The sequence below is a fragment of the Danio rerio genome, chromosome 17 (assembly GCF_049306965.1).
Source record: "Danio rerio strain Tuebingen ecotype United States chromosome 17, GRCz12tu, whole genome shotgun sequence".
NCBI classification, from domain to species: Eukaryota; Metazoa; Chordata; class Actinopteri; order Cypriniformes; family Danionidae; genus Danio; species Danio rerio.
The window spans coordinates 46,178,386-46,322,564 of NC_133192.1; the positions used below are offsets into that span (position 1 = coordinate 46,178,386).

The window sequence follows — 144,179 nt, forward strand, 5'->3', positions numbered from 1 at the left end:
CGGCACTTTTTACTGCCATGAAAACATCATGAAAGAGCACTTTTCCACTTCCCTGGATGTGACAACCCGAAATCTGCCAGTCTGGGACGCTATGCTTTCTAGCTTGCAGATTCGGTGCGTTTCGCCAGTGCCTCACGAGCGCTGGGAGGACGGTCTCCTTTCTCCCACCCCTCGAGCCTCCCCTCCGGTGCTCGTGTGCGGAGTGAGAGCAAATCTCTCACTTCCAGCTCATCCGTGGGACCTGCGCGCTTCCTGGATCAGCACACCCACTCCGCGCTGCCCCACTGCTGGTACGTCAGCGATTGTAGCAAAGAGTCCATTAGCGAGAGCTCTGCCTGCCTGGTTAGCGTGGGCCAGCTCTTTGCAGTAGCTCATACGCACAATCAGACTCGGCTATGCAATCCAGTTCACGAAATGGCCCCCCAAGTCATGGGTGTGTATTCACCAGGGTCAGCCCCCTGTCCGCCCCTGTCTTGCAAGAGGAGATTGCTGTCCTCCTGGCGAAGGATGCAATCGAGCCGCTCCCTCCAGCCTGCGCTGTGTTGCCGCGCCCTCAGCCCTTGGAGCAACCCCTCGTTCCTACAGGCCTGAGTGCCTCTAGGACAGGCGTCCAGTCTTGTTGTCGTTTCAACAGATGCTTCCAACATGGGCTGGGGGCCTGTGCGTTGCGGGCATGCGGCTGCGGACCTGTGGAAAGGTACCCAGTTCCATTGGCATATCGCCTTATATCTGTCAGTAAAGTTCACCCGTCAGGTGAGCCCTGCAGATTCTTCCGTGGCCCCCAGCACTGACTCAGCGGAGGAGTCACCTGCTGGCCCACTACGTTGTAGGTCTGCCCGCTGGTCAGCCCGTGTTTTAGGTATAAGTGCCTGCTATGCGTGATCCCCACTAGGTGATCCCATATGCTTATTCTGCCACGGTTAACCCCCCCCCTCTGGGTGGACCCGTGTCTTCCCTCTTCGCTAACCACTTTTTCTATGCGTACTCCCCCTTTTTTGGGCTAGTCCATATGCAAATTCTGCCATCTTCCCCCTTTGGGTAACGGATGGCCTCCGCAGCGTCCTCCCTATCGGAAGTGCATGCTTCCCAACATACCATCGTATTTTCTAGAATTATCTAGATGCTCACGACTTCCCAAAGAATATATCTAAATCCGTAAGACTTCTGTTGAAGTAGGATAAATTAGGGCCAGGGACACGTTGGAGGACTGCGCCTCCCATGATGTGGGTGCGTCACGCTTGCTTGACTATCCCCTCATTGGGGGCGTTGGTAAGGTGCAGTCATTATGGCACTTTCTATAGTTCTCCCATACGTGGATTTTCCTAAAGATCAAATCCACTGTATAGCACTGAAGTTCCCCAACCGAAGGGGAACGTTCAAGGTTACAGAAGTAACCCTTTGTTCCCCGAGGAGGGGAACGGAAGTGCTATACTCCGTCGCCATAATGACTGTCCCTTAGCTGTTTGAAAGTCTCTTCAGCTTAAAAGGATGGCGTTTGCTCGCTCCAGGTGTGCTTATATGCTGGGATAATTGGCAATGAAGCACACCTGTGCAAGCTCACGCTGCCAATTCATTGCATTCATTGGCCCGTTCAATACTCTTTCAGACAAGCGGCTTCTGAACCGAATCCTCCCATACATGGATTTTCCCAAAGATCAAATCCACTGTATAGCACTTCCGAAGGGTTACTTCTGTAACCTCGAACGTTCAGTTCTGTGTAGTTTAAATTTCACAGCTGAAATCCAAACAGTGAAGAGCAAATTCATCAATACGTAGTTCCTCAAATTTAAAACCACGCACGAAAGCCAGTGGTGACAGTGGTGAGGAACAAACTTTACCAAATGATGAAAGTGAAGGAAAAAACCTCAAGAGAAACCAGGCTCCTTTAGGCATGAACATTTTTCCTCTGGCCAAACTTCTTGTGCAGAGCTGCAGCCTAGACGTTGGAGGCTGGAGAATGCTGGATGTCCATTATTAAGAAGCTGCAGGTCTAACTAGGTCATTGGTGAGTGTTCAGGCTAGCCCATAGGATTAATGTGGAGACTTGTCTATAACTGGGTCTTTCAGGAATCAGTCTCACGCTTTCCACTTCTCCATGACCACCACAGCATCTGCTCAGGATTTGGTATAGTCCAGGTTTATGGAGATCTTGGGATAAGGAGAAATAGACGGTAACACTTTATAATAACTACACACTATAAATAATTTATTAAGCATTAGCAAATAGTGAACTCATTATCCGTTAAGCATGAACTCTACATTAATAAGCATTAGTAAGCAGTTTATAGCTGCAGCTACAAATGCTCTGTTCTTGACTTATAAGCACCTATTTAATGTGTTTAATGATTGCATTTTCATAATGATTTATTTTTCATTACTAAATTAAATATCGAATTATTTACAAACCATTTGTATTTAAAAGTAGTTGAGGGTTTTTAGGATCATTCAGAATGAGTTAGTAAATGATTAATAAACCATTGAAATCAACATTTATATATCTTATTATTCAAGCATACACTAATTGTTAACTAATATGTTAATAAATGCTTTACTAACTCAACTTCATGCAGTTTTGTGACCTAATCTAAAGTGAGAACTATTTATGCTTTATAAATCCCTTATAAATGACAAATAAAGGCTCAGAATCAAATGAATGATAATTTGTGCAATCTTTCTAAAAGGTAAAATTACTGTAAAGTTTAAACATTGCCAAATAACAGGAGTGTCAAAATATGACATCCAACTGGATAAAACAACAACAATATAATAATTAAACAATAAAATAAGATGCAATGATTAAACTATATACATGGATTTTATTTTAAATAAGGTTGCAAAGATTTATTTTTCATTTGAAGTACAGTTTCATGTGTGTATCTTTAAACAAATAGGAATGAATAATGTCATTGTTCCTGTTTAGAATTTAACTGAGCCTTTGTTTGTCATTTATAAGGGATTTATAAAGCATGAATAGTCCCCACTTTAGATTAGGTCACAAAACTGCATGAAGTTAAGATAATGAAGCATTTATTAACATATGTCGTAACCATTACTATATGCCTGAATAATAAGACATATAAACCTTGATTTCAATAGTTTATTAATAATTTACTAACTTATTCTGCATGATCCTAAAAACCCTCAACTACTACTAAATACAAACGGTTTGTAAATAATGTGATACTTAATTTAGTAATGAAAAATAAATCATTAACTAAGTATGAAAATACAATCATTAAACACATTATATAGGTGCTTATAAGTCAAGAATAGAGCATTTGTAGCTGCAGCTATAAACAGCTTACTAACGCTTATTAATGTAGAGTTAATGCTTAACAGATAATGAGTTTACTATTTGCTAATGCTTAATAAATCATTTATAGTGTGTAGTTATTATAAAGTGTTACCGAAATGGACTAAAATACAGTAAGCATGGGAAGAGTTCCCGGCTCTGGATGCTCCAATTAATGCAGTCTAACAATCCTTTAGAGGATTTCAAAAGCATTTGTGTTTTGTGTGTATACTATGCTAATGCAAAGAGATGTGTCTTAAATCTAGTTCTGGGCTTGGAATGCTATTACAGAGTTTAGGTGCCAGATACCACCTACAGTTGATTTTGATATTCTGGAAATGATCAACTGTCCAGGATTAATTGAGCAAAGGGGCTGTAATACACCAGGAACTCCCTAAAGAGTTCCTGGTGAAAAAAGTTCCTGGTTTAAGAAAGCCCTCCTGTTGCTGCATTTTGAACCAACTGAAGTTTGTTAATAAGGCTTACAATGCATTACAATGGACTAACCGAGAGGTCATAAAAGCATGATTGAGCTTTTTCCATCTCACAAAGAATTTAAACAACAGGTTGCTATCAACGCACTTCCCCCGCTTATGTTAGTCTGTTTCTCTTCTGTATCCAGTGATACTTTGAACAATGTGCAAAGCAGGAAGCAACAATTAGTTTACAATTGCAGAGGAGGGCAAGTGGTATTTACCAGTACGACAATTCTTACTAATCTATTGGGTAAGACTTTTGTGTCAGTGGAATTGTAAAGAAACGGCGATGCCCTATGTTGAATGATACTTAGGCTATATTATTGGGATTTTCAATTTGACAGCTGTATATATCTTCAACTCCAAACATAAAAAGTTGTGAAAATATAGAAAGCAAAAATTAAAAAGGAAAGTATTGATTTCTGAATTTACTTTGATTTGTATTTCATTGCAGACAACACAGAAAACATTATTTAATGTGTTCCTCATGATTTTTATTGTTTTTTCATTTCCTCAAAATAAACACGTATTCCAATTTTAGTTCTTGCAAAACAAGATACGTGATATGTGATGAAGTCTTTCAGGTGTGATTTTTTCCCATTCTTCCTGCAAACAAGTCTTTATTTGAGCAGCAGTATGGGGTCTTTGTTGTCAATTTTGCTCTTTAAAATACACCACACATTCACTATTAGAGACAGGTTAGGACTGCAGGCAGGCCAGTCAAGTACCCGTATCTCCCCTTGCATTTTGTAATGTGTACAGAATGTGCTTTTTCATTGTAAGTAGAAATGTCACAGACAGTTTCCTTTAGGGAAAAATTTTGTTGATAAGACCCTGCACAGTTTCACAGAATAATGTATCTTTTCTATCATCATGCTCTGATTCTGTTTTTCTTTACTGGTCTTAAAAGAGCCTTAATTACATTAAGGACTTGTATGATAAGGATTTTTTAAAATCATTTTTAGAATTGTCTGAAAAGTTTATGCATCTAAAAGCCCATCTTCTTGCTATTTTCAGAAAAAGACATTTTGTAAAAAATCAATTACTCAATTTCTCAGTCTCCCAGATTCAATGGACACCATTCTTTTTCTTACCCAGACAGAAGAGGGATAATCTCTGTCATTTTTGGATCTCTAAATCCTTTGAATTTTAGACTCCTCCTGGGAGCAAGAGCTGGGGATCCCTATCAGTGAAATAGAATGGGATTATATACTCAATTTAGTACACTCTTCTTCTATATGTGACCAATTTAATGGAATGCAAGTTTTTATTTTTTCACAGAGTACACTACACTAACACCAGATCAGCCAAAATAGCATTCTAATAGTGTCAACAATGTCAAGCAAATCACAAATCAAACATATATATATATATATATATATATATATATATATATATATATATATATATATATATATATATATATATATATATATATGCATACACACACACACACACACACATTTTACCCTTTTTTTCTTTCTGTACATTTACTATAGTAGATTTATATAAGATAAATCAACACATTTCTAAACATAATAGCTTTATTAACTAATTTCTATTAACTGATTTATTTTATCTTGATTTGTTCTGTAGACTATCAAGACAAAATATAGCTTAAAGGAGTTAATCATTTTGACCTTAAATTTTTTTTAGTTTTTTTTTTAACTAAACACTCCTTTTATTCTTGCCAAAATAAAACATATAAGACTTTCTCCAGATTATAAGACATACTGTGAAAATTCCTAGATCTGTTAAACATCATTTGGGGAATATTTACGAAAGGAAAAAAAATCTAAGGGGCTAATAATTATGACTTTAACTGTACACACACACACACACACACACTGTATGTAGGATACATTAGTTATGAAGAGATATAACAAAGCACTTATAAAAATGCATGTGATTTGTTTCAAATGATGTCACTTCCTCTGGTGGTAAACTCTGGAAGGCATTTGCAGGCATTATGTTGCAAATGTTTAGGATACACCAATGCTACTCTACTAATTTGTTAACATGTAATTTAGATTTTTTAGAGAATTCCTCATTTATGGAATTCCTAATTCTGTCATGTCATGTCATGTAGCATTTCTTTTAAGTTAAAGAACAAAATGGTGGAGATAGTCAGCTCAGTTTTAATGTCTCTATTTCTGTCTCTTTTAGAAGTTTAAACAATTAAGTTAAACAACAAAAAAGTTAAACAATTATAAACAGAATACAATGCTTGCTCATCCCATAAAGAATGACTGCAAATCCAAATTATCATAGGGCAATGATAGTTGTACATATGAATGTAGATAACATATGCTGTATCTTTTGAAAAGCATAGCACGAAATTAAAGGTACAACATTACACTATTAGAAGAATGATTACAATTAGAAAAATCAGCATAATAATATTATTAAAATCTATTTTTAAACAGTATTTTTAAGTTAGCCGATTGATGAAGTTTTATATAAAATGAAACAATAAGAGTTTAAATGAAATGATAGACTTAACCTTTATTGTTTTCATTTATAAAATCAATACACATGTTATTATTTAGGGTCAGTACTGTGGAAAACAGTGGTCAATCTTCTTAGCCCAGGCCATCAATCCTCCACTGATGTCCTTTACCGTCATAGCTTCAACTTCTGCTCCAGACATTTTCTCCAGCAACTGAACCGCCTTCTGGGAGTCATTACCAAGTTTGCACACCACAAACACTACATAACAATAACAAGAAACAAAGAAATTATCTCAATCACTTCAATCTGCATATAAATATGATTTTTTCACCAAAGACATGAAGGTGCAAGTAAAATCTTAATAGTGATGATTTGTTATTTGTTTGTAAGCTAGTTGATATTAACACAATCTTGTATAACATTTAATAATCACATATCACCATTTACTAATACAATATTAAAATACAAAATGTGTGCTTGTTAGTTAATGCACTGAAAGTAACAAGAACAAACAATAACTTTGTTTGCATTAACTAAAATTAACACTGTAATAAAGGTATTGTTCATTGTTTGCTCTTATTAGTAAATAAAGGTTAACTAACATTAAAAGAACATTGTTTTAGTGTTATATGCTTTAAAGAAGTCAGCACACAGAAAACAGTAAAAAAATAATGAAATATTTTATTATTTTAATACAATTACTACTTTTTTGTAAAATCCTTCCTGAAATGCAAAGTTCTGATCTTGTGCTTAGTAAATAACATTTTTCATCAACACTGAATGTGCAATAGAACGGTGAAAAGTACTTAAGGTATTTAAAATTAAATTTTTTTTATAACATAACAGGCTTAGTGGTTAGCACTGTCGCCTCACAGCAAGAAGGTCACTGGTTCGAGTCCTGGCTGGGTCAGTTGGCATTTCTGTGTGGATTTAGCCTGTTCTCCCCGTGTTCGTGGGGTTTCTTCTGGATGCTCCGGTTTACCCCACAGTCCAATGACATGTGATATAGATGAATTGAATAAACTGGCCGTAGTGAATAGGTGTGAATGAGTGTGTTTGTTTAGATGTTTCCCAGTACTGGGTTGCAGCTGTAAGAGCATCCGCTGTGTAAAACATATGCTGGAAAAGTTGGTGGTTCATTCCGCTGTGACAACTCTTAATTTGAAAAAAATGAATGAAAGAATGAACATAACAGAGTCTGTCACCATTCTTGGACAAGTGCATTTATTTGTTTTCGGTTCCCTTCGTTTTATTTATTTGCATTTTGGTTGTTTATTTTTTATTCATTTTTATTTATTTCTTCTTATTATTTTTTAATCCTTACAAACTCTGAAAATCTACAAAATATTTATACATTCATATCAGAATAGTTGCTGTGTAGTAAAACTGTAAAAAAAATATATTCACATTGCTACTGTGTTTACTGCATGTTATCAGATGAATGTAGCCTTGGTGAGAAAAAGAGACTTCTTTCAGATATGTCAGTTTATTTCTGAGGTGCCAAAGTGTATTTATTCCAGTAATTTGTATGTGATAATAACGAATGGATATATCTAAAGTGAAATCAAGCTTGGACATTTCCAATGTGAGCGACAGAGCTAACCACGTTACATTTTATTACATTCTTAAACTGAATAAACTGGAATACAAGTATTTTGGAATACTTGATTCTGATTGGTCAATCAGGACATTCCAAGATATGTTATTCCAATATAACAACCACTGAAACTAATCAGACAGGCACATCTGGGTAGTCTGAATCATTGTGACTATTCTTGTGTATATTTATAAAATTATTTATAGATATTTTACATTTCACACCGCTGTTCTCGACAATTTGGTGCCAACTTATGACTGATTAATAAGTAAGTTAGTGTGAGTTGTATTCAGACATTTTTATTTCTGTCAGCTGTATGTTTATAGCAGATATTTTTTGTCTGATTAGTTAGGTTTGTGATAAGTATCCATCACATAAAGGGATATGTTGCTCTGTTATGAATATGAGTAATTGTGTAACTGTTTTTAGTTTAAGGATTTTAATTAGGAGAATTTGCTGCATCTCTTTGCAATAAAAAATCCTTTATTCATTTTTTTTTTTTTTTTTTTTTTAAATGGATTGTTCGGGATTGGATGGATCTCAGCCCAATTGAGTAACTTTAGTTAGACAGAGAAAATTAAAGACCTGTTCAAAAAGATTTAACATTTACAACACAAAATGTCAGTGAATTTAAGACTTTTTAAGGCCTAAAATGTTGTTTTGATAATTTAAGACATTTTAAGACTTTTTAAGACCTCACGGATACCCTGAAGTAATAAGTGGGATAATGTACATCTAGGTGGTTGTTTTCACAAAACACTGCCCTTCAGTCTCATAGAACCGCTGCTGATAAGCCTGTCTGGATTTATTCAGGCAGAACCACCTCCTATATGTACTTTATCCCTTACTTATATTGTTTTAAAAAATAATGTTGAGTTCTTACCTTGAACTGGAGATTGGTTGTTCAAATGTTCTTGAAGGTCACTAATAGCCTCTTTTAAGAGTGTGATGTGCTCAGGCTTTTTATCCTCTAAACTAGCAAGTGGAATGTCTGTCATGTGAGGTAAGAACATTAATTAAACATGATTTTTTCACTCTCTCACATTCTCACACCAAAAAATGCAATTAGAGACAATTCACTAAAGCTGCTCACTTGATTTTCTAAAATCTGTGTGGTCTGTGTGGGTCTTAATGCCCCAGTATAGTGAAGGGGACTCTATATACTGCTCAGTGATCGCCGTCTTTTGGATGAGACATTAAACAGAGGTCCCGACTCTGTGTGTTCGATAAAAATCAAAGGATGTCATTCGAAAAAGAGTAGGGGTTTAACCCCGGCATCCTGGCCAAATTTGCCCACTGGCCTCTGTCCATTATGGCCTCCTAACCATCCCCATTTCATAATTGGCTTCATCACTCTGTCTCCTCTCCACCAATCAGCTGGTGTGCGGTCTGGCACAATATGGCTGCCGTTGCGTCATCCAGGTAGATGCTGCACACTGGTGGTGGATGAGGAGATTCCCCCCAATGTGTAAATTGCTTTGAGTGTCTAGAAAAGTGCTATATAAATGTAAGGAATTATTATTATTATTATTATTATTATTATTATTATTAGTATTATTATTATATTGGTGCAAAATGAACACCAGTAAAAGTAACACACAGTATTAGTTTTGAGCTATTCCAACTCAAAGCAATAAGTTGCTGGCTGTAGTTCACTTGACAGACCTTCAAAAATAAACATACAACTATTTTAAATTTTGAAGTTATATTACTAAATGCATTATTTGCATTAACCTGTTTAGAAACATACAGTTGAAGTAAATATTATTAGCCCTCCAGTGAGATTGTAATTCTTAAACCTTACTTCACCAGTTCACCAATGAAATTCTTATTGTTCTTTATTAAAATCTTCTTCTTCTTAGTATTATTATATTATTATTATTATTATTATTATTATTATTATTATAGGAAACAAAAATACAAGTGTTTGCCCGCTCAACCTAATAAATGGTTGGGCCACTCTTAGCATCAACAGCTGCAATCAAATGTTTTCGATAACTTGCAGTAAGACTCACTCATCTTTGCAGAATTGTTGTAATTCAGCCACATTGGAAGATTTTTGAGCATGAACCACAGTTTTAGGTCATGCCACAACATCTCAATAAGATTCAGGTCAGGATTTTGACAAGGCCACTCTAAAGTTTTAAAGAGCCCATATTATACATGAAATAGGGTCATATCTTGGTTGTAAGGGTCTCCAACAACAGTCTAATATGCATGCAAGGTCAAAAAACATTTTCATGGTCTTATAATCTGCATTTATTTTTACCTAATTATTCCAGCGACTCCCGTATGAATCGTCCAGTGATTCATTTGTTCCCAAACCCCTCCTTAGCGTGAAGCTAATCTGCACACTACCCTCGTCCACGGAGCTCCGTTAACAAAGCAGCACGCGTCACGTTTTTAACGTGACTTTGCACGCGATAAGAGAATATAGCCAGTTAACCTGATACAGTACACACGGTTACAAGTAACAAATCACAACTAAATACATTTGCAAGCTAGAGTAAACGAGGCAACAACTTTAATCGCACGTACTTACACTTGAGAAATGGAGGAAGAAACCCATCCTGACGCCCATCAGTAAGTTACTCTTTACTGATCCTTCCTTTAACAAACGCCGATGAAGTATTCTTTGTAGCATGTAGTTTCCAGAAGTTTCCAGTAGTTTCCAACTGCTTGGTTATAATGCTGAGGTTTCATCTTTGGGTAGAGACTCAATAATATCCATCTGCATTGTGACTTCAATCGACCGGCATGTGTGTGTTTGTGGGTGTGTGTGTGTGTCTGGGTTTCTATGTCAGAGGGCATAAAATCTTCCGGGTTTGCGCATGCACGTGAATAACTTGGTTTCGTTCGTACGTCATGGTGAAACACCTAATGACTCGGTATCAAGGCGACTCGTTTGAAGCACTATGAGTCGACTCTTTTATAGATGAATCAACCGTTTTAAACACTGTACTCTTACAGATTTAAGCCTTAGCTGGATACTTCACTTCACTTAGAGCTGTGTTACACACTACATGGAGGGGAATTTTCAAAAACCCATAATATGGGCTCTTTAATTTTGTTTTTATTCAGCCTTATTGAAGTGGACTTTTTGGTGTGCTTCATATCATTGTCATGCGGCAGAACCCAAGTTCTTTCAGATTGAAGTCACTCAGATGGCCAGACATTCTCCTTCAGGATTTTTTGGTACAAAGCAGAATCCATGGTTCCATTTATCACTGCAAGTCTTCCAGGTCCTAAAGCAGCAAAACAGCCCCAGACCATCACACTACCCCCACAACAATTTATTGTTAGTACAATGTTCTTTTTCTGAAGTGAAGTTACTTTTACACCATATATAATGGAACACTTTCCAAAAGGTTCAATTGTTGTCTCTACAGTCCAGTATTTTCCCCAAAATCGTGGGGATCATAAAGATTATTTCTGTCAAAACTGGAACAAGCTTTTATATTCAATTTGCTCAGCACTGTCATGAACACTCAACTGAAGTGAGCCTTGCAGTTCTTTGGATGTTGTTGTGGGGTCTTTTGTGACCTCTTGGATGAGTTATCGCTATGTTCTTGTGTTAATTTTAGACTTTCTCCAAAAGAAGAATATAATTAAAATAAAGCTTTTAGATGTTAGAATCAGTATGTTAATTTTAACGATGTCTACAGGGTAGTGTGCTCTAAAACAGTGACAAATTGTGTTTAGAAGAAAAAAAACCAATATTAACATTCAAAGCTTGCAGTTTGTCACTTGTACCTAAATGGATAATTTTTTTCTTTTTCCATGTAAGCTCATAATTCAGTTTCATCAATTTTTGACCAATCAGATGCTCTCTAATATCTCCCTCCTCCGAGACCCCTTCATTTTCTTTTTTATTTGATGCATTTGAGCTCAACCACTCTCACTGGCAGAGCTGTGATAAAACAAAACACTACTGGCTGTTTTTTTTAAAGGGGATAAGCTACTTTATGTCCCACCCTCTCTTCATGTGTCAGTGAGGATTACATAAAAAGTAAAAAAAAATGCACATTTTAAAGCACTTCACAGGACATTTAAATGTTTAAAGCAATGACAACATATTTTTTTTACATATAGTCATACTTTAATTTCTTAATTTACTGTTTATTAAGCATGTGCAACTGTCTGACAAGTGTAAGCTGAAATATAGGATTATTTAGCAAAATATTTGACTGATACCATATACTGCGATGAACTAATTTCAGACCTAATTGTTTCTTAAACATGCAGGTGTCTTGATAAATGTAACCATTTAAGAAGAAAAAAATAATTATTGTGCAGTGAATTTGATTAACAAAACCTATAATTGCTGTTTTCTGAATAAGTGTTTAAATAACTGTTGAATTTATTTACAGTATTTAAATCAAGTACATTATAGGTAACTGGAATTAAATTACCTAAAAGTAAGTAGTAACCCTTTACTTTTTACAGTTAACTAGCAGTTTACAATAACAAAATACCTGTAGTTTAAAAAAAGCATATATTTAAAACACTGTTAAAGGAGGATCATGAGAAAGGATACGAAGCGAGTTTGACAGACGACAAATGTCCACCTCTACTTTGGGTCTAACATCAAGGAGAAGATGAGGAGTTGAATGGTCCAGAATGCCTTTATAGTCCTGCAGTCAAAGACAAATGCTTGTGTATGTAAAATTTGAGAAGGGAAACTGCATAAGTGCAAAAAGACACATCTGATCTGCTTTTTATAATAAGCAGTTGCCCATTGTTGCCCACAAAATGCTCAGTAAATAACTGGCTAAGTCTTAAGATACAATCTAAGCTAGCAAATGGAAATTTAAATACATGTTGCTCTTCACTCTGTGCCCAGAATTGTAAAAAATAACTTTACCTGCACAGAGACTCTCTGTTCTCTGCTTAGGAGATGTAGCCTTCGACACTAGAAACGAAATAAAACAGAAATAAGAGTCAATAAATCAGAGCTGTTTTTTTTTTTTTTAAATAAATAAAATGGAAACGTCAACAATTCAGAGTTTTTCTGTCAATATGGGATGCTGTGTGCATATTAATAAGGAAAAAAAATTAACAAATGATTTTAGCAAATGCCGGCAATAAAAAACAAAGAGCGAAAAAGTTAGGGGGTCTAAATACTTATTTGAATGAATATTATTACATTATATTATAATATTAACTGAATATATATATATATATATATATATATATATATATATATATATATATATATATATATATATATATATATACATACATACATACATACATACATACATACATACATACATATATATATATATATATATATATATATATATACATATATATATATATATATATATATATATATATATATATATATATATATATATATATATATATATATATATATATATATATATATATATATATGCACACACAGTATAGAAAAATGTTTTAGGCATGATGATATCAGTCTGTGGCAGTGCCAAGGTGTTATGAAGCCTAGGTTCCTCTGTGCAGTGTCAGGTGAGTTTACTGGTCATTCAAATCAGGTATTCATACTTTTGGCAGAGTGGGCAGGTATTAAGTTCTGCTGGACGATCAAATCAGCACTCCATGTAACATCGCTTAAGTAATTCGTGCAAAAACATAGCCCAGAGCAAGTATTGAGGGCTTCACGTGTTCATACTGTTCAGTAATCCAACATGTCTAGATCTTTAACATTGCAATGTGTCTCATGAATTGAATAAATCAATTTAGTTAAGTAATTGTCCCAACCTCAATATTCTTTGTCATAGTGATGCCTTGTAAATATTTAATTGCAGCAGATTATACAGTAACGCATCACTGTCACATGCAAGTGTTAGATTTAATCATCTTCAGACCTTATCAGTAGCAGCAGAGCCACAGAAGTGCTCATAGTCCTGAAGCTCCGTTATGGTGGGTTTCTCTCCACACACCACACACTCTTTCTGCCGGGAGCGCAGCCGAATGGATCGGAAACGAGTCTGCTCACCATCAAACATCAGCAGCTGCTGTGCAAATGAGCCTGAACTCACCACTTAAGGACATATTTCAATATTCCTGGCCAACAATATGACAAAAAAAAATTGCATTTAAATGTACACAGTTGTTTCAGTTTCGGATGTCATTAAGGGTGAAAAGGATACATTCTTGACCGGATGCAATTTTTAGAACTTCCAATGCTTGAAGGCAGCCCATTATTCCAGGCACTGTAATTCATCAAAACAAGTCACTTCAAAGTCAGAAAGAGCCCAGTAACTTGTAACTTGCAATTGGGGAGTTACTTAATCAAATGTATGAGTTATTGGTGCAGCAAAAAGGACACAGCAAGGCTTTCAATACAGAAAGGATACTAAGTTTGCATTTCTTAATGTCTCTTTATGCCATGCCGGCCTCTATGACTATATTTATTATAAGAATCAGCGTTAGTTACAACTAAATTTCGATTCATTTGATTTAAACATATCCAGTGTTATTAACAGAATAAAGCTAATTCTTCAGGGGAAGAATGATTTTTGACATGAAGAGCACTGATTCATTTTCTCATAGTAAAAACATACAGAAGCATCTATGTAGAACTTATGTTAATGACAAAAATCCATGTTTTGTTTTGTTTTAAAAGATTTATCTTAAGCAATTTGTTAATTAACACTGACTGAATTTTGACTGTTAATCATTATTTATGCATACATTTAGAATTGTGTTATTTTAAAGTATTACATATTATTATCTTTTATGTATTTTGTGTAATGTGCAACCAGCAACCTTCGCTCTCCCTCATGAAGCAAATACGGAAGTAACTGAAACTGCAATTCATCGAAAATCCACTAGTCCTGGCTCCATATAGAGCAAATTTCTATTAACCCTACAGTTAAAATGGCCAACTGTACATCAGGAAAAATGTTTTTACAGCCTGGTACAAAGAACGATTTTGGTAAATAGCTAATTTTACCCTTCATGACAACTATGAGGAGGTGAATTGTTTTTATAATTTCATACGTTTTGTTTATATTTAGTCTGCATAATTAAGGGTGTGGCCACTTAATATAGTCATACAGTCATCTGAAACGTTTGAGGTGCGCCTCGCCTTGACTGCATTGTAAACGAGAGCAGGCGTGCGCAGTAAGAGGAGGGCTCAAAAATTACATCAGAAGTCGGACACCTGCTGAATCTCGCTGTTCAGCCACCTGGAATCGTCACCAGTGGCGGAGATCTCGTTCGCGTTTTTTTATCGCAGACGAATGACCTCATGAAAAAATACTATGGTGATTTATAGTAAATATTATTGCATTATTTTGAACATGTTTTTTCAGTATTGGGTTATGTTTATAGTTGTTGTGATACCAGAGCAACTATAAAACTTAAATAGGCTATTTTATAACATGGTTCAAAAGCACTACAGTATACATTACTATAGTATTTTTAATATGGGAGTGGATGCAATAGAAATATCACAGTTTTTACAAAAAAAATGTTCAGAATTACAGAAGATGAACAGCTCATTAACTAAAAGGGTGTATTTAAAATATAATTCTGTATATTCAACAAACGTTAAACAAAATAAACAGCTTAAACAGCAAGAAAACTTTCAAGAAACCTAATTTGGCTACATTATAAATGAAGTAGCCATAGATGCTTTTGAGTGACGGGTCATGACAAATGTTTGTTTGACAAATAAATTCTTAGGGGGTTAATTATATTGACAAGCTTATTAGGTCTATATAAACTGCTTTTACTCCAGCCAGACTAAAATAAACAGCCCAAGACTTTCTCCAGAACAAAAACTATTAGACTGTAGGAAAAACTGTGAAAATATTCTTGGTCTATTAAACATTACTTTTGACTTCACATACATATATATATACATATGTGTGTGTGTCTTGTTTACTACACCCTTTTCACTTCTCATATGAAACCACACAAAGATGAGGCATAATGACAAAACAGTCTGATTACCTTTGTCTGAATATATGTATATATTGGATTGACTTTCATTGAATAACGCTGCATAAAAATTACAATACAAAATTCAAACAAACATACAAAAAGTGAAAATGACAACAAACAGGACTTAAAACAGAGAGAAATAAAATACTGCACACACACATCCTAATGATTTATTAGTAATATTTAGTTATATTGGATAGGTCACGTTATGTTTTACGAAGATGTGTTTTGTTTTTGTTTGTGTGTAAATCTAAATAAATAACCATATGTAATGCTCTTTATGACTTTTTTTTAATTATCAACGAAAATACAAAAAAAAAATATTTAACAAATCCAGGTATAAACCTTAGTAAAACAAGATAATAAAGTGTAATGTGTCAGTCTCATCCAATCAGCATTAAGCTGTGTCGTCAGCCAGTCGTTTCCCATCATGCTTTTGGTAACGCAGTCTTTTGAGGGCAACTGCGGCCGACTGCTCTATCCGAGGTACCCGCCTCGCGATCGCGAGAGTATTTTGGCGCACGTCAGCGTGACATCAGAGCGAGGCGAAGGCAAGGCGGACACATTTCTAACCGGCATGCATCTTGCGGTGATCACCGGTGATCGATTCTGCGCAGATTTTGGCCAAGTCAAACGAGCCTGTTGTCATATAGTGTTATGGCAGGATTTCAAATATAGGATTTTCTAACACAGACTATATTTGAGGTATTTGAAGGTAATTCGCGTTTTCCTCCTGTAGAAAAAACGACATAAGAATAATACTTAATGGCTCGATGTATTACAAGTGTTTTTAAAAGTCTAAACACTTTATTGATATAGTTTACAACCAAGCACATGAGGTCAGAACACAAACTAATTGCAGGTAATGAAGTATTAAGCGTTTCTGGCAGGGAAAACCTATCTAAGCAAAATGCTAGCAGGCGTCTGTAGCTCCACTCACGCTTCGTTTCTTAGCCCTTGTTTGGTATCCCCTGGCCGGTTCGATGACATGCAAACTAAATGGAGACAGTTGGCCACGCCAACTTATAGCTTCTTTTGCGTTCTTCAAAAACCTATGGATGACGTCACGGATACTATGTCGATACCAAGTGTGCCGCAAGCCTGCGCTTGAGTGAAGGTCTCGGCAGTTAGATCGCCCCCTGGGTGCTGGCTGCAGTACAAGTCATAAAGCCCGCCTCCTCTGTGTTAATGAAGGAGACTTGAGCCCAAATAAAAAAATTAATTACACTTGCAATAAAATGTCCCGAAAGATGGTTCTGGTTGATTAAGGCACTGATTATTGTGCTGAAATAGGTGCAGATCTTCATTTTTGTAAACAGTTTGTTTTTAGCAGTAATTTAATTATTTTTTTTTTGTCTTATTTTACCATGACAAAATGAGTTTAGCAGTAAACTATAGTTTCTGACATACATGATCTGGTGGAACACTGTTTATTCGCTAAGGTCAGGGCTTTTTTCGGGCTTTATTAGTTTACTGATACACGCCTAGCCACCCAGATAGCAAAATACACTCGGGCCAGTTCTCGCCTGCCGGAGACTTACCCCTCAGACTGACTACCTCTACTGGAACTACTCTGGAAGCCTATGGACTCACTGCCCGATTCCAGCCAGAGTCAATCGAGCCAGATGCGGCGGCCGAGCAAGTCGACGCTGCCGCATGCGAGCCGGAATCACCCCGTGATGCTGCGAGTAGGTTATGTGCGCCATGGTCCGGAGCTGGCGCGATTAAATCTTCATTATATAAAACCCTCACCTTTGTTAACGTTATTACAACCATTTGTGTTGCTATGACAGCAAACGCAGGCTACTATGTAAACGCAAAGTGTAGCACTGAGTTTAACCTTTGAATAAAAATGCAAACAGCATACATCGCAAATATTTAAATAAAGGACAAAATAAATAATAAACCTGCATTGATTGCACAAGCATTAAATAATAATAAAATTGAATGAATTTTGGACTGCACAAGAATTAAGAATTTCAATATAAAAATGACAATAAAACTGCACAATAAATGACAAATAAACTAATTTAAGTATGGGAAAAATACAGGTGATCGTTAGCAGTAATTCTCTTTATGTGTCTAAAATAATAATCTCCACGTTGATCTCCTGTAAGGTTATTTGAACTTGCTTTACAGGACATCTCTGCATTTTAAGTTTCGGCATGTTATTGAGTAATCTACTAAATTTGCTGTTATAAAACATTCTTAACACCGAATCATATATAGCCTAATAGAGCTGTAAATGTTAGATATTATGTATTTACATCATTTACTGTTGGCATTATATTTGAAAACTCCAACTAAACATTAAAATGAATGCAAATTCCTCGTTGCCAGATATAATGAAGGCATCGAATAAACCAAATGAAAACGGAGACAAAAAAAATTAAATAAATAAACAATTCAAGTGAAAAACAATTAACAATATACTAGCGATGTTGCAGCAGATGGGCATTGTATTAATACTGCAAAGTTTTTTTTTGCACAAATTGCAGGGTTGGGATGTGTAAATATCCTGTTGATATTTAGTAATCTTGCTGTATTTATCTTCTAAATGCACGATTGTTTCCGCCTGGTAAATCGTTATGGTGTGTAGGCTATATTTTGGGTTCTGTTGATGGCTAATTAAAATAAAAAAAACCTTTCCTAACATGTACGTGTTGTTTATATGTTATTGTTCATATTTTACAAGTGTTATTTCTACCCCTATGAAGATAACAAATACCAACAACCCTGTTATAAGAGAATATATTATTTGTGCTCATATTCAGGCTAGAGTGTATAAAAAAGATTTTTTCTGCAGTCCAGCATGTATTACTTTTATTAAAGTTTAACAGCTTACATCACAACGTTTTTAAACTGTATATTATTGTGTGTCTTTAAATGTAAGTGCTTCTATTTACATCAGCGAGCTTTTGTTATAGTGCAGACACTGGCAGTCAAGTGAAAAGTTCGGGGGGCGTGGTTGATTTTACATAAAGCGTTTGGTTGGAAGCTCGATTCCGCTCATTTTCGCGGCTCCTCCTCTGGCTCCATCAGACAGTCCTTCTGCGCATGTCCAGGCTCCAATTTCAGCAGTCTTTTGTGACAGTTTGTGCCCGTCAAGCAGGCATTTTGCCCTCAAGGCGTTCAATAGTAAAAAGGGCTGTCGCGTCGTCCATATTTTTTACAGTCATTGGTCGATACCTTTTACAGTTTATGCTAATGTTGCTATTTGAAAAAAAATATCTGCAAAGTTCAAAACAATATGATAAACTATAAAATTATAAAAGTTTTACATCCCAAAAGAAAGAAGTCTGAGATGAGTCATCAGTAGTTCCTGCCTTTCTTCTTGCACATTAAACAGTTTTTGGAAAAGGAGGGAGCTCTCAGATTTCCCTCAAAAAAATCATTTTAATTTTGTTTCAAAGACGAAGGAAAATATCAAGGGGTACAACCAACATGACAGTGAGTAATTAATAACATAGTATTCATTATTCGGTGAACTAACTCTCTAAGGTTTAAATGGATTGTGTATGTGTAACATAATCTAGTTTTAACTGGAAAAATCAACAGTAAAAAATAATCATAAAGATCTGTAACTTTATAATGATATGCAGGAGAGGCAGACTGACCGACTCCCAGAACGCCTCCATCGGAGCAGTTAGTGACGGTCTCAGGAGGAGGAGGAATGGGGTACAAACATCGGTAACATGGTCCTCCTCTGTAGTTGTACACAGTGAGCTACAAGAAAAAAAATTTACATGAGTAAAAGCTCACCATTCAAGATAGTTTAAAAGTGATCAATGTTGATTAAAACTTTTTTTTTTCAGTATATTGTGTATCGAGTACTGGATTATTTAGCATGTCGTCATATTTATCATCAATATCACACATCCATTTTACAAATTTTACAGACGTGTATAGTTTCCTCTTAAGAAAAAACAGCACAAGCACACTGTTGATGCAAAATAAGTCATTAAAACCTATTACACCCCTTTATGCTTATATGAAAAATCAAAGATTTATGTCGATTATACATTGAACTAAAGCTGCGTTAACTAAACTAACTTTAAAAAGAGACATTTGTACAATTATGAATGAATAATGTAATCATAACTGTTAAATGAAGGGCTATACCATTTCACTTAGCAGCACTAACATATCACTTAGCACTTGTGTCACTTAAAGTTGCAGTAGGTAAGTATTTTCAGAAACATATTTTGTTGTGCTGGTTGAAAGTCTCTGCAAATTCCAATAGTAAAGATTAAAGTAAATGGTCTAAATGTATTTATATGTATTTTTATATTTTATTATTATTTTATATGATATAAATGTGTCAAACTAAAAGACTTTGACTTGAACAATCTCTTTATTTACAACCACTTTTTTTTAACACATTAATGAAAAATCACAAAAAGGATAAAAAAAAGGAAAATAAATATATATATAAGAGCTGGTTAACTCAATCATTCATCAATCCAACAAGTATTTCTAAACAATAATTTTTACCAACTTCCACAGGCATTGATTAATACACCATTTAGATCTAAAAGTGTCCACTTAACAAACTTATAATATGCATATTCTATATTAATATGTCATTTAATAAGTCCCCCCCACCCCCCAAAAAAAACATCAGTCAAACCCAGACCTGTCAGTTTCCTTTTCTGTGACAGCCAAATAGCCAATTTTGCTTTTCCAAAAATAATATTTCATAAAATATAGACTTGTATCTTGTTTCTGTTGTACTTAGGCCCATAAATAAAAAGACTGTGCATAAAAACATCTACCAACATTTGACAGTATCCATTTAGTTGATAAAAGAACATTTGTAATGCAGAGCAGGGGTGCTCAATCCTGTTTCTGGAGATCTACCTTCCTGCAGATTTCAGTTGCTACCCATATCACACAGACCTGCCTGTAATTAGCACGTGGTGTTCAGGTCCTAATTAATTTGTTCAGGTGTGTTTGATATGGGTAGCAACTGAAATCTGCAGGAAGGTAGATCTCCAGGAATAGGATTGAGCACCCCTGATCTAGAGCAATTTAAAAATAAGTAAATCCACATTGCAAAAAGGACACCCTTCCCTCACCTGTGGATCAATGTGTGCTCTGTGTCTGTTTGTGGCTATTATACCATGCACTATCCTCCACTGAAGGTCTCCAGACCTTTTTTCAAAGGGAGGTTTGTACAGGGTCCTCCAGCAACTTGTGTGGGAGGAATCTGGTCCAAAAAGAGTCAGGCACTTTGATTTCGTCAGGCTTTCAAGCATGTGGAAATGCACTACTTTTACACAAAGAGTATTCAGAGTTTTTTCCCCTGCATCTTCAAAAATACTTGGCTAAGGTGTTCTAAAAGAGAGAAGTACTCTTGTCTCCTGCCATTCCCCTGTATCTGCTGAAAGAATCAACTCTGGACAGAAGCGTCCTCCTACGAAGTCAATCTTAATGTCCATTGGAAAATTCTCCCGCATTTTAATCAACAGTCTCTCAGACACCCGAACTGATCTCATGCCCAGCATTTAACTATTGGCCATCAGGTCCATAGCAGAATTAAAAAGGAGTGGTTCATCTCTCGACCAGAGGCCCTGTATACTTCCAAGTTCTCTTGAAACCTTAAATTGTGACCATGTTCCTCAGCAGTGATCTGTAAAAAGCTTTTAGACCAGTTAAATTCAGCTTGTTAGTGTGCATTAAAAATAAGTGACGATCCAGATGTTACCAGCTTTCTTTAAGAGTGCACAGGCAACTCCGACCCAACACACGTCCTTCCTATAAAGCAACCTCTAAGCCGTCTGAAGTCTAAAGGCTTCAACTCTGGATCCAATATCCGCAAGTCCTTGTCCACCTTCCTGGATAGGCAAGTATAAAACTGATGCCACTCAGCCAGTGTTGTCCTGACCAGAAAAAGTCTGGTCAAAAATGAGTTGTTTTTGGATACTTGCCACCAGGTACTTGGGGCGCTCTAAAATCCTCAATATATGCCAAAGAATTGAGGCCACCAAGTTGTTGCATATCGATACTCTCCTCCTATAGGAAAGCTGGGGTAGCAACCATCTCAAGCGAGACAACCTCGCACACACTTTCACCACAAGCCCCACCCAATTTTGTTTTATAAAACCATCAGTGCCTAAAAAAAAACCCTAGATTTTTGTAACCCATTTTGCCTAACTGCAAATTACCCGGGAGCATAGGACGATTAGTAGCTTAACCACACCATAGAGCATTACTTTTACTTCAGTTCATTCTTGCAGATGATCAAGAAATTTGCTAGAAATTATAGATTTTTATTCGAAATTGTAGTATTATAAAGTTGTCTAACTGTCTAAGTTTTTCTAAATGTCTCTAATAACATGATCTAGTAAATTGTCTACTGTCATCTTCATAGTGCGCATTCATGTTTTAGGAGGTGTGGCTTTGGATGGCGGAGAAGGGACTGTGTTTTCAAAGCTATTTTGCTAACGGATAGCATTTTGGCAGATCACCCACTGCACCTTTAAAAACATAAAAAGAAAATATTTAAGTCCAAAAGCAAGTCTTGTGACAACCTTTAGGAACTGCACGATCTGATCTGATTTTGGGAATCGCTGATTCTGAAGACACTGAAGATCACTCTGCATAAAAATGGTACACCCTAACTATTCCTGTGAAACACTATATACACACAAAATAAATTTAAATATATATATATATAAACAGATTTTATTCTAGTCAAATTAAAAGAAAAATACTTTTACCAGAAAAAAATTATAACTGGAAACACTGTGGGGGGAGTGAATAACCAGAACTCTCCTCCTCCCTCAATACCATACTTGAGATACATCAATACTTCCCTTGAGCAAGGCACCAAAATCCCCAACTGCTCCTTGGGCAGCTCACTGAGGGGGGAGGAGATTTCTAATTATTCTTTGTTTTGTCTGTTAACACTTTGTATAATAGGTCACTTTGCATAAGGGTGTCTGCTAAATGTAAGTTCACCGTGAAAAATGTTTTCGCTCTATTAAACATCCCTAGGAAAATATTTGTAAACGAATTGAAATTTCACAGGAGGCTAATAATAAATAAATTACCAATGTTTGGACTCTGGAATTGCTTTTAGTTCAGAGCCACAAAACTAACTTTAAAACAAGCAGTTCATGTTCACAATGCTTCATTCGACTTCAACACGTGCAGTTGCTCAAGGCACGTGCCTTTACTCACCTGTAAAGTGCAGTAATGGTTACAAACAATTCTGTTGTAATCAGTATCTATACATCATAATAATGACACCCTTTCTGCCTCCTTTAGTTATTCTAATGTCGGTTGCACGCTGGATGAAAAAGTAGTGCTGCACTGTGTTTAAAGCATCTGACACTTTAAAATTACTAGGACCTTAAATTAAATCTACAACTTTAAATGAACCCTGCAAGAGCCAGTAGAGATTTCGCTGGCTGCAGCTATGATAAAGATAATGAAGAGATCTCTCACCTGTCCTTCCATTCGTAAGGCACTTGCTGACACTAAAGGCCTGCTGGTCAGAACACAGGCATCATTCACGAGGTACCGTGTGGGAACATTGTCTGAACAGTCTGCCACAATGTCATACATAAGACGAACAGTCAAGGAGACAAAGAAGTCAAACTTGCACTAAACACAAAACTGTAGAAAGTAAATTAACACTCATCAGCAATTAACCAGAGTGGATACTGTTGGATGAGTTGTATGGCATTCTCTCTGGACAGCTGGAGGTGATAGGGAACACACTGTACAGTGGAGTTCATTCTGGAAGAGAACAGCTAGTCAACTCTCATCTATTCACCTGTGTCTTAAAGAGATAGTTCACCCAAAAATATATAGCAGTTTAGTTAATTTAGTCATACTCAGGCCATGAAAAATGTTGATTTTTTTTCAGTAGCTGAATCCGTAGGCCTTGGTGATTCATATAACATTTGGTGATTTGTCTAACTCAAGTCAATACGCTTATTTCACACGACAGCGATTTTAAAACACGAAAGCGAGGCTGCGGTGGAAAGAAAACCGGAAGTATAGGATCAGCACTGTAAACATTGCAACAACATGCTGTTGACTACAAACCTCCAGCTGTTGCTGTGATTTCAAAATGCAGAAATGGTGTAAACATCACTTTAACATGATTAAGTTAAGCTTAATTTAAACAGTTAAAAGCTTATTATGCATTAAATAACATCACAATTGCTTTACAAATAATACACTTTTCAATTCATCACACTAGGTAAACACCTTGGGGACGCTTCTTAGCTTCAGACCATGTATCCTGGTGAGCGATAAAACACTTAAATGTCCTCTATGGCACACCCCCGTGTTGTCTGTAATATAGTTGTACCGGTACTGAATTTTTAAAAACCTTCATTTCCCACAAACATTTAAGCGACGTTGAGTGCACTCATAAACACAGCTGATTTGTCATTCTATTCAACAGTGCTCATCAGAAATTACTGTGATTGGCTGTGATCATCAGTTCACCACTCTTCATGAAATGAAAACACACATAGACCTACATTGGAGCGTTTTAAAGCCGTGAAGATCAGTCGATTGATCAGCGGATCGCTCGTCTGTGTTTGCACTCAGTAAACATCGGTGAAGTGTGGTGAACTGTGATGACCTTCACGGCCAATCACAGTCATTTCTGTTGAGCATGTGAACACAATGGCAAATCAGCGCTTTTTAAGAACACCATAAACAGTGCCTTAAATGTTAATGGGAAATTGATGTTTTTTTTTTTTTTACATTTCAGTACCAAAATTTTGTATCGTGACAAGTCTAATATAGTGAAATAGTTAATTAACTTGAGTTTTATGAATGGCATCTAAATAGTGTGTTTGGGAAAGAAAATGTTAGCTAAGTAGTGCCATTTCCTTTAACTCCAATATCCCTTTTTATTTTTACTATCCATTTAGAACCGGAGGTCACGTTAGCCGAATATTTTCCGTCATTGACGGATTTTTTTCAGCAGTGATGGAAAAATTTGAAGGTGATCGCAGAGGGGTGAAGCCACGGCCCTGGTGCTGAAGGAGCGCATGCTGCAGTATTTTTTCCTGGTGAAACGAGTGCTTGCAAGACCGGGAAATCCCACAATTAGAAAATCCAGCAAGCTTCTGATCACTTCCTTAGGAGAAATGTTTCCTAACTACAAAACTCTGGCTGAAGAGGCGCTACACAGATAGCAGGTAGTAAGCCCTTCGGCGCCTCCGGCTACGACTCAGCATCGGTACCATACCGAGTATGGCTCATAGCTCGCTCCCGCACATGCGTTTGTGATGCGGCTGTAAAGCACTGGCCTGATTCCTGTTAACCTTATGGCCCGAGACGGTCTGTAGAGTCCGGGACGCTTCTGGCAACAAAACTGTCACGAAAAGTCCACTTTCCGAGGCAGGCACAGAATTTAATGACAACTGCCTCTGCATCAGTTTCTCTTGATGCATTTGATTACGGACAGGCAAGCACCCAGTTCAGGTCGACGCAGGAGGAAGATATGAATTAAGGCAGATATGAGTTTTTGTTCATTTGTCAAATAAATAAATGAATAATTTAGCCTATATGCTCTTCGTGCAAGTTCATTATTCCAATATGAATGAAAAAAGCGATTAGAAAATATGCAAATTAATTGACGGTCAATAATAGGTAGGTTATGACAGAATTTTTACAACACTCTCCGTCAAAATAACGGACAATGACAAAGTCTAACGCGACCTCTGTTCAGAACGGACCTTCAGGTCACTCTGAAGGTGGTGAAATTATAAATTTGTGTCACTTTCTCTTACAGAACATTCCTGTGTGACTCATGCCGTACTTCCAGGTTTCTTCCCACCACAGCACCGCATCGCTGTTTAAAATGGCGGCCCCCATTTTGACTTTATTATAGTGAATCACAAAGGACTATTGATTCAGCTAAAAATCTTTTTTAGGGTTCTACAGAAGACATATTGGATGATCTGAGGGTAAATTATCTGTATTTTCTTTTATTGAGTGAACTATCCCTTTTAAAATATTTTACGAGGGAGTGAGACAATACCTGCTAATGGCCTGAGCGGCAGACAATGCTTTTGGCTGACCTTGAGTAAGTTCTGTGTGAAGCACCTGTCTGTGCAGGTTACTCAGTTCCACCACATCATAGTCCAACAAACCCAAGCGTCCTAAATACACATTAACAACGACAAATTGTTTCACTGTATGCATCACAAACCACAGATTCAGTCTGCATTGCTTCTATTTTAAGCATTTAGACAGTTAACCTTTTTGTAACTAGTTTTATATGTTTTTCTTTTAAATTAAACAGAACTACTATCACATCTTTATTAAATGCATCATTTGATTGTTAGACACTACCATTGAACAAAAAGGTCTGAAAAGGAGGTAGATTAAGGCACATTGTTTGTGTTGCTGTGCCATTGATCAATGAAAAGTTGGTCTTAAGTCAATAGCGCAGTTTTTTTTTTATTTTTTATTTTTTTATTTATGATGTTATGATTGGCATATGAACCTATGCGGGTCCAAAATGTGTATACAGAGCTTTTTACATACACCGTGATGCACAGTAGCAGACAAATATCTTAAAATATGAAAAATGAAAGTATTTAAAATGTAAAAGATAATTAAAAGGTTAAAAGAACTATGAATAATTTATCTACATACTTTTTTACTGCCACTGACTACCAGTAAAACATACTTTTATGTTTACCAACTACTTTACCTATTCCAGCTGCAGCAAGATACTGTGCAAGAGGACAGCCTAATCCTCCACATCCCACAACAAGAACAGATATATTACTAATTGCAATCTGCCCTGTGGAGAAAATAAAAAAGGTTAGGAAAAAACATACAGAATAAAGGTTAAAAGTGCACTTTAAATGCTTTTGTGCAAGACCGGTGTCAGACTGACACCCAAAACACACTTGCAGCCAATAGTGTGTCTAGTCATGATGATGGAGCTATTAAAACGGGGTGTCGTCCTGTTGGATTATGGGTGTGTTTCTTTTGTGCTTTAAATATAACAGTTTTTTTTTTGTGTAGTCACGATACTGAATTTCGGTACCAATAGGTACTGGAATTTCAAAAATTCGCATTTCACTTTGCCTCTCACTTTTTAAACGCTGTTGAGCGCGTTCTTAAACACCCCTGATTTACCATTGTGTTCACATGCTCAACAGAAATGACTGTGATTGGTCGTGAAGGTCATCACCGTTGTTTACTAAGTGCAAACACAGATACAGATGCTGGAGCTGTTTAAAGCGGCAAAGATCAGCTGGTTTGTTTATGAGCTAACATTCAAGTAATCCACTGATAGATCAACAGATTTTCATGGCTTTAAACTGTTCAAGTGTCTCTGTATCTGTGTTACAGTGGTGAACTAATGAGCTTCACGGCCAATCACAGTCATTTTTGTTGAGCATGTGAACACAATGGTAAATCAGCAATGTTTCAGAACGCACTCAACAACGCTTAAAAGGTCATGAAACACCAAAACACATTTTTGAACTGTTGACAGTCATATATTTGTCCCACGCTGCTGTAAACAATATTAGGACACATATATTTCACAAAAAAGTAAAAATTGGTGTTTTTTGCGTTATTTCAAGCAAATTCGTTCTTCCGGTTTGAAACAAATTTTTTTAAGCTGGGTCACGCTGATTAGATCCTTGTGTGTAATCCAGCGTGTAGACTGGATGTCTGTACTAGCGAGTGCATCGTGATGTCTCTGAGTGTACAGCATTAATTCATGAGAAAGACTAGGTTCAAACCAATCAGTGAGTGTGTGCGGTGCAACTTTATTAATATGCATGATAGCTTTGAAGACAGTTTTTACCTGTTACAGTGTTCAGACAGAAGAGAGACGACACATTGTGTTGCCAAAACCAGTGGAAAAAGAAGAATTGCTTGGCTCATCAAGTGTTGCGTTTATAAATTTGCTGCAACGAAGGTTTTGATTTTATTTCCCACTATGAGAGCGCAGCTGGACTCACGTGTGGATTACAGTGCACACGACATGGCAGAAATAACTTTGTAAGGAACATTTTTTACCCGAGAGCTTTTCGCATCTGGAAATGAAATCTGGATTTGCCACACGTCTTTTAAAAAAAGACGCAGTTCCAGTTGATGTTTATTTTCCTGTCTCTACATATTTGATAAGTAAGCAATCAGTGGTCTTTATTTATTCAGATGGTAGAGTTAGCTCATATCATCCTCAGTACTCTTTCAGTGTTTAAAGACATACTTTAGTCAAAATTATTTCTAAGTTAGGTTTACAGTACGTTAATACACTAAAACATTATGGACTGAAAGATACACTGTAAATGCTACTCTCCGAGTGTAAACATGTAAACACCTTAATCAAACTATTACCATCGTGTAGGATTTTTGTTGCATTGTGTGACAGGAATATCTATACACACACGACTTTCTGACGCTACCTAGCGAGTGCATCTAAGTTACAGAGAAATTCTCCCATTCGCTGTGTGGTATCAAACATTACATTAAAATTAAACTCTTCCAGCAGTTCCTTGAATCAAATATCTCGTTTGTCACAGGGGCCATGCATGAAATGTCCCTGAATGAAAGTGCCAAACTGCAGTTAAAGTCCACCATTTAATAATTTGGCAAATAATTTGATTACTGATGTACATGTAAATGCAGTCACTGCCTTACTCATCTGCGTTTGTGTGTTTGTTTTGCCTCTGTGCAATGTTTTATGCAAATGTTTATGCACCTTCCCTCTTTCCCTCACGACACCCCCACCTAAACAGAGCTGGAAACACCCACTTTACTGCCTTTTTCCAAACTAGAGGTGTAAAAACACCTCGCTAAAACAGGGGGATTTCGTGGCACTTTAAAAGTAAGCCGGAAATGGACGTTTTTAAAATTTCAGTACTGATTGGTACCGAAATTCTGTATAATGACAACACTAGTTTTAACAAATAACAACAAAAAAGAAATTGTTTAGTGCACTTTTAAAGGGCACTGATCACGCAAGATCAACTTTTTAAAGCTATTTGGACAGAAATGTGTGTAGGAACATTGTGTACACAGCCATAGAGTTGTATAAACACATCAAGTCTTTTTTAACAGTCTAAAATTAAATCAGAATCCAAAGCCCAGCAATTTTAAGGCCAAGCTTACCATGATGTAGCACTGCAGTTAAACTGGCCCACTTTTGACATGTGCGTATTACCTATTTTATTAAAATTGGTACACTTGCATTTTTTACCAAATTTTGATCTAACTCTCATACAAATCAAGTAAATTGCTATGCAAATCATAATCACTCGAATTACCACAGCCGCATAGCACCAGTGTCAGTCAGCATAGTGAAGTCCCAGTTGGGGAAGTTAAATCATGTTTTTTTGGACAGTAGCTATAATAGATATCATTATATGGAACAAAATCAATGCCAAAAGTCTTGAATTAAAAAGCTTGTTGAATAGCACAAACTGAAAAAAATAATACACCTTATTAACAAGTTCTTGCATTTTAATGACTTGAATTCCAGGGTTTGTATTTTTAGGTCCTGAAATTTAACATAGCTGTTTATTTAAGCTGTGAATATTTCAATGAAAAATATTTCAAACACGTTTTCATACTTAAAACTTCAACAATTCATATTCAATTTTCAGATTTCACTTACAAAATATTCAATACCCTTTAAAATACGATGTATAATTTTCAAAGGGTAATTTCAGTTCATTTTATTTCAGTTCAAATATTCGCTTCCATAAATTCAGTGGTTCAAATTCGACTGTTAAAATTCAACATTACATCCGGGAACTGCAGGAGAAGCAATAGATTGCAGATTGAAGAACGCCAGCTGCTCTAGCTTTCACCAGCAGGTAGAGATGGAATAATGTAAGATTTTTTAACCCAGTAAACAGGTGAGAAAAAAGCTAATAAAGGCAAAAAAAATAGAATTCAATATAAATAGCAATGCCTTGGACATTATAAATAATAAAAAGTATGAGTAAAATGATTAAATGAGGTTTTAGTCATCTATATTTGCCCTTATGTAACGGAAGCCAGCTGGTGATCGCGTAAATCTCACTCCTCGGATCTAGCGACAGACGTTGTTTTGCAATCTTTAGCATTCTCGGAGTATTTGACTCCCATGCCGGCTCGCTCCCTGCTCGGACCGGTGCAGTTACTTGCACATAAACCGTCTTTTGATGAATATGATGTTACACATTCTCTATCTTTATTAACTCATTCTTCCATAGACATGAAGTATTATATTGACAGCTAAAGAAAATAAACGTAAGAGAAACAGGAGAGGAAATATTATAATAATAATACAAAATAGATAAACATTGCCAGGGCTAAGAACAATTCCAAACAAAGATATTCAAAACCAGAGAGATTTTATGAGAATGTCACACAAAACAGTTTACTTGGAACTGGTAAACAGAGAGCTCAGGTATGATTTAAGGTTGGTTATGGATGGGATGTGTAATTTAAAATAATTTAACATAACATGCGAATGCATTAAAGGAGCGTCTTCAGTTATTCATACAGAACCGTCTAATATGGCATAACTACTATAAGGAGTAATGTTTGTGCTGTTTAAACGCAGCTATGTCAGGTTATATATGCCTGTCTTTCTCTTCTTTTTTCTAATTTTTGGGGTTCTGCCAGGGTTAAACATTTGCAAAATGTCTTAGTTTATCCACATTACTGTTTTATTGTTATGTAGCCCATAGGCGACAAAAAGGTAGCCTATTAACGCAAAAGTGGCAATGTCGCAGCCAATGATAAGTAATAAAATGAGTTGCCTGTGGTTTGATAATAGGCAGTTATAACTGACTTTAATTTGTTTTCAGTTTTAAATGAGAAAACCGTAATTAAAAACAGTTTTTATTGTAGTCTAATAACGTTTCAGCGACCTTGTATTTTATGATTAGCAATGTTGATCTTTTTTGCAGTTATTAAACATATAAACTTAATTAAACTGGTTTAAATTTAATATAGTTGTCACTTCAGCTAGTTTCATAAGATTAATGTTTAGAATGCGTGGTTTGACATGCATGGTTGAGGGGTTCCTGCAAAGCAGCTCAGTGTTCATCATCATGGGGTTATTACTGAGCTTTAATCGCCATCTACTGGAAAGAATGTATTTGCTCATTTATTTAATAAACTCTATTCTGCAAGTGTGTTTTATGATTTCACAAAGTCAAACCATTATGTTTTTAATTTATATTTTGAGATGATCATATTTAAATAAACAATTGCTAGGGTAGCTAATAGTTTCTTTTTTTTTTCGTTTTAAAAAAAAATCAGTAGTCTATAAAATCATAATTTTTGCTTAAAGTTAATGGTTTAGGATTCTGGATGCATTTTTGCTAAATGAGTGTTGGATACTCATAAGCTCACACTAGTTAAATTAATTATATTATCAGAAATGACAGATAAAAGAAAGCCATTTATATTCATCACTCTTTTTACAATTATACAAGCAACATTTTGCGCCGATGTCAGCTCCACTTTCGGAAATGGTAAACAGCGAGGTGTTATTCATATAAGCCCAAGCATGACATATCATGATTAATATGATAATGGAAACACTCTTGTAGGCTATTCTTATGCTTGGCCAAATGTCATGACTTTCACTTTCACTTTATATTATTATGCACAAGCCCAGATATCATCTGAAACTTCGGAAGAAACCCTATCATATATTGGCAGCCATCCAGCATCTCTTAATCAGTTTGCTGTGGGGCGCTGGCTCTGACTGGCCACCGGAGCTCGCGGCCAATCGTTCGATTTTGTTGCGAACGATTGGCCGCGAGCACAGGCATAAAAACGTCAATCATTTAATTCATTTATCAATTCATTCATTTTCCTTCCGCTGAGTCTCTATTTTAGAGGAAGAACAATTATTCTGGACAAACGAAAGACATTTTGCAAACGTTTAACCGTGGCAGAATCCCAAAAATTTGAAAAAAGAAGAGAAAGACGATAGCAAAGTGATAGCTAAAAAGGATAAATAGAAATATTAATTTAGAATCACGGATGACTTATTTAAGCGCAATAGCCCAAATAAATGTCATAAAATAATAATATTAACAATCATAATAACAATTTAAATAATGAAATTATATAACCTATCCCAATCCTGACATAGCTGCGTTTAAATAATAACTGAAGACGCTCCTTTAATGCATTCGCATGTTATGTTAAATTATTTTAAATTACACATCCCATCCATAACCAACCTTAAATCATACCTGAACTCTCTGTTTACCAGTTCCAAGTAAACTGTTTTGTGTGACATACTCATAAAATCTCTCTGGTTTTGAATATCTTTGTTCGTTATTGTTCTTAGCCCTGGCAATGTTTACCTATTTTGTATTATTATTATAATATTTCCTCTCCTGTTTTTCTTACGTTTATATTCTTTAGCTGTCAATATAATACTTCACGTCTATGGAAGAATGAGTTAATAAAGATAGAGAATGTGTAACATCATATTCATCAAAAGACGGTTTATGTGCAAGTAACCGCACCGGTCCGAGCAGGGAGCGAGCCGGTATGGGAGTCAAATGCTCCGAGGATGCTAAAGATTGCAGAACAACGTCTGTCGCTGGATCCGAGGAGTGAGATTTACGCGATCACCAGCTGGCTTCCGTTACATAAGGGCAAATATAGATGACTAAAACCTCATTTAATCATTTTACTCATACTTTTTATTATTTATAATGTCCAAGGCATTGCTATTAATATTAAATTCTACTTTTGTGCCTTTATTAGCTTTTTTCTCACCTGTTTACGGGGGTAAAAATCTTACATTATTCCATCTCTACCTGCTGGTGAAAGCTAGAGCAACTGGCGATCTTCAATCTGCAATCTATTGCTTCTCCTGCAGTTCCCGGATGTAATGTTGAATTTTAACAGTCGAATTTGAACCACTGAATTTATGGAAGCGAATATTTGAACTGAAATAAAATTAACTGAAATTACCCTTTGAATATTATACATCGTATTTTAAAGTGTATTGAATATTTTGTAAGTGAAATCTGAAAATTGAATATGAATTGTTGAAGTTTTAAGTATGAAAACGTGTTTGAAATATTTTTCATTGAAATATTCACAGCTTAAATAAACAGCTATGTTAAATTTCAGGACCTAAAAATACAAACCCTGGAATTCAAGTCATTAAAATGCAAGAACTTGTTAATACGGTGTATTATTTTTTTCAGTTTGTGCTATTTAACAAGCTTTTTAATTCAAGACTTTTGGCATTGATTTTGTTCCATATCATTACAAAATATAGGCTTGGTTAATTGTATGGTGGTCCTTTCACATGTTCCATGAGCACATGTGCAAAAACAGCAAAACACATTATAAGTGTGTATCTTAATAGCACACAGTGAACAGCATTTGTGTGTGGCTCAATCATCATTGCTGAAAGGCTCAAGACACTCTACATCACCTATATAAAATAACTGTTTGGAAACTTCCTGGTTCAATCATAACTTTGGTATAAGTGACTGGGTCCTTGCTTCATCAATGTCTGAGTTGCTGTCTGTCATTGTGCTGTGTTTATCTGACATTTGATGCTGAGAATTCTTCTGAACAGAACCAGATCATTTGCATTTAAAAGCACAGGCACAAAACAGCTAAAATTCCCTCTGACCTACGAATTGACATTTTCAACAGACAACTTTACAGAAACATGCTGGAGAGGAAACACCAAAGACTCATTTTACATTTTGTAAAAAAGTGCAAAATACGAGCAATTTAAAGCCAGTGTTTAAGTGTTTAACCTTTAACACCCAGTTCTGGCAGGAGAAGCTGCCTGCTGTATCTCATGATGTCATCATTGTTCAGCGATGTGTTTAATCTCAGTGGTGAAAGACTAGTTACTTTCTCCTGTAACTCTGGTAATGTTGAGTTTCCCTGCAAAAAAAGGAAACAAAGTACACTTTCACTTTTCAGACAAAAAAGTGCTCATTTTTATAAAAGGTCTTCTGTTTATGACCATAATCATCTGTAGCATCCATTGAGACTGGTGCATTTCTATTCATAAAGATGTAATGTCATACAAATACCATGCAAAAAAACACTTATGATGTGCAATACAACATTTTATGATATAGATTTTTTTTGACAAATTTAATAATTTTGGAGCTTTGGGTGCTGTCGCCTTTTCATAGTTATTTGCAATGCAACACTTATGCCAATAAAACATAGTTGAAACAATTCAACTATTTTGGAATAGTAAACATAATTTTCAAATAAGCAAATGCAGTGCTATAACACACTTTTACCTAGTATACTCACGATACCATTTGGACACATACCGTTTTTTAAATAAACCTCTTATACTCATCTTTAAAATCCATCAAGAATGACAAAAATGAAACAGTAATATTCTGAAATATTCATTCATTAATTTTCTTTCGCTAAGCCCCTAATTTATCAGGGGTTGCCACTACAGAATGAAACACCAACTATTCCGGCATATGTTCTATGCCCTTCTGCAGACTTCTTTACAAATATAAAAAATGGTAATGTGTCCACACTTTTGACAAGTACTGCACTGCTGTATGATAACAAAAAATTGGCTTGAATCATCATAGCTTTAGCTAGCTTAGAATTAGCATTTCTAATTTACCGGTTGGCTAGCTAGAGTATGAACGCATTTTGTTAATTGCTACTTGAACTTTATAACCATTTAAAAAATGTACAGTCAAGCCTGAAATTATTTATACCGTAGGGGTATTAATTTCTGGATTAACTGTATCTACTAAAGTACTTTTAAAACCTACTGTACTTGAATGCAGTCAAATGAGTCAAATGCAGAAATATGGCTACACTTTGCTAAGGGAAACCCATTTCTTTGATCATATGTTATGATGATTAAATATGGTTGTTTTATAACACAATTTATACTACAAGATTTATTTTTATTTATTTATTTTTTTTTGCGGAGGTTATAAATAGTTTGTTTATTTTCATAAAAGTTGAACATGACTGGAAAACAAGGTGACAGGATGGACAAAGGCTTTATTTAGGGAACTAAATATGGAGGAACATTTGAAAAACAACAGGTACAACAAGAAAAAAAAAAAAAAAAAATATATATATATATATATATATATATATATATATATATATATATATATATATATATATATATATATATATATATATATACATTTTTTAATAAAAGATTTATTCTAACTATATACAATTACATTCCGTGTTATAAGCTATATAAATTATGAGGAAATTCCCAGCTTATATCCTTTAATTCTAATACCCATTAAAAGTTTTCAGCTTTGAACATTTCTAGACCTTTTTTGAGCTGTCCTATAATCTATTCTTTTAAACTTTTTTCATGTAAATATTAATAGCAGTATTGAAGATGAGAGTAAAAAACAGCATTTTTAAAAGTTATTTCACTGAAAAAGTTATATTATGTTATTAATTATTCACAAATTTAAATTTGTTTTAATTTATTCAAATTTGTATATTTTAGATAAAAACTGAGAGCTATCTCATCCTCTATAAACAACAAGTTTCCTGAGTTGATCAATGTCCATAAGACTTAAGTGGCTCAATTGGAATATTATCAAGCTATGAGTATACTTTGATGCACACATAAAAAAATATATATATATGACTCTATTCAACTTTATTTTGAGGATTTTCTTTTTCCTTTGGGCATCTTGGGACAATTACTGTCTATTTTGAGGTAAAGTTGGTTTTATATTCGTACATTATGTTAATTTTTGAACAGTAACTTCTGACACTACTTTGAATATTGGATTTGAGTAAAATTGCGTGCAAGTATGACCTTAAAACATTAGGCTCTTTGTATTGAAAGTGAACAATGTTGTACTTTGATAGTCGCTGGCTGCTTCTATGATTTCCCTATTTAAAATTGGCAAAAATTACATTCCTTAAGTTATATTAAGCAGAAAGTCTGAAACAGTGAATATAAAATTCCCTTTGCCACAATGCTGTTTATAGAGAATAAGGAATCTCTCGGATTTTATCTAAAACATCTTTGAAAAGAAATGAGGGTGAGCAATTAATATTTTTTTTTTATTATTATTATTTAGGGTTTACTAACCCTTTAGTATTTCATTTTTGAATCACAAAACAGACGTCTAAAAGAACACAGACTAAAATGTGATTTAATGTAATGTTATTATATTACATAAATATTTAAAAATATAATAATAAATAAATGAACGTAATTTAGACTGCAGACCTTTTCAATTTGATCAAGTTTCTTCTTTAAAGTTGCAACCTCTCGCTCTCTTTCCAACAGCTGTGATTTCAAACTTACAATTGTATCATCCATAACGAACAATTACCTCGATATCAAATTATTAAACGTATGATACAATAACGCCTAGAACTATGAGTGTAGGGACAAGAAAACACTGCACAACTGGAAATCACACTGCAGCAGACTTCCTGATTTCAACGTGTGTGCGCCCACGTGTCGAGCACGCATTACGTGACTACAACAGAACCACTTTTAAGACGCGCGCCACCAAGAGGTAATACATACTCAATGTTTTTTTATTATTATTTTAAAAATACTGTTGATTATTAAAGTACCCAGTAACCTGAAATATTAAAGATATCGAAACACAAATCAAATAATAGTATTATTGAGTAAATGCTGCTCTGTGTATTTTTTAAGGCGAAATACTCATCGATTTGAGTAAAAAAAAATGATATTATATGGCCATGGCTGGCGTTATTATTAAAAGCTGTAACTTGTGTGTGTTTTTTTTTTTTTGTGTGTGTGTTTGCAGATTATATAATAATTTTTTAAATATTTTTTAAGGTAAAAATCTCTTGCCAGCTAACAGCTGGCTCTTTGTTTCGAATTTGTTTCTATTTACTCATGAATATTTTTGTTTCTATTTACTCATGAATAAGCCTCGTTGACGTAACACGGTAACGTTCCTGTCCTGTTTAATAGTTAATATTCATGAGTCAAGCCAGCTGCGGAGCTCCCACAAATCAGTTTGCCGAGCGTCACAGACCGAAATTAATAATCATTATGGGTCCCTTCGCCGTAGTAAGATTAGAAAATTGGTCTCTCACATGATCGTGTGAGTTGTCTTGCGACAGGAGACCGTCGTGCGGACAGAGCGGAGGAGGAGATGGCAGAAATGAGCTTTAGTTCGAGGTTGTTGGCTCTTATTGGCATCTTGACAACACTGACGAGCTGCGATACTATTCCTTGGCAGGAGAAAAAGGTACTACCCTTTACACTGCTTATGCTTGCTTTTGTACTATTTATAAGCTTTTTTATGAGCAACAGTATAATTTCCATTCATTCATTTATTCCTTCGGCTTATAGTCCCTTATTTATCAGGGGTCGCCACAGCGGAATGAACCGCCGTTAGAATTGTATAACTGCCTATTTTTAGTCATAATTGAAATATTTTTCTTTATTTTTCTTGTGAATGTCTTTACATTTCTTAAGAATTCCATGAGGGATGTGTCTGTTTTAATGCATAATATATAGCAATATATAATGAAGTGTATTGTTTCAATCGCATATCCATTCATTCATTCATGTATTTATTTATTTGTTTGTTATCTTTTTATTTTAAATATTCATTAAAAGTGTGGAACTCATTACTTAAATTGCTATTGATTGCTTAAATTGCGAGTTTACTTAGCTTCATGGCTTTACAGGTAGGCTTAAACTGGTCTTTTGCATCATTAGACTTCAGTTCATGTTGCTCAGGCTGTCTTTCAATTGTCTGGTTGCTATGGGAGCAGGAGCCCTATCATTGATTCACCAGAGGATGTTAATATTTATGGATTGTCAAATCCTATTTAAAATGTTTTCAATCTGTAGTCAGTGGTATACTGTATTTATTATGCTATACTGTTTCATTAATATTTTCAGGAAGCATGTGATAATAAAACTAAAAATCTCAAATTAGACTGTAGAAAAATATACATTTATAATACAGTTATGCATTGTTTGTTTCAATGTTGTTTGCAACTTGATGCATATTTTGAATCTTAAAAATAAATGTTGTTCATCAACTGACTACACATTGTTTAAAACATCTAGTCTGTCAGATGTCTTTATTTGCTGTGTTTTTAATTAAAGTTACATTCATTAAAGGGATAGTTTACCCAAAATGGTTTACAACCAATTGAGAGTGAGTAAACACTGAGTAAATTTGGGTTCATTTGGGCTTATTTTTCATCCCTATAAATAACATATGCTGAATCAATAATCACAGCACACAAATGTTTGGACTTTGAAGCTAAACAAAATCACATGTAGTTGTCAACACAAGATCAATATCATGTTGAAAACAGATGTAGTTTGATTATGTGGCTTCTGTTAATATATCATTATTCAGAAAAGATAATACAATCAAAAGCTTTTTGACTATGTTATCTCCTCTGTGAAGTTCCTTCAGCTTGGTTTCCCTCTATTTAATGGCATTTCAGAAACCTTCTGTTGCCATGTAAAGTGAAGCTTGAACACATAATTATCCTTCTAGGCATATGCAGTGTATAATTTCCCTACAAGCAAGCCCATACTAGTAGTTTGCTTGCAGCATTTAGAGTATAATCATGTTTTTCTGACTGCCACAGCTGTCACAGAATAAGTCTACATATTTTGTAATTCTATTATGCTAAATTTCAGCCTCATTGTGAATCATTACGAGTAAAAGCATCACAATATGATTCATCATTAATAAAGAAGATAACAGATTAATTTAAAGGAATACATTTTAATTGTATTTAAAATCATAAGTGTCAAGTTGTTTTAATTAATAGAATGATTTGATGTATTCAACCGACAAACTAATCTTTTCCATTCTGAGAACTACAGTTATTATAATAATATAAATTATAATAATCTAAATGTATTACCTGGACTGTAACTTAACTTTAAAAAAGTTAATTGACACACAAGAAGGAAAACCATGCAAACATGGGGAGAGCATGCAAATTCGCACAGAATTGCTTCCTGGCCCAGCCTGGACTCAACCAGTGAGCTAACTACTGAACTACTCTGTGCCACTATTATTACCAAATTAATGTTATCTATTTTTTTGCCCGGACTGCCCCTTTTGAAAAAAAAAAACATTCATCATTCACCCGCCACAAGTTTTCTTCTGTTAAACACAGCATTTTATATTGAAGATTGTTTGGAAGCAGCAGCATTGGCTTACTTTTTTTTTTTTTTTTTTTTTGGTGTATTTTTACAATGGAAATCAGGTTACAGGTTTCCACATTTTTTAAAACTTGTTTTGTGTTCAACAGAAGAAAGCAACTCATACAGATTTGGGAAAAGTTTAGAGTTGTGTTTACTATGCCTGTTATAGGTACATATAAGTACATAATGTTTTATTCATTTTCATTCAAGAGGTTGAGATTTCATGGTTTATAATCAACTATCAGAATTATGTTAACATGAGGTGACGTGGTGGCACAGTGAGTAGGACGTTTGCCTCACAGCTGGGTCAGTTGGCATTTCTGTGTGGAGTTTGCGTGTTCTTCCTGTGTTCGCGTGGGTTTTTTTTCCGGTTGCTCCGGTTTCCACCACAGTGCAAAGACATGTGGTATAGGTGAATTGGATATGTTTAAATTGTAGTGTATGTGTGTGAGTGAGTGTGTATGGATGTTTCCCAGTGATGGGTTGCAGCTGGAAGGGCACCCCCTGCATAGAACATGTGCTGGATAAGTTGGCGGTTCATTCGGCTTTGTTGATCCCAGATTAATGAAGGCACTGAGCAGAAAAGAAAAATTAATGAAAAAAAATTACCATGACAATGTTTCCCCAAAACACTTCTGTAGTTTATAGTCTTCCATTGTAACTGACTGTGTTTAACCGACAACACTTAAAGACAGATGTTTGACATTTTTGTATGCATTTTTAAGTGGACACTCAAGAGTCGTAGTATAATGCTGTACTGTAAGCAAAGTTGACCTTAGGTTCTTCAATCTACTTAGCCTTATATTACTTTAAAAATGGCATCTGATTCAAATCAACATCAAGACTGAGTGCAAATGACCCATAGTTATAGAAATTGTGGTTTCAGAATATTTACAGTACCTTCAGGATCTTCTAATTTTAGCCTTCACTCTTAAACATTACAATGTAACCTATAGTCTCAACATCAAAACTACACAAAGGTACCACTACAATGAACAGCATCTCTAGAAAAAAAGCTAATTTACTGAATGTAATATCTCAATATCTGAAGGATAGAACTATATCTGTCAGTTTGGGCAACTCCTCTTCATCTGTCATGCAATTAATTTGTGGGGTACCGCAAGGCTCAATATGGGTCCTGTTTTGTTCTCCCTTTACTTACTTCCATTAGGAAAAATTTTTGAAAAGCATGGCTTAAATTACCATCTATATGCTGATGACTCTAAAATCTACTTCCCTATAAAATCTAGGGATCAATTCTCCCTTCAGGCTTTGCTTAATTGTTTGGCTGATGTGAAGAGTTGGTTGGCAAATAATTTTCTCCAACTGAATGAAGATAAGTGCGAAATTATTGTTTTTGGCCAAAAAGGTTCAGACTCTAATAGCAATCTGTCATTGCTTCCTGGGAAAATACATTCCTCAGTAAAGAGTCTTGGTATCATCTTTGACTCTAAAATTTGATCGGCAAATTAATGCGGTTGTCAAAAATTGTTTTTTCTATTTTAGATATATTGCCAAGCTAAAGTCTATCCTCTCTTTCAGTGATTTGGAGAAAGTTGTTCATGCTTTTATTTCTTCTCGTCTGGACTATTGCAACGCATTGCATCTGGGTGTGAGTCAAGCCTCTCTCTCGCGACTGCAGCTGGTCCAGAACGCAGCTGCCAGGCTTTTAACAGGCACAAAAAAACGAGAGCACATTACACCTGTACTTGTTTCCCTACACTGGCTGCCAATCCAGTTTAGAATTCAGTACAAATTTCTGTTGTATGTTTTTAAATCCCTCCATGGCCTGGCCCCTGAGTATATCTCTGAGCTAATTATTATGCACCAACCTGTGAGATCTCTTCGCTCTATGGATCGTCTTTATTTGCAAGTTCCTAGATCACGCTTAAAATGTCGAGGTGATAGAGCTTTCTCGGTAGCAGCTCCAAGACTTTGGAACGATCTCCCACTCTCTTTAAGAACAGCTCAAACTTGAGACTTTTCAGAGGTCACTGAAAACACACTTATTTTCTTTAGCTTTTAATCATGTGATATGAGTTTATGTATTTTGGTTTTATGTATATTTTACATGCTTTTTTATTTGATTTTATGTACAGCACTTTGGTAATCCATTGTGATTTGTGAAAGTGCTATAGAAATAAAGTGAGTTGAGAGTTGAGTTGAGTTGAGTTGAATGAAAAATGTTTATACTCATTTTCTTCAGCTTAAACATGAAGCAACTACTCTGAACTCCAGTGAACTGAGTAGTATCGTAGCTCATACTGATCTGGACCGAATGTGGCAGAAGGACCTGAAGTCAATGCTTGTTGTGCGTTATCCTGGTTCAGCTGGAAGCCAACAAGTTCAGCAGGTCAGTCTTTGTTTGTTTGTAGGGCCTCACGATACTGCAAAATATGTGATATGTGATATTGTTGTTTGATAATATTTCTTTCTATATAACATCTTCCTATAGAAATGCTGTGCTTCACCTTTTTAAAAAAATAATGTAGATATGAAATGATCATACAAAATAAAGAGGTAATGCATATATTTTCTGATCTACCTAAATCTAAATCACTCTTTAAAGGGTCACAAAACACCAAAACACATTTTCTGAGATATTGACAGTCATAAATAGTATCCTATGATATTCCATGCTCCTATAAACACGATTAGGACACATAGATTTCACAAAAAATTTGAAAATTGGTTGTTTTTATGTTATTTCGAGCAAATTTGTTCTTCCGGTTTAAAATGAATTTTTGAAGCTGCATCACAGCTCATCATTGGCTCTTATCATTTACCTCTTTTGTCTCCCACCATTTGTTTTTATATTCAATTCTCTGGTCCGAGGCCATAGGTTCACTTTTGGGTGAATCTAGCCAATAGCATAAGAATGCATAATGTGGAGGTTGGGATAAATATAATAAGATAATAATAAACATTTTATATGTGATGCAACCCAGAAATGCTTTGCACATACATTTAATCTGTTACACCTCTCTGCAATAAAGTAGCACATATACTCTACTAATAATAATATCTGTAAATTGTGAGCATTGTGCAGCCCTATTTGTGTATGTAAGTGACTTAGCTTTTCTCTCTCTCTTTAGCATATTAAATCGACCCTAAGCTTGCTGAAAGCAGGCTGGGATGTGACTGAGGACTCCTTCTATGCTAATACTCCTTATGGGCAGCTTCCCTTCACCAACATTATTGCTACTCTCAACCCTACTGCAAAACGTCAGTTGGTGCTGGCCTGCCACTATGACTCCAAATACTACCCACCTCAATGGGATGGCCGTGAGTTTCTTGGGGCGATCGATTCTGCAGTGCCATGCTCTATGATTCTGGAACTTTCAAGAGCCCAAGATGATGAATTAAAGACCCTGAAGGTATGACTGTCTACATAGAAACTGAAGTGATTAATTCACTGAATGTTTGTTTGGTTATTATTTAATAAAAATCTGACCATTTGCTTACATTTTTTCTCTTATGGCATCAGTTTGATGGCTTGTATGAAATATGCTTAGCCACGGAACCATTAATAATCAAGTGAAAGATGAGATGAGCTCAATATTCTCTTTCAGTTGGAAATCATAATACTTCGTTCAATTTTGGGTAGGGCTCATCCCAATGCTCCAGTCCCTTCAAAAGTTTTACTCCCATTACTCTCTATTAAACCTTTATTTTCAACATTTTTAAAATATTTTAAACTTATTTGGATACTATATTTTGCTCGAACAATGTAAAAACCAAAGTTTAACAAAGTACAAGTATAAAATTCATGTGTTTTTTAAAATGTGTTCGCATGGTAGTGTCCATCAGTTGTAAAATTATTCCAAATTATTCATTCACATTCAGTTCCAAATTATTAATTGCAAAGGTCTCTTTAAAGTGGCCAGTTTTGAGCTCTTTAGGACTTTCGGTTCTGTTCACAGTGTGCCAAAAAGCAATCTTAGCTTTACATGGAGAACAAACATAATTCAAATTTGAGATCCTACATGGCTATATTAAGCAGTGGAGGACCTCTGCCTTGCTCGTGCACAACATATACAGCTGTTTAAGCAAAATCACTGAAGAATTTAGCCAGTTCCACATAATAATGACAAAGTCATGTCACAGCCTTTACAGTTGTATATATATATATATATATATATATATATATATATATATATATATATATATATTTGTGTATGTATATATATATATATATATATATATATATATATATATATATATATATATATATATATATATATATATATATATAAATCTGTGGTGTAGTTGGGGTTATACACACTTATACTCCATATGCCTACTTTTTTCCATGTGCTGTTTCAGTATTATGACTTCTGAGGATCAATAATTTTGTATACCCTCGGTATACTCACTTGTTTTGCTCAGTAGAGTAATTTATGCTAATTTATGTGTATTTGCGTCCCCTTTAACTGTATACCAAATGTTATATATTGTAATAATGTTCGTTGTTGAGGGAAGAAGAAGACAGGGTCGGCGATTCAGGTAAGCAAATATTTTATTTATTATTAAATGCCACCACACAGGTAACGGGGTATGTGTGTGTGTGTGTGTGTGCTCTCTCCTCTCCCGGCTGCTCCTTCTCTTCTCCTTAAGAAGGGTGTCTCTCCGGCTCAATCACTAGAATAAACAGGTGTTATTTATTATTTCTGATTGGCCTGCTGATTAGCCGCCGGGCTCTGAGCATGCTCTCCCCCCTCATTGGGTGTTTGATCATGCTTACCTCTCCACATACCCCCACCGCCCGCCTCAGGCCGGGGAGCCGTCCGGCCTGCAGCCCTCCCCCCCCGCCCTAGAGAGGAAGTCGGCTACAGCCATCTGCACCCCCGGTCTGTGGATCACCTTGAATTTAAAAGGCTGTAATGCTAGATACCAACGGGTGATCCGCGCGTTGGTATCCTTCATACGGTGGAGCCACTGGAGAGGAGCATGATCTGAACAGAGGACGAATTCCCTGCCCAGGAGGTAATAACGAAGAGTGAGAACATCCCACCTTAACGCCAAACACTCCTTCTCTATGGTGCTGTACTTAGCCTCACTCTTACTGAGTTTGCGGCTAATGTACAGCACCGGCCGTTCCGCTCCTGCCACCTCCTGGGAGAGAACCGCCCCCAGACCCCGATCGGATGCGTCAGTCTGTAAAATAAAGGGGAGAGCAAAATCAGGAGCGTGCAATAGCGGCCCCCCGCAAAGTATAGATTTTACCTTTGAGAAGGCCTGTTGGCACTGCTCCGACCATTGGACGGTATCCGGTCCCTCCTTTTTAGTGAGATCGGTCAATGAGCTGACAAGGGCCGAATAATTAGGGACAAAACGCCTATAATATCCTGCCAGCCCCAAAAACTGTCTCACCTCCTTTTTGGTCTTAGGTCTCGGACAGGTTGCAATAGCTGCAGTCTTATCAATTTGGGGCTGCACCTGCCCGTGACCTAAGTGGAAGCCCAGATACCTTACCTCCACTCGCCCAATTGCGCACTTCCGTGGGTTGGCCGTGAGCCCGGCCCGTCTCAGCGCTGACAATACCGCCCTCAAATGTTGCATATGCCGCTGCCAGTCATTACTGTAAATGATGATGTCATCTAAATAAGCAGCGGCATATGCTGCGTGAGGGCCGAGTATTTTATCCATCAGGCGCTGAAACGTCGCCGGTGCCCCAAACAGCCCGAACGGAAGCGTCACAAATTGGTGTAATCCGAACGGCGTAGTGAAGGCTGTTTTTTCGCGGGATATTGGAGATAAGGGGATCTGCCAATATCCCTTCGTTAAATCCAATGTCGAGTAATACCGAGCAGCACCTAACGTCGAATTTCGACACAGCATTCACCTTGCGATAATCCACACAGAACCGGACCGAGCCGTCCGTCTTAGGTACCAAGACAATCGGGCTGGCCCAGTCGCTGTGGGATTCTTCTACTACTCCCATTTTCAACATATTACTCAATTCTTCCTGAATCACTTTTTTCTTGTGTTCAGGCAGGCGATACGGCCGGGTCCTAACGACCACGCCCGGTTCGGTCTCGATGTGGTGCTGAATTAAATTAGTTCGACCGGGTAGGGTGAGAACACGTCAGAATACTCTCGTTGAAGGTGTCGGATATCGATGAGCTGGCTAGCCGAGAGATGATCGCCCCCGGTGACCAGAGCGCCCGGCCGCTGTCGGCCGGTGCTCTCTGGCCCCAGGTCATCCTCATTTGTAACCAGCGTAGCCAGCATCACCTCCTCCGGCTCCCTCCACTGTTTTAACAGATTAATATGATATATTTGACGTGAACCAGCCCTATCCGAACGAACTACCTCATAATCGAGATCGCTGACTCGTCGTGTGACCACAAACGGCCCTTGCCACTTGGCGAGTAATTTAGAGCTGGAAGTGGGTAGCAGTACAAGTACTTTATCTCCCTGTGAAAATTTACGGAGTTTAGTGCCCTTATCATATCGCCGGCGTTGGTCATCCTGGGCCTTAAGCAAATTCTCTGTAGAGAGCCGCCCCAGTGTGTGGAGTTTTGCTCTAAGGTCCAGAATATATTGAATTTCATTTTTACTATTAGAAGGCTCGTCCTCCCAAGCCTCTCTAACAACATCCAAAACCCCTCTGGGCTGTCTGCCATAGAGAAGCTCGAAGGGGGAAAACCCCGTGGAGGCTTGGGGAACCTCCCGCACAGCGAATAATAAGGGCTCCAACCACTTATCCCAATTTTTCGCGTCCTCGTGAACGAATTTACGGATCATTGATTTAAGCGTGCGATTAAATCTTTCCACCAGCCCGTCTGTTTGTGGGTGATAGACGCTGGTGCGAATAGATTTAATGCCCAATAATCCGTAAAGCTCGCGCATCGTGCGTGACATGAACGCGGTGCCTTGATCAGTGAGAATCTCCTTGGGGATTCCCACACGGGAGATGAGGCGAAACAGAGCCTCCGCAACGCTCTTTGCTGAGATATTACGGAGCGCGACTGCTTCCGGGTATCGGGTTGCATAATCCACCAGAACTAATGCAAACCGATGCCCGCGTGCGGATCGCTCTAATGGCCCGATGAGATCCATACCAATTCTCTCGAAGGGGATCTCCATAATCGGTAAAGGGCACAACGGCGCTTTTGGGGTGGCCGGTGGATTTACCAGCTGACATTCACTGCACGCAGCGCACCATCTGCTGACGTCACCGTGAATGCCCGGCCAAAAGAATCGGGTCATGAGGCGATTTAGTGTGGCCGCCTGACCTAAATGTCCGGCCATAGGATTAGAATGAGCCGCCTGAAAAAGCATTTCCCGGCGGCTCTTTGGTACTAATAACTGGGTTGTATTTTCTTTTGTCTGAGTGTCTTGGGTCACTCGATACACCCTATCATTAATAACCGCAAAATACGGATAGGAGAGGGGTCGATCAGGCTGGAGGATTTTCCCATCAATAACCTGCACTCTTTCGAGTGCATGTTTTAGTGTATCATCACGCGACTGCTCAAGGGGAAAGTCTTTACACCGGGAAATTCCCAGCCCTTCCCCTGTGTCAGCGCGTGACGTCACTGCTTGGGATTCCCCCAGCTGAGCGTCACGTCCCCTATCCAGCGATTTCTTCTTCCAAGAAGCACCCGCACATAAAACTCCCAATAATCTATTAAATCCAGGCCAATTAGTTCCCAGAATTAGCGGGTGTTTGAGGTGCGGGTTAACTGCTACCTCTACTCTATGCTTTTTCCCCCGGAATTGAATGTCTATTGCCGTTAGCGGGTAGTGAATTATATCCCCGTGCACACACCTTACCCTTACCGTGCGGCTAGTATCCAATGCCGGGTCTTGAAGCAGGCTTTGGTGGATGGAGGTCTGGTTACACCCCGAATCCACCAAAGCTTGATACGTACCCCCTTTCATACTCACAGGTATCCGGTATAGCCCGTCGCGACCGGGGGCGATGACTGGCGCGGCGGGTACGCGGATCAACGCACTCACCTCCTTTGTTGAGCAACTTTTTAGTGCGCTATCCTCGCGCCCCGGGCGCCAATGCATCGGCCCAGACCTTCCCACTATACCCCCGGGGCCAGCAGGACCAACCGATTGAACCGGAGAGAGACCTGACGCTGTTTTAGAAGCAGCCAGGGGTCGAAACTCCGCCCCTCCGTCCTGATAGGCGCACCCCTTCAGCGAGACCGGCTGCGGACCCGCCTTTGCGCACTGCTGTCTGGGTGCTGGTGTGGGCGGTCTCCGCACTCTGGGCCTGGGAACAGGACGGGAGAGAGAGAGAGACAGAGAAAGAGGGGGAGAAGAGAGAGAGGTTATCTCGCCGACCCTGGACCTCGCCACCAGGTGATCCTCCGCCAGCTGGATGGCCATTTCCAGATCGTTCGGCCGGTGGCACTGGACCCACTCCGATGTTCGGGAGGGGAGGCGGGCGATGAACTGCTCCAGCACCACGGCATCCATCAGCTGGGCTGTAGTTCGGCCATCCTGCACAAGCCATCTGCGGCAGGCGTCACGGAGCTGCTGAGCGAACACAAAGGGCCGGCCGTTTTCCTCCAGCTCCATGGAGCGAAAGCGCTGGCGTTGCTCTTCCGGGTTGAGGCCGGCCCGCTGGATAATGGCTCGCTTTAGGTGAGCGTACACCAGGAGATTCCGAGCCGGTAGCTGCTGTGCGGCGATCTGTGCTTCTCCCGACAGCAGCGGGATGACTCGTACCGGCCACTCGGCCCGCGGCCAGCCACACGCCTCCGCTAACCTCTCGAAGAGGTCCAAAAACACTTCCGGATCGTCCTCCGGTGCCATCTTCTGTAGCGAGATGGGAGGGTGGGCGGCAGATGTCGGAGCGGGCCGGATCTCCTGGTTCAGCAGACTCCGGATTAGCTCGCGGTCCTCCCGCTGGGCCTCTACGAGGACTTGGAAGCGTCGATCCAGATTTTCCCTCAGCTCCACCAACGCATGATGTTGTTGTTGGTGGAGGACCGTGAGCGCCTGGATGACTTCCGCACATGGATTATTAGACGGAGTAGACATTCTGGCAGCGAAGTTTCTTCTTCTTCCCGGGTTTCGGCACCACTGTAATAATGTTCGTTGTTGAGGGAAGAAGAAGACAGGGTCGGCGATTCAGGTAAGCAAATATTTTATTTATTATTAAATGCCACCACACAGGTAACGGGGTATGTGTGTGTGTGTGTGCTCTCTCCTCTCCCGGCTGCTCCTTCTCTTCTCCTTAAGAAGGGTGTCTCTCCGGCTCAATCACTAGAATAAACAGGTGTTATTTATTATTTCTGATTGGCCTGCTGATTAGCCGCCGGGCTCTGAGCATGCTCTCCCCCCTCATTGGGTGTTTGATCATGCTTACCTCTCCACATATATATATTTATATATATATATATATATATATATATATATATATATATATATATATATATATATATATATATATATATATGTCACAACACTAGACGAAAAGGATCCAATTGCAAGTGTTTATTAACTGAAAAATGAAACAAAGGATATCACTGGAGTAAACTGGAGACAAGAAAGTTCAAAACGAGAGCCACGGGTCACAATGAAGACATCAATGAACAACGAAGGATTCTGGAAAACAACAGACAGAAACAAGACAAACAACGGACTGATAACCAGAACATACCACATGAGGAAATATATAGCCAGGCAAATAAGGACCAGCTGGAAGATGATTAAGTCAGCTGATGACATCAGCTGATCCAAAAGCACGCTGTCAACACAAAAGGTAAACAAACACACACCCTCACACATGACAACACTCAAGGCAAGATACATAACATACAGGAGGAACACACAGATCCATAAACCGTGACAGTACCCTCTCTCCTAAGAGCGCCTCTTGGCGCTCACAGAAAAGCTTACCTGGCGATTGTAATCATTGATGAGAAAATGATCCAATATGTCCCTTGCAGGAACCCAATTCCTCTCCTCTGGACCGGACCGTAACCCTCCCAGTCCACCAAGTACTGGAATCCTCGTCCCCTCCGTCTCGAGTCCAGAATGCGCTTAACCGAATAAACCGTCTCCCCCTCTACGAGACGCGGCGGGGGGGGGGAACCGGAGTAGGCGGATTAATGGCCGTATAAAAAAAGGGGCTTTAATTTAGAGACATGAAAAACGGGATGAATTCTCCTGTACGCTGGAGGAAGTTTGAGGCGGACTGCCACTGGACTAATGATTTTAGTGACAGAAAACGGGCCAATGAATTTAGGTGCAAGTTTATTACATACGGTGCGGAGAGGAATATTTCTAGATGAAAGCCACACTTTTTGACCGACAACGTAAACGAGAGGCTTAGACCGGTGGCGGTCGGCTTTAGCCTTGGTGCGCAAACCTACTTGAAAGAGGGTCTGTCTGGCCCTGTTCCAAGTACGTCGACACCTCTGGACAAAGGCGTGGGCGGAGGGAACCGCGACTTCAGATTCCAGACTGGGAAATGCAGGTGGCTGGTACCCTAGACTACACTCAAACGGAGAGAGGCCCATGGCAGACACTGGTAATGAGTTATGTGCGTACTCAACCCATGAGAGCTGCTGGCTCCAGAAGGATGGATTCTGAGAGACTAAACATCGTAACATACGTTCAAGATCTTGGTTGGCTCTCTCTGTTTGACCGTTACTCTGTAGGTGGAAACCAGAAGAAAGACTAACAGTCGCCCCCATTAAATGACAAAACTCTCTCCAAAATTTAGAGATGAACTGAGGCCCCCTGTCAGAAACCACATCTGTCGGGAGGCCATGAATACGAAAGACATGGTCAATGACAGCAGCCGCTGTCTCTCTGGCTGATGGTAATTTGGGCAGAGGGATAAAGTGAGTGGCTTTCGAAAACCGGTCCACTACAGTCAAAATCACCGTATTCCCGTTGGAGGGGGGGAGACCCGTAACGAAATCTAACGCAATATGGGACCAGGGTCTCGATGGCACTGACAGCGGCTGAAGAAGTCCAGCGGGAGGGCGATTGAAAGTCTTAGAAACAGCACAAACTGAGCAAGCCAACACAAATTCCCTTATGTCACGAGCCATAAGTGGCCACCAGAATCGTTGTTTGACTAGAGACAAGGTACGACTCACCCCAGGATGACAGGCCAACTTGGAAGAGTGACCCCAACGTATGACGTCAGACCATAAATCCTCTGGCACAAATAAACGACCCGGTGGGCATCCAGGCGGAGGCGTTACCCCTTCTAAGGCCATGCGGACCCTTGACTCGATCTCCCAGGTGACAGCAGAAATAAAAAGTCTGCGTGGCACGATGGCTTCAGGAGATGATGCATTGGATGTACTCCAGATTTTTATGATCGGTCCAAATGATAAAGGGAACCCCCGAACCCTCTAGCCAATGACGCCACTCTTCCAACGCAAGCTTGACAGCCAGCAGCTCTCGATTACCAATATCATAATTTCGTTCTGCTATGTTGAGACGATGAGAAAAATACGCGCAAGGATGCATCTTGTTGTCCGAGGAAGAGCGCTGGGACAGGATAGCACCGACCCCACCTCTGATGCGTCAACCTCCACCACGAACTGCCGTGATGGATCAGGGGCAATGAGAATGGGGGCTGAAACAAAGCAGCTTTTCAGTCGGTCGAATGCAACTTGTGCTGCATTGGACCACCTGAACAGAGTCTTGATGGAGGTTAAGGCAGTCAGAGGCGCGGCGAGCTGGCTGAAGTTGCGAATGAAACGCCCGTAAAAATTGGCAAAACCAAGAAACCTCTGCAGGGCCTTGCGGGAGTCTGGGGCTGGCCAATTTACCACAGCCTGAACTTTCTCTGGATCCATGCGCATCCCCTCGACCGACACGATATGTCCCAGAAATGGAACAGACTGTGCATGGAATACGCATTTCACCGCCTTGACATAAAGCCCATTCTCTAGCAGCCTCTGAAGCACTTGCCTGACATGTTGAATATGTTCCTAGATAAAATGAGAAAATATCAGTATGTCATCCAGGTAAACATAAATGAACTGATCTAGCATATCTCTCAACACATCATTAACGAATGCTTGGAAGACTGCAGGGGCATTGGACAGACCGAAAGGAAGAACGCAATACTCAAGTACTCAAAATACTCATTACTGTAAAGGATGATGTCATCTAAATAAGCAGCGGCATATGCTGCGTGAGGGCCGAGTATTTTATCCATCAGGCGCTGAAACGTCGCCGGTGCCCCAAACAGCCCGAACGGAAGCGTCACAAATTGGTGTAATCCGAACGGCGTAGTGAAGGCTGTTTTTTCGCGGGATATTGGAGATAAGGGGATCTGCCAATATCCCTTCGTTAAATCCAATGTCGAGTAATACCGAGCAGCACCTAACCGGTCGAGCAACTCGTCAATACGCGGCATTGGATAGGCGTCGAATTTCGACACAGCATTCACCTTGCGATAATCCACACAGAACCGGACCGAGCCGTCCGTCTTAGGTACCAAGACAATCGGGCTGGCCCAGTCGCTGTGGGATTCTTCTACTACTCCCATTTTCAACATATTACTCAATTCTTCCTGAATCACTTTTTTCTTGTGTTCAGGCAGGCGATACGGCCGGGTCCTAACGACCACGCCCGGTTCGGTCTCGATGTGGTGCTGAATTAAATTAGTTCGACCGGGTATTTACGGATCATTGATTTAAGCGTGCGATTAAATCTTTCCACCAGCCCGTCTGTTTGTGGGTGATAGACGCTGGTGCGAATAGATTTAATGCCCAATAATCCGTAAAGCTCGCGCATCGTGCGTGACATGAACGCGGTGCCTTGATCAGTGAGAATCTCCTTGGGGATTCCCACACGGGAGATGAGGCGAAACAGAGCCTTCGCAACGCTCTTTGCTGAGATATTACGGAGCGCGACTGCTTCCGGGTATCGGGTTGCATAATCCACCAGAACTAATGCAAACCGATGCCCGCGTGCGGATCGCTCTAATGGCCCGATGAGATCCATACCAATTCTCTCGAAGGGGATCTCCATAATCGGTAAAGGGCGCAACGGCGCTTTTGGGGTGGCCGGTGGATTTACCAGCTGACATTCACTGCACGCAGCGCACCATCTGCTGACGTCACCGTGAATGCCCGGCCAAAAGAATCGGGTCATGAGGCGATTTAGTGTGGCCGCCTGACCTAAATGTCAGGCCATAGGATTAGAATGAGCCGCCTGAAAAAGCATTTCCCGGCGGCTCTTTGGTACTAATAACTGGGTTGTATTTTCTTTTGTCTGAGTGTCTTGGGTCACTCGATACACCCTATCATTAATAACCGCAAAATACGGATAGGAGAGGGGTCGATCAGGCTGGAGGATTTTCCCATCAATAACCTGCACTCTTTCGAGTGCATGTTTTAGTGTATCATCACGCGACTGCTCAAGGGGAAAGTCTTTACACCGGGAAATTCCCAGCCCTTCCCCTGAGTCAGCGCGTGACGTCACTGCTTGGGATTCCCCCAGCTGAGCGTCACGTCCCCTATCCAGCGATTTCTTCTTCCAAGAAGCACCCGCACATAAAACTCCCAATAATCTATTAAATCCAGGCCAATTAGTTCCCAGAATTAGCGGGTGTTTGAGGTGCGGGTTAACTGCTACCTCTACTCTATGCTTTTTCCCCCGGAATTGAATGTCTATTGCCGTTAGCGGGTAGTGAATTATATCCCCGTGCACACACCTTACCCTTACCGTGCGGCTAGTATCCAATGCCGGGTCTTGAAGCAGGCTTTGGTGGATGGAGGTCTGGTTACACCCCGAATCCACCAAAGCTTGATACGTACCCCCTTTCATACTCACAGGTATCCGGTATAGCCCGTCGCGACCGGGGGCGATGACTGGCGCGGCGGGTACGCGGATCAACGCACTCACCTCCTTTGTTGAGCAACTTTTTAGTGCGCTATCCTCGCGCCCCGGGCGCCAATGCATCGGCCCAGACCTTCCCACTATACCCCCGGGGCCAGCAGGACCAACCGATTGAACCGGAGAGAGACCTGACGCTGTTTTAGAAGCAGCCAGGGGTCGAAACTCCGCCCCTCCGTCCTGATAGGCGCACCCCTTCAGCGAGACCGGCTGCGGACCCGCCTTTGCGCACTGCTGTCTGGGTGCTGGTGTGGCCGGTCTCCGCACTCTGGGCCTGGGAACAGGACGGGAGAGAGAGAGAGACAGAGAAAGAGGGGGAGAAGAGAGAGAGGTTATCTCGCCGACCCTGGACCTCGCCACCAGGTGATCCTCCGCCAGCTGGATGGCCATTTCCAGATCGTTCGGCCGGTGGCACTGGACCCACTCCGATGTTCGGGAGGGGAGGCGGGCGATGAACTGCTCCAGCACCACGGCATCCATCAGCTGGGCTGTAGTTCGGCCATCCTGCACAAGCCATCTGCGGCAGGCGTCACGGAGCTGCTGAGCGAACACAAAGGGCCGGCCGTTTTCCTCCAGCTCCATGGAGCGAAAGGGCTGGCGTTGCTCTTCCGGGTTGAGGCCGGCCCGCTGGATAATGGCTCGCTTTAGGTGAGCGTACACCAGGAGATTCCGAGCCGGTAGCTGCTGTGCGGTGATCTGTGCTTCTCCCGACAGCAGCGGGATGACTCGTACCGGCCACTCGGCCCGCGGCCAGCCACACGCCTCCGCTAACCTCTCGAAGAGGTCCAAAAACACTTCCGGATCGTCCTCCGGTGCCATCTTCTGTAGCGAGATGGGAGGGTGGGCGGCAGATGTCGGAGCGGGCCGGATCTCCTGGTTCAGCAGACTCCGGATTAGCTCGCGGTCCTCCCGCTGGGCCTCTACGAGGACTTGGAAGCGTCGATCCAGATTTTCCCTCAGCTCCACCAGCGCATGATGTTGTTGTTGGTGGAGGACCGTGAGCGCCTGGATGACTTCCGCACATGGATTATTAGACGGAGTAGACATTCTGGCAGCGAAGTTTCTTCTTCTTCCCGGGTTTCGGCACCACTGTAATAATGTTCGTTGTTGAGGGAAGAAGAAGACAGGGTCGGCGATTCAGTTAAGCAAATATTTTATTTATTATTAAATGCCACCACACAGGTAACGGGGTATGTGTGTGTGTGTGTGCTCTCTCCTCTCCCGGCTGCTCCTTCTCTTCTCCTTAAGAAGGGTGTCTCTCCGGCTCAATCACTAGAATAAACAGGTGTTATTTATTATTTCTGATTGGCCTGCTGATTAGCCGCCGGGCTCTGAGCATGCTCTCCCCCCTCATTGGGTGTTTGATCATGCTTACCTCTCCACATATATATATTTATATATATATATATATATATATATATATATATATATATATATATATATATATATATATATATGTCACAACACTAGACGAAAAGGATCCAATTGCAAGTGTTTATTAACTGAAAAATGAAACAAAGGATATCACTGGAGTAAACTGGAGACAAGAAAGTTCAAAACGAGAGCCACGGGTCACAATGAAGACATCAATGAACAACGAAGGATTCTGGAAAACAACAGACAGAAACAAGACAAACAACGGACTGATAACCAGAACATACCACATGAGGAAATATATAGCCAGGCAAATAAGGACCAGCTGGAAGATGATTAAGTCAGCTGATGACATCAGCTGATCCAAAAGCACGCTGTCAACACAAAAGGTAAACAAACACACACCCTCACACATGACAACACTCAAGGCAAGATACATAACATACAGGAGGAACACACAGATCCATAAACCGTGACAGTACCCTCTCTCCTAAGAGCGCCTCTTGGCGCTCACAGAAGAGCTTACCTGGCGATTGTAATCATCGATGAGAAAATGATCCAATATGTCCCTTGCAGGAACCCAATTCCTCTCCTCTGGACCGGACCGTAACCCTCCCAGTCCACCAAGTACTGGAATCCTCGTCCCCTCCGTCTCGAGTCCAGAATGCGCTTAACCGAATAAACCGTCTCCCCCTCTACGAGACGCGGCGGGGGGGGGGAACCGGAGTAGGCGGATTAATGGCCGTATAAAAAAAGGGGCTTTAATTTAGAGACATGAAAAACGGGATGAATTCTCCTGTACGCTGGAGGAAGTTTGAGGCGGACTGCCACTGGACTAATGATTTTAGTGACAGAAAACGGGCCAATGAATTTAGGTGCAAGTTTATTACATACGGTGCGGAGAGGAATATTTCTAGATGAAAGCCACACTTTTTGACCGACAACGTAAACGAGAGGCTTAGACCGGTGGCGGTCGGCTTTAGCCTTGGTGCGCAAACCTACTTGAAAGAGGGTCTGTCTGGCCCTGTTCCAAGTACGTCGACACCTCTGGACAAAGGCGTGGGCGGAGGGAACCGCGACTTCAGATTCCAGACTGGGAAATGCAGGTGGCTGGTACCCTAGACTACACTCAAACGGAGAGAGGCCCATGGCAGACACTGGTAATGAGTTATGTGCGTACTCAACCCATGAGAGCTGCTGGCTCCAGAAGGATGGATTCTGAGAGACTAAACATCGTAACATACGTTCAAGATCTTGGTTGGCTCTCTCTGTTTGACCGTTACTCTGTAGGTGGAAACCAGAAGAAAGACTAACAGTCGCCCCCATTAAATGACAAAACTCTCTCCAAAATTTAGAGATGAACTGAGGCCCCCTGTCAGAAACCACATCTGTCGGGAGGCCATGAATACGAAAGACATGGTCAATGACAGCAGCCGCTGTCTCTCTGGCTGATGGTAATTTGGGCAGAGGGATAAAGTGAGTGGCTTTCGAAAACCGGTCCACTACGGTCAAAATCACCGTATTCCCGTTGGAGGGGGGGAGACCCGTAACGAAATCTAACGCAATATGGGACCAGGGTCTCGATGGCACTGACAGCGGCTGAAGAAGTCCAGCGGGAGGGCGATTGAAAGTCTTAGAAACAGCACAAACTGAGCAAGCCAACACAAATTCCCTTATGTCACGAGCCATAAGTGGCCACCAGAATCGTTGTTTGACTAGAGACAAGGTACGACTCACCCCAGGATGACAGGCCAACTTGGAAGAGTGACCCCAACGTATGACGTCAGACCATAAATCCTCTGGCACAAATAAACGACCCGGTGGGCATCCAGGCGGAGGCGTTACCCCTTCTAAGGCCATGCGGACCCTTGACTCGATCTCCCAGGTGACAGCAGAAATAAAAAGTCTGCGTGGCACGATGGCTTCAGGAGATGATGCATGCTCGGAGTGATCAAAAATTCGAGAAAGTGCGTCAGGTTTAACATTCTTGGAACCTGGTCGGTACGAGATGGAAAAATCGAAACGTCCGAAAAATAAAGCCCACCGTGCCTGCCTAGAGTTCAATCTTTTGGCGGATTGGATGTACTCCAGATTTTTATGATCGGTCCAAATGATAAAGGGAACCCCCGAACCCTCTAGCCAATGACGCCACTCTTCCAACGCAAGCTTGACAGCCAGCAGCTCTCGATTACCAATATCATAATTTCGTTCTGCTATGTTGAGACGATGAGAAAAATACGCGCAAGGATGCATCTTGTTGTCCGAGGAAGAGCGCTGGGACAGGATAGCACCGACCCCACCTCTGATGCGTCAACCTCCACCACGAACTGCCGTGATGGATCAGGGGCAATGAGAATGGGGGCTGAAACAAAGCAGCTTTTCAGTCGGTCGAATGCAACTTGTGCTGCATTGGACCACCTGAACAGAGTCTTGATGGAGGTTAAGGCAGTCAGAGGCGTGGCGAGCTAGCTGAAGTTGCGAATGAAACGCCCGTAAAAATTGGCAAAACCAAGAAACCTCTGCAGGGCCTTGCGGGAGTCTGGGGCTGGCCAATTTACCACAGCCTGAACTTTCTCTGGATCCATGCGCATCCCCTCGACCGACACGATATGTCCCAGAAATGGAACAGACTGTGCATGGAATACGCATTTCACCGCCTTGACATAAAGCCCATTCTCTAGCAGCCTCTGAAGCACTTGCCTGACATGTTGAATATGTTCCTAGATAAAATGAGAAAATATCAGTATGTCATCCAGGTAAACATAAATGAACTGATCTAGCATATCTCTCAACACATCATTAACGAATGCTTGGAAGACTGCAGGGGCATTGGACAGACCGAAAGGAAGAACGCAATACTCAAAGTGCCCCCTGGGGGTATTAAATGCAGTCTTCCATTCACCGCCCTCTCGAATATGGACCAAATGGTAAGCGTTGCGGAGATCTAATTTTGTGAAAAAGGACGCCCCCAGCAGACGTTCGAAGGCAGAAGACATCAGCGGCAAAGGATAAGTATTCTTCACCGTGATAGCGTTCAGCCCTCGATAGTCAATACAAGGACGGAGGGAGCCATCTTTCTTTTTCACAAAAAAAACCCCCGCCCCTGCTGGTGATGAAGAAGGACAGATGATCTTAGCTGTTCGAGAATCAGAAATATATTTCTCCATGGCCTACCTCTCTGGGGCAGAGAGCGAATAAAGTTTGCCTTTAGGCGGAGACGTACCTGGCAATAACTCTATAGCACAGTCATAGGGATGATGTGGAGGCAGAAAAGCAGCTCGAGACTTACTGAACACTCTCTTCAGGTCGAGGTACTCACTGGGCACGTTTGACAGATCCATGTGTTCCTCCTGAAAAACAGAACGAGACACAGAAGAACAGGCAGACAACAGACACGTAGCATGACAGCTCTCACTCCAAGAAATTATTGATTCCTGCCTTCAATTAATATGTGGATTGTGCGTTACCAGCCATGGATGCCCAAGGACCACTGGAGTGACAGGGGCTTCTGTTAAAAAAAAAAAGAATAATTTCAGTGTGGTTACCAGATGTGATCAATCTTATAGGACCAGTGGAATGAGTAATGGAAGGAAGAGAGGACCCATTGAGAGCATGAACAGATATAGGTTGCGAGAGAGAAATTACAGGAAGTCCAAGTCTTTAAACTAAATCAGAGTCAATAAAATTTCCCTCTGCACCAGAGTCAATAAGTGCTTTAGTCATAAAATTCCCAAATGACCACTCCAACTTAACCTTCAAAAGTGTGGCTGCAAGAGAGGATTTGTCCAAAGATACCCCACCCGTCAGTAACCTCTTACCTACTGACGGGCTCTGGCTTTTACGGGACAATGAGCCGAGATGTGATTCGCACCAGCGCAGTACAAACACAGTCCCTCGCTGCGGTGTCTGCGCTTCTCCTCCAGCGACAGCCTAGAGCGGCCCATCTGCATGGGTTCAGGTTCCGAGAGGGGCGTGTCCACTGTACCCGGAAAAACAGTAGCAGCCGGAAGAGGGGAGTTCTCCAAGGCGTGTGTGTGTCGCGTGTGTCTCTCACGGAGCCGAAGACGAGAATCCACGTGGATGGCTAAATCAATGAGTCCATCCAGGGTTTTAGGAAGATCCAAAGCAAAGATCTCGTCTTTTATACGGTCTGCTAGCCCGTGGAGAAAGACGTCCCACTGTGCCTGAGCGTTCCACTCACTCTCCGCCGCCAGGGTGCGGAACTCAATGGAGTAGTCAGCAACACTCCGTTGCCCCTGCTGCAACTCCGTGAGCATCCGGGCCGCCTCTCTGCCCGCTGCGGCTCGATCGAAAACCTTTTTCAGTTCCTCTGAAAAGGCTTTAAATGTTGAACAACATGGGAGTTTCTTCTCCCACACAGCTGTTCCCCAAAGCGCCGCTCTTCCAGTGAGAAGCGTGATGGCAAACGCTACTTTCGATTCCTCCGTGGGAAAGGAGGAAGGCTGCAAGGAGAAGTACAGCGAGCATTTCGCCAAAAAGGCACAACACAACTCCGGTTCTCCGGAGTAGAAGGCTGGAGGTGGAAGGCGAGGTTCGGTAGATCGAGCAGCTTGATCAGACACGGCCACTACCGGTGGACCAATATTAGCTGCAACATGCTGCTGGACCACCCTCAGCAGTATGAAGACTTTGCAGCTGTGTGGTGAGTTCAAACACCTTATTTACCAACGCTTGGATAGCGCGACTGGTGTTGTTCATCTGCTCATCTTGCCTGTCCATGCGTGTGGTGGCCTGCGTAGCAAACTCCTGCAAGCCGGGGATACTCGCTGGATCCATGTGTGATCAGTCCTTTCTGTCACGACACTAGACGAAAAGGATCCAATTGCAAGTGTTTATTAACTGAAAAATTAAACAAAGGATATCACTGGAGTGAACTGGAGACAAGAAAGTTCAAAACGAGAGCCACGGGTCACAATGAAGACATCAATGAACAACGAAGGATTCTGGAAAACAACAGACAGAAACAAGACAAACAACGGACTGATAACCAGAACATACCACATGAGGAAATATATAGCCAGGCAAATAAGGACCAGCTGGAAGATAATTAAGTCAGCTGATGACATCAGCTGATCCAAAAGCACGCTGTCAACACAAAAGGTAAACAAACACACACCCTCACACATGACAACACACAAGGCAAGATACATAACATACAGAAGGAACACACAGATCCATAAACTGTGACAATATATATATATATATATATATATATATATATATATATATATATATATATATATATATATATATATATACATACACAGGGTGATTCAAAAAGAATACCACATCTTAGAAAATCTGTATTGAATCAAATAAACATGATGGAACCTTTGGTAATTAGTCAATGTGGGGAGTGCTTAAAGTTTTTTTTCAGTAGAGAACAAGTTCCCAGATCTTCAATATGACCCCCTCCAGACACTTGAGTGACATCAACCCGAAAGTTGTGGTATTTTTTTAATCACCCTGTAAATGTGAAGGAAGTGACAGTGCTGGATTCAAATGCTCAGTTGTACACACTGTGCTTGTGAGCACCACAACAGCACTGACAAACACATCTCTGCACATAAACGATTATGTCTGGAATTTACTTTCTGTTTTATATTTTGATTATCTGAGCATTATTTTATTTATTAAAAAATACTGTTTTATTCCGTTTTATGTCTATATGGAGTGCTTTTTGTTAATACTAGTACAAATTTTATTTGAAATCTTTTTAACGGTTGGTGATCCCAAATTTTAATATTATTGTAATTATTATTAATATTCATTTCATTTTCCTTCGGCTTAGTCCCTTTATTTATCAGGGGTCGCTACAGCGGAATGAACCGCCAACTTATCCAGCATATGTTTTACACAGCAGATGCCCCTCCAGCTGAAACCCAGTAAAAGGAAACATCCATAAACACATTCACACACTACGACTAATTTGGTTCATTCAATTCACCTGTACTGCATGTCTAGGGACTGTAGGGAATACCGGAGCACCTCAAGAAAATCCACGCCAACATAGGGAGAACATGCACACAGAACTGCCAACTGACCCAGCTGGGACTCAAACCAGTGACCTTTTTGCTGTGAGGTGACAGTGCTAACCAGAGCCACCGTGTCAACACTTATTATTATTATTATTATTATTGCATGATCGTTTAAAGTTTTTGCATTTCTTCTTGATATTTCCGTTTCTTTACAATAATTAACCTTAATTTAGCACATTTGTTGATACATTGTGTATTGTTATGTTATTTTTATTTATTATTAGTTAATTTATTGGTGAGTTGAAAGTATAGTCCAACCTAGCTATCAGTATAGGCCGATAAAAACAGTCTAGTTGACTTCTAGTTTTGTCTATTCCGGTTTTCAATATTCCTCAGAATATCAGAAAAAATGTTTAAATATTCAGCAAAAAAAATTGCGTGTACTTAAGGGATTAAAAACTTTTATTTTTGTTTGATCTGTTCCTTTAATGGCTTAATGTTACGTAACACAACTGTAATATATTGTCACAGCTAAATGAACACAGAAATCATAGACCCCTAAATTAGCTCTTCCGGATGAAATGAAACTGCTAAGGTGTGATAAAGTAAACTATTTAGAAATACTCAACAATTTATGTGTGTTTTCTCACAGAATTCTGGCTCAGATCTGTCTCTACAGCTCTTGTTTTTTGATGGAGAAGAGGCTCTTTATCAGTGGACATCTGAAGACTCTCTGTATGGCTCTCGTCATCTGGCCCACAAAATGGCCACAGCATCACATCCACCAGAAGCCACCAACACCAGCCAGCTTGACAGCATTGTATACTTCATTTACAGTCCCACATTTTTCTCCATATTATTTCTTGTTTCAAAAAAACATTACTTTCATCGTTCTCATATTATCCCAAACCTGTATGACAAAACTAGTCATGAGGGTTTTTTTTTATTGGCAGAGATGCCACTATTGAAAATCTAAAATCTAAATGTTAAAAAAAATTAAAATACAAAAATTGTCGAAATTAAGTTATTAGCATTGCATATTTCTAAAATGTTACATTTTTTTTATTTACAGAAGGAGATTTAAATAATGTCCTCATAGAACATGAAGAACAGATTAAACATTTAAATAAATATGGTTAACAGACTGATGATATGTACATTCATATTATTACTATTAATCTAATTATGAATTGGAAAACTGACAGAAAACAAACTAATATTGAACTTCAATATTGAAAATATTGAACAAAGTAAGTTTTTTGTTCATTACTTCGTTTAGCATGCATTTATTAATTTTTTCCCAGGATCTGTTTGTTCTGCTGGATTTGATTGGAGGTCCTAATCCTCGATTTGGAAATCAGTTCTCTAGTACAACCCGGTGGCTTTCCAGACTACGGAATATTGGTTAGTATTACTCTTTTCTGTTTTGTTGTGTGCCATCTTCTTTTTTGCCTCTCCTTCTCCCTTTTTTATATTATGTTACTCCTACAGTATGCTGACACTCAACGAATAAACTAACCAGCAATGAAACCATTCTTGTCTTTTGAGTGTATCTCAGTAAATCTGGAAAGAATTCATATCGCTTCACCTTTTTCCACATTTTTTAAGCCACAAACTTATTCCAAAATCGATTAAATTCGTTTATTTTCTTAAAATTCTACACACAGTACCCCATAATGACAATGTGAAAAAAGACTTTTTGCAATTGTTGAAAATTTATTTTTAAAAAAACAAACAAACTGAAAAATCACATGTACATCAGTATTCAAAGCCTTTGCTATGAAGCTCTAAATTGAGCTCAGATACTTTCTGTTTCCACTGATAATTCGTTACATATCAGCAGCTTAACTGGTACCTGTGGTAAATTCAGTTGATTATACATGATTTGAAAAGACATACACTTTTATAGGTAAGATCCCAGGGTTGACAGTGCATGTCAAAGCACAAACCAAGGATAAAAACAAAGGAATTGTCTTTAGACATCCGAGACAAGATTGTCTCTGGCTCAGATCTGTCTCTACGGGCCCTATCATACACCCGGCGCAGTGTGGTGCAAGACGCGGCGCAATAGTCTTTTGGTAGTTTCGGCTTGCCGCAAGAGTCGTTTTGAGGCGTTGCGCTACGCTGTTTAAATAGCAAATGCATTAGCACTCATTTGTGCGCCCATAGCCGTTCGGGTCTAAAAAGGAAGGCGTTCTGAGGCGGACCACTGGCGTGAAGCTATTTTGAGAAACTATAATAGATTTTTCATTAGACCAAAACTAACCCGGTCTAAACTCCTCGCTTACGCACTGCTTAATACGCACAAGAGAGCAATAGGCAAATATCTTTACATATGAAAAAATTTATATATTAAGGATATATATATATAGGATATAATAAGAATAGATATAGGATATAAATATAAAGGATTAAAATATGACAAAACATAATTTTCTAGCCTACATAAATATGAAAAATCACAATTTTTATGTCTTCATCTCGGGAGGCTTTTTCAGTTAATTTATAACAATTTGATTTTGTATAATGTTATTATTATTAGCAGTATTATTTAATATATCCATATTTATATTTGTTTTATTAAAAACAAGCTTAGATTTGCCCACCTGTCAGGTTTTAGACCATAAGGGGCACAGCATGTGTTTTTGGATATTACTCAGGTTTTTGAACACACTTCGTTAATATTGTTCATTTATTCGTTTGCTAGAAATTAGAACTGAATTTAGAAATAGTTTTGAAACAAATCTTTGCGCTTAACAAACGAAATTAATTATTTATAGGCTAATTGATGTCTGTGCGTAAAGGTTTCCCTATCCAAGAGCGAAAGTGAAAGTAGATCATTTATCTCTCATTCTCATGCAGTAGATGCTCTGTTTAATAGTTTTCTGTTTAAAAACTGTCAACTGTTAACTGTTTGCTTGTGAAATGCTAATTTTTTCCACTTAGACTTACTTTGCGTCCTGTAAATAGCGAATGCGGTCTTGGCGCGACGCAGCTGGGTCTCAAAGGGAATGAGAGATGAGACTCTAATTGGTTTATTCTCAAAACACACCTATAACTCATCAAGAAAATAAACTCAACCCTTTTAGACCATGCACCTTGGCGCAAGGCAGATTTCCCTTCCTTAAATTAGCAAAAACGCGTCCTGACACGCCCTGAAAGCATTTGCGCCCTGCGTTTTGCGCTCTGCGCATGGACCGTCAAAATAGAGCCCTACAGCTCTTGTTTTTTGAATAAACAAAATATAATTTTAGGGATAATGAATTTTTTTTTTCATTAATTAATTTTAAAGAGCACCTATGGTAAAAAATCTACTTTTAAAGCTGTTTGCACAGACATGAGTGTAGGTATAGTGTATAGACTCTAATCATATTAGGGTGATATAAACACACCCAGTCCTTTTTTTTTTCAATTTAACAATATAAAAAACAGTGTACCAAATGTAGTTTTTTTGAGACAGAATGCAACTTGACGTAGGGGTGCGGTCCCCCCGCCCATCAATATTGATTGACAGACGCGCGTTACCACATCCTCAATTTGTTGTTTTTAGTCCGCCATTTTCAGCGTGTGAGTCAAAGCGATGTCACCAAAGAAAGATCCTTGCTCTATTTTTGAATGTAAGGCTCATTGTGCTCAACACAATACATCGTCTTCCTGCGAATGAGCAACAGAGATTTTACATTTAGCGGCCATTTGCGCTGAAAATGCAGTGAATGCTACGTATCAAGATTCGGGCCACTAAAAACAGCTGATACACCAAGTCTTTCAGCACTCTCTCCGAAAATACTCAATTGATTTTGGCTTGTGGATAACTGGCACATTAGGAATATTGATTGCTCAACAGTAGTCTCTGCTTGGTGTGTGTCCAGGTTGTACATGTATGGCTGAATGCTGGTCCTCCCATTTATGTTGCTTCTCTCTATCTGCCTGTCTGTTGCCATACACAAAACGGAGGTGTTCTTGGCTCTGCCCCATTGTTAAGTTGGGCGGGATGTCCGATTTTCATGTGAAGCAACACACCTCTAAAGCAACGACCTTTGTATACACACCCAAAATGACTTTTTGACACATTATAATAAATAAATCAGAACTGTGTTTTGAACTGAACCTTAACTGGCACATTCAGAAGAACCATAATATTAACATTAAATCTTTAAAAAGGAGTAAGCTAAGTGCCTTTAAATAAGGAAATTGCAAATTAGGGTTGGGCCGATAGATGATGCCATCGCCGAAGGCCAATAGACAATCCGATGCTGAGCTGGCATTGCCCCCATCGCAAACCCACAAGCGGAAATTGCACACTTAGGCCCCATTTACACTAATTTGTCTTAAGTGTTATAATGGCATTTTAGAACAAAAATAATCCACATCCACACCATGTTTTACCTTTATGAACAGCCCTCTGTCAGCTGAAAACGCACATCACGTGACCACACACACATAGCCAAACACACACGCTCGTAGCTACAGAGAGCAGTGCACGTCGAACATCTTATCAATGATGTACCGCTGGATCGCGTCTCACTATTGTTGTTAAACGTGATATTTTATTGATCTTGTCTCTATCTGACGACTCTTTGGCCTTGTGAATCTATCAGGTAACTTGTCAGAGCATTAGTGCACAGCTTCAGTCTTTCACTTTCACACTTGTACTTAGTAATTTTATTAAAAACTTCAGATACTGTCGGTTGTGCACCTTTTTACCAACCAACCTCCTGCGGAAAAAGTGATTGACAGGTGGTAATTTGTTTGTAATTTTGTTTAACTTTATTTATTTATGATTTGTTTATGTGTAAAACAAAGTACATGCAGGTCAGGTAGTTGAAACGGTAGGCTGCAAATAGTTAATTCGTTATGAATTCATTAATTATTCATAAAATAATTAATTCACCTCCGCCATTGACAACAATGCCATTGTCCATCTTGAAGTTTCACATTAGACATTGTACGATGGCAAATTGGTCGACATTGCCCAACCCTATTGCAGATAATATTGAAAAAGGCTAAGGATGGAATGATACCATAATATAAAACATAAGTCATGTTGTAACTGTCCGATGTTGCATTGCAACTGTCTTCTACATATGAGCAGTTTGAAATTGAAAGTGCAATCTAGGAAAAAAAAAATCATTGCACTGGTCTCAAATGTTAGTTCTTTACCATAAACTGATGCTTTTGCATCATTAGGGGGCATAACATTTCAGAATAATAAACTGAACTGAAATGTCCAATAAAGCTGAAATATTGACAATCACTGCTTAAACCAAAACAGTACTAAATACACCCTGACCCTTATAAAAAATAATAAATGATTGCTGATAGGAGAAGTGTCTTTTTTGTTTGTTAGAGCGTCGGCTACATGCTCTTGGTCAGCTGGAGAATCACCCTAATGAGGTTCAGTATTTCTGGCCTGGCCTGCATGTGGGACTTATTCTGGATGACCACATACCATTCCTCAACCGAGGTAAAAGACCTTTTTGTGGGGTTATTAATGCTTTTATTTTAATAACAAGCATTTCAAGATTTACTTCAATCAAAAATGAAAATTCTGTCATACTTTTTTAATCCTAGTGTTCTTCTCAACCCAAAAGAAACTTTTTGTTGTCGTTACACAAATTAAGATATTTTATATCGAATCAGAGAGATTTCTGCCCCTTTGCTTAAGTAGATTAATTAGTTTATGGTTTAATCCAAGTCTTGAGAAGAGACACAATGACTTCATGATAAACATATTAATTGCTATATAAACATTGAGCCGCAAACAATGTTTGCCCAAGCTTAACATGCAAACCTTTTATTCATTTTTGTACAGTTGAATTTTAGCAAGAACCTGAGAGTTTTATGATGATATGTTTGAGCTTCTGTTTATTCTTGCATATCAATGTTTATTTACAAAGATTTTTAGATGGAGAAACTTTTAGTGGAGGGACAGAAATCAGATTTTATTGAATTAACTTTTGTATAACATGATGGTGAGTAAATCATGACAACATTTTTGGAGTGAATTAACCTTGTTTTTTTCTCTCCAATGGCAGGAGTCCGTATTCTCCATCTTATTTCAACACCTTTTCCTGCGGTGTGGCACACATTTGATGACAATGAGGAGAACCTTGACCAAACCTCCATCAGTAATCTCAACAAAATTTTGCAGGTCTTTGTTCTTGAATACCTCAACAAGAAGAGCCCAGAAAATCAAGTTGTGGAAGGCTCATAATGTTTCATAAGTTTACCACCAGTCACCTGTTTCTCATACAAATAAGAACATTAAATGTTCTAATTTAGTCAGTTTGGGTAATTTCAGATGTGACTAAGCTGTCACTGGGTTTGTACCTTTTCAAAAATTCTCATTTTGACATTGTATAATGATGGTTTGTTTTATAGACAATAAAAAAAAACATTGCTTAATGGGGCTAGTAATATTTACTTTAAAATGGTTTCTAAAAGACTTAAAAACTGCTTTTATTCTAGGTAAAATAAAACAAATAACATTTACTTCAAAAGATAATTCATTCATTCATTAATTCTCTTGTCTGCTTAGTCCCTTTATTAATCCGGGTTTGCCACAGTGGAATGAACCACCAACTTATCCAGCAAGTTTTTACGCAGCCGATGCCCTTCCAGCCACAATCCATCTCTGGGAAACATCCATACACACTTATACACACACACTACAGACAATTTAGCCCACCCAATTTACCTGTACCGCATGTCTTTGGACTGTGGGGGAAACCCACGCGAACGCAGGGGGACCATGCAAACTCCACACAGAAACACCTACTGAGCTGAGGCTTGAACCAGCAACCCAGCGGCCTTCTTGCTGTGAGGCGAACGTGTTACCCACTGCGCCACTGCGTCGCCTTTCAAAAGATTATATAATATAAAAACATTATAGAAAATACAGTGAAAAATTCTTTGCTCTGTTAAACATTATTTGGGAAAAAAAATAAAAATAAGTAAATTTTCAAGAGGGCTTATAATTTTGACTTTAACTGTATGTACACGTATACCCCTCTCATGTCATACATTCTTAAAGAGATAGTTGTACCAAAAAGGAAAATTACATCAGTGTACAAACTGTATAAGTACCTAAATAAGATATATCAGAAAGGTACTGCCATCTACTTTTGAAAGGTACTGCCACGGTGACATCTTTGTTTGTACCTTTTCTGCAGGTATTTTCTATCACAAAATTAGTTTGTTCTTTTTTTATATTCTCTAAGTTTCAACCAGAATGATGAATTAATGGTTAAAATTAAAATGACATTTTAGTAATCTAAGATCAGACTCAGCAGAGTTTACTGTGTGTTAGAAATAGTATTATCTTCATCTCCTCTGGCTTTCTGAAAGCCCTGTTTATTCCTCAGAAAAGCTAAATACTTCTAAATGTAATATGGTACTTGATAAATATAATTTTCTTGCTGGTTATATGAATAAATAATAGAGTTTATAGCAGCCTTAGGTATAGTTATGGGTTGTTATTTAAATGTAAACTACTAAATGATAGAGAATCAGAGAATCATTGATTCTGCAGGCTGCCGCTATTGTCATGTGCTCCAGCTTTCAGTGTGTTCTTTATCGACTATTGGGCTCTGAAAGCTTTTAATGTCACATTAAACGTGTATCTAATTTGAATTGCTGATACTAATGCAAAACAGATAATAAATATTTTATAAAGCAGAAAACTAATCTTGTCTCTTCTTTATTAATGCAGAGTTATAAATATTAGTATGTGTGTGTGTGTGTGTGTGTGTGTGTGTGTGTGTGTGTGTGTGTGTGTGTGTGTGTGTGTGTGTGTGTGTGTGTGTGTGTTTATAAGTGAAGTGTGCCTTTAAAAACTTCAAAAAATATTATGAACTCTTCATAAAGCTAAAGCTTATCTCATGAGGCACAAATCTTAGTGCCATGGTGACATATAGACAAACATATAATTGGTGAATTGTGTAATGTTGAAATTATAAATTATGATGAGTGTTAAATAATTTTAGTCAATTTTAATAGATCTAATCATAGAGATCCTTAAACAGAAGGATAAAGTACAATGCATGATGGTGGCTAAAGAAAAAAAGACAGCTTTTGATAACTAAAAAAATAATTTGGGTTAGAAATTTATGGAATTAAGTATTTAAGTTAAAATAAGGGAAATCTTATTTTGAGTAATGTAAATCAAGATTTGAGAGAAAAAAAGAATTATAAATTAACCCAGAAAAGTGATACTTAAAGAAGAGAATGAATAAATAAAAACAGAAAGCAGGTTGTTTTATGTATGTGAAGAAATAATTAAAAGCAAAAAGGATTAAGGACTAAAGATGAAAAATCAGATCAGATAGAGAGGAACCTATAAAGAAATCCAGTGATTTTTAAGTCAACTTGTATAAAATTACAACAAAAATGTATGTATAAGTTTGATGTGAGAGCAGGAAGGAATTAGGAGCTGAAATGCTGAAAAGTGAAAAATGCTAATTAAGAAATAGCTCAAAAATAAGAAATCACTTAGGTAAGTATCAAACTTTAATAAACATGACATAGAGGTAGACAAAATTTACCAGCATATGAAGGATTAATTAAAATGAAACCAGATGCAGATCTGCTATATGCTGGAATAGGCATTATTGAAACTTTTGAGAACATAATAATAGAAACACTTAGCTATGTTATGGCATTTCTAATTAAAATCAATTTCAATTTGGTTGTGATTGTGTAGGTGACGAATAAAATTGATTCTATTTGAATTTGATTTGAATTAAATTTTTGATTATGGCATTAGTCAAAACAGACAAAAAGTAGATGTTGTAAAGTTTATGATTTAAGAACAGTCAGTGATAGAGAATTTCTTAGCAGAGCTTTCTAACACGCAATGTACTTAAATTTGTTAGTTTGGATGCCAAATATGTTAAAGTAATTGATTTCTGATTAGGTAATTATTAGAGGAGGGTAGACACTTGGTTACACCTAAAGTACATTGGCTGATAAGCAGTATACATACATTAGAATGCCTAAAAAGATTTAAAAGGATATAAGATTAATGTTGTTATAACATTTGTAGGATTTAGTTATCTGCATGTCCATATAGCTCAAGCTGTGAAAAAAAAAAAACACTATTGATACAAATAATGAAACATATGATGACTTTTGAACAAATTGTTTAGTGCTTATAGAGGAATATACAATTAAAAGAGGTAGGAATTACAAAATAAGAAGGACTGAAAAGTTAGAAATTCTGTTATTATGAAATCGAGATGCAATAATGTCAGTTAAGATAAATAAGAAATGTATTTTTCATTAAAGAAAATAAGGTAGCAGGTCTAACCTTAGTATAGAGTCACAACGTCAATTTGATAATAGTGCAAATTAAACAACATATTAGTCTCCAAGAAACAATATGTGTAGCATCAAAGGGAAGCAAAAAAGATAGGTATGATTTTTCTAACACATAGGAAGTACATATTGTTGATACAACAGCATTTCTAGATATTGGCATTGGAGATATATTAAGCAGCAAGGATAATGGTCTTCTTATTTGAATGCAGTGATCATTGAAGTGTCAGTTCATTGTTCACAATTGTGACATTTATGCAAAGTAAATTGTAAGTAAAGAAACAATAACAGACCTAATGGGTTATTCAAGAACTTAATAGTGGATGTTGTGATATAATAAAACTAGCATAGGGCAAGAGATACAAGCTTTTGGAAATAACAGGTGTGGTAGATGAGTGTAACATAACTGGTAACCTATATTGTAACAAATATGCTGGAGGTAAACATTCCGTTCAACATTCCATGAAAACGGTCTGGGTTCAATTTCCAGGACAATTCAGATCACTTGGAGCCCAAAAGTCTGGCCGAGACTTCTTGTTGACAAGTTAACGAGTTTGCGACACTTCACAGAACTGTCCTAAAACACTCTCTGCCGACTTCAAAAGAACATGGCAGATAAGAGGAGACAAACCCATCTTTAGTCAGCTTCTGCTCACAGACAAAAGACGTTCCTCTTCAATGTCTTTTATTTAAACAAAGACATTTAGAACCCAAATCTCTTGTTTAATTACACTTAACTTTTGTAATGTGTACCATTCCTCATAGTTTATACAAATTCGTACATTTCAGGCCTTTTTGAAGCAGAAATATTACGAGGATGTGAAAAATTATGTTGATGTACTTTTAAACCCCCCATGTTTGGTACCAATGGGTTTCTGCTGACATTTTACAACACATGATGCATAGAGCAAGATCATAACTAGCATTGCTTTATTCTTTAATCCCCTGTATAAAATGCCTGTCCGCATGCTTTGGGCGGACACTCAAATTTGCATCCGAGCAGCCTTGAGACAAAGGAAGGTTCGCGCGCAAACTTTCTCCTGAAATCATTGGTCAGAATGCTGAACGGGTTGTCACGTGACCCGCAGGTATAACCAGACTTCTTGCCAAACATCTGGGTAAAAAGAGAAGGTCCTAAAAAGAACCCATCAAACGTGGTCCCTTTAAGGGCCACGTGGCTTTCTAAGCCGCATGGACTTTTTCCCGTAACGCTTTCTTTATTTTCCGGGAAAGTAAACTCAGCTTAAAGTTAGCGATCGTGTTCGTCCGAACTGCATTACAAACTCCACCCATCAAGGAGGACATCAAAAGGAGTTTTCATCACGACGGAAGAGAGACTCGCAAAAGAGGGACCTCCAAACATGAAAGTCCAGGTGATTTTAGTTATGCGATAAAGCTGTGCCCCTTTTATCAAAAAAGGTGTTTTTGTTTGGATAATCTTGGTGGTCCTTAATGGTGCGTGTAGAACTGAAAGTTTTGTCACTCTTTTATCTGAAGCCTCTATTTCCTAGCTTTACTATTTCTCTTTGTTGTTACACGTTCTATAGACCCGATGTCTCCACGTGGTTTCCCTTTTTGTTCTGTGTTTAATGTATGTTTGTGCGTTTGTTCGTTATCCGTCTGACTAGTCAATAAATCCTATTATAATCAAATGAATTGTAATGTTTGCCTCACGAGAAAATGTCACTGAAATACAGATTCCCCTGCCTAGCTATTATAAGTTGTTTAAAACTTTTGAATGATTAATCTACTTCACAAGAAGTAGCAATTAAATCCCCTTTAACTAAATGAATAGATTACCGTGTCCGCTCGGAAGAGCAGCGGCTCTGCTTGTGTTTGTTTGGTCAAATTAACAATAAATAGATCCGGAATATTAATGATTAATAATAATTCGCTATTGTTGATAATTAATATTCATAATCTGGGAATCCGCTAGGTCGCGCGAGCATGATCATATACAATCATATGTTTGTTTGACCAAATTGACTGAAGCTTAAGCCGGAATATTAATAATTAAGAATAAACCATTATTGTTGATTATTTATATTCATAAAATTAGCTAATTTCTGTTACAGAGCTCTGGAGCTGTATTCATGCTTGTCTCGCTGTAATAAGAGCTTTGCAGGTCAAAATCACATAGTGAGAACAACTGACTATACCAATGAAACTCATCATGCTTTTTGTTTTAAACAACTAATGCATACTTTTTAATTATGTTTTAACAATGTTCAAGTGAATAGAAAGCTATTTTAAGGAAGACAGAATAATGGTTTGATTTGAGCTCTGGAGCTGTATTCATGCTTGTCTCGCTGTAATAAGAGCTTTGCAGGCCAAAATCACAAAGTGAGATTAACTGACTATACCAATGAAACTCATCATGCTTTTTGTTTTAAACAACTAATGCATGTTTTTTAAGCATGTTTTAACAATGTCCAAGTGAAAACAAGCTATCTTAAGAGAGACAGAAAAATGGTTTGGTTTGAGCTCTGGAGCTGTATTTATGCTTGTCTTGCTGCAATAACAGTTTAGCAGGCCAAAATCACAAAGTGAGAACAACTGACTATACCAATGATGCTTTTTGTTTTAAATAACTAATGCATGCTTTTCAAGCATGTTTTAACAATGTTCAAGTGAATAGAAACCTATTTTAAGGAAGACGGAATAATGGTTTGATTTGAGCTCTGGAGCTGTATTCATGCTTGTCTCGCTGTAATAAGAGCTTTGCAGGCCAAAATCACAAATTGAGAACAACTGACTATACTAATGATGATTTTTGTTTCAAACAACTAATGCCTGCTTTTAAGCATGTTTTAACAATGTTCAAGTGAATAGAAAGCTATTTTAAAGAAGACAAAATAATGGTTTGATTTGAGCTCTGGAGCTGTATTCATGGTTGTCTCGCTGTAATAAGAGCTTTGCAGGCCAAAATCACAAATTGTGAACAACTGACTACACCAATGAAACTCATTATGCTTTTTGCTATAAACAAGTAATCCATGATTTTTAAGCATGTTTTAACAATGTTCAGGTGAATAGAAAGCTTTTTAAGGAAGACAGAATTATGGTTTGATTAAAGCTCTGGAGCTGTATTCATGATTTTCCGCTGTCATAAGAGCTTTGCAGGCCAAAATCACAAAGAGAGAACAACTGACTATACCAATGAATCTCATCATGCTTTTGTCAGGGTTCTGCCACTCTGATCTTGTAAATTCTTGTTTTGGTGGCAGATCTCGGACACTACTCGTGTCTGGTCCTGTTTCTGTCTCTGTGTGCGCGCGCGCCGTCGTGGGTGTACGCAGAGTGTGCGCGCTCCTGCTTGACGCGGCCGCGCGCGCGCTCTGCGTCCCTCAGACGCGTGCGCTCTTGTACTCGTGTTTGTGTTTTCATCTGTCAGCAGCATGGTGTTTCATTCCCAGCGTCTCAGTCTTGTTGGTTTCGGTTTTGGTCGGCGCTGGGATGAAGCATGCATGCTGCATATGTGAGCGCATGGTGAGTGTTTTCATTCATCGTGTGCTCGTGTCTTGCGTCTTTTGTCAAAGCACGTGGCTCGGTGTTTACATTGTGGTCACGTGCTTTTGTCGTGTGCTTCAGTGTTGTGTTATGTGAGCGCATGGCTTGTACTAGGTGCGTTCGACATGAAGCTCAGCTGCAGCCGGTGATCAACGAGATTAGCCGAGCGCAGGCGGGGGCGGAGTTGAGAGCGGAGCCGTCAAGACGGACAGCTGGACACTTCGGGACTCAAAGTTGCTGCAGTCATGATGACCGATCACATGGCGTCATCATATATTTTTGTTATTTTTATTTATAACAACAAAACATTTACAAACAAAACAGAATACAGTTTCTACAAACTGTGGTTCCTTTTTAAACAATAAGAGAGAATTGTGAATAAAATATATACAGATGCATGAGAGAAATAAGAGGAAATGAGAGGTTAATATAAACATAAAAACGAACAGGTCTTTTAAATACAAAGCAATAAGCATAAATTCTAGGAGTTAAACATCAACCTTTAGGCTAGTACTTCTTGTTTGAATATGCTAAAAATGGGTTTACATATATGTACATTTATAGATATAAAAATTTCCAATGTAAAAAGCAAAACAAGGTGTTTTGATTAGGTCTTAATAAATGAGATTATTTTGGATAATGAATGAATTTTCAAAAAAGGATTTTAATCCAAAAAGATTGTGTTGAAAAGAACAAAAGGTAAAATAAGTGAGCTATGTAGAAGTTTCCCAGAAAGAGCAGGTAGCCTTTAAACTGCTAGACAGGAAATACAATATATATTTATATTATAATAATAAAACCATTTTATAATTATTTAATAAAATAGTTCTTTACTTTAATTTGTTAAGAGAGCTTTAGGGTGGCAGGATCAATGATGATGATTTTCTTATTTCAAGTCTGTAAGACTTATTTAGGTTATTCACTAAAATATACACTAAAATATATCATTTAAATCGTTCATGGAGATGAATGCAGTAAATAGTCTGTATAAAAAAGTTAAAAATAAACCTGTGCAAACAAGCTAACCTTTATAACCAGATTATTCAACAAAAGATTTAACAAAAGAGATTAAAAGAGAGTCTTTTAATAAGCAAGATGTGTACAGAATAGAGAGGGTGTGAAAAGTGAATTGTTTGTTTTGAAACTTTTGAATTGGTATTTGTCCAATTATAAACCGGAAATACACGTGTTTGTTGTCATGTGGTGAACTCGGCCAATCGTGTAATATCGGTGTCGTCATCAGAGCTCCTGCAGTCGCTCTTCAGAAGCTGCACGGTCTGAGTCTGCCGTCTGATCTCGGAGCTCTGTCGCGGTACTTTGATGCCACATGTGACAGTCACGTGGCGTCGGCGCAGCATCAATCCGGACAAGATTTCTAACCAGAATGCACCGCTTTAAGACAGATTTCGATCGATCTGCGCAGCGCTGCATGAAGTCGAACGCACCTATTGTCTCTCTGTGTCATGCGCTCTCCCGTCTATTGTCTTGTCCCACCCACCTTGTTACCTTGTTTGTAATTATTATTTTCACCTGTCCGCCTGTCTGTTTATTGGTTTGTCTTACCTATTTATTCTCCTAGTGTGCTCTGTTCTGTGCTGGTCCGTTGTTGATTGTTGCCTTCCCTGTTGTACGAGGTTTGCTGATTCTGCTCTACAACAGTGGTTTAAAGTTGTGTCTGCCAAGTTCCAGATCTTGTCTAGTTACGTGTATAATATAATGTCGTGTTTTTCCCCACATGGGGAGATTTGAGTTTCGTTTTTGTTTTATTTTTTTAATAAATTCTTCATTCCCCGCATTTGGGTCCTCGCCTCCTCTTCATCACCCCCACACCCTGACAGCTTTTTGTTATAAACAAGTAATCCATGCTTTTTAAGCATGTTTTAACAATGTTCAAGTGAATAGAAAGCTTTTTAAGGAAGACAGAATGATGGTTTGATTTGAGCTCTGGAGCTGTATTCATGCTTATCTCGCTGTAAAAAGAGCTTTGCAGGCCAAAATCACAAAGTGAGAACAACTGACTATATTAATCAAACTCATCATGCTTTTTATTTTAAACAACAATTTCATGCTTTTTAAGCATGTTTTAACAATGTTCAAGTGAATAGAAAGCTTTTTAAGGAAGACAGAATGATGGTTTGATTTAATCTCTGGAGCTGTATTCATGCTTGTCCGCTGTAATAAGAGCTTTGCAGGCCAAAATCACAAAGTAAGAACAACTGACTATATTAATAAAACTCATCATGCTTTTTGTTTTAAACAACTAATGCATGCTTTTTAAGCATGTTTTAACTATGTTCAAGTGAATAGAAAGCTATTGTGAAGAAGCCAGAATAATGGTTAGATTTGAGCTCTGGAGCTGTACTTATGGTTGTCTCGCTGCAATAAGAGCTTTGCAGGCCAAAATCACAAAGTGAGAACAACTGACTATACCAATGAAATTTATCATGCTTTTTGTTTTAAACAACTAATGCATGCTTTTTAGGCATGTTTTAACAATGTTCAAGTGAATAGAAAGCTATTTTAAAGAAAACAAAATAATGGTTTGATTTGAGCTCTGGAGCTGTATTCATGCTTGTCTCGCTGTTATAAGAGCTTTGCAGGCCAAAATCACAAAGTGAGAACTACTGACTATACCAATGATGATTTTTGTTTTAAACAACTAATGCATGCTTTTTAAGCATGTTTTAACAATGTTCAAGTGAATAGAAAGCTATTTTAAGGAAGACAGAATAATGGTTTGATTTGAGCTCTGGAGCTGTATTTATGCTTGTCTCGTTGTAATAAGAGCTTTGCAGGCCAAAATTGCAAAGTGAGAACAACTGACTATATTTATAAAACTCATCATGCTTTTTGTTTTAAACATTTAATGCATGCTTTTTAAGCATGTTTTAACAATGTTCAAGTGAATAGAAAGCTATATTAAAGAAGACAGAATAATGGTTAGATTTGAGCTCTGGAGCTGTATACATCCTTGTCTCGCTGTAATAAGAGATTTGATTGCCAAAATCACAAATTGAGAACAACTGACTATACCAATTAAACTCATCTTGCTTTTTGTTATAAACAAGTAATCTATGCTTTTTAAGCATGTTTTAACAATGTTCAAGTGAATAGAAAGCTTTTTAAGGAAGACAGAATGATGGTTTTATTTAAGCTCTGGAGCTGTATTCATGCTTTTCCGCTGTCATAAGAGCTTTGCAGGCCAAAATCACAAAGTGAGAACAACTGACTATACCAATGAAACTCATGCTTTTTGTTTTAAACAACTAATACGTGCTTTTTAAGCATGTTTTGACAATGTTCAGGTGAATAGAAAGCATTTTATAAAGAAGACAGAATAATGGTTAGATTTGAGCTCTGGAGCTGTATTCATGCTTGTCTCACTGTAATAAGAGCTTTGCAGGCTAAAATCACATAGTGAGAACAACTGATTATACCAATGATGCCTTTTGTTTTAAAGAACTAATGCATGCTTTTTAAGCATGTTTTAACAATGTTCAAGTGAATTGAAAGCTATTTTAAAGAAGACAGAATAATGGTTAGATTTGAGCTCTGGAGCTGTATTCATGGTTGTCTCGCTGCAATAAGAGCTTTGCAGGCCAAAATCACAAAGTGAGAACAACTGACTATACCAATGATGCCTTTTGTTTTAAACAACTAATGCATGCTTTTTAAGCATGTTTTAAAAATGTTCAAGTGAATAGAAAGCTATTTTAAGGAAGACAGAATAATCGTTTGATTTAAGCTCTGGAGCTGTATTTATGCTTGTCTCGCTCTAATAAGAGGTTTTCAGGCCAAAATCACAAAGGGAGAACAACTGACTATATTAATCAAACTCATCATGCTTTTTGTTTTAAACAACTAATGAATGCTTTATACGCATGTTTTAACAATTTTCAAGTGAATAGAAAGCTATTTTAAGGAAGACAGAATAATGGTTTGATTTGGGCTCTGGAGCTGTATTCATGCTTGTCTCGCTGTAATAAGAGCCTTGCAGGCCAAAATCACAAAGTGAGAACAACTGACTATACCAATGAAACTCATCATGCTTTTTGTTATAAACAAGTAATCCATGCTTTTTAAGCATGTTTTAACAATGTTCAAGTGAATAGAAAGCTTTTTAAGGAAGACAGAATGATGGTTTGATTTAATCTCTGGAGCTGTATTTGTGATACACCATTGTGTATCCACAGTAGTAATGCTTGTTTTGTCATTAATGTATATATTTATTTATGTATATACTGTAAGAGTCATTTATTATAACTACTAATGACTGGGTTTGAAACAAAATAACATCAACAGTTGAGAAAGCATGCGCTGTGGATTACCATGGCGATACTTGTTGTGTTTACTTCAGATGCTAGTAAGCTGCTCCTGAGGAAAGACACTGAAGTTTTCTTGTGATTTTGTTTCTTGAACAACTGACTATATTAATCAAACTCATCATGCTTTTTGTTTTAAACAACAATTTCATGCTTTTCAAGCATGTTTTAACAATGTTCAAGTGAATTGAAAGCAATTTTAGGGAGACAGAATAATGGTTTGATTTGAGCTCTGGAGCTGTATTAATGCTTATCTCGATGTAATAAGAGCTTTGCAGGCCAAAATCATAAAGTGAGAACAACTGACTATATTAATAAAACTCATCATGCTTTTTGTTTTGATCAAGTAATGCATGCTTTTTAAGCATGTTTTAACAATGTTCAAGTGAATAGAAAGCTATATTAAAGAAGACAGAATAATGGTTAGATTTGAGCTCTGGAGCTGTATTCATCCTTGTCTCGCTGTAATAAGAGATTTGAATGCCAAAATCACAAATTGAGAACAACTGACTATACCAATTAAACTCATCTTGCTTTTTGTTATAAACAAGTAATCTATGCTTTTTAAGCATGTTTTAACAATGTTCAAGTGAATAGAAAGCTTTTTAAGGAAGACAGAATGATGGTTTGATTTAAGCTCTGGAGCTGTATTCATGCTTGTCCGCTGTAATAAGAGCTTTGCAGGCCAAAATCACAAAGTAAGAACAACTGACTATATTAATAAAACTCAACATACTTTTTGTTTTAAAGAACTAATGCATGCTTTTTTAAGCATGTTTTAACAATGTTCAAGTGAATAGAAAGCTATTTTAGGGAAGACAAAATAATGGTTTGATTTGAGCTCTGGAGCTGTATTCATGCTTGTCTCGCTGTGATAAGAGCTTTGCAGGCCAAAATCACAAAGTGAGAACAACTGACTATATTAATAAAACTCATCACGCTTTTTGTTTTAAACAACTAATGCATGCTTTTTAAGCATGTTTTAACTATGTTCAAGTGAATAGAAAGCTATTGTGAAGAAGCCAGAATAATGGTTAGATTTGAGCTCTGGAGCTGTATTCATGGTTGTCTCGCTGCAATAAGAGCTTTGCAGGCCAAAATCACAAAGTAAGAACAAGTGACTATACCAATGAAATGTATCATGCCTTTTGTTTTAAACAACTAATGCATGCTTTTAGGCATGTTTTAACAATGTTCAAGTGAATAGAAAGCTATTTTAAAGAAAACAAAATAATGGTTTGATTTGAGCTCTGCTGTATTCATGCTTGTCTCGCTGTAATAAGAGCTTTGCAGGCCAAAATCACATAGTGAGAACAACTGACTATACCAATGATGCTTTTTGTTTTAAACAACTAATTAATGTTTTTTAAGCATGTTTTAACAATGTTCAAGTGAATAGAAAGCTATTTTAAAGAAGACAAAATAATGGTTTGATTTGAGCTCTGGAGCTGTATTCATGGTTGTCTCGCTGTAATAAGAGCTTTGCAGGCCAAAATCACAAATTGAGAACAACTGACTACACCAATGAAACTCATTATGCTTTTTGCTATAAACAAGTAATCCATGATTTTTAAGCATTTTTAACAATGTTCAGGTGAATAGAAAGCTTTTTAAGGAAGACAGAAAGATAGTTTGATTAAAGCTCTGGAGCTGTATTCATGCTTTTCCGCTGTCATAAGAGCTTTGCAGGCCAAAATCACAAAGAGAGAACAACTGACTATACCAATGAATCTCATCATGCTTTTTGCTATAAACAAGTAATCCATGATTTTTAAGCATGTTTTAACAATGTTCAGGTGAATAGAAAGCTTTTTAAGGAAGACAGAATGATGGTTTGATTTAATCTCTGGAGCTGTATTCATGCTTGTCCGCTCTAATAAGAGCTTTGCAGGCCAAAATCACAAAGTGAGAACAACTAACTATACCAATGAAACTCATGCTTTTGTTTTAAACAACTAAAACATGCTTTTAAGCATTTTTTAAAAATGTTCAGGTGAATAGAAAGCATTTTATAAAGAAGACAGAATAATGGTTAGATTTGAGCTCTGGAGCTGTATTTATGCTTATCTCGCTGTAAAAGAGCTTTGCAGGCCAAAATCACAAAGTGAGAACAACTGACTATATTAATCAAACTCATCATGCTTTTTATTTTAAACAACAATTTCATGCTTTTTAAGCATGTTTTAACAATGTTTAAGTGAATCGAAAGCTATTTTTAAAGAAAACAGAATAATGGTTAGATTTAAGCTCTGGAGCTGTATTCATGTTTGTCTCGCTGTAAAAAGAGCTTTGCAGGCCAAAATCACATAGTGAGAACAACTGACTATACCAATGATTCTCATCATGCTTTTTGTTATAAACAAGTAATCCATGCTTTTTAAGCATGTTTTAACAATGTTCAAGTGAATAGAAAGCTTTTTAAGGAAGACAGAATGATGTTTTGATTTAATCTCTGGAGCTGTATTCATGCTTGTCCGCTGTAATAAGAGCTTTGCAGGCCAAAATCACAAAGTAAGAGCAACTGACTATATTAATAAAACTCATCATACTTTTTGTTTTAAACAACTAATGCATGCTTTTTAAGCATGTTTTAACATCGTTCCAGTGAATAGAAAGCTATTTTAGGGAAGACAAAATAATGGTTTGATTTGAGCTCTGGAGCTGTATTCATGCTTGTCTCGTTGTAATAAGAGCTTTGCAGGCCAAAATCACAAAGTGAGAACAACTGACTATATTAATAAAACTCATCATGCTTTTTGTTTTAAACAACTAATGCATGCTTTTTAAGCATGTTTTAACTATGTTCAAGTGAATAGAAAGCTATTGTGAAGAAGCCAGAATAATGGTTAGATTTGAGCTCTGGAGCTGTACTTATGGTTGTCTTGCTGCAATAAGAGCTTTGCTGGCCAAAATCACAAAGTGAGAACAACTGACTATACCAATGAAATTTATCGTGCTTTTTGTTTTAAACAACTAATGCATGCTTTTTAGGCATGTTTTAACAATGTTCAAGTGAATAGAAAGCTATTTTAAAGAAAACAAAATAATGGTTTGATTTGAGCTCTGGAGCTGTATTCATGCTTGTCTCGCTGTAATAAGAGCTTTGCAGGCCAAAATCACATAGTGAGAACAACTGACTATACCAATGATCCTTTTTGTTTTAAACAACTAATTAATGTTTTTTTAAGCATGTTTTAACAATGTTCAAGTGAATAGAAAGCTATTTTAAAGAACACAAAATAATGGTTTGATTTGAGCTCTGGAGCTGTATTCATGCTTGTCTCGCTGTTATAAGAGCTTTGCAGGCCAAAATCACAAAGTGAGAACTACTGACTATACCAATGATGATTTTTGTTTTAAACTACTAATGCATGCTTTTTAAGCATGTTTTAACAATGTTCAAGTGAATAGAAAGCTATATTAAAGAAGACAGAATAATGGTTAGATTTGAGCTCTGGAGCTGTATACATCCTTGTCTCGCTGTAATAAGAGATTTGATTTCCAAAATCACAAATTGAGAACAACTGACTATACCAATTCAACTCATCTTGATTTTTGTTATAAACAAGTAATCTATGCTTTTTAGGCATGTTTTAACAATGTTCAAGTGAATAGAAAGCTTTTTAAGGAAGACAGAATGATGGTTTTATTTAAGCTCTGGAGCTGTATTCATGCTTTTCCGCTGTCATAAGAGCTTTGCAGGCCAAAATCACAAAGTGAGAACAACTGACTATACCAATGAAACTCATGCTTTTTGTTTTAAACAACTAATACATGCTTTTTAAGCATGTTTTGACAATGTTCAGGTGAATAGAAAGCATTTTATAAAGAAGACAGAATAATGGTTAGATTTGAGCTCTGGAGCTGTATTCATGCTTGTCTCACTGTAATAAGAGCTTTGCAGGCTAAAATCACATAGTGAGAACAACTGATTATACCAATGATGCCTTTTGTTTTAAAGAACTAATGCATGCTTTTTAAGCATGTTTTAAAAATTTTCAAGTGAATTAAAAGCTATTTTAAAGAAGACAAAATAATGGTTTGATTTGAGCTCTGGAGCTGTATTCATGCTTGTCTCGCTGTAATAAGAGCTTTGCAGGCCAAAATCACAAAGTGAAAACAACTGACTATACCAATGATGCTTTTTTTAAAACAACAATTGCATGCTTTTTAAGCATGTTTTAACAATGTTCAAGTGAATTAAAAGCTATTTTAAAGAAGACAGAATAATGGTTAGATTTGAGCTCTGGAGCTGTATTCATGGTTGTCTCGCTGCAATAAGAGCTTTGCAGGCCAAAATCACAAAGTAAGAACAACTGACTATACCAATGATGCCTTTTGTTTTAAACAACTAATGCATGCTTTTTAAGCATGTTTTAAAAATGTTCAAGTGAATAGAAAGCTATTTTAAGGAAGACAGAATAATCGTTTGATTTAAGCTCTGGAGCTGTATTCATGCTTGTCTCGCTCTAATAAGAGGTTTGCAGGCAAAAAAAACACAAAGTGAGAACAACTGACTATACCAATGATGCCTTTTGTTTTAAACAACTAATGCATGCTTTTTAAGCATGTTTTAAAAATGTTCAAATGAATAGAAAGCTATTTTAAGGAAGACAGAATAATCTTTTGATTTAAGCTCTGGAGCTGTATTCATGCTTGTCTCGCTCTAATAAGAGGTTTGCAGGCCAAAATCACAAAGGGAGAACAACTGACTATATTAATCAAACTCATCATGCTTTTTGTTTTAAACAACTAATGCATGCTTTATACGCATGTTTTAACAATGTTCAAGTGAATAGAAAGCTATTTTAAGGAAGACAGAATAATGGTTTGATTTGGGCTCTGGAGCTGTATTCATGCTTGTCTCGCTGTAATAAGAGCCTTGCAGGCCAAAATCACAAAGTGAGAACAACTGACTATACCAATGAAACTCATCATGCTTTTTGTTATAAACAAGTAATCCATGCTTTTTAAGCATGTTTTAACAATGTTCAAGTGAATAGAAAGCTATTTTAAGGAAGACAGAATAATGGTTTGATTTGAGCTCTGGAGCTGTATTTATGCTTGTCTCGTTGTAATAAGAGCTTTGCAGGCCAAAATTGCAAAGTGAGAACAACTGACTATATTTATAAAACTCATCATGCTTTTTGTTTTAAACATTTAATGCATGCTTTTTAAGCATGTTTTAACAATGTTCAAGTGAATAGAAAGCTATATTAAAGAAGACAGAATAATGGTTAGATTTGAGCTCTGGAGCTGTATACATCCTTGTCTCGCTGTAATAAGAGATTTGATTGCCAAAATCACAAATTGAGAACAACTGACTATACCAATTAAACTCATCTTGCTTTTTGTTATAAACAAGTAATCTATGCTTTTTAAGCATGTTTTAACAATGTTCAAGTGAATAGAAAGCTTTTTAAGGAAGACAGAATGATGGTTTTATTTAAGCTCTGGAGCTGTATTCATGCTTTTCCGCTGTCATAAGAGCTTTGCAGGCCAAAATCACAAAGTGAGAACAACTGACTATACCAATGAAACTCATGCTTTTTGTTTTAAACAACTAATACGTGCTTTTTAAGCATGTTTTGACAATGTTCAGGTGAATAGAAAGCATTTTATAAAGAAGACAGAATAATGGTTAGATTTGAGCTCTGGAGCTGTATTCATGCTTGTCTCACTGTAATAAGAGCTTTGCAGGCTAAAATCACATAGTGAGAACAACTGATTATACCAATGATGCCTTTTGTTTTAAAGAACTAATGCATGCTTTTTAAGCATGTTTTAACAATGTTCAAGTGAATTGAAAGCTATTTTAAAGAAGACAGAATAATGGTTAGATTTGAGCTCTGGAGCTGTATTCATGGTTGTCTCGCTGCAATAAGAGCTTTGCAGGCCAAAATCACAAAGTGAGAACAACTGACTATACCAATGATGCCTTTTGTTTTAAACAACTAATGCATGCTTTTTAAGCATGTTTTAAAAATGTTCAAGTGAATAGAAAGCTATTTTAAGGAAGACAGAATAATCGTTTGATTTAAGCTCTGGAGCTGTATTTATGCTTGTCTCGCTCTAATAAGAGGTTTTCAGGCCAAAATCACAAAGGGAGAACAACTGACTATATTAATCAAACTCATCATGCTTTTTGTTTTAAACAACTAATGAATGCTTTATACGCATTTTTTAACAATTTTCAAGTGAATAGAAAGCTATTTTAAGGAAGACAGAATAATGGTTTGATTTGGGCTCTGGAGCTGTATTCATGCTTGTCTCGCTGTAATAAGAGCCTTGCAGGCCAAAATCACAAAGTGAGAACAACTGACTATACCAATGAAACTCATCATGCTTTTTGTTATAAACAAGTAATCCATGCTTTTTAAGCATGTTTTAACAATGTTCAAGTGAATAGAAAGCTTTTTAAGGAAGACAGAATGATGGTTTGATTTAATCTCTGGAGCTGTATTTGTGATACACCATTGTGTATCCACAGTAGTAATGCTTGTTTTGTCATTAATGTATATATTTATTTATGTATATACTGTAAGAGTCATTTATTATAACTACTAATGACTGGGTTTGAAACAAAATAACATCAACAGTTGAGAAAGCATGCGCTGTGGATTACCATGGCGATACTTGTTGTGTTTACTTCAGATGCTAGTAAGCTGCTCCTGAGGAAAGACACTGAAGTTTTCTTGTGATTTTGTTTCTTGAACAACTGACTATATTAATCAAACTCATCATGCTTTTTGTTTTAAACAACAATTTCATGCTTTTCAAGCATGTTTTAACAATGTTCAAGTGAATAAAAAGCTATTTATAAAGAAGACAGAATATTGGTTAGATTTGAGCTCTGGAGCTGTATTCATGCTTGTCTCCCTGTAGAAAGAGCTTTGCTGGCCAAAACCACAAAGTGAGAACAACTGACTATACCAATGAAACTCATCATGCTTTTTGTTTTAAACAACTAATGCATACTTTTTAATTATGTTTTAACAATGTTCAAGTGAATAGAAAGCTATATTAAGGAAGACAGAATAATGGTTTGATTTGAGTTCTGGAGCTGTATTCATGCTTGTCTCGCTGTTATAAGAGCTTTGCAGGCTAAAATCACATAGTGAGAACAACTGACTATACCAATGATGCCTTTTGTTTTAAACAACTAATGCATGCTTTTTAAGCATGTTTTAACAATGTTCCAGTGAATAAAAAGCTATTCATAAAGAAGACAGAATAATGGTTAGATTTGAGCTCTGGAGCTGTATATATGCTTGTCTAGCTGTAATAAGAGCTATGCAGGCCAAAATCACAAAGTGAAAACAACCGACTATATCAATGAAACTCATCATGCTTTTTGTTTTAAACAACAATTTCATGCTTTTTAAGCATTTGATTTGAATGCCAAAATCACAAATTGAGAACAACTGACTATACCAATTAAACTCATCTTGCTTTTTGTTATAAACAAGTAATCTATGCTTTTTAAGCATGTTTTAACAATGTTCAAGTGAATAGAAAGCTTTTTAAGGAAGACAGAATGATGGTTTGATTTAAGCTCTGGAGCTGTATTCATGCTTTTCCGCTGTCTTCAGAGCTTTGCAGGCCAAAATCACAAAGTGAGAACAACTGACTATACCAATGAAACTCATGCTTTTTGTCTAATGCATGCTTTTAAAGCATGTTTTAACAATGTTCAAGTGAATAGAAAGCATTTTATAAAAAAGACAGAATAATGGTTAGATTTGAGCTCTGGAGCTGTATTCATGGTTGTCTCGCTGCAATAATAGCTTTGTAGGCCAAAATCACAAAGTGAGAACAACTGACTATACCATTGATGCCTTTTGTTTTAAACAACTAATGCATGCTTTTAAGCATGCTTTAACATTGTTCAAGTGAATAGAAAGCTATTTTACGGAAGACAGAATAATGGTTTGATTTGAGCTCTGGAGCTTTATTCATGCTTGTCTCGCTGTAATAAGAGCTTTGCAGGCCAAAATCACAAAGTGAGAACAACTGACTATACCAATGATGCCTTTTGTTTTAAAGAACTAATGCATGCTTTTTAGCATGTTTTAACAATGTTCAAGTGAATAGAAAGCTATTTTAAGGAAGTCAGAATAATGGTTTGATTTGAGCTCTGGAGCTGTATTCATGCTTGTCTCGCTCTAATAAGAGGTTTGCAGGCAAAAATCACAAAGTGAGAACAACTGACTATATTTATAAAACTCATCATGCTTTTTGTTTTAAACAACTAATGCATGCTTTATACGCATGTTTTAACAATGTTCAAGTGAATAGAAAGCTATTTTAAGGGAGACAGAATAATGGTTTGATTTGAGCTCTGGAGCTGTATTCATGCTTGTCTCGCTGTAATAAGAGCTTTGCAGGCCAAAATCACAAAGTGAGAACAACTGACTATTCCAATGAAACTCATCATGCTTTTTGTTATAAACAAGTAATCCATGCTTTTTAAGCATGTTTTAACAATGTTCAAGTGAATAGAAAGCTTTTTAAGTAAGACAGAATGATGGTTTGATTTAATCTCTGGAGCTGTATTTGTGATACACCATTGTGTATCCACAGTAGTAATGCTTGTTTTGTCATTAATGTATCTATTTATTTATGTATATACTGTAAGAGTCATTTATTATAACTACTAATGACTGGGTTTGAAACAAAATAACATCAACAGTTGAGAAAGCATGCGCTGTGGGTTACCATGGCGATACTTGTTGTGTTTACTTCAGATGCTACTAAGCTACTCCTGAGGAAAGACACTGAAGTTTTCTTGTGATTTTGTTTCTCCTGATAATTCAGGTATGTTTCATAAAAAAAGTCAATATGTTTATTAAAATTCATGTAAAAACATGTGAGTACACATTTCCTATGTGTTTTTTTAAAGTGAATAGCTTATTTTCAGTTGTTAGTTGAGAGGAGTGATTCAGATAAAAGTACCAGTAAAATGACAGTTGGGCTGAGTTTATAACTGACTTCCCAGTAAATGATATGTATTATACTCAGTATGTGATAATTAAACAGAAAGTGACTTATTATTTGTATATATTAGTTGTATATTTTTTAATGTATAAAGTTTATGAGAGTAGAGAGTAACATTGGTAATTGGTGTCAAGTGTAACTTTTACAATTTAAATGATACAAATAACAGACGCATGATTGTTCAGTGAGTTTAGTAGTCCTATGGTAAATGGTTATATACAGAGGTATTTACAAAGAAAGAAAAATTAAATAGATGATTGACAAAGGATTTAAAGTGATACTGATAAATATACAGAAGGTATAATATTTATATGTGTTAATGAGAGTACAGAGTGTATAAGTATTTGAATACTTCATTGTTGTAAAAAAAAGAGAACAAAACTGTATGTTTGATAAAATGAAACATGATTTGTAAGGATATGTTTGCTATACTATGACTGTTAATAAACAGATGCTACTAAGCTGCTCATGAGGAAAGACACTGAAGTTTTCCTGTGATTTTGTTTCTCCTGATAATTCAGGCACTTATATCTGCCTACGAGTTCCGCGGCCGGGACCCGTAACATATTCATGCTTGTCCGCTGTAATAAGAGCTTTTCAGGCCAAAATCAAAAAGTGAAAACAACTGACTATACCAATGAAACTCATGCTTTTTGTTTTAAACAACTAATACATGCTTTTTAAGCATGTTTTAACAATGTTCAGGTGAATAGAAAGCATTTTATACAGAAGACAGAATAATGGTTAGATTTGAGCTCTGGAGCTGTATTCATGCTTGTCTCGCTGTAAAAAGAGCTTTGCAGGCCAAAATCACAAAGTGAGAACAACTGACTATATTAATCAAACTCATCATGCTTTTTGTTTTAAACAACAATTTCATGCTTTTCAAGCATGTTTTAACAATGTTCAAGTGAATAGAAAGCTATTTTAAAGAACACAAAATAATGGTTTGATTTGAGCTCTGGAGCTTTATTCGTGCTTGTCTCGCTGCAATAAGAGATTTGCAGGCCAAAATCACAAATTGAGAACAACTGACTACACCAATGAAACTCATTATGCTTTTTGTTTTAAACAACTAATGCATGCTTTTTAAGCATGTTTTAACAATGTTCAAATGAATAGAAAGCTATTTTAAGGAAGACAGAATAATGGTTTGATTTGAGCTCTGGAGCTGTATTTATGCTTGTCTCGCTGTAAAAAGAGCTTTGCAGGCCAAAATCACAAAGTGAGAACAACTGACTATATTAATCAAACTCATCATGCTTTTTGTTTTAAACAACAATTTCATGCTTTTTAAGCATGTTTTAACAATGTTCAAGTGAATAGAAAGCAATTTTAGGGAGACAACATTGCATGCACTGTTAAACATGTTAAAGCAAGTTGCAAGTGAAAATCTGTGTCTCTGACTAAGTTTGCATTACTGCTTATTTTGACCTCTCTGCTGGCTGAGAAAAGCTCATTTTCAACGTCCAATACAGAAATTGAAAAAAACAGATCCAGCCACTAAACAGCATTAATCTTTTTGTTTTAGACAACATTTCATGCACTGTTAAACATGTTAAAGCAAGTTGCAAGTGAAAATCTGTGTCTCTGACTGAGTTTGCATTACTGCTTATTTTGACCTCTCTGCTTGCTGAGAAAAGCTCATTTTCAACGTCCAATACAGAAAGTGATAAAAACAGATCCAGCCACTAAAAAGCATTTTCTTTTTATTTTAGACAACATTTTATGCACTGTTAAACATGTTAAAGCAAGTTGCAAGTGAAAATCTGTGTCTCTGACTGAGTTTGCATTACTGCTTATTTTGACCTCTCTGCTGGCTGAGAAAAGCTCATTTTCAACGTCCAATACAGAAAGTGAAAAAAAAAAAAAACAGATCCAGCCACTAAACAGCATTGATCTTTTTATTTTAGACAACATTTCATGCACTGTTAACCACGTTAAAGCAAGTTGCAAGTGAAAATTTATGTCTCTGACTGAGTTTGCATTACTGCTTATTTTGACCTCTCTGCTGGCTGAGAAAAGCTCATTTTCAACGTCCAATACAGAAAGTGAAAAAAAAAACCAGATCCAGCCACTAAACAGCATTAATCTTTTTGTTTTAGACAACATTTCATGCACTGTTAAACATGTTAAAGCAAGTTGCCAGTGAAAATCTGTGTCTCTGACTGAGTTTGCATTACTGCTTATTTTGACCTCTCTGCTGGCTGAGAAAAGCTCATTTTCAACGTCCAATACAGAAAATGAAAAAAAAAACAGATCCAGCCACTAAACAGCATTGATCTTTTTATTTTAGACAATATTTCATGCACTGTTACACATGTTAAAGCAAGTTGCAAGTGAAAATCTATGTCTCTGACTGAGTTTGCATTACTGCTTATTTTGACCTCTCTGCTGGCTGAGAAAAGCTAATTTTCAACGTCCAATACAGAAAGTGAAAAAAACAGATCCAGCCACTAAACAGCATTGATCTTTTTATTTTAGACAACATTTCATGCACTGTTACACATGTTAAAGCAAGTTGCAAGTGAAAATTTATGTCTCTGACTGAGTTTGCATTACTGCTTATTTTGACCTCTCTGCTTGCTGAGATAAGCTCATTTTCAACTTCCAAAACAGAAAGTGATAAAAACAGATCCAGCCACTAAAAAGCATTTTCTTTTTATTTTAGACAACATTTCATGCACTGTTAAACATGTTAAAGCAAGTTGCAAGTGAAAATCTGTGTCTCTGACTGAGTTTGCATTACTGCTTATTTTGACCTCTCTGCTGGCTGAGAAAAGCTCATTTTCAACGTCCAATACAGAAAGTGAACAAAAACAGATCCAGCCACTAAACAGCATTAATCTTTTTGTTTTAGAAAACATTTAATGCACTGTCAAACATGTTAAAGCAAGTGACAAGTGAAAATCTGTGTATCTGACTGAGATTGCATTACTGCTTATTTTGACCTCTCTGCTGGCTGAGAAAAGCTCATTTTTAAAGTCCAATACAGAAAGTGAAAAAAACAGATCCAGCCAATAAACAGCATTAATCTTTTTGTTTTAGACAACATTTCATGCACTGTTACAAATGTAAAGCAAGTTGCAAGTGAAAATCTATGTCTCTGACTGAGTTTGCATTACTGCTTATTATGACCTCTCTGCTGGCTGAGAACAGCTCATTATCGACGTCCTAAAGCATGTCCTAAAGCACTTGCAACGTCTTAAAACAAGTTGCAAGTGAAAATCAAAATAAGCAGTAATGCAGACTCAGTCAGAGACACAGAATTTCACCTGCAACTTGCTTTAACATGTTTAACAGTGCATGAAATCTTGTCTAAAACAAAAAGATTAATGCTTTTTAGTGGCTGGACCTGTTGTTTTTTTTCACTTTCTGTATTGGACCTTGAAAATGAGCTTTTCTCAGCCAACAGAGAGGTCAAAATAAGCAGTAATGCAAACTCAGTTAGAGACACAGATTTTCACTTGCAACTTGCTTTAAAATGTTTAACAGTGCATGAAATGTTGTCTAAAACAAAAGGAATGATGCTTTTTAGTGGCTGGATCTGTCTTTTTCACTTTCTGTATTGGACTTTGAAAATGAGCTTTTCTCAGCCAGCAGAGAGGTCAAAATAAGCAGTAATGCAAACTCAGTCAGAGACACAGATTTTCACTTGCAACTTGCTTTAACATGTTTAACAGTGCATGAAATGTTATCTAAAACAAAAACAAAATGCTTTTTAGAGGCTGGATCTGTTTTTATCACTTTCTGTATTGGACGTTAAAATGAGCTTTTCTCAGCTAGCAGAGAGGTCAAAATAAGCAGTAATGCAAACTCAGTCAGAGACACAGACTTTCACTTGCAACTTTAACACTGCATAAAATGTTGTCTAAAATAAAAAGAAAATGCTTTTTAGTGGCTGGATCTGTTTTTATCACTTTCTGTATTGGACGTTGAAAATGAGCTTTTCTCAGCAAGCAGATGGGTCAAAATAAGCAGTAATGCAAACTCAGTCAGACACACAGATTTTCACTTGCAACTTGCTTTAACATGTTTAACAGTGCATGAAATGTTGTCTAAAACAAAAAGATTAATGCTGTTTAGTGGCTGGATCTGTTTTTTTTTTTTTTTCACTTTCTGTATTGGACGTTGAAAATGAGCTTTTCTCAGCCAGCAGAGAGGTCAAAATAAGCAGTAATGCAAACTCAGTCAGAGACATAAATTTTCACTTGCAACTTGCTTTAACATGTGTAACAGTGCATGAAATGTTGTCAAAAATAAAAAGATCAATGCTGTTTAGTGGCTGGATCTGTTTTCGTTCACTTTCTGTATTGGACGTTGAAAATGAGCTTTTCTCAGCCAGCAGAGAGGTCAAAATAAGCAGTAATGCAAACTCAGTCAGAGACACAGATTTTCACTTGCAACTTGCTTTAACATGTTTAACAGTGCATGAAATGTTGTCTAAAATAAAAAGAAAATGCTTTTTAGTGGCTGGATCTGTTTTTATCACTTTCTGTTTTGGAAGTTGAAAATGAGCTTATCTCAGCAAGCAGAGAGGTCAAAATAAGCAGTAATGCAAACTCAGTCAGAGACATAAATTTTCACTTGCAACTTGCTTTAACATGTGTAACAGTGCATGAAATGTTGTCTAAAATAAAAAGATCAATGCTGTTTAGTGGCTGGATCTGTTTTTTTCACTTTCTGTATTGGACGTTGAAAATTAGCTTTTCTCAGCCAGCAGAGAGGTCAAAATAAGCAGTAATGCAAACACAGTCAGAGACATAGATTTTCACTTGCAACTTGCTTTAACATGTGTAACAGTGCATGAAATATTGTCTAAAATAAAAAGATCAATGCTGTTTAGTGGCTGGATCTGTTTTTTTTTCATTTTCTGTATTGGACGTTGAAAATGAGCTTTTCTCAGCCAGCAGAGAGGTCAAAATAAGCAGTAATGCAAACTCAGTCAGACACACAGATTTTCACTGGCAACTTGCTTTAACATGTTTGACAGTGCATTAAATGTTGTCTAAAACAAAAAGATTAATGCTGTTTAGTGGCTGGATCTGGTTTTTTTTTTTCACTTTCTGTATTGGACGTTGAAAATGAGCTTTTCTCAGCCAGCAGAGAGGTCAAAATAAGCAGTAATGCAAACTCAGTCAGAGACATAAATTTTCACTTGCAACTTGCTTTAACGTGTGTAACAGTGCATGAAATGTTGTCTAAAATAAAAAGATCAATGCTGTTTAGTGGCTGGATCTGTTTTTTTTTTTTTTCACTTTCTGTATTGGACGTTGAAAATGAGCTTTTCTCAGCCAGCAGAGAGGTCAAAATAAGCAGTAATGCAAACTCAGTCAGAGACACAGATTTTCACTTGCAACTTGCTTTAACATGTTTAACAGTGCATGAAATGTTGTCTAAAACAAAAACAATTAATGCTGTTTAGTGTCTGGATCTGTTTTTTTTTACTTTTTGTATTGGACCTTGAAAATGAGCTTTTCTCAGCCAGCAGAGAGGTCAGAATAAGCAGTAATGCAAACTCAGTCAGAGACATAGATTTTCACTTGCAACTTGCTTTAACATGTTTAACAGTGCATGAAATTTTGTCTAAAAGAAAAATATTAATGCTGTTTAGTGGCTGGATCTGTTTTTATCACTTTTTGTATTGGAAGTTGAAAATGAGCTTTTCTCAGCCAGCAGAGAGGTCAAAATAAGCAGTAATGCAATCTCAGTCAGAGACACAGATTTTCACTTGCCACTTGCTTTAACCTGTTTAACAGTGCATTAAATGTTGTCTAAAACAAAAAGATTAATGCTATTTAGTGGCTGGATCTGTTTTTTTTTCACTTTCTGTATTGGACGTTGAAAATGAGCTTTTCTCAGCCAGCAGAGAGGTCAAAATAAGCAATAATGCAATCTCAGTCAGAGACACAGATTTTCACTTGCCGCTTGCTTTAACATGTTTAACAGTGCTTTAAACGTTGTCTAAAACAAAAAGATTAATGCTATTTAGTGGCTGGATCTGTTTTTTTTTTCACTTTCTGTATTGGACCTTGAAAATGAGCTTTTCTCAGCCAGCAGAGAGGTCAGAATAAGCAGTAATGCAAACTCAGTCAAAGACATAGAGTTTCACTTGCAAATTGCTTTAACATGTGTAACAGTGCATGAATTGTTGCCTGAAACAAAAAGAATGATGCTTTTTAGTGGCTGGATCTGTTTTTATCACTTTCTGTATTGGACCTTAAAAATTAGCTTTTGTCAGCCAGCAGAGAGGTCAAAATAAGCAGTAATGCAAACTCAGTCAGACACACAGATTTTCACTTGCAACTTGCTTTAACATGTTTAACAGTGCATGAAATGTTGTCTAATACAAAAAGATTAATGCTGTTTAGTGGCTGGATCTGTTTTTATCACTTTCTGTATTGGACGTTGAAAATGAGATTTTCTCAGCAAGCAGAGAGGTCAAAATAAGCAGTAATGCAATCTCAGTCAGAGACACAGATTTTCACTTGCCACTTGCTTTAACATGTTTAACAGTGCATGAAATGTTGTCTAAAACAAAAAGATTAATGCTGTTTAGTGGCTGGATCTGTTTTTTTCACTTTCTGTTTTGGACGTTGAAAATGAGCTTTTCTCAGCCAGCAGAGATGTCAAAATAAGCAGTAATGCAAACTCAGTCATAGACACAGGTTTTCACTTGCAACTTGCTTTAACATGTTCAACAGTGCATGAAATGTTGTCTAAAAAAAAGATTAATGCTGTTTAGTGGCTGGATCTGTTTTTTTCACTTTCTGTATTGGACGTTGAAAATGAGCTTTTCTCAGGAAGGAGAGAGGTCAAAATAAGCAGTAATGCAAACTCAGTCAGAGACACAGATTTTCACTTGCAACTTGCTTTAATATGTTTAACAGTGCGTGAAATGTTGTCTAAAACAAAAAGATTAATGCTGTTTAGTGGCTGGATCTGTTTTTTCACTTTCTGTATTGGATGTTGAAAATGAGCTTTTCTCAGCCAGTAGAGAGGTCAAAATAAGCAATATTGCAAACTCAGTCAGAGACATAGATTTTCACTTGCAACTTGCTTTAACATGTGTAACAGTGCATGAAATGTTGTCTAAAACAAAAATAATAATGCTGTTTAGTGGCTGGATCTGTTTTTTTCACTTTCTGTATTGGACGTTGAAAATGAGCTTTTCTCAGCTAGCAGTAATGCAAACTCAGTCAGAGACACAGATTTTCACTTGCAACTTGCTTTAACATGTGTAACAGTGCATGAAATGTTGTCTAAAATAAAAAAAAAACTTTTTAGTGGCTGGATCTGTTTTTATCACTTTCTGTATTGGACCTTGAAAATTAGCTTTTCTCAGCCAGCAGAGAGGTCAGAATAAGCAGTAATGCAAACTCAGTCAGAGACATAGATTATCACTTGCAACCTGCTTTAACATGTGTAACAGTGCATGAAATGTTGTCTAAAACAAAAAAGAAAATGCTTTTTAGTGGCTGGATCTGTTTTTTTCACTTTCTGTATTGGACCTTGAAAATTAGCTTTTCTCAGCAAGCAGAGAGGTCAAAAAAAGCAGTAATACAAACTCAGTCAGACACACAGATTTTCACTTGCAACTTTCTTTAACATGTTTAACAGTGCATGAAATGTTGTCTAAAGTTAAAAAGAAAATGCTATTTAGTGGCTGGATCTGTTTTTATCATTTTCTGTATTGGACGTTGAAAATGAGCTTTTCTCAGCCAGCAGAGAGGTCAAAATAAGCAGTATTTCAAACTCAGTCAGAGACACAGATTTTCACTTGCAACTTGCTTTAACATGTTTAACAGTGCATGAAATGTTGTCTAAAACAAAAAGATTAATGCTGTTTAGTTGCTGGATCTGTTTTTTTTTTTTTTTTTCACTTTCTGTATTGTACGTTGAAAATGAGCTTTTCTCAGCCAGCAGAGAGGTCAGAATAAGCAGTAATGCAAACTCAGTCAGAGATATAGATTATCACTTGCAACCTGCTTTAACATGTGTAACAGTGCATGAAATGTTGTCTAAAATAAAAAAGAAAATGCTTTTTAGTGGCTGGATCTGTTTTTTTCACTTTCTGTATTGGACCTTGAAAATTAGCTTTTCTCAGCAAGCAGAGAGGTCAAAATAAGCAGTAATACAAACTCAGTCAGACACACAGATTTTCACTTGCAACTTGCTTTAACATGTTTAACAGTGCATGATATGTTGTCTAAAGTTAAAAAGAAAATGCTATTTAGTGGCTGGATCTGTTTTTATCACTTTCTGTATTGGACGTTGAAAATGAGCTTTTCTCAGCCAGCAGAGAGGTCACAATAAGCAGTAATGCAAACTCACTCAGACACACAGATTTTCACTTGCAACTTGCTTTAACATGTTTAACAGTGCATGAAATGTTGCCTAAAGTTAAAAAGAAAATGCTATACAGTGGCTGGATCTGTTTTTATCATTTTCTGTATTGGACGTTGAAAATGAGCTTTTCTCAGCCAGCAGAGAGGTCAAAATAAGCAGTATTTCAAACTCAGTCAGAGACACAGATTTTCACTTGCAACTTGCTTTAACATGTTTAACAGTGCATGAAATGTTGTCTAAAACAAAAAGATTAATGCTCTTTAGTTGCTGGATCTGTTTTTTTTTTTCACTTTCTGTATTGTACGTTGAAAATGAGCTTTTCTCAGCCAGCAGAGAGGTCAGAATAAGCAGTAATGCAAACTCAGTCAGAGACATAAGCCGCTTTTCCACTATCGTGCTGAATCGTTCTTTAAACAGAACTGTTCCATTCTGTGCCAAACCGGGCCAGACAGCACGGATACGGTTTCATTTTCCACTGTCTTGCTGCGACAAAGCTCTTTAAAACATTATACAAAACGCATCAGTAGTTGCCTTGGTAACGCAATGTAAACGGCTCCCTTTGTTCAACTAAAGTTAAATAGGAGCCGAAACTATTTATTTATTTTTTTTCATAAAAGCAAAAGCAACCATGTGACTAAACACTGTTATGCCGCTCTATGAAATAGGGGTGCTAAATGTGCACCTTATTTATTTATATGTTGCGCAGCTCTGGCTAAATTTTATTTGGAGGGAAAATTACCAAAATGTAACGTGATGATTAAAAATAATTAGAGGGGAAAAAAATAATATTTAAAATCTCTGAACATAACAGTAAAATAAACAATGATAAGACAACAATAATAGTGCATTTGTATTATAGTGGCAGAAATATAATTTTGGACAGGCCTTGTCAATGGTGAGCGGGCACTTTCACTAATAAAAACGCAGCACATAAATTATTTCATTTTTAACAATTAATTAAATTACACTGCGTTTTTATATCAAAAGTTGATAATGATATAAAATATACTACATTTTGATGGTAAAATAAGACCAATGAAGCGATGGCTGTTATTTGTTTTAGTATTCAAACATTAAATAACGAATGCAGCAAGTGAAAAAAAAACGAATATGAAACAACACATATATGGCAGGATTTAAAGCATTTAAAGCACTATTATATTTAGCAAAATGCTGCTCTATTATCTTTTTATTTTGATCATTTTATTTTTATTATAATAATTATTTTTGTGTTCATAATTAACAAGCTGTAGGCGAATTATTGCTAGACGTTTTAGAAAATATTTGTGTAGCAATATTAAAGATCACCACAAAAAAACTAAAACACAGAAACATGTTACATGCCTCATAAATGTCATATAACTTATGTATAACTGAATCATATAATTATCTAGAGCTGAAATGATGAAAATTGCTCATTTTATTTTTTATAAAACATTTGTCAAAACGTATTGATATTTTTTGAGTAAAAGCAATACTGACATTTAAGAATCCATATTTATTTAATTCATTCATTCTTTTGACTTGTTTATTAGTGCATATGCTATAATATAAATCATACAACAGTACCTTGGACAGTTACAGTGCCGCTCCGTAAAGCTTTCAAGCAAAGTCTTTTGGACGGCCGACATTACAACACACCGTCCTTCAGGTGGTCTCGCCGGTATTAACAAGCTGTCCTGGCTTTGAATTAAAAAGTGCAATTATTTCCTCGTTGTTAAAAGAGTCTGCAAGTTCGTGTTCCATGGATATATATATAGTGATGTTGTTGTGGAATTTGGACATCGACGATGCTAAGCGTGACTTTATTCGCTTTATTCGATGCGCAGCAGGAAAAAAAAGTCAGCAGCGCAAGTCGCTGGCATGTCTCTCCCAGATCAGAGCGAGTTTTGTGCTGTGAAATACAGCACTGCATGCAATAAACTCACATTCAGCAGGCGAAGTAGGTCTGTATTCAAGTCAATAAAATAATAACTTTAATGAATAAAATATCTTCGTAAGAATGTGATGAGTTATTCACTTCTCTGCCAGAGACTGCTCTATGCTCTCTATGTAATCCCATACGAACCACTAACATCATTAATTTAGGAAATCGTCCACCCTTTTCAAACTGTATCGTTTAGACCTGGATCGTTATTTTATATTAAATGTACTGTAGTTTATTGAGGATGTCTGACTAGCGCGCTTCTGCTGAGCCAGCTGTGGTAGCTTAGCAACCGAGTCGCGACGTCAACACACAGAATCTGTCAGCACAGTTCAGCACGGTTGTCTAACCGTGCCGAGAATTCCGGGCTGAGAACGGTTTATAATCGTGCCGCGCCGTTCCAGGCTCAGTGGAGAAACAACCGTAACCGTACCGAAGTGTTCTTAGAACGGTTTGGCACGATAGTGGAAAAGCAGCTATAGATTATCACTTGCAACCTGCTTTAACATGTGTAACAGTGCATGAAATGTTGTCTAAAATAAAAAAGAAAATGCTTTTTAGTGGCTGGATCTGTTTTTTTCACTTTCTGTATTGGACCTTGAAAATTAGCTTTTCTCAGCAAGCAGAGAGGTGAAAATAAGCAGTAATACAAACTCAGTCAGACACACAGATTTTCACTTGCAACTTGCTTTAACATGTTTAACAGTGCATGAAATGTTGTCTAAAGTTAAAAAGAAAATGCTATTCAGTGGCTGGATCTGTTTTTATCACTTTCTTTATTGGACGTTGAAAATGAGCTTTTCTCAGCCAGCAGAGAGGTCAAAATAAGCAGTAATGCAAACTCAGTCAGACACACAGACTTTCACTTGCAACTTGCTTTAACATGTTTAACAGTGCATGAAATGTTGCCTAAAGTAAAAAAGAAAATGCTATTCAGTGGCTGGATCTGTTTTTATAACTTTCTGTATTGGACGTTGAAAATGAGCTTTTCTCAGCCAGCAGAGAGGTCACAATAAGCAGTAATGCAAACTCACTCAGACACACAGATTTTCACTAGCAACTTGCTTTAACATGTTTAATAGTGCATGAAATGTTGCCTAAAGTTAAATAGAAAATGCTATTCAGTGGCTGAATCTGTTTTTATCACTTTCTCTATTGGATATTGAAAATGAGCTTTTCCCAGCCAGAAGAGAGGTCACAATAAGCAGTAATGCAAACTCAGTCAGACACACAGATTTTCACTTGCAACTTGCTTTAACATGTTTAACAGTGCATGAAATGTTGTCTAAAGTTAAAAAGAAAATGCTATTCAGTGGCTGGATCTGTTTTTATCACTTTCTGTATTGGACGTTGAAAATGAGCTTTTCTTAGCCAGCAAAGACGTCAAAATAAGCAGTACTGCAAACTCAGTCAGACACACAGACTTTCACTTGCAACTTGCTTGAACATATTTAACAGTGCATGAAATGTTGCCTAAAGTTAAAAAGAAAATGCTATTCAGTGGCTGGATCTGTTTTTATAACTTTCTCTATTGGACGTTGAAAATGAGCTTTTCCCAGCCAGCAGAGAGGTCACAATAAGCAGTAATGCAAACTCAGTCAGACACACAGATTTTCACTTGCAACTTGCTTTAACATGTTTAACAGTGCATGAAATGTTGTCTAAAGTTAAAAAGAAAATGCTATTCAGTGGCTGGATCTGTTTTTATCACTTTCTGTATTGGACGTTGAAAATGAGCTTTTCTTAGCCAGCAGAGAGGTCAAAATAAGCAGTACTGCAAACTCAGTCAGACACACAGACTTTCACTTGCAACTTGCTTTAACATGTTTAACAGTGCATGAAATGTTGCCTAAAGTTAAAAAGAAAATGCTATACAGTGGCTGGATCTGTTTTTATCATTTTCTGTATTGGACGTTGAAAATGAGCTTTTCTCAGCCAGCAGAGAGGTCAAAATAAGCAGTATTTCAAACTCAGTCAGAGACACAGATTTTCACTTGCAACTTGCTTTAACATGTTTAACAGTGCATGAAATGTTGTCTAAAACAAAAAGATTAATGCTCTTTAGTTGCTGGATCTGTTTTTTTTTTTTTCACTTTCTGTATTGTACGTTGAAAATGAGCTTTTCTCAGCCAGCAGAGAGGTCAGAATAAGCAGTAATGCAAACTCAGTCAGAGACATAAGCCGCTTTTCCACTATCGTGCTGAATCGTTCTTTAAACAGAACTGTTCCATTCTGTGCCAAACCGGGCCAGACAGCACGGATACGGTTTCATTTTCCACTGTCTTGCTGCGACAAAGCTCTTTAAAACATTACACAAAACGCATCAGTAGTTGCCTTGGTAACGCAATGTAAACGGCTCCCTTTGTTCAACTAAAGTTAAATAGGAGCCGAAACTATTTATTTATTTTTTTTCATAAAAGCAAAAGCAACCATGTGACTAAACACTGTTATGCCGCTCTATGAAATAGGGGTGCTAAATGTGCACCTTATTTATTTATATGTTGCGCAGCTCTGGCTAAATTTTATTTGGAGGGAAAATTACCAAAATGTAACGTGATGATTAAAAATAATTAGAGGGGAAAAAAATAATATTTAAAATCTCTGAACATAACAGTAAAATAAACAATGATAAGACAACAATAATAGTGCATTTGTATTATAGTGGCAGAAATATAATTTTGGACAGGCCTTGTCAATGGTGAGCGGGCACTTTCACTAATAAAAACGCAGCACATAAATTATTTCATTTTTAACAATTAATTAAATTACACTGCGTTTTTATATCAAAAGTTGATAATGATATAAAATATACTACATTTTGATGGTAAAATAAGACCAATGAAGCGATGGCTGTTATTTGTTTTAGTATTCAAACATTAAATAACGAATGCAGCAAGTGAAAAAAAAACGAATATGAAACAACACATATATTGCAGGATTTAAAGCATTTAAAGCACTATTATATTTAGCAAAATGCTGCTCTATTATCTTTTTATTTTGATCATTTTATTTTTATTATAATAATTATTTTTGTGTTCATAATTAACAAGCTGTAGGCGAATTATTGCTAGACGTTTTAGAAAATATTTGTGTAGCAATATTAAAGATCACCACAAAAAAACTAAAACACAGAAACATGTTACATGCCTCATAAATGTCATATAACTTATGTATAACTGAATCATATAATTATCTAGAGCTGAAATGATGAAAATTGCTCATTTTATTTTTTATAAAACATTTGTCAAAACGTATTGATATTTTTTGAGTAAAAGCAATACTGACATTTAAGAATCCATATTTATTTAATTCATTCATTCTTTTGACTTGTTTATTAGTGCATATGCTATAATATAAATCATACAACAGTACCTTGGACAGTTACAGTGCCGCTCCGTAAAGCTTTCAAGCAAAGTCTTTTGGACGGCCGACATTACAACACACCGTCCTTCAGGTGGTCTCGCCGGTATTAACAAGCTGTCCTGGCTTTGAATTAAAAAGTGCAATTATTTCCTCGTTGTTAAAAGAGTCTGCAAGTTCGTGTTCCATGGATATATATATAGTGATGTTGTTGTGGAATTTGGACATCGACGATGCTAAGCGTGACTTTATTCGCTTTATTCGATGCGCAGCAGGAAAAAAAAGTCAGCAGCGCAAGTCGCTGGCATGTCTCTCCCAGATCAGAGCGAGTTTTGTGCTGTGAAATACAGCACTGCATGCAATAAACTCACATTCAGCAGGCGAAGTAGGTCTGTATTCAAGTCAATAAAATAATAACTTTAATGAATAAAATATCTTCGTAAGAATGTGATGAGTTATTCACTTCTCTGCCAGAGACTGCTCTATGCTCTCTATGTAATCCCATACGAACCACTAACATCATTAATTTAGGAAATCGTCCACCCTTTTCAAACTGTATCGTTTAGACCTGGATCGTTATTTTATATTAAATGTACTGTAGTTTATTGAGGATGTCTGACTAGCGCGCTTCTGCTGAGCCAGCTGTGGTAGCTTAGCAACCGAGTCGCGACGTCAACACACAGAATCTGTCAGCACAGTTCAGCACGGTTGTCTAACCGTGCCGAGAATTCCGGGCTGAGAACGGTTTATAATCGTGCCGCGCCGTTCCAGGCTCAGTGGAGAAACAACCGTAACCGTACCGAAGTGTTCTTAGAACGGTTTGGCACGATAGTGGAAAAGCAGCTATAGATTATCACTTGCAACCTGCTTTAACATGTGTAACAGTGCATGAAATGTTGTCTAAAATAAAAAAGAAAATGCTTTTTAGTGGCTGGATCTGTTTTTTTCACTTTCTGTATTGGACCTTGAAAATTAGCTTTTCTCAGCAAGCAGAGAGGTGAAAATAAGCAGTAATACAAACTCAGTCAGACACACAGATTTTCACTTGCAACTTGCTTTAACATGTTTAACAGTGCATGAAATGTTGTCTAAAGTTAAAAAGAAAATGCTATTCAGTGGCTGGATCTGTTTTTATCACTTTCTTTATTGGACGTTGAAAATGAGCTTTTCTCAGCCAGCAGAGAGGTCAAAATAAGCAGTAATGCAAACTCAGTTAGACACACAGATTTTCACTTGCAACTTGCTTTAACATGTTTAACAGTGCATGAAATGTTGTCTAAAGTTAAAAAGAAAATGCTATTCAGTAGCTGGATCTGTTTTTATCACTTTCTGTATTGGACGTTGAAAATGAGCTTTTCTTAGCCAGCAGAGAGGTCAAAATAAGCAGTACTGCAAACTCAGTCAGACACACAGACTTTCACTTGCAACTTGCTTTAACATATTTAACAGTGCATGAAATGTTGCCTAAAGTTAAAAAGAAAATGCTATTCAGTGGCTGAATCTGTTTTTATCACTTTCTGTATTGGACGTTGAAAATGAGCTTTTCTCAACCAGCAGAGAGGTCAAAATAAGCAGTAATACAAACTCAGTCAGACACACAGATTTTCACTTGCAACTTGCTTTAACATGTTTAACAGTGCATGAAATGTTGCCTAAAGTTAAAAAGAAAATGCTATTTAGTGGCTGGATCTGTTTTTATAACTTTCTGTATTGGACGTTGAAAATGAGCTTTTCTCAGCCAGCAAAGAGGTCACAATAAGCAGTAATGCAAACTCAGTCAGACACACAGACTTTCACTTGCAACTTGCTTTAACATGTTTAACAGTGCATGAAATGTTGCCTAAAGTAAAAAAGAAAATGCTATTCAGTGGCTGGATCTGTTTTTATAACTTTCTGTATTGGACGTTGAAAATGAGCTTTTCTCAGCCAGCAGAGAGGTCACAATAAGCAGTAATGCAAACTCACTCAGACACACAGATTTTCACTAGCAACTTGCTTTAACATGTTTAATAGTGCATGAAATGTTGCCTAAAGTTAAATAGAAAATGCTATTCAGTGGCTGAATCTGTTTTTATCACTTTCTCTATTGGATATTGAAAATGAGCTTTTCCCAGCCAGAAGAGAGGTCACAATAAGCAGTAATGCAAACTCAGTCAGACACACAGATTTTCACTTGCAACTTGCTTTAACATGTTTAACAGTGCATGAAATGTTGTCTAAAGTTAAAAAGAAAATGCTATTCAGTGGCTGGATCTGTTTTTATCACTTTCTGTATTGGACGTTGAAAATGAGCTTTTCTTAGCCAGCAAAGACGTCAAAATAAGCAGTACTGCAAACTCAGTCAGACACACAGACTTTCACTTGCAACTTGCTTGAACATATTTAACAGTGCATGAAATGTTGCCTAAAGTTAAAAAGAAAATGCTATTCAGTGGCTGGATCTGTTTTTATAACTTTCTCTATTGGACGTTGAAAATGAGCTTTTCCCAGCCAGCAGAGAGGTCACAATAAGCAGTAATGCAAACTCAGTCAGACACACAGATTTTCACTTGCAACTTGCTTTAACATGTTTAACAGTGCATGAAATGTTGTCTAAAGTTAAAAAGAAAATGCTATTCAGTGGCTGGATCTGTTTTTATCACTTTCTGTATTGGACGTTGAAAATGAGCTTTTCTTAGCCAGCAGAGAGGTCAAAATAAGCAGTACTGCAAACTCAGTCAGACACACAGACTTTCACTTGCAACTTGCTTTAACATGTTTAACAGTGCATGAAATGTTGCCTAAAGTTAAAAAGAAAATGCTATTCAGTGGCTGGATCTGTTTTTATAACTTTCTCTATTGGACGTTGAAAATGAGCTTTTCCCAGCCAGCAGAGAGGTCTCAATAAGCAGTAATGCAAACTCAGTCAGACACACAGATTTTCACTTGCAACCTGCTTTAACATGTTTAACAGTGCATGAAATGTTGTCAAAAGTTATAAAGAAAATGCTATTCAGTGGCTGGATCTGTTTTTATCACTTTCTGTATTAGACGTTGAAAATGAGCTTTTCTCAGCCAGCAGAGAGGTCAAAATAAGCAGTATTTCAAACTCAGTCAGAGACACAGATTTTCACTTGCAACTTGCTTTAACATGTTTAACAGTGCATGAAATGTTGTCTAAAACAAAAAGATTAATGCTGTTTAGTTGTTGGATCTGTTTTTTTTTTTCACTTTCTGTATTGGACGTTGAAAATGAGCTTTTCTCAGCAAGCAGAGAGGTCAGAATAAGCAGTAATGCAAACTCAGTCAGAGACATAGATTATCACTTGCAACCTGCTTTAACATGTTTAACAGTGCATGAAATGTTGTCTAAAGTTAAAAAGAAAATGCTATTCAGTGGCTGGATCTGTTTTTATCACTTTCTGTATTGGACGTTGAAAATGAGCTTTTCTTAGCCAGCAGAGAGGTCACAATAAGCAGTAATGCAAACTCAGTCAGACACACAGATTTTCACTTGCAACTTGCTTTAACATGTTTAACAGTGCATGAAATGTTGTCTAAAGTTAAAAAGAAAATGCTATTCAGTGGCTGGATCTGTTTTTATCACTTTCTGTATTGGACGTTGAAAATGAGCTTTTCTCAGCCAGCAGAGAGGTCAAAATAAGCAGTAATGCAAACTCAGTCAGACACACAGATTTTTACTTGCAACTTGCTTTAACATGTTTAACAGTGCATGAAATGTTGTTTAAAGTTAAAAAGAAAATGCTATTCAGTGGCTGGATCTGTTTTTATCACTTTCTGAATTGGACGTTGAAAAAGAGCTTTTCTCAGCCAGCAAAGAGGTCACAATAAGCAGTAATGCAAACTCAGTCAGACATACAGATTTTCACTTGCAACTTGCTTTAACATGTTTAACAGTGCAAGAAATGTTGTCTAAAGTTAAAAAGAAAATGCTATTCAGTGGCTGGATCTGTTTTTATCACTTTCTGTATTGGACGTTGAAAATGAGCTTTTCTCAGCCAGCAGAGAGGTCAAAATAAGCAGTAATGCAAACTCAGTCAGACACACAGATTTTCACTTGCAACTTGCTTTAACATGTTTAACAGTGCATGAAATGTTGTCTAAAGTTAAAAAGAAAATGCTATTCAGTGGCTGGATCTGTTTTTATCACTTTCTGTATTGGACGTTGAAAATGAGCTTTTCTCAGCCAGCAGAGAGGTCAAAATGAGCAGTACTGCAAACTCAGTCAGACACACAATCTTTCACTTGCAACTTGCTTTAAAATATTGAACAGTGCATGAAATGTTGCCTAAAGATAAAAAGAAAATGCTATTCAGTGGCTGGATCTGTTTTTAACACTTTCTGTATTGGACTTTGAAAATGAGCTTTTCTCAGCCAGCAGAGAGGTCACAATAAGCAGTAATGCAAACTCAGTCAGATAGACAGATTTTCACTTGCAACTTGATTTAAAATGTTTAACAGTGCATGAAATGTTGTCTAAAGTTAAAAAGAAAATGCTATTCAGTGGCTGAATCTGTTTTTATCACTTTCTGTATTGGACGTTGAAAATGAGCTTTTCTCAGCCAGCAGAGAGGTCAAAATAAGCAGTAATGCAAACTCAGTCAGACACACAGATTTTCACTAGCAACTTGCTTTAACATGTTTAACAGTGCATGAAATGTTGTTTAAAGTTAAAAAGAAAATGCTATTCAGTGGCTGGATCTGTTTTTATCACTTTCTGTATTGGACGTTGAAAATGAGCTTTTCTCAGCCAGCAGAGAGGTCACAATAAGCAGTAATGCAAACTCAGTCAGACACACAGATTTTCACTTGCAACTTGCATTAACATGTTTAACAGTGCATGAAATGTTGTCTAAAGTTAAAAAGAAAATGCTATTCAGTGGCTGGATCTGTTTTTATCACTTTCTGTAATGGACGTTGAAAATGAGTTTTTCTTAGCCAGCAGAGAGGTCACAATAAGCAGTAATGCAAACTCAGTCAGACACACAGATTTTCACTTGCAACTTGCTTTAACATGTTTAACAGTACATGAAATGTTGTGTAAAGTTAAAAAGAAAATGCTATTCAGTGGCTGGAACTGTTTTTATCACTTTCTTTATTGGATGTTGAAAATGAGCTTATCTCAGCCAGCAGAGAGGTCAAAATAAGCAGTAATGCAAACTCAGTCAGACACACAGATTTTCACTTGCAACTTGCTTTAACATGTTTAACAGTGCATGAAATGTTGCCTAAAGTTAAAAAGAAAATGCTATTCAGTGGCTGAATCTGTTTTTATCACTTTCTCTATTGGACATTGAAAATGAGCTTTTCCCAGCCAGCAGAGAGGTCAAAATAAGCAGTAATGCAAACTCAGTCAGACACACAGAATTTCACTTGCAACTTGCTTTAACATGTTTAACAGTGCATGAAATGTTGTCTAAAGTTAAAAAGAAAATGCTATTCAGTGGCTGGATCTGTTTTTATCACTTTCTGTATTGGACGTTGAAAATGAGCTTTTCTTAGCCAGCAGAGAGGTCAAAATAAGCAGTAATGCAAACTCAGTCAGACTCAAAGATTTTCACTTGCAACTTGCTTTTACATGTTTAACAGTGCATGAAATGTTGTCTAAAACAAAAAGATTAATGCTGTTTAGTTGTTGGATCTGTTTTTTTTCACTTTCTGTATTGGACGTTGAAAATGAGCTTTTCTCAGCCAGCAGAGAGGTCAGAATAAGCAGTAATGCAAACTCAGTCAGAGACATAGATTATCACTTGCAACCTGCTTTAACATGTGTAACAGTGCATGAAATGTTGTCTAAAATAAAAAAGAAAATGCTATTTAGTGGCTGGATCTGTTTTTATCACTTTCTGTATTGGACGTTGAAAATGAGCTTTTCTCAGCCAGCAGAGAGGTCAAAATAAGCAGTAATGCAAACTGAGTCAGACAGACAGATTTTCACTTGCAACTTGCTTTAACATGTTTAACAGTGCATGAAATGTTGTCTAAAGTTAAAAAGAAAATGCTATTCAGTGGCTGGATCTGTTTTTATCACTTTCTGTATTGGACGTTGAAAATGAGCTTTTCTCAGCCAGCAGAGAGGTCAAAATAAGCAGTAATGCAAACTCAGTCAGACACACAGATTTTCACTTGCAACTTGCTTTAACATGTTTAACAGTACATGAAATGTTGTCTAAAGTTAAAAAGAAAATGCTATTCAGTGGCTGGAACTGTTTTTATCACTTTCTGTATTGGACATTGAAAATGAGCTTTTCTCAGCCAGCAGAGAGGTCACAATAAGCAGTAATGCAAATTCAGTCAGACACACAGATTTTCACTTGCAACTTGCTTTAACATGTTTAACAGTGCATGAAATGTTGTTTAACGTTAAAAAGAAAATGCTATTCAGTGGCTGGATCTGTTTTTATCACTTTCTGTATTGGACATTGAAAATGAGCTTTTCTCAGCCAGCAGAGAGGTCACAATAAGCAGTAATGCAAACTCAGTCAGACACATAGATTTTCACTTGCAACTTGCTTTAACATGTTTAACAGTACATGAAATGTTGTCTAAAGTTAAAAAGAAAATGCTATTCAGTGGCTGGAACTGTTTTTATCACTTTCTTTATTGGACGTTGAAAATGAGCTTTTCTCAGCCAGCAGAGAGGTCAAAATAAGCAGTAATGCAAACTCAGTCAGACACAGAGATTTTCACTTGCAACTTGCTTTAACATGTTTAACAGTGCATGAAATGTTGTTTAAAGTTAAAAAGAAAATGCTATTCAGTGGCTGGATCTGTTTTTATCACTTTCTGTATTGGACGTTGAAAATGAGCTTTTCTTAGCCAGCAGAGAGGTCAAAATAAGCAGTAATGCAAACTCAGTCAGACTCAAAGATTTTCACTTGCAACTTGCTTTAACATATTTAACAGTGCATGAAATGTTGCCTAAAGTTAAAAAGAAAATGCTATTTAATGGCTGGATCTGTTTTTATCACTTTCTGTATTGGACGTTGAAAATGAGCTTTTCTCAGCCAGCAGAGAGGTCAAAATAAGCAGTAATGCAAACTCAGTCAGACACACAGATTTTCACTTGCAACTTGCTTTAACATGTTTAACAGTGCATGAAATGTTGCCTAAAGTTAAAAAGAAAATGCTATTCAGTGGCTGAATCTGTTTTTATCACTTTCTCTATTGGACATTGAAAATGAGCTTTTCCCAGCCAGCAGAGAGGTCAAAATAAGCAGTAATGCAAACTCAGTCAGACACACAGAATTTCACTTGCAACTTGCTTAAACATGTTTAACAGTGCATGAAATGTTGTCTAAAGTTAAAAAGAAAATGCTATTCAGTGGCTGGAACTGTTTTTATCACTTTCTTTATTGGATGTTGAAAATGAGCTTATCTCAGCCAGCAGAGAGGTCAAAATAAGCAGTAATGCAAACTCAGTCAGACACACAGATTTTCACTTGCAACTTGCTTTAACATGTTTAACAGTGCATGAAATGTTGCCTAAAGTTTAAAAGAAAATGCTATTCAGTGGCTGGATCTGTTTTTATCACTTTCTGTATTGGACGTTGAAAATGAGCTTTTCTTAGCCAGCAAAGAGGTCAAAATAAGCAGTACTGCAAACTCAGTCAGACACAGAGTTTTTCACTTGCAACTTGCTTTAACATATTTAACAGTGCATGAAATGTTGCCTAAAGTTAAAAAGAAAATGCTATTCAGTGGCTGGATCTGTTTTTATCACTTTCTGTATTGGACGTTGAAAATGAGCTTTTCTCAGCCAGCAGAGAGGTCAAAATAAGCAGTAATGCAAACTCAGTCAGACACAAAGATTTTCACTTGCAACTTGCTTTAACATGTTTAACAGTGCATGAAATGTTGCCTAAAGTTAAAAAGAAAATGCTATTCAGTGGCTGGATCTGTTTTTATAACTTTCTCTATTGGACGTTGAAAATGAGCTTTTCCCAGCCAGCAGAGAGGTCACAATAAGCAGTAATGCAAACTCAGTCAGACACACAGATTTTTACTTGGAGCTTGCTTTAACATGTTTAACAGTGCACGAAATGTTGTCTAAAGTTAAAAAGAAAATGCTATTCAGTGGCTGGATCTGTTTTTATCACTTTCTTTATTGGACGTTGAAAATGAGCTTTTCTCAGCCAGCAAAGAGGTCAAAATAAGCAGTATTTCAAACTCAGTCAGAGACACAGATTTTCACTTGCAACTTGCTTTAACATGTTTAACAGTGCATGAAATGTTGTCTAAAACAAAAAGATTAATGCTGTTTAGTTGTTGGATCTGTTTTTTTTTTCACTTTCTGTATTGGACGTTGAAAATGAGCTTTTCTCAGCCAGCAGAGAGGTCAGAATAAGCAGTAATGCAAACTCAGTCAGAGACATAGATTATCACTTGCAACCTGCTTTAACATGTGTAACAGTGCATGAAATGTTGTCTAAAATAAAAAAGAAAATGCTATTTAGTGGCTGGATCCGTTTTTATCACTTTCTGTATTGGACGTTGAAAATGAGCTTTTCTCAGCCAGCAGAGAGGTCAAAATAAGCAGTAATGCAAACTGAGTCAGACAGACAGATTTTCACTTGCAACTTGCTTTAACATGTTTAACAGTGCATGAAATGTTGTCTAAAGTTAAAAAGAAAATGCTATTCAGTGGCTGGATCTGTTTTTATCACTTTCTGTATTGGACGTTGAAAATGAGCTTTTCTCAGCCAGCAGAGAGGTCAAAATAAGCAGTAATGCAAACTCAGTCAGACACACAGATTTTCACTTGCAACTTGCTTTAACATGTTTAACAGTGCATGAATTGTTGTCTAAAGTTAAAAAGAAAATGCTATTCAGTGGCTGGATCTGTTTTTATCACTTACTGTATTGGACGTTGAAAATGAGCTTTTCTCAGCCAGCAGAGAGGTCACAATAAGCAGTAATGCAAACTCAGTCAGACAGACAGATTTTCACTTGCAACTTGCTTTAACATGTTTAACAGTGCATGAAATGTTGTTTAACGTTAAAAAGAAAATGCTATTCAGTGGCTGGATCTGTTTTTATCACTTTCTGTATTGGACATTGAAAATGAGCTTTTCTCAGCCAGCAGAGAGGTCACAATAAGCAGTAATGCAAACTCAGTCAGACACACAGATTTTCACTTGCAACTTGCTTTAACATGTTTAACAGTACATGAAATGTTGTCTAAAGTTAAAAAGAAAATGCTATTCAGTGGCTGGAACTGTTTTTATCACTTTCTTTATTGGACGTTGAAAATGAGCTTTTCTCAGCCAGCAGAGAGGTCAAAATAAGCAGTAATGCAAACTCAGTCAGACACACAGATTTTCACTTGCAACTTGCTTTAACATGTTTAACAGTGCATGAAATGTTGTCTAAAGTTAAAAAGAAAATGCTATGCAGTGGCTGGATCTGTTTTTATCACTTTCTGTATTGGACGTTGAAAATGAGCTTTTCTTAGCCAGCAGAGAGGTCAAAATAAGCAGTAATGCAAACTCAGTCAGACTCAAAGATTTTCACTTGCAACTTGCTTTAACATGTTTAACAGTGCATGAAATGTTGCCTAAAGTTAAAAAGAAAATGCTATTTAATGGCTGGATCTGTTTTTATAACTTTCTGTATTGGACGTTGAAAATGAGCTTTTCTCAGCCAGCAGAGAGGTCAAAATAAGCAGTAATGCAAACTCAGTCAGACACACAGATTTTCACTTGCAACTTGCTTTAACATGTTTAACAGTGCATGAAATGTTGCCTAAAGTTAAAAAGAAAATGCTATTCAGTGGCTGAATCTGTTTTTATCACTTTCTCTATTGGACATTGAAAATGAGCTTTTCCCAGCCAGCAGAGAGGTCAAAATAAGCAGTAATGCAAACTCAGTCAGACACACAGAATTTCACTTGCAACTTGCTTAAACATGTTTAACAGTGCATGAAATGTTGTCTAAAGTTAAAAAGAAAATGCTATTCAGTAGCTGGATCTGTTTTTATCACTTTCTGTATTGGACGTTGAAAATGAGCTTTTCTTAGCCAGCAGAGAGGTCAAAATAAGCAGTACTGCAAACTCAGTCAGACACACAGACTTTCACTTGCAACTTGCTTTAACATATTTAACAGTGCATGAAATGTTGCCTAAAGTTAAAAAGAAAATGCTATTCAGTGGCTGAATCTGTTTTTATCACTTTCTGTATTGGACGTTGAAAATGAGCTTTTCTCAACCAGCAGAGAGGTCAAAATAAGCAGTAATACAAACTCAGTCAGACACACAGATTTTCACTTGCAACTTGCTTTAACATGTTTAACAGTACATGAAATGTTGTCTAAAGTTAAAAAGAAAATGCTATTTAGTGGCTGGAACTGTTTTTATCACTTTCTTTATTGGACGTTGAAAATGAGCTTTTCTCAGCCAGCAGAGAGGTCAAAATAAGCAGTCATGCAAACTCAGTCAGACACACAGATTTTCACTTGCAACTTGCTTTAACATGTTTAACAGTGCATGAAATGTTGTCTAAAGTTAAAAAGAAAATGCTATTCAGTGGCTGGATCTGTTTTTATCACTTTCTGTATTGGACGTTGAAAATGAGCTTTTCTTAGCCAGCAGAGAGGTCAAAATAAGCAGTAATGCGAACTCAGTCAGACTCAAAGATTTTCACTTGCAACTTGCTTAACATGTTTAACAGTGCATGAAATGTTGCCTAAAGTTAAAAAGAAAATGTTATTTAATGGCTGGATCTGTTTTTATAACTTTCTGTATTGGACGTTGAAAATGAGCTTTTCTCAGCCAGCAGAGAGGTCAAAATAAGCAGTAATGCAAACTCAGTCAGACACACAGATTTTCACTTGCAACTTGCTTTAACATGTTTAACAGTGCATGAAATGTTGCCTAAAGTTAAAAAGAAAATGCTATTCAGTGGCTGAATCTGTTTTTATCACTTTCTCTATTGGACATTGAAAATGAGCTTTTCCCAGCCAGCAGAGAGGTCAAAATAAGCAGTAATGCAAACTCAGTCAGACACACAGATTTTCACTTGCAACTTGCTTTAACATGTTTAACAGTGCATGAAATGTTGCCTAAAGTTAAAAAGAAAATGCTATTCAGTGGCTGAATCTGTTTTTATCACTTTCTCTATTGGACATTGAAAATGAGCTTTTCCCAGCCAGCAGAGAGGTCAAAATAAGCAGTAATGCAAACTCAGTCAGACACACAGAATTTCACTTGCAACTTGCTTAAACATGTTTAACAGTGCATGAAATGTTGTCTAAAGTTAAAAAGAAAATGCTATTCAGTGGCTGGATCTGTTTTTATCACTTTCTGTATTGGACGTTGAAAATGAGCTTTTCTTAGCCAGCAAAGAGGTCAAAATAAGCAGTACTGCAAACTCAGTCAGACACAGAGTTTTTCACTTGCAACTTGCTTTAACATATTTAACAGTGCATGAAATGTTGCCTAAAGTTAAAAAGAAAATGCTATTCAGTGGCTGGATCTGTTTTTATCACTTTCTGTATTGGACGTTGAAAATGAGCTTTTCTTAGCCAGCAGAGAGGTCAAAATAAGCAGTAATGCGAACTCAGTCAGACTCAAAGATTTTCACTTGCAACTTGCTTAACATGTTTAACAGTGCATGAAATGTTGCCTAAAGTTAAAAAGAAAATGTTATTTAATGGCTGGATCTGTTTTTATAACTTTCTGTATTGGACGTTGAAAATGAGCTTTTCTCAGCCAGCAGAGAGGTCAAAATAAGCAGTAATGCAAACTCAGTCAGACACACAGATTTTCACTTGCAACTTGCTTTAACATGTTTAACAGTGCATGAAATGTTGCCTAAAGTTAAAAAGAAAATGCTATTCAGTGGCTGAATCTGTTTTTATCACTTTCTCTATTGGACATTGAAAATGAGCTTTTCCCAGCCAGCAGAGAGGTCAAAATAAGCAGTAATGCAAACTCAGTCAGACACACAGATTTTCACTTGCAACTTGCTTTAACATGTTTAACAGTGCATGAAATGTTGCCTAAAGTTAAAAAGAAAATGCTATTCAGTGGCTGAATCTGTTTTTATCACTTTCTCTATTGGACATTGAAAATGAGCTTTTCCCAGCCAGCAGAGAGGTCAAAATAAGCAGTAATGCAAACTCAGTCAGACACACAGAATTTCACTTGCAACTTGCTTAAACATGTTTAACAGTGCATGAAATGTTGTCTAAAGTTAAAAAGAAAATGCTATTCAGTGGCTGGATCTGTTTTTATCACTTTCTGTATTGGACGTTGAAAATGAGCTTTTCTTAGCCAGCAAAGAGGTCAAAATAAGCAGTACTGCAAACTCAGTCAGACACAGAGTTTTTCACTTGCAACTTGCTTTAACATATTTAACAGTGCATGAAATGTTGCCTAAAGTTAAAAAGAAAATGCTATTCAGTGGCTGGATCTGTTTTTATCACTTTCTGTATTGGACGTTGAAAATGAGCTTTTCTCAGCCAGCAGAGAGGTCAAAATAAGCAGTAATGCAAACTTAGTCAGACACAAAGGTTTTCACTTGCAACTTGCTTTAACATGTTTAACAGTGCATGAAATGTTGCCTATAGTTAAAAAGAAAATGCTATTCAGTGGCTGGATCTGTTTTTATAACTTTCTCTATCGGACGTTGAAAATGAGCTTTTCCCAGCCAGCAGAGAGGTCACAATAAGCAGTACTGCAAACTCAGTCAGACACAAAGATTTTTACTTAGAGCTTGCTTTAACATGTTTAACAGTGCACGAAATGTTGTCTAAAGTTAAAAAGAAAATGCTATTCAGTGGCTGGATCTGTTTTTATCACTTTCTTTATTGGACGTTGAAAATGAGCTTTTCTCAGCCAGCAGAGAGGTCAAAATAAGCAGTATTTCAAACTCAGTCAGAGACACAGATTTTCACTTGCAACTTGCTTTAACATGTTTAACAGTGCATGAAATGTTGTCTAAAACAAAAAGATTAATGCTGTTTAGTTGTTGGATCTGTTTTTTTCACTTTCTGTATTGGACGTTGAAAATGAGCTTTTCTCAGCCAGCAGAGAGATCAGAATAAGCAGTAATGCAAACTCAGTCAGAGACATGGATTATCACTTGCAACCTGCTTTAACATGTGTAACAGTGCATGAAATGTTGTCTAAAATAAAAAAGAAAATGCTATTTAGTGGCTGGATCTGTTTTTATCACTTTCTGTATGGGACGTTGAAAATGAGCTTTTCTCAGCCAGCAGAGAGGTCAAAATAAGCAGTAATGCAAACTTAGTCAGACACACAGATTTTCACTTGCAACTTGCTTTAACATGTTTAACAGTGCATGAAATGTTGTCTAAAGTTAAAAAGAAAATGCTATTCAGTGGCTGGATCTGTTTTTATGACTTTCTGTATTGGACGTTGAAAATGAGCTTTTCTCAGCCAGCAGAGAGGTCAGAATAAGCAGTAATGCAAACTCAGTCAGAGACATAGATTATCACTTGCAACCTGCTTTAACATGTGTAACAGTGCATGAAATGTTGTCTAAAATAAAAAAGAAAATGCTATTTAGTGGCTGGATCTGTTTTTATCACTTTCTGTATTGGACGTTGAAAATGAGCTTTTCTCAGCCAGCAGAGAGGTCAAAATAAGCAGTAATGCAAACTGAGTCAGACAGACAGATTTTCACTTGCAACTTGCTTTAACATGTTTAACAGTGCATGAAATGTTGTCTAAAGTTAAAAAGAAAATGCTATTCAGTGGCTGGATCTGTTTTTATGACTTTCTGTATTGGACGTTGAAAATGAGCTTTTCTCAGCCAGCAGAGAGGTCAAAATAAGCAGTAATGCAAACTTAGTCAGACACACAGATTTTCACTTGCAACTTGCTTTAACATGTTTAACAGTGCATGAAATGTTGTCTGAAGTTAAAAAGAAAATGCTATTCAGTGGCTGGATCTGTTTTTATCACTTTCTGTATTGGACGTTGAAAATGAGCTTTTCTCAGCCAGCAGAGAGGTCACAATAAGCAGTAATGCAAACTCAGTCAGACAGACAGATTTTCACTTGCAACTTGCTTTAACATGTTTAACAGTGCATGAAATGTTGTTTAACGTTAAAAAGAAAATGCTATTCAGTGGCTGGAACTGTTTTTATCACTTTCTTTATTGGACGTTGAAAATGAGCTTTTCTCAGCCAGCAGAGAGGTCAAAATAAGCAGTAATGCAAACTCAGTCAGACACACAGATTTTCACTTGCAACTTGCTTTAACATGTTTAACAGTGCATGAAATGTTGTCTAAAGTTAAAAAGAAAATGCTATTCAGTGGCTGGATCTGTTTTTATCACTTTCTGTATTGGACGTTGAAAATGAGCTTTTCTCAGCCAGCAGAGAGGTCAAAATAAGCAGTAATGCAAACTCAGTCAGACACACAGATTTTCACTTGCAACTTGCTTTAACATGTTTAACAGTGCATGAAATGTTGCCTAAAGTTAAAAAGAAAATGCTATTCAGTGGCTGAATCTGTTTTTATCACTTTCTCTATTGGACATTGAAAATGAGCTTTTCCCAGCCAGCAGAGAGGTCAAAATAAGCAGTAATGCAAACTCAGTCAGACACACAGAATTTCACTTGCAACTTGCTTAAACATGTTTAACAGTGCATGAAATGTTGTCTAAAGTTAAAAAGAAAATGCTATTCAGTGGCTGGGTATGTTTTTATCACTTTCTGTATTGGACGTTGAAAATGAGCTTTTCTCAGCCAGCAGAGAGGTCACAATAAGCAGTAATGCAAATTCAGTCAAACACACAGATTTTTACTTGCAACTTGCTTTAACATGTTTAACAGTTTATGAAATGTTGTTTAAAGTTAAAAAGAAAATGCTATTCAGTGGCTGGATCTGTTTTTATCACTTTTTGTATTGGACGTTGAAAATGAGCTTTTCTCAGCCAGCAGAGAGGTCAAAATAAGCAGTAATGCAAACTCAGTCAGACACACAGATTTTCACTTGCAACTTGCTTTAACATGTTTAACAGTGCATGAAATGTTGCCTAAAGTTAAAAAGAAAATGCTATTCAGTGGCTGGATCTGTTTTTATCACTTTCTCTATTGGACATTGAAAATGAGCTTTTCTCAGCCAACAGAGAGGTCAAAATAAGCAGTAATGCAAACTCAGTCAGACACACAGATTTTCACTTGCAACTTGCTTTAACATGTTTAACAGTGCATGAAATGTTGTCTAAAGTTAAAAAGAAAATGCTATTCAGTGGCTGGATCTGTTTTTATCACTTTCTTTATTGGACGTTGAAAATGAGCTTTTCTCAGCCAGCAGAGAGGTCAAAATAAGCAGTAATACAAACTCAGTCAGACACACAGATTTTCACTTGCAACTTGCTTTAACATGTTTAACAGTGCATGAAATGTTGTCTAAAGTTAAAAAGAAAATGCTATTCAGTGGCTGGATCTGTTTTTATCACTTTCTGTATTGGACGTTAAAAATGAGCTTTTCTAAGCCAGCAGAGAGGTCAAAATAAGCAGTACTGCAAACTCAGTCAGACACACAGACTTTCACTTGCAACTTGCTTTAACATATTTAACAGTGCATGAAATGTTGCCTAAGGTTAAAAAGAAAATGCTATTCAGTGGCTGGATCTGTTTTTATTACTTTTTGTATTGGACGTTGAAAATGAGCTTTTCTCAGCCAGCAGAGAGGTCAAAATAAGCAGTTATGCAAAGTCAGTCAGACACAAAGATTTTTACTTGCAACTTGCTTTAACATGTTTACCAGTGCATGAAATGTTGCCTAAAGTTAAAAAGAAAATGCTATTTAGTGGCTGGATCTGTTTTTATAACTTTCTGTATTGGACGTTGAAAACGAGCTTTTCTCAGCCAGCAGAGAGGTCAAAATAAGCAGTACTGCAAACTCAGTCAGACACACAGACTTTTACTTGCAACTTGCTTTAACATGTTTAACAGTGCATGAAATGTTGCCTAAAGTTAAAAAGAAAATGCTATTCAGTGGCTGGATCTGTTTTTATCACTTTCTGTATTGGACGTTGAAAATGAGATTTTCTCAGCCAACAGAGAGGTCACAATAAGCTTTAATGCAAACTCAGTCAGACACACAGATTTTCACTTGCAACTTGCTTTAACATGTTTAACAGTGCATGAAATGTTGTCTAAAGTTAAAAAGAAAATGCTATTCAGTGGCTGGATCTGTTTTTATCACTTTCTGTATTGGATGTTGAAAATGAGCTTTTCTCAGCCAGCAGAGAGGTCACAATAAGCAGTAATGCAAACTCAGTCAGACACACAGATTTTCACTTGCAACTTGCTTTAACATGTTTAACAGTGCATGAAATGTTGTCTAAAGTTAAAAAGAAAATGTTATTCAGTGGCTGGATCTGTTTTTATCACTTTCTGTATTGGACGTTGAAAATGAGCTTTTCTTAGCCAGCAAAGAGGTCAAAATAAGCAGTACTGCAAACTCAGTCAGACACACAGTTTTTCACTTGCAACTTGCTTTAACATATTTAACAGTGCATGAAATGTTGCCTAAAGTTAAAAAGAAAATGCTATTCAGTGGCTGGATCTGTTTTTATCACTTTCTGTATTGGACGTTGATAATGAGCTTTTCTTAGCCAGCAGAGAGGTCAAAATAAGCAGTAATGCAAACTCAGTCAGACACAAAGATTTTCACTTGCAACTTGCTTTGACATCTTTAATAGTGCATGAAATGTTGCCTAAAGTTAAAAAGAAAATGCTATTCAGTGGCTGGATCTGTTTTTATAACTTTCTCTATTGGACGTTGAAAATGAGCTTTTCCCAACCAGCAGAGAGGTCACAATAAGCAGTATTTCAAACTCAGTCAGAGACACAGATTTTCACTTGCAACTTGCTTTAACATGTTTAACAGTGCATGAAATGTATTCTAAAACAAAAAGATTAATGCTGTTTAGTTGTTGGATCTGTTTTTTTTTTCACTTTCTGTATTGGACGTTGAAAATGAGCTTTTCTCAGCCAGCAGAGAGGTCACAATAAGCAGTAATGCAAACTCAGTCAGAGACATAGATTATCACTTGCAACCTGCTTTAACATGTGTAACAGTACATGAAATGTTGTCTAAAATAAAAAAGAAAATGCTATTTAGTGGCTGGATCTGTTTTTATCACTTTCTGTATTGGACGTTGAAAATGAGCTTTTCTCAGCCAGCAAAGAGGTCAAAATAAGCAGTACTGCAAACTCAGTCAGACACACAGACTTTCACTTGCAACTTGCTTTAACATATTTAACAGTGCATAAAATGTTGCCTAAAGTTAAAAAGAAAATGCTATTCAATGGCTGAATCTGTTTTTATAACTTTCTGTATTGGACGTTGAAAAAGAGCTTTTCTCAGCCAGCAAAGAGGTCACAATAAGCAGTAATGCAAACTCAGTCAGACACACAGATTTTCACTTGCAACTTGCTTTAACATGTTTAACAGTGCATGAAATGTTGTCTAAAGTTAAAAAGAAAATGCTATTCAGTGGCTGGATCTGTTTTTATCACTTTCTGTATTGGACGTTGAAAATGAGCTTTTCTCAGCCAGCAGAGAGGTCAAAATAAGCAGTAATGCAAACTCAGTCAGACACACAGATTTTCACTTGCAACTTGCTTTAACATGTTTAACAGTGCATGAAATGTTGTCTAAAGTTAAAAAGAAAATGCTATTCAGTGGCTGGATCTGTTTTTATCACTTTCTGTATTGGACGTTGAAAATGAGCTTTTCTCAGCCAGCAGAGAGGTCAAAATAAGCAGTACTGCAAACTCAGTCAGACACACAGACTTTCACTTGCAACTTGCTTTAAAATATTGAACAGTGCATGAAATGTTGCCTGAAGTTAAAAAGAAAATGCTATTCAGTGGCTGGATCTGTTTTTATCACTTTCTGTATTGGACGTTGAAAATGAGCTTTTCTCAGCCAGCAGAGAGGTCACAATAAGCAGTAATGCAAACTCAGTCAGACACACAGATTTTCACTTGCAACTTGCTTTAACATGTTTAACAGTGCATGAAATGTTGTCTAAAGTTAAAAAGAAAATGCTATTCAGTGGCTGGATCTGTTTTTATCACTTTCTGTATTGGACGTTGAAAATGAGCTTTTCTCAGCCAGCAGAGAGGTCAAAATAAGCAGTAATGCAAACTCAGTCAGACACACAGATTTTCACTTGCAACTTGCTTTAACATGTTTAACAGTGCATGAAATGTTGCCTAAAGTTAAAAAGAAAATGCTATTCAGTGGCTGGATCTGTTTTTATCACTTTCTCTATTGGACATTGAAAATGAGCTTTTCTCAGCCAACAGAGAGGTCAAAATAAGCAGTAATGCAAACTCAGTCAGACACACAGATTTTCACTTGCAACTTGCTTTAACATGTTTAACAGTGCATGAAATGTTGTCTAAAGTTAAAAAGAAAATGCTATTCAGTGGCTGGATCTGTTTTTATCACTTTCTTTATTGGACGTTGAAAATGAGCTTTTCTCAGCCAGCAGAGAGGTCAAAATAAACAGTAATGCAAACTCAGTCAGACACACAGATTTTCACTTGCAACTTGCTTTAACATGTTTAACAGTGCATGAAATGTTGTCTAAAGTTAAAAAGAAAATGCTATTCAGTGGCTGGATCTGTTTTTATCACTTTCTGTATTGGACGTTGAAAATGAGCTTTTCTAAGCCAGCAGAGAGGTCAAAATAAGCAGTACTGCAAACTCAGTCAGACACACAGACTTTCACTTGCAACTTGCTTTAACATATTTAACAGTGCATGAAATGTTGCCTAAGGTTAAAAAGAAAATGCTATTCAGTGGCTGGATCTGTTTTTATTACTTTCTGTATTGGACGTTGAAAATGAGCTTTTCTCAGCCAGCAGAGAGGTCAAAATAAGCAGTTATGCAAACTCAGTCAGACACAAAGATTTTTACTTGCAACTTGCTTTAACATGTTTACCAGTGCATGAATTGTTGCCTAAAGTTAAAAAGAAAATGCTATTTAGTGGCTGGATCTGTTTTTATAACTTTCTGTATTGGACGTTGAAAATGAGCTTTTCTCAGCCAGCAGAGAGGTCAAAATAAGCAGTACTGCAAACTCAGTCAGACACACAGACTTTTACTTGCAACTTGCTTTAACATGTTTAACAGTGCATGAAATGTTGCCTAAAGTTAAAAAGAAAATGCTATTCAGTGGCTGGATCTGTTTTTATCACTTTCTGTATTGGACGTTGAAAATGAGATTTTCTCAGCCAGCAGAGAGGTCACAATAAGCTTTAATGCAAACTCAGTCAGACACACAGATTTTCACTTGCAACTTGCTTTAACATGTTTAACAGTGCATGAAATGTTGTCTAAAGTTAAAAAGAAAATGCTATTCGTGGCTGGATCTGTTTTTATCACTTTCTGTATTGGATGTTGAAAATGAGCTTTTCTCAGCCAGCAGAGAGGTCACAATAAGCAGTAATGCAAACTCAGTCAGACACACAGATTTTCACTTCCAACTTGCTTTAACATGTTTAACAGTGCATGAAATGTTGTCTAAAGTTAAAAAGAAAATGTTATTCAGTGGCTGGATCTGTTTTTATCACTTTCTGTATTGGACGTTGAAAATGAGCTTTTCTCAGCCAGCAGAGAGGTCAAAATAAGCAGTTATGCAAACTCAGTCAGACACAAAGATTTTCACTTGCAACTTGCTTTGACATCTTTAATAGTGCATGAAATGTTGCCTAAAGTTAAAAAGAAAATGCTATTCAGTGGCTGGATCTGTTTTTATAACTTTCTCTATTGGACGTTGAAAATGAGCTTTTCCCAACCAGCAGAGAGGTCACAATAAGCAGTATTTCAAACTCAGTCAGAGACACAGATTTTCACTTGCAACTTGCTTTAACATGTTTAACAGTGCATGAAATGTAATCTAAAACAAAAAGATTAATGCTGTTTAGTTGTTGGATCTGTTTTTTTTTTTCACTTTCTGTATTGGACGTTGAAAATGAGCTTTTCTCAGCCAGCAGAGAGGTCACAATAAGCAGTAATGCAAACTCAGTCAGAGACATAGATTATCACTTGCAACCTGCTTTAACATGTGTAACAGTACATGAAATGTTGTCTAAAATAAAAAAGAAAATGCTATTTAGTGGCTGGATCTGTTTTTATCACTTTCTGTATTGGACGTTGAAAATGAGCTTTTCTCAGCCAGCAAAGAGGTCAAAATAAGCAGAACTGCAAACTCAGTCAGACACACAGACTTTCACTTGCAACTTGCTTTAACATATTTAACAGTGCATAAAATGTTGCCTAAAGTTAAAAAGAAAATGCTATTCAATGGCTGGATCTGTTTTTATAACTTTCTGTATTGGACGTTGAAAATGAGCTTTTCTCAGCCAGCAGAGAGGTCACAATAAGCAGTAATGCAAACTCAGTCAGAAACACAGACCTTTACTTGCAACTTGCTTTAACATGTTTAACAGTGCATGAAATGTTGCCTAAAGTTAAAAAGAAAATGCTATTCAGTGGCTGGATCTGTTTTTATCACTTTCTGTATTGGACGTTGAAAATGAGCTTTTCTCAGCCAGTAGAGAGGTCACAATAAGCAGTAATGCAAACTCAGTCAGACACACAGATTTTCACTTGCAACTTGCTTTAACATTTTTAACAGTGCATGAAATGTTGCCTAAAGTTAAAAAGAAAATGCTATTCAGTGGCTGGATCTGTTTTTATCACTTTCTCTATTGGACTTTGAAAATGAGCTTTTCCCAGCCAGCAGAGAGGTCACAATAAGCAGTAATGCAAACTCAGTCAGACACACAGATTTTCACTTGCAACTTGCTTTAACATGTTTAACAGTGCATGAAATGTTGTCTAAAGTTAAAAAGAAAATGCTATTCAGTGGCTGGGTATGTTTTTATCACTTTCTGTATTGGACGTTGAAAATGAGCTTTTCTCAGCCAGCAGAGAGGTCACAATAAGCAGTAATGCAAACTCAGTCAGACACACAGATTTTTACTTGCAACTTGCTTTAACATGTTTAACAGTGCATGAAATGTTGTTTAAAGTTAAAAAGAAAATGCTACTTAGTGGCTGGATCTGTTTTTATCACTTTCTGTATTGGACGTTAAAAAAGAGCTTTTCTCAGCCAGCAAAGAGGTCACAAGAAGCAGTAATGCAAACTCAGTCAGACACACAGATTTTCACTTGCAACTTGCTTTAACATGTTTAACAGTGCATGAAATGTTGTCTAAAGTTAAAAAGAAAATGCTATTCAGTGGCTGGATCTGTTTTTATCACTTTCTGTATTGGACGTTGAAAATGAGCTTTTCTCAGCCAGCAGAGAGGTCACAATAAGCAGTAATGCAAACTTAGTCAGACACAAAGACTTTCACTTGCAACTTGCTTTAACATGTTTAACAGTGCATGAAATGTTGTCTAAAGTTAAAAAGAAAATATATTCAGTGACTGGATCTGTTTTTATCACTTTCTGTATTGGACGTTGAAAATGAGCTTTTCTCAGCCAGCAGAGAGGTCACAATAAGCAGTAATGCAAACTCAGTAAGACACACAGATTTTCACTTGCAACTTGCTTTAACATGTTTAACAGTGCATGAAATGTTGTCTAAAGTTAAAAAGAAAATGTTATTCAGTGGCTGGATCTGTTTTTATCACTTTCTGTATTGGACGTTGAAAATGAGCTTTTCTCAGCCAGCAGAGAGGTCAAAATAAGCAGTAATGCAAACTCAGTCAGACACACAGATTTTCACTTGCAACTTGCTTTAACATGTTTAACAGTGCATGAAATGTTGCCTAAAGTTAAAAAGAAAATGCTATTCAGTGGCTGAATCTGTTTTTATTACTTTCTCTATTGGACATTGAAAATGAGCTTTTCCCAGCCAGCAGAGAGGTCAAAATAAGCAGTAATGCAAACTCAGTCAGACACACAGAATTTCACTTGCAACTTGCTTAAACATGTTTAACAGTGCATGAAATGTTGTCTAAAGTTAAAAAGAAAATGCTATTCAGTGGCTGGGTATGTTTTTATCACTTTCTGTATTGGACGTTGAAAATGAGCTTTTCTCAGCCAGCAGAGAGGTCACAATAAGCAGTAATGCAAATTCAGTCAAACACAGATTTTTACTTGCAACTTGCTTTAACATGTTTAACAGTGCATGAAATGTTGTTTAAAGTTAAAAAGAAAATGCTACTTAGTGGCTGGATCTGTTTTTATCACTTTCTTTATTGGACGTTGAAAAAGAGCTTTTCTCAGCCAGCAAAGAGGTCACAATAAGCAGTAATGCAAACTCAATCAGACACACAGATTTTCACTTGCAACTTGCTTTAACATCTTTAATAGTGCATGAAATGTTGCCTAAAGTTAAAAAGAAAATGCTATTCAGTGGCTGGATCTGTTTTTATAACTTTCTCTATTGGACGTTGAAAATGAGCTTTTCCCAGCCAGCAGAGAGGTCACAATAAGCAGTATTTCAAACTCAGTCAGAGACACAGATTTTCACTTGCAACTTGCTTTAACATGTTTAACAGTGCATGAAATGTATTCTAAAACAAAAAGATTAATGCTGTTTAGTTGTTGGATCTGTTTTTTTTTTCACTTTCTGTATTGGACGTTGAAAATGAGCTTTTCTCAGCCAGCAGAGAGGTCACAATAAGCAGTAATGCAAACTCAGTCAGAGACATAGATTATCACTTGCAACCTGCTTTAACATGTGTAACAGTACATGAAATGTTGTCTAAAATAAAAAAGAAAATGCTATTTAGTGGCTGGATCTGTTTTTATCACTTTCTGTATTGGACGTTGAAAATGAGCTTTTCTCAGCCAGCAAAGAGGTCAAAATAAGCAGTACTGCAAACTCAGTCAGACACACAGACTTTCACTTGCAACTTTCTTTAACATATTTAACAGTGCATGAAATGTTGCCTAAAGTTAAAAAGAAAATGCTATTCAGTGGCTGGATCTGTTTTTATCACTTTCTGTATTGGACGTTGAAAATGAGCTTTTCTCAGCCAGTAGAGAGGTCACAATAAGCAGTAATGCAAACTCAGTCAGACACACAGATTTTCACTTGCAACTTGCTTTAACATGTTTAACAGTGCATGAAATGTTGTCTAAAGTTAAAAAGAAAATGCTATTCAGTGGCTGGGTATGTTTTTATCACTTTCTGTATTGGACGTTGAAATGAGCTTTTCTCAGCCAGCAGAGAGGTCACAATAAGCAGTAATGCAAACTCAGTCAGACACACAGATTTTTACTTGCAACTTGCTTTAACATGTTTAACAGTGCATGAAATGTTGTTTAAAGTTAAAAAGAAAATGCTACTTAGTGGCTGGATCTGTTTTTATCACTTTCTGTATTGGACGTTGAAAAAGAGCTTTTCTCAGCCAGCAAAGAGGTCACAAGAAGCAGTAATGCAAACTCAGTCAGACACACAGATTTTCACTTGCAACTTGCTTTAACATGTTTAACAGTTTATGAAATGTTGTCTAAAGTTAAAAAGAAAATGCTATTCAGTGGCTGGATCTGTTTTTATCACTTTCTGTATTGGACGTTGAAAATGAGCTTTTCTCAGCCAGCAGAGAGGTCACAATAAGCAGTAATGCAAACTTAGTCAGACACAAAGACTTTCACTTGCAACTTGCTTTAACATGTTTAACAGTGCATGAAATGTTGTCTAAAGTTAAAAAGAAAATATATTCAGTGACTGGATCTGTTTTTATCACTTTCTGTATTGGACGTTGAAAATGAGCTTTTCTCAGCCAGCAGAGAGGTCACAATAAGCAGTAATGCAAACTCAGTCAGACACACAGATTTTCACTTGCAACTTGCTTTAACATGTTTAACAGTGCATGAAATGTTGTCTAAAGTTAAAAAGAAAATGCTCTTCAGTGGCTGGATCTGTTTTTATCACTTTCTGTATTGGATGTTGAAAATGAGCTTTTCTCAGCCAGCAGAGAGGTCACAATAAGCAGTAATGCAAACTCAGTCAGACACACAGATTTTCACTTCCAACTTGCTTTAACATGTTTAACAGTGCATGAAATGTTGTCTAAAGTTAAAAAGAAAATGTTATTCAGTGGCTGGATCTGTTTTTATCACTTTCTGTGTTGGACGTTGAAAATGAGCTTTTCTCAGCCAGCAGAGAGGTCAAAATAAGCAGTAATGCAAACTCAGTCAGACACACAGATTTTCACTTGCAACTTGCTTTAACATGTTTAACAGTGCATGAAATGTTGCCTAAAGTTAAAAAGAAAATGCTATTCAGTGGCTGAATCTGTTTTTATCACTTTCTGTATTGGACGTTGAAAATGAGCTTTTCTCAGCCAGCAGAGAGGTCACAATAAGCAGTAATGCAAACTTAGTCAGACACAAAGACTTTCACTTGCAACTTGCTTTAACATGTTTAACAGTGCATGAAATGTTGTCTAAAGTTAAAAAGAAAATATATTCAGTGACTGGATCTGTTTTTATCACTTTCTGTATTGGACGTTGAAAATGAGCTTTTCTCAGCCAGCAGAGAGGTCACAATAAGCAGTAATGCAAACTCAGTCAGACACACAGATTTTCACTTGCAACTTGCTTTAACATGTTTAACAGTGCATGAAATGTTGTCTAAAGTTAAAAAGAAAATGCTCTTCAGTGGCTGGATCTGTTTTTATCACTTTCTGTATTGGATGTTGAAAATGAGCTTTTCTCAGCCAGCAGAGAGGTCACAATAAGCAGTAATGCAAACTCAGTCAGACACACAGATTTTCACTTCCAACTTGCTTTAACATGTTTAACAGTGCATGAAATGTTGTCTAAAGTTAAAAAGAAAATGTTATTCAGTGGCTGGATCTGTTTTTATCACTTTCTGTGTTGGACGTTGAAAATGAGCTTTTCTCAGCCAGCAGAGAGGTCAAAATAAGCAGTAATGCAAACTCAGTCAGACACACAGATTTTCACTTGCAACTTGCTTTAACATGTTTAACAGTGCATGAAATGTTGCCTAAAGTTAAAAAGAAAATGCTATTCAGTGGCTGAATCTGTTTTTATTACTTTCTCTATTGGACATTGAAAATGAGCTTTTCCCAGCCAGCAGAGAGGTCAAAATAAGCAGTAATGCAAACTCAGTCAGACACACAGAATTTCACTTGCAACTTGCTTAAACATGTTTAACAGTGCATGAAATGTTGTCTAAAGTTAAAAAGAAAATGCTATTCAGTGGCTGGGTATGTTTTTATCACTTTCTGTATTGGACGTTGAAAATGAGCTTTTCTCAGCCAGCAGAGAGGTCACAATAAGCAGTAATGCAAATTCAGTCAAACACACAGATTTTTACTTGCAACTTGCTTTAACATGTTTAACAGTGCATGAAATGTTGTTTAAAGTTAAAAAGAAAATGCTACTTAGTGGCTGGATCTGTTTTTATCACTTTCTTTATTGGACGTTGAAAAAGAGCTTTTCTCAGCCAGCAAAGAGGTCACAATAAGCAGTAATGCAAACTCAGTCAGACACACAGATTTTCACTTGCAACTTGCTTTAACATGTTTAACAGTGCATGAAATGTTGTCTAAAGTTAAAAAGAAAATGCTATTCAGTGGCTGGATCTGTTTTTATCACTTTCTGTATTGGACGCTGAAAATGAGCTTTTCTCAGCCAGCAGAGAGGTCAAAATAAGCAGTAATGCAAACTCAGTCAGACACACAGATTTTCACTTGCAACTTGCTTTAGTTTAACAGTGCATGAAATGTTGTCTAAAGTTAAAAAGAAAATGCTATTCAGTGGCTGGATCTGTTTTTATCACTTTCTATATTGGACGTTGAAAATGAGCTTTTCTTAGCCAGCAGAGAGGTCAAAATAAGCAGTACTGCAAACTCAGTCAGACACACAGACTTTCACTTGCAACTTGCTTTAAAATATTGAACAGTGCATGAAATGTTGCCTAAAGTTAAAAAGAAAATGCTATTCAGTGGCTGGATCTGTTTTTATCACTTTCTGTATTGGACGTTGAAAATGAGCTTTTCTCAGCCAGCAGAGAGGTTACAATAAGCAGTAATGCAAACTCAGTCAGACAGACAGATTTTCACTTGCAACTTGCTTTAACATGTTTAACAGTGCATGAAATGTTGTCTAAAGTTAAAAAGAAAATGCTATTCAGCGGCTGGATCTGTTTTTATCACTTTCTGTATTGGACGTTGAAAATGAGCTTTTCTCAGCCAGCAGAGAGGTCAAAATAAGCAGTAATGCAAACTCAGTCAGACACACAGATTTTCACTTGCAACTTGCTTTAACATGTTTAACAGTGCATGAAATGTTGCCTAAAGTTAAAAAGAAAATGCTATTCAGTGGCTGGATCTGTTTTTATCACTTTCTGTATTGGACATTGAAAATGAGCTTTTCTCAGCCAACAGAGAGGTCAAAATAAGCAGTAATGCAAACTCAGTCAGACACACAGATTTTCACTTGCAACTTGCTTTAACATGTTTAACAGTGCATGAAATGTTGTCTAAAGTTAAAAAGAAAATGCTATTCAGTGGCTGGATCTGTTTTTATCACTTTCTTTATTGGACGTTGAAAATGAGCTTTTCTCAGCCAGCAGAGAGGTCAAATTAAGCAGTAATGCAAACTCAGTCAGACACACAGACTTTCACTTGCAACTTGCTTTAACATATTTAACAGTGCATGAAATGTTGCCTAAAGTTAAAAAGAAAATGCTATTCAGTGGCTGGATCTGTTTTTATTACTTTCTGTATTGGACGTTGAAAATGAGCTTTTCTCAGCCAGCAGAGAGGTCAAAATAAGCAGTACTGCAAACTCAGTCAGACACACAGACTTTTACTTGCAACTTGCTTTAACATGTTTCAAGAGTTCACACTTAGTTACTGTTTGACAACTTGTTAGCAAGTTAGCAGGTTTGGCATGCTGTCCCGGGAGAGAACCCTGAGCTCGGAGATAGTTGAGCCCAGGGCTCCCGCCAGGTCCATAAAGCATGTGAGGGGAGTACGAGGTCAGGTGTTCTCGAGAGCTCCCCTCAGCAAAAGAGGAAAGGAGGAGAAGGGGTGGATGGGGGGTTTCTTCGGAAAACGAAGATAGGGGTGTAGATCTCAGCTAGGTTATTATAGTGAGTTTGGATCGATCTGATTGGCTAGCTAATGAGTGTAGATGAGTGGCCAGCTGCAGTCAATCATATCACGTGCTCCTCTCGAAATTAGTTTGTGAAACTTCATTTCAAGAGTTCACACTTAGATACTGTTTGACAACTTGTTAGCAAGTTAGCAGGTTTGGCATGCTGTCCCGGGAGAGAACCCTGAGCTCGGAGATAGTTGAGCCCAGGGCTCCCGCCAGGTCCATAAAGCATGTGAGGGGAGTACGAGGTCAGGTGTTCTCGAGAGCTCCCCAAATGCAAGAGACTCGGGACAGCAGCCGTGTATTCGAAGAAACTCCCCGAAAGGCTTGAAATGCTATATCCGGCTGCTGGATATAGTGGTTGAAAAGAAAGCGAAGGGGGCTCCGATGGGAGCAAGGGTGATACAGGCTCCTGCGGGAACCCGAGCAGAGTAGGCGTGGGCTATGAATACTCCTGCTGGAGTAGAGACTTAAGGAAACCCCTGCGGGGGTCAGAGATGTGGGGTGGACGGGGATCCAGTTGGAGTCAAATGATAAGAAGTTGGAAGTGAGGACTCCGGCTGGATGGGGGGTGACGAGGGGGGTGGGGGGGGGGGGGTGGGAGTCAGGGGCTCCAAAGGAGAAATTGCTCGAGGAACACTCCTTGCGGAGATAGAGCTGTGAGGTGACAGCACTATATATAAATATATATGTATATGTGATATATAGATATATATATATATAATGGGGAAAACTAAGGCCTTGGGAGGGCGATATTACTTGACTCCAGCGGGAGTCTAGCTCTTTTGGGCTCTCCAGCGGGAGATAGAGCTGCAAGTGCCATCTCCAGCTAGGGACGGGAAGGATGGAGGGCGGGTGGAGGCCCCAGCTGAAGGGTGAGTGGCGGCTGGGCGATGACCCCTGCGGGGGTCGAATGCTCGGGAGCAACTCTTGCGAGAGTTAGAGCTTGAGGGTGACAGCACTATATATAAATATATATGTATATGTGGTATATAGATATATATATATATATAAAATGGGGAAAACTAAGGCCTTGGGGGGGGGGCGATTTTACTTGACTCCAGCGGGAGTCTAGCTCTTTTGGGCTCTCCAGCGGGAGATAGAGCTGCAAGTGCCATCTCCAGCTAGGGACGGGAAGGATGGAGGGCGGGTGGAGGCCCCAGCTGAAGGGTGAGTGGCAGTTGGGCGATGACCCCTGCGGGGGTCGAATGCTCGGGAGCAACTCTTGTGAGAGTTAGAGCTTGAGGGTGACAGCACTATATATAAATATATATTTATATGCGTGGGTGCATAAAGATATATAGATATATAAATAAATTTAAAAAATAAAAGATAAATGTGAAAAATAAATAAGAATAAAGAAAAATAATGGTCTAGGGCCAGGGAGGGTCAGTGACGTGACTCGTGCTCGTGTCACAGCTCGGGGTTGGGTGAGCTATTTTGGTCAACTCCAGTAGGAGTCGGGAGAGATGAGGGGGAGATGGAGACGCCTACTGGAGGGTGACGGGCATAATAGGTGCTCTGGGAGTGTTCCTGCGGGAACAGAGCATGAGGGTGGCAGCACTACATATAAATTAATATTTATATGCGTGGGTGCATATGAATATGAATTTATATAAATAAAATCAAACAGAGAGAATAAATAAATAAGGCTATATTATATAGCATTATAAGAAATGATATATAATATATAAAAAGCTAGGGCTGGGGCAAGGCTAATATGATTCCTGCAGGAATCGAAGCTCTGTGTAACATTGTACGGGGTTCGGAGCCTTGGGGCGGGGTCCTACAGAAGTCCTAAAAATGGGGTGGGGGCAGTGGAGACTTCTGTGGCAGCGGCCTGGGGGGGCGGGGTGACAAGGGGGGGGGGATGGGGGGGTGCTTGGGCAGGAGGAACTTCAACTTGTAGTTAGGGGAGTGACTAGGGAGAGAAAGTTGAGTGCAACTCAAGCTATAAGAAGGAAAGGCAGTTAGGAGGCTGGGTCATGCCCGCGCCCTTGCGTGGTTGGGTAGCTCTTCCACTCCTAGGGAGCTGGCATAGCTGGGTCTTGTCATATCCCTGGATTATGCCTGTGCCCTTGGCCGCTGAAATTAGCGTGTCTGCTGGTAAGGGTCCTCAGAGCTTCCTTGAGATGGCTGTGGCTCAGCTTAATGTAAGAATTAAAGGCGTCAGAAGACCACCTTCCAAGTGTTTGTATGTGTTGTTAAGATAGCCCTTGTGTGCAGCTGTGGTGGCATTGTGAATTAGCAATAGGATCTGAAAAGGAGCCGTATGCGAGTTGTGCAATTTTTTAATTCCCCTTAATAACTCTTGATAGAGTTGTCTTGGATGTGTTTGTGGAGGTATGAGGTGTATAGTCTGAATGCAAGCGGGGAAACAGGAATAGAAGTGTTGAGTGGGGAATGGGATATTGGATGAGCTGGGCAGTGAGGAACTATTGATACGTTCTGGGGTTACATATGGATCTTGATCCAATTTGTATGCAGTGGTTATGGGATATCATCTCAAAAGGAGGGATGGCTCTGCTTCCGGTACCAGTTTCTGGAAATAAGCAAGAAAGAGAGTTAGCAATTCTTATGCAACTAGGAACATGATACAGCCGTTATAATGAATCGTTTTTGGTTAAAGTCCAAATGCAGCGATGGTGAAGCCGCTTTAAGCATAATGATAACGCCCTTATTAGAGCAGTGACCAGCGGCTTCGTTGTAACGGTGCTGTGTAAAGAGGATATACTGGGGATGAATTGGATCGCTTATAAATGAATGGGCAGCTATTCCAGCGCTAAGGAAGTAAAACATGAAGCGGACCCCGCGTTTTTAGCGCCGCTCGGAGACGCGCTGCGTCTCGCCGTGTGTTTGGAATTCTTGACATGTTCAGTTGGGGTGCGTGCTCCGGCGCAGCCATCAGCCATTAATATCCAGCTGTTGTCCGCAGTGCCCAGCCTCACTTTAGAGCAATTGTATTCTACAGCGCCGCGGAGCGCTATTGTACATTTAAATAGTTTCATTAAATAAATATTAATTATGTGTGTCTGGTTTGTATTGGCCTACCATCCCTTGTCATGAGCGCGCGCGTCGCAGCGCCATGCGGCACCTCCGGTGCGCTACTCCTTTCAGGCCGGGACTGTTACGGCCGAGAATGGATAGATACTGCATCTACTACAGGGACCGGTGCTGCGAGTTGAAGGAGGCGAGTGACGGAAAGCCATCCCTTCGGGATACTGCGCGTGAGTTTTTAGTGTCCTAGGTTGGACAGCAGTTTGAGCTTATCGTGAACTTGGTCTTCAAGGATAAAAGAGAGCTAATTTAAGTCGATTAAATTAGATTAAGAAGCTTGTAAATTATTATTTTTATTTCAATTGATGCTTAAGAATACTAGACGGGCTTGGCCGGACGTTCATTCGCGATGGGGATGCCAATATTAGAAACCTGTCACGAGGTTTTGGCTCGAAGATATTATGGGGGAGATATAAGGAAATTATCTAATAGATGAACTACGTGCAAACGCCGTGGTTATTGGTGAGAATCCAGCGAATGCTTAAAAGCGTGGATGAATGGGCTCAGGCCCGGCGCTACGGGGGGCGAAGGGAGGCATTGCCCCCTCAGAAGAATTTGAGCCCCTCAGTTTTCATAAGGATTATTCACTCTAAAAATTATTTCAGTATTTCATTAACACTCCCGTCATCCCGACCTTCAGACACGTTTAAATATTGTATAATATGAAATGGCAATTAAATTGTGAAATTGTGAGCTCCTATTCCAGAGATGTGGTCCCCGCATCAGGTCAGGTGCGTCCGTATAAACGTGCACACTGCGATGAAGGGGCACTCAACTCACGCAGGAAAAACTGGACTAGTGAATGACATGAGGCTATGGCAGCCTAAGTAATTACATGTTTTGGTTAACTAAATCTTTAAACACAATTCTCTGAAGATCTAAAGAGAAATGCAAAATAATATTGCCGTTAAATTAATTTAAGCAAAAACGCGACAATCTGCTCTGTACATTAGTTTTTAGTTATGTAGCTTATTAAAATGTTTAGTTCACTATAATCCCATAGTAGTCTACACTATAGGCTTAATTATTGTTTAAATGTATTATTTTCTTTATTATCAATATTAATAAAATTGACGAAGCGCATTTTGACATGCTAAAGCGCACTTTACAGTTGTGTAAAGAAACATCCCATTATTTAGCAGCAGTTAAGACACAATAAAATGCCTTTACGTTTAAGTGATTGGTCTGCAAGTCGAGTTACTGTGCTATAGATTAAATCAGTGCGCAAGTGGATTTGCGGATCATCCTCTCACTTTTACTGTGAGTAGGCTAAATGATAATTTATAAAATATTTAAGGCTATACTGCTATTTGCTCATGCAAAATTAAACCCCAGAAAACATTGTAGGCTTGTATACGAGGCGTGATAACTCGGTTATGCGGATTTCACAATTAGTTATTGCCGGTTATACGAATCTGACCGTGGATTAGCTTGCATGGGCATCTACCTAAAACTTCAACGTTTATGGCCTATTATTGAAATAAAATGAAGAAAATAAGGTGAATAAAATATGATTAAAATCACTGTTAACGCTGAAGCTATCTGCGTTAAGGTATTGCGTAACCTTCGATAACTAAATAATTAGCCAAACTGCAAAATATTAATACTAAAGTAGGCTATATTTATATTTAATTGCTTTAGGTCAGTAACTCAGGCAGTAATGCAAAGTAATAATAAATGTGAATAAGGCCTTAATGAAAGGATATATCCTGGCGCCGGGCCTGTATGGGCTACTTCTGCGTCCGCATATTAAACGGACTGCTTAATAGAATTAAAATCTCCGATTAATGCCGAAATTCGGAGGAGATGCCCGAATCAGGTTTTAATTTAAAACAAGGAAATGTTGACTTGCAAGCCAATTTGCCGCCGTCTAGATTCATCAGAGAGATTGCTTGTTTAATGCTGTGATAATTTAAAGCGTCATGTTATGCGGAATGATGCTATTAAAACTGAAAAGGGGTGGAATATATGAGGTGATTAAAGAGCCGTAATTAGACGTTTTTTAGAAACGTTCTAATGCTCTTTCCAGTAGGGTTGATGAATGTGCTAAACTGGGATCGAGAAAAAGGGACCGATCGTGAATTGTCGATCTCTTTCTCGGATAAAAGCTCTTTGATTTCTGGTTCAGCTTTGGTGGAGAGCTAGTGAGGTTGTATGGAAAGGGAGCGCCGAGATACCGGGCTGGGATCCGTTAAACAGACCTGAAATGAGAAATACAGAAAATTAGATTAGGGTGCAAACATAAATCAATAAAAGATTAAACATATAGGCAGAACTCGACAAGTAATTTCAGTTTCCATGAGACTATCGCCGTCGTAGTTGCAAGTGTGTAGAAGTGAAAGGAGGGAAGGCGGGGATATAGCGAGGTAGGATGGATAATTCTTAGTGCTGGGTTAATGTAGGAGATTTGGAAGAATAGATAAGAGGTCAGGATCGCTGAAAGAGGCGGGCTGGAGTTGTACTGGATTGGTGAGCTGCAATCTGGAAGGGTGAGGTGGTAATCCAGGAGTTGCGTTGATGTCCGGATATAGTCTTATTCATGTTTATTTAATTAGTGAAGACTGCAGGATGTCCGATTCCGAGATTGCTTTAATGCTTTCCTTACTGCCCCGGAAGATTTTGCAGGGATATTGTCTGTTTGGGATAGGGGTGTAGCAGGAGCGCGTAGTTGTTATGTCATAGGGGGGCGGAGTCGGTGAAGACGTGGATTCGTAAGGTCTTTCTGGGTTTAATGCAGCGGCTTGTAATCATGGTTGCGGCGTCTAGGAGATTGGAAGAATTTAATAACAGTCGTTTGTTGGATGTGAGAGACGCATGATGATGCTGGAGAAGGTACGTGGCGGAGATTGAGATTGTGTTGTGTTCTGGCTGGAGTGGATAGGCCTTCGACCTCTTGTTGGAGCCTCGGTCTCGAGCCGACTTCGCGGCTGAGCTGTGTGTTGTTGAGGCGGGGCTGGTGTTTCGGGGAGCGCGGAGCTTTCCTTCTTGTCTGTAGCTGCGTTGTTGCTCTTGAGATCTCAGATGTCCACTGTTGTTGTCGTTTTTGTAGATGCTGACGATGATGGAAATGGTGGTGTGGTATTGTAGTTGAAAATAGTAGGAGGTCAGTTTGTCCTTGAGTAGCTTTCGTAGGAGGTCAGTTTGTCTTTGAGTAGCTTTCGGAGGAGCTAGAGAGGACCTGTCGTCAGCTTCTTCGGAAAACGAAGATAGGGGTGTAGAACTCAGCTAGGTTATTATAGTGAGTTTGGATCGATCTGATTGGCTAGCTAATGAGTGTAGATGAGTGGCCAGCTGCAGTCAATCATATCACGTGCTCCTCTCGAAATTAGTTTGTGAAACTTCATTTAACAGTGCATGAAATGTTGCCTAAAGTTAAAAAGAAAATGCTATTCAGTGGCTGGATCTGTTTTTATCACTTTCTGTATTGGACGTTGAAAATGAGATTTTCTCAGCCAGCAGAGAGGTTACAATAAGCTTTAATGCAAACTCAGTCAGACACACAGATTTTCACTTGCAACTTGCTTTAACATGTTTAACAGTGCATGAAATGTTGTCTAAAGTTAAAAAGAAAATGCTATTCAGTGGCTGGATCTGTTTTTATCACTTTCTGTATTGGATGTTGAAAATGAGCTTTTCTCAGCCAGCAGAGAGGTCAAAATAAGCAGTAATGCAAACTCAGTCAGACACACAGATTTTCACTTCCAACTTGCTTTAACATGTTTAACAGTGCATGAAATGTTGTCTAAAGTTAAAAAGAAAATGTTATTTAGTGGCTGGATCTGTTTTTATCACTTTCTGTATTGGACGTTGAAAATGAGCTTTTCTTAGCCAGCAAAGAGGTCAAAATAAGCAGTACTGCAAACTCAGTCAGACACACAGTTTTTCACTTGCAACTTGCTTTAACATATTTAACAGTGCATGAAATGTTGCCTAAAGTTAAAAAGAAAATGCTATTCAGTGGCTGGATCTGTTTTTATCACTTTCTGTATTGGAGGTTGAAAATGAGCTTTTCTCAGCCAGCAGAGAGGTCAAAATAAGCAGTAATGCAAACTCAGTCAGACACAAAGATTTTCACTTGCAACTTGCTTTAACATCTTTAATAGTGCATGAAATGTTGCCTAAAGTTAAAAAGAAAATGCTATTCAGTGGCTGGATCTGTTTTTATAACTTTCTCTATTGGACGTTGAAAATGAGCTTTTCCCAGCCAGCAGAGAGGTCACAATAAGCAGTATTTCAAACTCAGTCAGAGACACAGATTTTCACTTGCAACTTGCTTTAACATGTTTAACAGTGCATGAAATGTATTATAAAACAAAAAGATTAATGGTCCCACTTTATATTAAGTGTCCTTAACTACTATGTACTTACATCAAAAAATAAATCCAATGTACTTACTGTGTTCATAATGCATTTGAGAACACTTGTGGTGCTTTTGAGTTGGGATAGAGGTTGGGTTATGGACAGGTTTGGTGGTATGGGTAGGTTTAAGGGTGGGTTAAGGTGTAAGGGATGGTCAACAGTGTATTTACAAATGTATTTACAAAAGTTAATTACAGAGGTAATTACATACATGTATTTAATCAAGCATAAGTACACAGTAAATACATGTATTTACACAATAAGTACATTGTAACAAACTATTAACTCCTGTGTAAGTGCATATTAGTTAAGGCCACTTAATATAAAGTGGGACCAGATTAATGCTGTTTAGTTGTTGGATCTGTTTTTTTTTCACTTTCTGTATTGGACGTTGAAAATGAGCTTTTCTCAGCCAGCAGAGAGGTCACAATAAGCAGTAATGCAAACTCAGTCAGAGACATAGATTATCACTTGCAACCTGCTTTAACATGTGTAACAGTGCATGAAATGTTGTCTAAAATAAAAAAGAAAATGCTATTTAGTGGCTGGATCTGTTTTTATCACTTTCTGTATTGACGTTGAAAATGAGCTTTTCTCAGCCAGCAGAGAGGTCACAATAAGCAGTACTGCAAACTCACTCAGACACACAGACTTTCACTTGCAACTTGCTTTAACATATTTAACAGTGCATAAAATGTTGCCTAAAGTTAAAAAGAAAATGCTATTCAATGGCTGGATCTGTTTTTATAACTTTCTGTATTGGACGTTGAAAATGAGCTTTTCTCAGCCAGCAGAGAGGTCACAATAAGCAGTAATGCAAACTCAGACAGAAACACAGACCTTTACTTGCAACTTGCTTTAACATGTTTAACAGTGCATGAAATGTTGCCTAAAGTTAAAAAGAAAATGCTATTCAGTGGCTGGATCTGTTTTTATCACTTTCTGTATTGGACGTTGAAAATGAGCTTTTCTCAGCCAGTAGAGAGGTCACAATAAGCAGTAATGCAAACTCAGTCAGACACACAGATTTTCACTTGCAACTTGCTTTAACAATTTTAACAGTGCATGAAATGTTGCCTAAAGTTAAAAAGAAAATGCTATTCAGTGGCTGGATCTGTTTTTATCACTTTCTCTATTGGACTTTGAAAATGAGCTTTTCCCAGCCAGCAGAGAGGTCACAATAAGCAGTAATGCAAACTCAGTCAGACACACAGATTTTCACTTGCAACTTGCTTTAACATGTTTAACAGTGCATGAAATGTTGTCTAAAGTTAAAAAGAAAATGCTATTCAGTGGCTGGGTATGTTTTTATCACTTTCTGTATTGGACGTTGAAAATGAGCTTTTCTCAGCCAGCAGAGAGGTCACAATAAGCAGTAATGCAAACTCAGTCAGACACACAGATTTTTACTTGCAACTTGCTTTAACATGTTTAACAGTGCATGAAATGTTGTTTAAAGTTAAAAAGAAAATGCTACTTAGTGGCTGGATCTGTTTTTATCACTTTCTGTATTGGACGTTGAAAAAGAGCTTTTCTCAGCCAGCAAAGAGGTCACAATAAGCAGTAATGCAAACTCAGTGGCTGGATCTGTTTTTATCACTTTCTGTATTGGACGTTGAAAATGAGCTTTTCTTAGCCAGCAGAGAGGTCAAAATAAGCAGTACTGCAAACTCAGTAAGACACACAGACTTTCAATTGCAACTTGCTTTAACATATTTAACAGTGCATGAAATGTTGCCTAAAGTTAAAAAGAAAATGCTATTCAGTGGCTGGATCTGTTTTTATTACTTTCTGTATTGGATGTTGAAAATGAGCTTTTCTCAGCCAGCAGAGAGGTCAAAATAAGCAGTTATGCAAACTCAGTCAGACACAAAGATTTTTACTTGCAACTTGCTTTAACATGTTTACCAGTGCATGAAATGTTGCCTAAAGTTAAAAAGAAAATGCTATTTAGTGGCTGGATCTGTCTTTATAACTTTCTGTATTGGACGTTGAAAATGAGCTTTTCTCAGCCAGCAGAGAGGTCAAAATAAGCAGTACTGCAAACTCAGTCAGACAGACAGACTTTCACTTGCAACTTGCTTTAACATGTTTAACAGTGCATGAAATGTTGCCTAAAGTTAAAAAGAAAATGCTATTCAGTGGCTGGATCTGTTTTGATCACTTTCTGTATTGGACGTTGAAAATGAGCTTTTCACAGCCAGCAGAGAGGTCAAAATAAGCAGTAATGCAAACTCAGTCAGACACAAAGATTTTCACTTGCAACTTGCTTTAACATCTTTAACAGTGCATGAAATGTTGCCTAAAGTTAAAAAGAAAATGCTATTCAGTGGCTGGATCTGTTTTTATAACTTTCTCTATTGGACGTTGAAAATGAGCTTTTCCCAGCCAGCAGAGAGGTCACAATAAGCAGTAATGCAAACTCAGTCAGACACACAGATTTTTACTTGGAGCTTGCTTTAACATGTTTAACAGTGCATGAAATGTTGTTTAAAGTTAAAAAGAAAATGCTATTCAGTGGCTGGATCTGTTTTTATCACTTTCTTTATTGGACGTTGAAAATGAGCTTTTCTCAGCCAGCAGAGAGGTCAAAATAAGCAGTATTTCAAACTCAGTCAGAGACACAGATTTTCACTTGCAACTTGCTTTAACATGTTTAACAGTGCATGAAATGTTGTCTAAAATAAAAAAGAAAATGCTATTTAGTGGCTGGATCTGTTTTTATCACTTTCTGTATTGGACGTTGAAAATGAGCTTTTCTCAGCCAGCAGAGAGGTCACAATAAGCAGTAATGCAAACTCAGTCAGACACACAGATTTTCACTTGCAACTTGCTTTAACATGTTTAACAGTGCATGAAATGTTGTCTAAAGTTAAAAAGAAAATGCTATTCAGTGGCTGGATCTGTTTTTATCACTTTCTGTATTGGACGTTGAAAATGAGCTTTTCTTAGCCAGCAAAGAGGTCAAAATAAGCAGTACTGCAAACTCAGTCAGACACACAGACTTTCACTTGCAACTTGCTTTAACATATTTAACAGTGCATAAAATGTTGCCTAAAGTTAAAAAGAAAATGCTATTCAATGGCTGGATCTGTTTTTATAACTTTCTGTATTGGACGTTGAAAATGAGCTTTTCTCAGCCAGCAGAGAGGTCACAATAAGCAGTAATGCAAACTCAGTCAGACACACAGATTTTTACTTGCAACTTGCTTTAACATGTTTAACAGTGCATGAAATGTTGTTTAAAGTTAAAAAGAAAATGCTACTTAGTGGCTGGATCTGTTTTTATCACTTTCTGTATTGGACGTTGAAAAAGAGCTTTTCTCAGCCAGCAAAGAGGTCACAATAAGCAGTAATGCAAACTCAGTGGCTGGATCTGTTTTTATCACTTTCTGTATTGGACGTTGAAAATGAGCTTTTCTTAGCCAGCAGAGAGGTCAAAATAAGCAGTACTGCAAACTCAGTAAGACACACAGACTTTCAATTGCAACTTGCTTTAACATATTTAACAGTGCATGAAATGTTGCCTAAAGTTAAAAAGAAAATGCTATTCAGTGGCTGGATCTGTTTTTATTACTTTCTGTATTGGATGTTGAAAATGAGCTTTTCTCAGCCAGCAGAGAGGTCAAAATAAGCAGTTATGCAAACTCAGTCAGACACAAAGATTTTTACTTGCAACTTGCTTTAACATGTTTACCAGTGCATGAAATGTTGCCTAAAGTTAAAAAGAAAATGCTATTTAGTGGCTGGATCTGTCTTTATAACTTTCTGTATTGGACGTTGAAAATGAGCTTTTCTCAGCCAGCAGAGAGGTCAAAATAAGCAGTACTGCAAACTCAGTCAGACAGACAGACTTTCACTTGCAACTTGCTTTAACATGTTTAACAGTGCATGAAATGTTGCCTAAAGTTAAAAAGAAAATGCTATTCAGTGGCTGGATCTGTTTTTATCACTTTCTCTATTGGACATTGAAAATGAGCTTTTCACAGCCAGCAGAGAGGTCAAAATAAGCAGTAATGCAAACTCAGTCAGACACAAAGATTTTCACTTGCAACTTGCTTTAACATCTTTAATAGTGCATGAAATGTTGCCTAAAGTTAAAAAGAAAATGCTATTCAGTGGCTGGATCTGTTTTTATAACTTTCTCTATTGGACGTTGAAAATGAGCTTTTCCCAGCCAGCAGAGAGGTCACAATAAGCAGTATTTCAAACTCAGTCAGAGACACAGATTTTCACTTGCAACTTGCTTTAACATGTTTAACAGTGCATGAAATGTATTATAAAACAAAAAGATTAATGGTCCCACTTTATATTAAGTGTCCTTAACTACTATGTACTTACATCAAAAAATAAATCCAATGTACTTACTGTGTTCATAATGCATTTGAGAACACTTGTGGTGCTTTTGAGTTGGGATAGAGGTTGGGTTATGGACAGGTTTGGTGGTATGGGTAGGTTTAAGGGTGGGTTAAGGTGTAAGGGATGGTCAACAGTGTATTTACAAATGTATTTACAAAAGTTAATTACAGAGGTAATTACATACATGTATTTAATCAAGCATAAGTACACAGTAAATACATGTATTTACACAATAAGTACATTGTAACAAACTATTAACTCCTGTGTAAGTGCATATTAGTTAAGGCCACTTAATATAAAGTGGGACCAGATTAATGCTGTTTAGTTGTTGGATCTGTTTTTTTTTCACTTTCTGTATTGGACGTTGAAAATGAGCTTTTCTCAGCCAGCAGAGAGGTCACAATAAGCAGTAATGCAAACTCAGTCAGAGACATAGATTATCACTTGCAACCTGCTTTAACATGTGTAACAGTGCATGAAATGTTGTCTAAAATAAAAAAGAAAATGCTATTTAGTGGCTGGATCTGTTTTTATCACTTTCTGTATTGACGTTGAAAATGAGCTTTTCTCAGCCAGCAGAGAGGTCACAATAAGCAGTACTGCAAACTCACTCAGACACACAGACTTTCACTTGCAACTTGCTTTAACATATTTAACAGTGCATAAAATGTTGCCTAAAGTTAAAAAGAAAATGCTATTCAATGGCTGGATCTGTTTTTATAACTTTCTGTATTGGACGTTGAAAATGAGCTTTTCTCAGCCAGCAGAGAGGTCACAATAAGCAGTAATGCAAACTCAGACAGAAACACAGACCTTTACTTGCAACTTGCTTTAACATGTTTAACAGTGCATGAAATGTTGCCTAAAGTTAAAAAGAAAATGCTATTCAGTGGCTGGATCTGTTTTTATCACTTTCTGTATTGGACGTTGAAAATGAGCTTTTCTCAGCCAGTAGAGAGGTCACAATAAGCAGTAATGCAAACTCAGTCAGACACACAGATTTTCACTTGCAACTTGCTTTAACAATTTTAACAGTGCATGAAATGTTGCCTAAAGTTAAAAAGAAAATGCTATTCAGTGGCTGGATCTGTTTTTATCACTTTCTCTATTGGACTTTGAAAATGAGCTTTTCCCAGCCAGCAGAGAGGTCACAATAAGCAGTAATGCAAACTCAGTCAGACACACAGATTTTCACTTGCAACTTGCTTTAACATGTTTAACAGTGCATGAAATGTTGTCTAAAGTTAAAAAGAAAATGCTATTCAGTGGCTGGGTATGTTTTTATCACTTTCTGTATTGGACGTTGAAAATGAGCTTTTCTCAGCCAGCAGAGAGGTCACAATAAGCAGTAATGCAAACTCAGTCAGACACACAGATTTTTACTTGCAACTTGCTTTAACATGTTTAACAGTGCATGAAATGTTGTTTAAAGTTAAAAAGAAAATGCTACTTAGTGGCTGGATCTGTTTTTATCACTTTCTGTATTGGACGTTGAAAAAGAGCTTTTCTCAGCCAGCAAAGAGGTCACAATAAGCAGTAATGCAAACTCAGTGGCTGGATCTGTTTTTATCACTTTCTGTATTGGACGTTGAAAATGAGCTTTTCTTAGCCAGCAGAGAGGTCAAAATAAGCAGTACTGCAAACTCAGTAAGACACACAGACTTTCAATTGCAACTTGCTTTAACATATTTAACAGTGCATGAAATGTTGCCTAAAGTTAAAAAGAAAATGCTATTCAGTGGCTGGATCTGTTTTTATTACTTTCTGTATTGGATGTTGAAAATGAGCTTTTCTCAGCCAGCAGAGAGGTCAAAATAAGCAGTTATGCAAACTCAGTCAGACACAAAGATTTTTACTTGCAACTTGCTTTAACATGTTTACCAGTGCATGAAATGTTGCCTAAAGTTAAAAAGAAAATGCTATTTAGTGGCTGGATCTGTCTTTATAACTTTCTGTATTGGACGTTGAAAATGAGCTTTTCTCAGCCAGCAGAGAGGTCAAAATAAGCAGTACTGCAAACTCAGTCAGACAGACAGACTTTCACTTGCAACTTGCTTTAACATGTTTAACAGTGCATGAAATGTTGCCTAAAGTTAAAAAGAAAATGCTATTCAGTGGCTGGATCTGTTTTGATCACTTTCTGTATTGGACGTTGAAAATGAGCTTTTCACAGCCAGCAGAGAGGTCAAAATAAGCAGTAATGCAAACTCAGTCAGACACAAAGATTTTCACTTGCAACTTGCTTTAACATCTTTAACAGTGCATGAAATGTTGCCTAAAGTTAAAAAGAAAATGCTATTCAGTGGCTGGATCTGTTTTTATAACTTTCTCTATTGGACGTTGAAAATGAGCTTTTCCCAGCCAGCAGAGAGGTCACAATAAGCAGTAATGCAAACTCAGTCAGACACACAGATTTTTACTTGGAGCTTGCTTTAACATGTTTAACAGTGCATGAAATGTTGTTTAAAGTTAAAAAGAAAATGCTATTCAGTGGCTGGATCTGTTTTTATCACTTTCTTTATTGGACGTTGAAAATGAGCTTTTCTCAGCCAGCAGAGAGGTCAAAATAAGCAGTATTTCAAACTCAGTCAGAGACACAGATTTTCACTTGCAACTTGCTTTAACATGTTTAACAGTGCATGAAATGTTGTCTAAAATAAAAAAGAAAATGCTATTTAGTGGCTGGATCTGTTTTTATCACTTTCTGTATTGGACGTTGAAAATGAGCTTTTCTCAGCCAGCAGAGAGGTCACAATAAGCAGTAATGCAAACTCAGTCAGACACACAGATTTTCACTTGCAACTTGCTTTAACATGTTTAACAGTGCATGAAATGTTGTCTAAAGTTAAAAAGAAAATGCTATTCAGTGGCTGGATCTGTTTTTATCACTTTCTGTATTGGACGTTGAAAATGAGCTTTTCTTAGCCAGCAAAGAGGTCAAAATAAGCAGTACTGCAAACTCAGTCAGACACACAGACTTTCACTTGCAACTTGCTTTAACATATTTAACAGTGCATAAAATGTTGCCTAAAGTTAAAAAGAAAATGCTATTCAATGGCTGGATCTGTTTTTATAACTTTCTGTATTGGACGTTGAAAATGAGCTTTTCTCAGCCAGCAGAGAGGTCACAATAAGCAGTAATGCAAACTCAGTCAGACACACAGATTTTTACTTGCAACTTGCTTTAACATGTTTAACAGTGCATGAAATGTTGTTTAAAGTTAAAAAGAAAATGCTACTTAGTGGCTGGATCTGTTTTTATCACTTTCTGTATTGGACGTTGAAAAAGAGCTTTTCTCAGCCAGCAAAGAGGTCACAATAAGCAGTAATGCAAACTCAGTGGCTGGATCTGTTTTTATCACTTTCTGTATTGGACGTTGAAAATGAGCTTTTCTTAGCCAGCAGAGAGGTCAAAATAAGCAGTACTGCAAACTCAGTAAGACACACAGACTTTCAATTGCAACTTGCTTTAACATATTTAACAGTGCATGAAATGTTGCCTAAAGTTAAAAAGAAAATGCTATTCAGTGGCTGGATCTGTTTTTATTACTTTCTGTATTGGATGTTGAAAATGAGCTTTTCTCAGCCAGCAGAGAGGTCAAAATAAGCAGTTATGCAAACTCAGTCAGACACAAAGATTTTTACTTGCAACTTGCTTTAACATGTTTACCAGTGCATGAAATGTTGCCTAAAGTTAAAAAGAAAATGCTATTTAGTGGCTGGATCTGTCTTTATAACTTTCTGTATTGGACGTTGAAAATGAGCTTTTCTCAGCCAGCAGAGAGGTCAAAATAAGCAGTACTGCAAACTCAGTCAGACACACAGATTTTCACTTGCAACTTGCTTTAACATGTTTAACAGTGCATGAAATGTTGTCTAAAGTTAAAAAGAAAATGCTATTCAGTGGCTGGATCTGTTTTTATCACTTTCTGTATTGGACGTTGAAAATGAGCTTTTCTTAGCCAGCAAAGAGGTCAAAATAAGCAGTACTGCAAACTCAGTCAGACACACAGACTTTCACTTGCAACTTGCTTTAACATATTTAACAGTGCATAAAATGTTGCCTAAAGTTAAAAAGAAAATGCTATTCAATGGCTGGATCTGTTTTTATAACTTTCTGTATTGGACGTTGAAAATGAGCTTTTCTCAGCCAGCAGAGAGGTCACAATAAGCAGTAATGCAAACTCAGTCAGAAACACAGAACTTTACTTGCAACTTGCTTTAACATGTTTAACAGTGCATGAAATGTTGCCTAAAGTTAAAAAGAAAATGCTATTCAGTGGCTGGATCTGTTTTTATCACTTTCTGTATTGGACGTTGAAAATGAGCTTTTCTCAGCCAGTAGAGAGGTCACAATAAGCAGTAATGCAAACTCAGTCAGACACACAGATTTTCACTTGCAACTTGCTTTAACATTTTTAACAGTGCATGAAATGTTGCCTAAAGTAAAAAGAAAATGCTATTCAGTGGCTGAATCTGTTTTTATCACTTTCTCTATTGGACTTTGAAAATGAGCTTTTCCCAGCCAGCAGAGAGGTCACAATAAGCAGTAATGCAAACTCAGTCAGACACACAGATTTTCACTTGCAACTTGCTTTAACATGTTTAACAGTGCATGAAAAGTTGTCTAAAGTTAAAAAGAAAATGCTATTCAGTGGCTGGGTATGTTTTTATCACTTTCTGTATTGGACGTTGAAAATGAGCTTTTCTCAGCCAGCAGAGAGGTCACAATAAGCAGTAATGCAAACTCAGTCAGACACACAGATTTTTACTTGCAACTTGCTTTAACATGTTTAACAGTGCATGAAATGTTTTTTAAAGTTAAAAAGAAAATGCTACTTAGTGGCTGGATCTGTTTTTATCACTTTCTGTATTGGACGTTGAAAATGAGCTTTTCTCAGCGAGCAGAGAGGTCACAATAAGCAGTAATGCAAACTCAGTCAGACACACAGATTTTCACTTGCAACTTGCTTTAACATGTTTAACAGTGCATGAAATGTTGCCTAAAGTTAAAAAGAAAATGCTATTCAGTGGCTGGATCTGTTTTTATCACTTTCTCTACTGGACATTGAAAATGAGCTTTTCTCAGCCAGCAGAGAGGTCAAAATAAGCAGTAATGCAAACTCAGTCAGACACACAGATTTTCACTTGCAACTTGCTTTAACATGTTTAACAGTGCATGAAATGTTGTCTAAAGTTAAAAAGAAAATGCTATTCGGTGGCTGGATCTGTTTTTATCACTTTCTTTATTGGACGTTGAAAATGAGCTTTTCTCAGCCAGCAGAGAGGTCAAAATAAGCAGTAATGCAAACTCAGTCAGACACACAGATTTTCACTTGCAACTTGCTTTAACATGTTTAACAGTGCATGAAATGTTGTCTAAAGTTAAAAAGAAAATGCTATTCAGTGGCTGGATCTG

At 37.4% G+C, this 144,179-nt stretch overlaps 2 protein-coding genes across 3 annotated transcripts; one reads left to right on the plus strand and one right to left on the minus strand.

The window, feature by feature from the left end:
* Window positions 1-6,253: 6,253 nt before the first annotated feature.
* On the minus strand, window positions 6,254-36,205 carry mocs3 (molybdenum cofactor synthesis 3). Of its 2 annotated transcripts, none has more exon segments than NM_200127.1 (13): window positions 6,254-6,477; window positions 8,700-8,807; window positions 12,354-12,450; window positions 12,681-12,728; window positions 13,672-13,835; window positions 13,957-14,019; window positions 19,375-19,483; window positions 23,210-23,327; window positions 23,429-23,503; window positions 25,773-25,893; window positions 26,451-26,543; window positions 33,505-33,637; window positions 35,961-36,205. In NM_200127.1, coding segments are annotated over 13 exon segments (1,380 nt in total). In that variant the 5' UTR covers window positions 36,054-36,205; the 3' UTR covers window positions 6,254-6,319.
* A 621-nt stretch (window positions 36,206-36,826) lies between these two features.
* qpct (glutaminyl-peptide cyclotransferase) lies at window positions 36,827-67,797 on the plus strand. The gene is made up of 7 exons (XM_009293242.5): window positions 36,827-36,966; window positions 41,110-41,256; window positions 41,999-42,280; window positions 60,768-60,935; window positions 61,420-61,519; window positions 65,463-65,579; window positions 66,151-67,797. The coding sequence occupies exons 1-7, from the start codon at window positions 36,871-36,873 to the stop codon at window positions 66,327-66,329; spliced, it is 1,089 nt and encodes a 362-aa protein (XP_009291517.2). The 5' UTR covers window positions 36,827-36,870; the 3' UTR covers window positions 66,330-67,797.
* Window positions 67,798-144,179: the final 76,382 nt, after the last annotated feature.

Bases quoted from the DNA above. Each gene is read 5' to 3' on its own strand.
- mocs3 (XM_068214335.2), bottom strand. From the start codon at position 36,053: ATGGATGATACAATTGTAAGTTTGAAATCACAGCTGTTGGAAAGAGAG. The intron at 33,638-35,960 runs GTCTGCAGTCTA...CTTTTTTTGCAG, and splicing joins AACTTGATCAAATTGAAAAG to GGAAACTCAACATTACCAGA. The intron at 13,836-13,956 runs GTATCCTTTTCA...TGGTGAGTTCAG, and splicing joins AATTGCATCCGGTCAAGAAT to GCTCATTTGCACAGCAGCTG.
- qpct (XM_009293242.5), top strand. From the start codon at position 36,871: ATGGCAGAAATGAGCTTTAGTTCGAGGTTGTTGGCTCTTATTGGCATC. The intron at 41,257-41,998 runs GTCAGTCTTTGT...CTCTCTCTTTAG, and splicing joins GAAGCCAACAAGTTCAGCAG to CATATTAAATCGACCCTAAG. The intron at 42,281-60,767 runs GTATGACTGTCT...GTTTTCTCACAG, and splicing joins ATGAATTAAAGACCCTGAAG to AATTCTGGCTCAGATCTGTC.